General features: G+C 33.3%; 4 protein-coding genes, 1 non-coding gene and 1 pseudogene across 13 annotated transcripts in view; 4 read left to right on the top strand and 2 right to left on the bottom strand.

Annotated features, from left to right (window-relative positions):
- Positions 1–33,180: 33,180 nt before the first annotated feature.
- On the top strand, positions 33,181–59,748 carry LOC125833583 (uncharacterized; annotated as a pseudogene).
- Positions 59,749–61,061: 1,313 nt separating this feature from the next.
- On the top strand, positions 61,062–86,654 carry LOC125833541 (uncharacterized). Of its 7 annotated transcripts, XM_049512702.1 has the most exons (14): positions 61,062–61,163; positions 62,209–62,328; positions 62,458–62,584; positions 63,465–63,592; positions 63,679–63,748; positions 63,831–63,933; positions 65,340–65,457; positions 65,675–65,756; positions 68,655–68,716; positions 69,515–69,587; positions 69,682–69,699; positions 85,350–85,412; positions 85,616–85,696; positions 86,242–86,654. In XM_049512702.1, the coding sequence occupies exons 2-14, from the start codon at positions 62,294–62,296 to the stop codon at positions 86,404–86,406; spliced, it is 1,125 nt and encodes a 374-aa protein (XP_049368659.1). In that variant the 5' UTR covers positions 61,062–61,163; positions 62,209–62,293; the 3' UTR covers positions 86,407–86,654. The 7 variants fall into 7 exon arrangements, with proteins under 7 accessions (XP_049368659.1, XP_049368661.1, XP_049368660.1 ...); XM_049512704.1 differs by lacking the exons at positions 62,458–62,584; positions 63,465–63,592; positions 63,679–63,748; ... (4 more) ...; positions 69,515–69,587; positions 69,682–69,699 and adding exons at positions 74,494–74,620; positions 80,735–80,862; positions 80,950–81,019; ... (3 more) ...; positions 83,940–84,001; positions 85,165–85,237 and having other exon boundaries at positions 85,332–85,412; XM_049512703.1 differs by lacking the exon at positions 69,682–69,699 and having other exon boundaries at positions 85,332–85,412.
- A 461-nt stretch (positions 86,655–87,115) lies between these two features.
- Positions 87,116–87,188, bottom strand: TRNAE-CUC (transfer RNA glutamic acid (anticodon CUC)). Its single transcript has one exon. It is a non-coding gene; the product is annotated as a tRNA-Glu (tRNA).
- Positions 87,189–87,502: 314 nt separating this feature from the next.
- On the bottom strand, positions 87,503–91,468 carry LOC125833540 (polygalacturonase-like). The gene is made up of 9 exons (XM_049512700.1): positions 91,268–91,468; positions 90,700–90,828; positions 90,415–90,582; positions 89,759–89,791; positions 89,453–89,660; positions 89,273–89,354; positions 89,067–89,175; positions 88,205–88,321; positions 87,503–87,754 (listed from the first exon to the last, which is right to left on the bottom strand). The coding sequence occupies exons 1-9, from the start codon at positions 91,466–91,468 to the stop codon at positions 87,503–87,505; spliced, it is 1,299 nt and encodes a 432-aa protein (XP_049368657.1).
- Positions 91,469–100,945: 9,477 nt separating this feature from the next.
- On the top strand, positions 100,946–141,165 carry LOC125833637 (carotenoid 9,10(9',10')-cleavage dioxygenase 1-like). 3 transcript variants are annotated; one of them, XM_049512803.1, is made up of 14 exons: positions 100,946–101,222; positions 104,928–104,998; positions 105,201–105,215; positions 105,951–106,062; positions 109,779–109,878; positions 110,051–110,113; positions 110,437–110,547; positions 111,100–111,284; positions 112,320–112,458; positions 113,223–113,343; positions 113,421–113,522; positions 113,816–114,067; positions 116,321–116,432; positions 116,608–116,890. In XM_049512803.1, exons 1-14 carry the CDS (start codon positions 100,983–100,985, stop codon positions 116,635–116,637), a joined length of 1,653 nt encoding a protein of 550 aa, XP_049368760.1. In that variant the 5' UTR covers positions 100,946–100,982; the 3' UTR covers positions 116,638–116,890. The 3 variants fall into 3 exon arrangements, with proteins under 3 accessions (XP_049368760.1, XP_049368759.1, XP_049368761.1); XM_049512802.1 differs by lacking the exons at positions 113,223–113,343; positions 113,421–113,522; positions 113,816–114,067; positions 116,321–116,432; positions 116,608–116,890 and adding exons at positions 138,226–138,346; positions 138,424–138,525; positions 138,818–139,069; positions 140,872–140,983; positions 141,120–141,165 and having other exon boundaries at positions 100,976–101,222; XM_049512804.1 differs by lacking the exon at positions 100,946–101,222 and adding an exon at positions 103,407–103,672.
- The window catches only part of LOC125833638 (carotenoid 9,10(9',10')-cleavage dioxygenase 1-like), a 27,479-nt gene continuing 14,039 nt past the window's right edge, over positions 130,740–144,179 (top strand). Inside the window, exon 1 of the mRNA XM_049512806.1 lies at positions 130,740–130,884. Coding sequence (XP_049368763.1) covers positions 130,774–130,884 — 111 coding nt within the window. The 5' untranslated portion in view covers positions 130,740–130,773. The remainder of the gene's footprint in view (positions 130,885–144,179) is intronic.

Below are 144,179 nucleotides of genomic sequence, written 5' to 3'. Positions count from 1 at the left end.
ATTGAAGCCCGTTCATCTTTGATGGAGCAGATTAGAGAGCATCAGTATGAGGATGGGAAGTTATGTCTCATCCGGGACAAGGTGATGAGTGGTGAAGCCAAGAAGGCTAAGATTGACTCCGAGGGTGTATTGAGGATTGAGGGCCGGATATGTGTGCCCAAGGTTGGTGATTTGATCAGATTGATTCTTGAGGAGGCTCATTATTCTAGGTATTCTATTCATCCCGGAGCGGCGAAGATGTATCATGATCTTAGTCAACACTATTGGTGGTGTGGGATGAAGAGGGATATTGCAGAGTTTGTGGCTAGGTGCTTGACATGTCAGCAGGTCAAGTGTGAGCACCAGAAGCCTGGTGGTGTGACGCAGAGGATGCCCATTCCTACTTGGAAGTGGGAGAGGATTGCTATGGACTTCGTAGTTGGATTGCCTACCACCGTGGGTGGTTATGATTCTATATGGGTGGTCGTCGACAGACTGACCAAGTCTGCTCATTTCATCCCGGTCCGAGTGAGGTATACAGCGGAGAAGTTGGCTCAGATTTATATTAGTCAGATTGTGCGGTTACACGGAGTGCCGGTGTCCATTGTGTCTGACAGGGGTTCAGTATTCACTTCTCATTTCTGGAGAGCATTACAGCATGATTTGGGCACTAGACTCGACATGAGCACAGCTTTTCACCATCAGACTGACGGTCAGTCTGAGAGGACTATTCAAGTGTTGGAGACATGCTTCGGGCTTGCGTGATCGACTTTGGTACTAGATGGGATCAACACTTGCCATTGGCAGAGTTCGCCTACAACAACAGTTATCATTCTAGCATTGGGATGGCACCTTTTGAGGCACTGTATGGTAGGCGATGTAGATCACCTATTGGATGGTTTGATTCAGCGGAGATGGACTCCCTTGGTACTGATATTCTTAGAGAGGATATGGAGCGTGTTCGTGTGATTCAGAGTAGGCTCTTGACTGCCCAGAGTAGGCAGAAGAGTTATGCTGACAGGAGGGTTCGACCCTTAGAGTTCATGGTGGGTGATCGAGTTTGGCTTCGAGTATCGCCCATGAAGGGTGTGATGAGATTTGGGAAGAAAGGCAAGCTCAGCCCTAGGTTCATTGGCCCATATGAGATTTTGGAGAGGATGGGAGAGGTGGCTTACAAGTTAGCTTGCCACCTAGTTTGACAGCCGTGCATCCAGTTTTCCATGTTTCTATGCTCCGGAAGTATGTTCCGGATGAGTCTCACGTGATTTCGGTTGAGTCGGTGGAGTTGAGTCCAGATTTGACATTTGAGGAAGAGCCTATAGCTATTTTGGACAGGCAGGTTCGCAAGCTCCGGACCAAGGACATCGTTTCAGTGAAGGTTCAGTGGAGGCATCGATCAGATAGGGAAGCGACTTGGGAGTCCGAGGATGATATGCGGGTTCGATATCCCCAGCTTTTCGAGGCTTCAGGTACTTTCTTTTACTTTATGTTCGAGGACGAACATGGTTTTTAGTGGTGAATGATGTAATGACCCGAAAGGTCATTTTGGTAATTTTTCGTGGAAATGACTATTTTGCCCTTTCGGTAGTTGCCCCGAGTCCCATGTTTTGTGGTTGTAAAGTTGGTTTGAGGAAAAGTTGGTAAAAAGTTGAGTTTTTGAGAAGTTGAGTTTTTATGAGTTAAAGTTGGTTAAAAAGTGCTTTTTCGAGTCATTTGGAGTTTCGGGACTCGGATCGGATTTCCGTCGATTCCGACAGTTTTAGAATGTCGAAACGGGTCTGTGTGAAGTTACGGAGTCGAATTTGGAGTTGAAACGAAGAATTGAGGTCCTAAGTTGCTAAAGTTGTGAAATTTTGATAAAGAGTTGACTTTGGTCAACATATGAGGTTCCGAGGCTCAGATTGAAATTCCAAGAGTACCGTTGGTTTCGGGAGGCGATTCTAAGTCTAGAATGAGTCTTGGTTGAATTTTTAGACGCTCCGTTTGAGTTTCGAATTTTTTTGGCGTTAAACTAGTTTCTTAGCATCTTATTAAATTTCGGGTCAAGGAGTTCTCGAATTCAAATTCCGACGGTTCCATTGAGTCCGGAACGTCGAATTTAGTGGGGGTACATATTTAGTTTGTGTGCACGAGATTCCGAACGAATCCCGAGGGTCCAACGGGGACTTAAACTTTGGTTTTAAAATTGTGTGCAGCTGCTGTGTATTTTAGCTGCAACAGCAGTTTCTTCCCCTTTTTTTAAAAGCCAAAAACAGTAGTCATTTTCCCCCAACTTGAAAAATACCCATTTCTCCATTTTTAGACTTTGAGAGCTCAAAAATAGGTGATTTCAAGTGGGTTTTCGCAAGGAATTCATTAGGTAAGTTATTTCCAACTTATATCTTTGATTTCCATCGATTATTTATGGATTTTAACATCAAAATTTGAGATCTCAACTCAAAAATTTGGGGGTTTTTGCCTAATCCGAATTTAATAGAAAATTTGAGTTTGTGAACTCATTTCAACTCCTTTTTCGAAACGGTTTTCACTATTGGATTCTAAATTTCTTGGGGAACATTTTTCACTAAAAATTTCCAGATTTCGAGAATATTTTTCAGAACGAGATTTTTTTGACCATTTTACCCTTTTCTCCAAATTTCACAATATTGGTGTTGTTAGATTCGTATTGATTGTGAGATTCCATTTATGAATAGATTGTGGTGATTTGGAGCGTGCTCGGAAGGGTAAAACTCAAATTTGAGTTACTAGTTGAAGTGTTTTGAGGCATGTGGCTTCTAAACTTTGTTAAACTCTTAGACTACACATGACTACTTTCCTAATTGTGTTGGGGAGTAATGGGGATTGAGGATGAGTTTTATTTGTTGATTGAAATTGTTGTAATTGAAAGATGGGGAATAAAACGAGCTAAATGTGTTATATGTGACTTGAATTTGTTGAATAAGTCATGTGATAACTGATATTGAGGGGATAGAAGAGCATGAGTAGGCTATGATTGATACAGACGATGTGTAATACTATGATGTGGTTGTGATTGAGACAGATGATGTGTAATACTATGATGTGATCGTGATATGGTTGTGATTGAGACAGATAATGTGTAATACTATGATGTGATCGTGATATGATTGTGATTGATGACATGTGCATATTCATTATTCATCCCAAGTATGAACTATCTGTTGCATGAGTTCTGAGACACTGATATGAGGACGGATGGATATGAGACACAGTCGAGACTAGCTCCGGCTAGCGATTTGGATGCCGATGGGATCTGGTTCCGGCGGTGATACATGGTCCATGTGTGGCCCCCATGGGTTCTGATTTGAGTATTCAGCGCGGTCTGATTACGTCAACAGATGTGTATCTTAGGACAGACATGCATCACGACTACATGACATCATTATTGCATTTGCATCGCATTTGACTTCATCTTTGTCTGTGGTGTGTGGATTTTTCCTATTTGCCCCTCTTCATGTGATATATGATCTATTTGCTCTTACATGAGGATATGAGATTGATGTTGAGACACTGTTAGATATATCTGTTGATTATGAATTGTGTAGTATAGGTTGTTGGTTCGCTGTTAGAATGAAGTTTCGGTGGTTCGGTTGGGATTGAAAGGAGTTGTTTGTAGCTGCTAGTTTAGCTTAGCTTAGTGTTACTTGCGAGTACCTGTTGCTTTTGGTACTCACCCTTGCCTCTACACAATTGTGTAGGTTGACAGCTCTATCAGATTCGACTTATTACTCATCTTCAGATTAGAGCTTCCAGACTTACTTGAGAGGTAGCGGTTCATTCCAGACGTGCCCTCAAGTTATCTATATTTATTGTTCTGTTCTATTCTAGAACTTTACTATGAGACTTGTATATTTTATTCAGATTCTGTATTAGAGGTTTGTACATGTGACAACCAATTCTGGGGTTATGTTGAGTTTATTTAAAGACTTCCGCTTATCTTTCTATCTTATTCTTGTTTTATAAAATCTATATCGTCGGGTTTTTGGGTGTTAGGCTGACGTGTCCGGTGGGGTTTGGGCACGTGCCATCACATCTGGTTTTGGGGTGTGACACTTACGCTAAAAGATTAAGCTTCATGAAATACGAGGAATAAAACTTTGAGGAATGAAATATACTTCATAAGAAGTTTAATTAATGTATTTGAATTCGACTCCCTATAGCAAAAAATAAACTACAAATAATAGTGACAGAAATAAAAGTTTTGTTTACTAAAGAACCAAATGTAAGGAATTCAACTATTTTAACAGCGTTATGAGTTGTGGAATGAGAGGTGCAAGAGTAGTAATGCCGCATTGCAATCCAAATCAATTTTCTTTGTTTATATGAAGAAATCGATAGAAAGGGACAAAAGAGAAGATCAATTTTCAATCATCTTTGCTGAAATTTTTAATAGAGTTTAAAAAAAGTCAGCAAAATAACAAAAAGAAATTGTCATAATTACATGAATCAGTATGACTTATAGTAAAAATTAAGCTCCATGAAATAGGAGGAATTAAACAAACATCATAAGAAGCTTAATTAATGTATTTGAATTTGACTACCCTACAAATAATAGTGGCAGAAAATCCCTCTATTTATAAACTACAAAGGGTGGTGTGAACAAATTTCTATTTTAACTTATCGGAAAGGTCACAATCTTTCATAAAAGCCACAACTCTTCATTAAAGTTGCAACTCTTCATAAAAGTCGCAACTTTTCGTAAAAGTCACAACTCTTCATAAAAGTTGCAACTTTTCATAAAAAAGGGAAGGCTAGTTTTGAAAATAAATAAATTAAAAGGGAATTCTAGTTTGTGGTGGTGCCACGTAGGCGGCCTATGGTTCTCTTTTATATATATACTAGATGAGTGTTGCCAGTGCTAAGCACGGGCCCAACGTTTAAAATGTTATCATAATTTTACTTATGTTTGATTTACTATGAAATATATTTGAAATTGAACGCAGTGAAAAATATTTTTAAATAACCGTAATTTCAAAAAACACAATGTCCATCATTTAATAAACGAATCATATTTCTTAGTCTGCACAATAAAAGAATCCACATGGAATAATATATAAGCGAGAGACACTATTATTTTTCTTTCAAGTTTCAACAATTAGTTCAATATTAAGTTGGGCAAACATTCATAATTTAGTATCCTTGTGCAAAGTTTATCAATATATATATTATAAGAAGGTGATCGATTATTATTACATAGATATTAAATGCATGACAAAAAGTCTACTTGTAAAGCACAGTTCGTTGTTATTCTTTAAAAATTAAATGAATAAAAAAAGTACTACTTAAAACAATTTGCTATCATTAACTTTGATTTTCATGCCAAAAATATCTATGTACTATATACATGTGGCCATATTTTCCTTCACATGTTATTATAAATGACAAAATAAGAGTATATAGTGTAAAAGTGAACAGATCATTGCATTAGTTATCCTGCTTTACAGCCACATGTATCTTTTACAAATGTCAGATGTAATAGACTTAAAACACATGAACTTTAAAGTGCAATAATACAACTAATTTCTCCCATTCCACAAACAACTTTACTGCAGATAGGTATTCATTAAATACTCTTCAATTGTTAATACCAATCATACATACGAATACATGTTAGCGAAAAGACATTGTGGCTACTTTCCCTGCACATTCGATTTAAAACAATAGATTATCAAATCTAGAAAAGTAGTGGCAGTAATGGATGGAGTAACCGCACGGTTGCAACGTATAATTTATAATGGACTTAAATTATATTGCAATGAGAAAATTACTAATTTAAACACATTATAGCTGCCAAATTTGTTCATTATATATTCATGGGAATGTCATACTACTAAATGTTCAAGTGAGATACTTACATAGTTTAACATTTCCATATGTGGGAGTGCTAATGACATAGATTTACATACTATTTTAAATTAGACAAAAATAGATGCATCTTTCATGCTTGGATCTTCTGGACCATCTTTTATCAAAATCACCTGTTACATTCAAAATGAGGGATTAAATGTCAGCACAAAATCACATTAAGTTATACAACACATGATATATCTGTTAGCAAGTCTAGGATCTATAAATTAAACAATCTAACTTTACAATAGGCACTAAACACAGTAGCAAACAATGTAACGCTAATAATAGAAGCACTATAAATCACATGGCCAAGACATTTAACTTTCAATAAACTTACATATTTTTTCCTTCTCAACAACAACATACACAGTGCAATTTCACAGGTGAAGCCTGGGGAGGGTAGGAATTTTATAACAAAAGGTTATAGCAAGATTTTCTGAACCCGGAGAGGCTCCAAGCTAACAAAAAAGATTCTATAGGAATGTGAGGAAGCAACTGCTAAGCACTGATGGGGTTGCGAAGTGTTTTTAGATTCTCTTTTTTGATCTTCTGTAACGTAGATCTGGAAACCATTATAATAAGTTCTAAGGTAGCCATTTTGTGAAAAGAAATAAATTAAAGAGAAAGCGGACAGAGACACCAATTTCCCTTTTGAAAATAACATAACAGATGCACAATGCAACAAAATTACCCATAGATTATTATCATGAATTGTTGTTTAATTGTGTTCTTTAAGCTCTTATTCCATGTTGTTCTGTTTTTTGGCTTCGGGGGGAGAGAGTTTATTCTCACCAAGCATTTCCACTATTAAGCTTCACTTGGATTTTGACAAACAATATTTTTATTCAAAGTTAACAATGTCTTGTAAGATTCTTTTGACAATTTTAACGTTGGGACTTAGGACAGGGTTACACCTCCAACCAGTGTGGGCATGTTGGGTATATGTTGGAAATTTATATACCTGAGCAATGATGGAAAAGTGGTTGCGCAATTGCATGTGAAGAAACAATTACACAGGCTTTATCTGCCAGAAGCTAAAAATGATAAAAAGCCAGAATCGAAAAGCATTCCCCTATGTTTAATGAAAGCCATTAGGAAAAACTCAAACAAATCAACAAGGAGAAATTACTGAAGAGAGTTGTATAATAGTCATATAAATCAAGATAGGCAAATAGTTCTACCAAACAGGTTTGTTTCACAAGTTTTTAATTAGTAACTGTTATTTCGTACGATAATTTTTTATTCTATCAGTTTATGGTGGTTATTCCAACAAGATTAATCGAGGAAAGTACATCATCTATTAGGAACTAAAAATGAACACAATAGTCTTCAATGATAACAATCATTATAATACCAGAAAGAATATATTTTCATTTAAGTGATAAAAGAAGTACCTGTAAAAAGATAACTTTTAACTAACCTGCTATCACAGGAGAAACTATTTTCAATTTCCACAAAAGAAGAGGAACACAAGGCATCCACATAGCAACATCAGAAGCTTGCAAAACACGACATTCAGTGGCAGCAACAAAAGAGTGCAAAAAATGACCGTTTTGAGAACCACAACAAAAGTGTTCCAACTGCAATTCAAAACAATAAAAGATAATGTGTCTAGAGACTGAATCGAATTCAAAGAAAATAAATTCAAAAATAAGTAAATCCTATTTATATTAGTCAATTACAAAGATGAAATTTTAAACCATGTACAAAATAATTTAAATACCTTTTAATTCTTTTTCATGGGAGGATTTTTCATTTCCATGCTATGTTTGTGGGTGGAAGGATTATATTTATTTGCCATGCTTGGATATTCTTTTTCCCCTGAACTAAGATGTTCAATTGTGCGCTTTTTCGCATTTGTAACATTGACAGTCGTAGATGTCATTGGTTTATGAATTACATCTTGTTTCTCCAGGTAAGACAAAATGAATAATTTTTGTGTTGCATCCATTTTTTTGTGAATAGCCTTTTCATTTAAATGTTGAATATCTTGCCGTTCAATTGATCTTCCACATTTTGGAGCGATAATGTTTCTTTCTGAAAAAAATGATTTTTTTTTTAATAATAACAAAATCATTAATAGTGTATATTTTATGTGTATAATAATAAGAAAATAAAGCGAACAGACAAATAGAAAGAGATTGAATATTTTTATTAAAGTTGTTTTTAAAGGAAAATCAATATCTCTATGTTTATGTATTTACATCTGAACTGAAATTCAATATTAAGGTCTTTCAACCAATCGGAGTCAACATGCAACAATTCTAAAACGCCCACACCTATTATGGTAGGTACGCATGACAGTTTATGCACAAAGCGCTCAACCAATGGGTAATCATGTGAGATGGATAAAAGCCAAAAAAATATATACAATGATAATATTTTTATAAAGAAGTTGACTGTAAACAGATAACAAAAAGTATAAGTTAGGTGCTGGAGAAAAAAAACACGAACATAAGATATGAAATTTTGATTGAAAAGAGTACATTGAACACTTTACAGAAGGAGACGTTGACGACATAATGTAAGAGATACACCCAAAGTATGTAAAGTTAAAACCTCTTTTAGAGTTAAGGCATGACCTAGAATCACATGTTCCTACTATAATTTTTTTTACAACTTACATGATACATAAAAATAGATCTTTATTACAAATTTTTTCATGCTAGAGTTCTAAGCTTATAGAGTTATAGTATCCTTTTCAAGTTAAGGAAGTCATATGTTCAAGAAGTAGGATGCAAGTAGCTCATAAGTAATAATTGCTAATGAAACTTTTTTGTAAAAAGATGGAGTTTTATTCATCTGTGAGTTCACTTCTTTTTATTTTAAAATCACTCTCAATCTACAATGTCTTTTGCTTTTTTTCTCAAATTTCTTGTTGTTGTTTTTTATGTCTAAAGTTGATGTCATTATTGTTTTGTCTTATATCTTCCCAATTTAATGGTTAAAGTGAAAACTTTTGTATGCAACTGCCGTCTTTATTTATGGTTACATAGTGATCCTTTAGAGAATAACATAGTACGTGAATTTCTTTGGGTTTTAGGATACATAATAATTAAGACTTGAGGTATCGCTTTACGACATAATGTAAGAGATACATCCAAAGTATGTAAAGTTAAAACCTCTTTTAGAGTTAAGGCATGACCTACAATCACATGTTCCTACTATAAAAGTTTTTACAACTTACATGATACATAAAAATAAATCTTTATTACAAAGTCTCTCATGCTAAAGTTCTAAGCTTATAGAGTTATAGTATCCTTTTCAAGTTAAGGAAGTCATATGTTCATTAAGTTGAAACTCTTAGAAAGTTAGATAGTATATTTTTCACGTAATTACAGAAAGTAATTGGTCATAGTTTAACTACATATATACATATATGATTAGTAATCTTAAAATAAGTAATTGATAATTAGTTTCACTTAGCTGTTATAAGCCAATGGGCAGACTTTATAGGAGATATTGACGGAGAGTTGAACCTTGTGTTCAAGAGTAGAAATAAGAAACAATGAAAATACAAAATCACAACAAGTTCTTTGTGATTATTTGGTGAGAAAATAGTGATATGTACCTTGATGAAGCAAATTTCATAAATTTCTTCTGAAGTGAGTTGCAACATTTTCTCTACAATTTCATCCGAAACAATAGCTGTTGCAAAACCGTTGTTGTCCTTAATAGTAACTTCAAATTGACATCTGTTTTGATAATCAATGAAAGAATAAAAAAAATAATGGTTAGTTAAGACATTTATTTCTTTAAAAAAGAAAATAAATATTTTTAATTAGTTATTATTAATTTTGAAGAAGAGCAAATATACCTAGGAATAAGATGTGTGGATTGGTGACAACTTGTGCAGTAGATTTCCCTTCGCACGTTATATCTCGTGAACAATTGCTTACAATTTGAGCATGCCAAGATACTAAAGCGTTGATCCTTACTTGCAAGGGACAATTCAACCTCAACATTAAATACTTGTCCCTTCAAATTCAATATACCAAATATTATTTTTTACTGTAAAATAAAAAAATATAGAATAATATACTTGTTGTTCTTACCGGAGGTTGTGATTGGATGTTAGCCACAGATATAACCTCATCCTCAAATGGAATCAACATAATAGAGCCTATTGGAGTTGTACTTTTCATCTTACAAGCAACAAGCTTTGTTTCAATTGTTTTGATCCTATAACCAAGTAAAATTATGAAAATGTCTTGTAGAAAGATTAGGAAAAAAGAAATAAAAGTGAAATTTTAAAACTTTGTGATTGTAATAAGATTAAAGATGTGTTTTATATCTCAAAATATTTTGGAATTTCGATGCATTAAATAAAAATGTATATTACCACGTCCTTAATTCGGCAGCCTGTGGATATGAAGTTGCTCGTCAAACCAACGAATCTATTCGACGTTCCTACGTGCATTTGAATATGTGATTTTAGTTTCATCATGTCATATATTTTTCAAAAAGAAAAAAAAAATTATTTGCACTTTTACCTGAAGATGATTTCCCAATTCTCCTAGCAAGAATGATTGGGTAATCATGAAGTTGGTTGAAAAGTTTAACTCCCTCATGATCTATGAAATCCTCCCAAAGTGTCAATTTTGTTGGTTTTTTCCTGCATATGATTTGAAGGATATTTTCAAACATTAAAATAAAGTTACAGAAGATATGTGATATTGTAAAAACATTATAAATAATAAAATTCAAGTCAGATTATTAGTAACAAATACCAAGGATGGCCTAGAGTTTGTCTCAGTGTACTCTCAATTGGACATAGAGGAAGATCAAATGAAGATAGACAAAGAAACTTGAGGACAGAACCAAGAACATGAAAAAGATAACGAGGAACATCTGCCAAATTCCTTCCAGGCAGCAGTAGCCTTGGCTATTTCATTTTCATTGGGTATCATTGTGCCCATTTTTAATGCTGCATTTATACCAAATTACAAGGTAAGGTTGGCTGTGAATGTGGCTGCAATGAGCTTGTCATTGTTACCATGTGGAGGAATTGGTACTTTGTTAGCACAAGTCCTATGGTGAAATCTTGTCCAAGAGTTTTATTGGAGGCAGGATGGCTATGGTCATTACCTTTTGCCAAAGGAACAAGTCAGTCTAGCAGATTGGGCTATACACTGCCATAGGAAAAATACTACCAAGGAACTTATGGATGCATATATTAAAAGGGAGATTATAAAAGAATGTTTGAAACAATTCATCAATACAGCAGTGAGTTGCTTGTCTGATCACATAACTGTTCATCCTTCAATAGTTTCAGTGCTGTGGAATCTTGAGTATTGCCTTCAGTCGCAAAGTGATCCTGATGAACCAAAAATGGTGGTAGAACAGAAAGCTAATGATGTATATGCTATGCATACAGAATTGCTAACGGTTGCTGAAAAAGGTAAGGAGTCAGAGGAGCACACAACGTTGAGACTACTTACAGAAGGGTACTAAAGAAGGCAAAGAATATCATCTTGTTAATTGAAAAACTTCTTAACTAAGCAGAGAGCATGATGGACTGCATTTACTGACGTACTGATGAAATGACTTTGGAGATACAATGGTGAAGATCAAAATTCAAACATATGGCCAAAGAAACCACAAGTGGTGCACTAATATAGTTTCCAACAATTATAGAGTTGGTGTATGAAGGTCTATTAGGCCATCATAGCCAGCTTTGTCTGAGAATATGCGCTAAAATAACTTGTTAAAGCATGAATAACAAATATACAGACAATCTATTCGTCATCGACTCGTAAGACATAAACAGTTTATTCATCACACGACAAATTTCGAACACAAACAGGTTTACATGTATGGGTCACAAACAGGTTTACAACCAAGAGGAGGTAAATAAATGCTAAACATATAACGTTTACATGTTTGACAATATGTGATATTCTATATATATATATATATATATATATATATATATATATATACTTATAGCTTGTCCATGACAATAAACAGTGGCGGATCCAGAATTCGATGATCGTGGGTGCTCAATTCTTTTAACAAGCCAAAAAAAAATTCTTTCTAGAAGTTTACTACTAATATTTTTATAATTTAATTAATAAATGAAATACAAAAAATAGGAAAGTGGAAAAACAAAAAGATATATAAGCAAAATTTTGAAAAAGAAGTCAAGAAGTTTATGTTGGCTTTTTTTCAACAAAAAAATAGATGTTGTCGCAGGGGCTCGAACCCTCAATGAAGGGCACCAGCGCTCCTAGAATCCTACTTCAGAACCACATCGCCCATGGAACACTTTGTTTAATGGGTGCTGAAACAAACATTATATAACATTTTCAGTATTTTCTATACACATATATAAAGTTTCCGTCGGGGTCAATGGGTGCTCGAGCACCCAAAACTCTACATGTGGGTCCGCCCCTGACAATAAACTCTTGAATTCATTTTCCAATTGCAGTCTTTGTTGAAGGACTGCCATTAATGACAATGGCAAGTACATCTTGCATTAAACAAAAATAAAGAAAGAATAATTAGATCATGAGAAATATTCTATTATATTAACAATTAGATTTTATTTGAATAATAATAATTAAATAAATTTATAAATACCAAATTCAAATTCTTTGGATTGATACTCAAAAGTGTTAAATGTGGTAAGAGTTAGTCGTGTTGGTGGTGGTAATGGATCCTCTGGAGGTTTGACCTCTTCAACTGGTTCAACAATGGTGTTTTTATCGATTGTCCAAATGAATTTGTTAAGTGGATTTTCGTATCCAAGAGGTGGTAATTTCACATGTGCAACAGATACCAAGTAAGTCTTGAAAGGATCAAATTCTTTTTCAAAATATGTTATATCGGTACTGAAAATAGTGGCCTGAACTTCATTCTCATGTAAAAGAATTTGTAGAAAGTTTGATTAGTTGTGTAAAATTTAAAAGTTATCTTAATATTTTTCATATTATTAAAGTAAAATTATAAAATGATGGATTATTTAGTTAACGCAATTAAAGTTAGGTTTTTAAAATCAATGATATATTAATAAAAATAAATACCTCTTCATCTTGCAGAACTAAGACTTAAAATATTTTGTGGTTTTATCTTTGTTGTCCCTTGGTCGACTTTTATCAACAACTTGGACTATACAGGTCCAATCTTTAGTATCGGGAGTGATCATATTGATGGTATATCTTTCTGCCATGTTAAAATATCTGCAATTAAAATACATTATAAGAGGATAAGCTAAAGGTAAATGTATAATGAAAGCAATAAAATAATATACATAAAAAAAAAAATTAAAAATAAAAATAAAAAAATAAAAAAATATATATATAGTATAAGTAAGTTGTATATGAGATTTACCATTGCAAATTAAAGCACAAAGTTCAAGAAAAGGCCTTTTCAATAATTTCATTATAGACAACATTATATGTTGAATGATCATCATTTTCATCAATTATAGGTGGTCTAATTAATACTTTAACATTGTGAGAACTTGTTGCTCTTGATAAAGCAACATACAATTGTCCGTGAGAGAAGACAGGTTCCCGTAAATATATACCAACAAAATCTAATGTCTGTCCTTGAGCTTTATTTATAGTTATGGCAAAACATAATCGTACAGGAAATTGTGTTCTCTTAAAAGGAAGAGACAATTTTTCATCTTCTGAAGTCATGAGTGGTATTCGTGGAATAAATACATATGTATTTTTAAAATCACCGCTAGATATTGTTGCACTAATAACATGAGGTTTAAAATCATTACATATTAACCGTGTCCCATTGCATAAACCTTCACAAGGATTTAAATTTCTTAATAACATAATCGGACAATTTTTCTTCAAAGTTAATTTGTATGGAGGTAAACCAGTATGATTTAAAGTGTGTAAGAAATCTTCATATTCACTTTGATCCTTTGGATCAATAGTTTCATCTATAGCAATATACACTTTTTCTGTGTTTGGAAATTGAGAGATCAAGATGTCATTTATTTCATCAACAAAATCATTTTTAGTTGTTAGAATAGCACGAGAAGTAAGAAACGAAGTTTTTGTACAACATGTGTATAAATCAGGATAAGTATTTCTAAAGAGAAGATTTAGAGATTCTTTTTCAGAAGTAAAAGCAATAATGAGGGAACGAGGAATTTCAATTTTTCCATGGTCATTTGTTTTTTCTTTTCCATCACCAATTCTCATTAAATATTCACAAAATTCAGGATCTTTAGTTGCACGCATATTCTTCGATAACTGTAATTTTTCAAGTTGATTCCAAATTTCAGAACACAATAAACTTTCACGAATAAAATCTTCTTTTTTTCCACTACGAACAACAGGAAGAGTTTGTCTGAAATCACCACTAAAAACAACTATTTACCACTAAATAACGCATTTGTTTCCATTAGATCTCTTAAAAGCAAGTCAAATGCTTCAACCATTTTCTTTTTTGCCATTGAAATTTCATCCCACACAATTAATCATGCATCTCATATTAAAGATGCTAGTGAACTTTGTTTACTAATATTGCAAGTAAAATTTTCATTGACATCAATGGGAATTTTAAATCGAGAATGAGCAGTTCGACCTCCGGGAAGAAGTGAAGTTGCAACACCAGAACTTGCAGTTGCTAAAGATATAAATCCCTTGTGTCTTACTGTAGCTAATAAAGCACGATATAAAAAAATTTACCAATTCCAACAGGACCATCAATAAAGAGTGCCCCAAATTTATTTGACAATACTCTATCAAGAATAATATTGTAAGCCATTTTCTGTTCAGTGTTTGATTTATTTTTTAATAATAAATCTTCCTCACTAACAATGATATTTCTTTCGTAATGAACTTCTTTAGCTTCTCTTGCTATTGATGAAGGTTTGATATATTCTGAAATTAGTTCAAATTCATTAATGTCACGACCCATTGAATGAAGAATATCATTAATGTAATTTAATACTTTATAACGTATTTCTCTTACATTTAAGTTTGAACTTTTTTTGAAATCTTCAGACATTGGGCTTTCAAATCTTTCCCATAATTCTCTAGGATTTGTTGGATTACAATAAATCAATAACATAGCAAATAACTGTCTTAAACTGGATGGCATTTGATAACTTGCAGCTTCAGACATGCATTCTACCAAATTATTATCACAAAGTAATAGTTCTCTTTTTTCTGCAGCTTCTCTAAATGAATTATATTGTACTCCATTTACAGTTCGCACATCTTCATATGATTTTGGCCCTCTTACGTTCATTAAAAGAAGTCTAAGATAGTATCTTTCTCCTTCGATTGGATGACATGTCACTACACGTCCAATAACATGACCTCATTTACTACGTGTCCACATTTTATTTGTTGTTGACCATCCAAAATGTTCTGGAAATTCACGATATAATAAATTTAGGTCCATAGCTTCTTTGTTTGATTTATTCATTAAAAAAATTTAGTTAACATTGTTTTTCTTATCATGGGATTACTTGCAATATTACTAATATTGTCGGTACTTTTGAAGGAAACAAGTTATTGTCCATCAAGATGTAGTTGTAGATGATATACACTTGAACTCATTTCGCTAATAGGAAAAGCGAATATTCTCCATATAGCTTCAGGTGGTGATACCCACCTAGCAGATTGATATTCTTTTATTTCATCTATCTCTAGGTTTACATCATTAGTCTGTATATGAAATGTTATTTTATCATGTCCTTTACAAATGTATTTATAAATGTACTTAACAACTTTTATATCCGAACAAATCTCTACATTTATATGGCAGTTGAATTTACAAAGTAAATATAGATTGTAAGGAACAACTCATGAGTTATCAAGAAAGTGTCCTCTAATTTTCACACTTTTTCCTGTACTTCGCCTTCTATAAATTGGGTATGAATTTTTTCCTTTAGTTGTTTGTTCTACAAACTCTTTAGGATACTTATTTTTACAACGTCCTTTTTTCTTCATACAAGAATTTGTTGGATTCAAATTACCACAAGGACCATGCATCATGTGTTGTGTAACAAGTGAGTATAAATAGGGATATATATTTTCATATGATATTTCAGCACATACAAATCGATCATATGCTTCTGGAGTTAGTTATTTGTAATTATCATTTAGTATAATAAGAAAATGAGCATGGGGAAGTCCTCGTTTTTGAAATTCTTTTGTATACATAAACGCTGCATATCTCTTGGACCTCCAGTAAAGCTATGTGGAAGTATGCGTTGTTTTCCTATATGTGAAGCTTCTCTTTCCCCCTTACGTAAAACATCCAAAATTCCATCTAATACATCAGTTCTAATTAAATCTTGATTAAAAGAAGCAAAGTCTAGTCGTTGGCTTTCAATTTTTATCCATTCATCTACTACATATTGTTGGAATAATCTTCCAGTATGTAAGACTATATTTTCATCATCTCTTATTTGAAGTTTGTAACAATAATATTCACGACAAGAAAAAGTGTCTCGTTTGTGCTTTTCTTTTAGCATAACTTCGGCTTCCATGTTAAGCAGTCCATCTATTGAACACATATTTTTTATACTTGGTAGTTGTTCTTGTTTGCAATATACTTTTGTTGACGTTCTTGAAGAACACTTAATTTTCTTAATACCACAATGCCATCCACCTTGACCATATGGAAATAGCAATGGATATTGCAATGAATCATAACAACCGCAATAATAATTTACCAATTGACTTTTATCACTTTTTGTATATATTCGAATATGTGGTGTAGGAATAGAATTGGTAATATCTTGTTCTATCCATATTCCTACAACTTCTGATACTGTTGGTAAGTTATATATACACTAATCTAAGCCAGAATCACACTTAAGTGCAATATAAAAATCAGATAGTTGTGGAACATCTACTAAAGATTTTAAAAACATAGAGTATGGATTAATTTTTAATATTTCCATCAGAGTTCTCACAACATAATCATTTAATTTATTCGAACATGCCATTCGATTTCTTAATTCATTTTCACTATCAAAAAAATATAATTGAAGATTTTTTCCTTTTTTATCGGTAGGAATCAAGTCATTGATGAAATGATACATCTGACCTTGAACCCGAAAAGTATAAATACCATTATTTTTTTTTGCTAATTCTTTGTCATAAGTTACCCCAAGATATGTGAAAGCAAATATATTATTGTACGTTCTAATATAAGTTCTAAAATGTTTTGATAGCTCTGTATTTTCCAAATAAAGGTTTTTTAATTCTATTGGAATCTCATGTGAAGTTAATTGAACAGAACCATTGCTACAACAAAATGCAGGCGGTTCATATTCAAATCTTATGGCTTTACAAAATTGACAATTTGATACTTCTTTTAATTTGATATAATTAGTTTCTGATGGCATAGTACTATCTATTTCTGATAGGAGCAACATGGGTTCTCTCATAAGATTAGAACTCTGTGCAACAGAAACCATGGTGGAATTAGAAGACGATGCAGTCGCCAAATTATTATTCATTGAACTTTCAGATAAGTTATGTTTTCTCATTTCAGCTCTCTTTGCTCGACGGCGTGCTAGAAGAATCTCTTTTTTCTCAGGTGGCATCAATCTGTATAGTTCACGTCTCCTACCATAGCATTTCTATCTGCATTTGATTTTTGAAAAGCATGAACATTTTTATGGTTTATATTACTTGATATCTTTGGGATCAATATAATTTTAGACAAAATAATTATCTGGTAAATAATAGTAATAATTTTAAATAAGGAATTAGTTGAGTAATACTTACCACACACCTAGAGAAAAGTGAAACACAAGAGCGAACAATTATTGCAACGAAGTGGAAATTCTGTAAAGCTAAAAGTTCAAACCATATATTAAATTAGATCTAATATAATAGACATGTATAATAGGAAAAACAAAATTTAAAAATGCTAAAAATGTAAGGCTGATTTAAATAGTAATGCAGAAGAGAATATGGAATTAGAATAGTAACAAACAACACATAGTTCTTTTTTTCCATTTAAGTCTAAATAATTGATAATTAGAGAATAGCAAACAAGAGCTATTGTGAAATCCATGTACTGGAACAAAAGAACAAAGTTGCAAGGTTTCTATGACAACACTGTATCAACTGGGAATTTCACTGCCCGAAAAATCACCTCCTGATTCATGCAACATTAAGAAAAAAAGAAAGTGCGCCTTTTGCAACAATGTACTTTCAAACTATGTTGATTGAACTCTTCAAAAATGTTGGTGGGCGCATGTCAAATTCTCCAAATGTAGTATATTTTTGTAGAATCCGACATGTGTGCGACATTCAAAGTGAAGAGCCTATGCAACATAGCTTTCAACACACCATAATATTGTTATTTTCTAACGTGGTTAATGAGGATTCATATAGCCGACCTTACATGTTTGAGACTTGGGCATAATTGTTGTTATCTCCCTGCTGTGTTAGTGTGTTAGGGTGTTTCCATAGATTTTCAGAGTGAAATGTCGTCTACAAATGATGGATAATAATATATTGCGGCAGAAATGTTGAAGTAGTATATCAATTTTTTACTCTTCATTATTAAAAGAAAAAATAGTTAAGCTATTTCCTCATTTAAACTTTAGTTGTTTATTAATAATTTAGAATGCTAATACAAAGTTTATACTTGCTTCACATGATGAGGCCTCAATGACATTAGTCTATAAAGAGCTTGTTTCAATGGTTTCTGGCTATTTCAGTATCATCATCTTTTTCTGTAATCAACATAGCAATTCTACTTTCCAATTATGCACTATTTTTTTTTTAAACACCAGTTGGTAAAACGCACTTCCTTCCACTGAAGAAAGCTACAATTGCGTGTGTTTCAGTTCAGAAGATTTTGACAAAAAAATTACTTGATATGTTTCCTTTGCTACAACAGACACCCTACATGTAATATTAAGATTAAATATAAGATTACATGTGTCTATAATCAATTGTATTTTTTTCATGTCCCCATGTTCTCCTCCAGCAATGAAGCTAGCTTTTGTCAGCACCAAGTAAAAGAATGTTATCATTTTTAATACATTTTAAAGTCAGTAGCCAGAGAAGAAAACAAACAATAAATAGTTCATTAAGACTATGGACAAACACACTGCTCGATCCTATTTCATAATAGTCAACAACTAAGAAAAAGTATCCATCTCAATTAAGGCTGCAACAAAAAATTTCAAGAAAAAAAAAGTGTTACACACTAACACAAATAAAAATAAGCTTGAGTGATCAGTTACAGACACCAATACTGTACAAACTGTAAATGGTTGATTCCTAACACTTGTCTAGTGTGTAAACTTTTACATGTGAGATAAACGGTTAGAATGGAAACTTCTTAGTCATAATATATTGGCAAAATGTTGACTACATTCTCTTAGATAGAAACAAAATGCAGATAACATAAAGCAATGCAGAAATCTCAGAATGAACGACGAGTCATCAAGGATCACCCCTAAAAATCACTGCATATATGAACTTCACAAAGCACAGCGGTGTCTCCAACCAACTTCCTTGAAATCATAATTTCTAACAAATAGCTATATGAGTAAGAAAAAAAAAGATACATATATGAGAGAAGGACCAAAAAATTGATGAAGAACTTACCTAAAATTGGAAGGTCAGAAGACTAAACACACTTGATATACCAGGAAGATGAACTATCTGTGAGAAGAGAAGATGAAGAATTATTTAAAGGTATGATGGAAATTTCTGGATAGAAGTTATTTTGTATTTGTGTATTTAATATTCAGCCACGTGAAAGGGATTTAATGGACAAGTAAACTATTATATTTTATACATAAAAAATAAATTAAATATCAAAGCAGAATGACAATTATACCCTTGATGAATATTGCAAGTACCGCCTTGTTAGGTTTAGTTTTTTATTATTAATATTATATAATATAATTATAAATTTTTATTTATTATATTTTTTTCGTTTGAGATTTTGAGATTCATTAGACAAAATGAATGAAACATACCCGAGATTAAAATTCAGTTCATGAAGATGAGCAAGTCTCCATTGATGATGAAGCAAGAAGTTTGTTGATCAATGAATTGTCCTGATGTAAGATCTGAAATGAATAACAACTTTAAGTTTCGAAAAAGAAGAAGAAATTGAAAATTTATTGAAAATCTTATTTCTGGCATTTGATGAAATTGAAAAAACGGAAAGCACAAAAAGTCAAAAATATAGAACTGTAACGATACTGATAACCTCGTCACCAAAGGCCGCTTCCACCAAGCTAGCTACATTCTCAACTCTTTTCAGGTATCTTTGCCTCTTCCGCCTTCTTCTCTGCCTCAAGGATAAGTTTGAGCTCTTTGAATGGACATTCAACAAGATCAAAACCATTCGATTTGGATTGACGCCTGAGCTTCCTCACGCAGGCCATCATACAAAATAGTCTTTTCTCTGATTTCAATCGTCTTGGTATGGGGGTCAACCGTGATACTCAAATCTCTGATCCCATACCTCCGAACATCAGGCAAGGAGCGCCGTGATTCCTTCGCTCAGAAACACTGAACGAGTTTCGCTGTCAAAGGGATGAATCTTTGATTTTAAGGAGATGAACTTGCGACTCTTCGATTTCAAGAAGATGAAGCTGCGACTCTTCGATTTCATGATGAAGTTGCTTTGGATCTTCTTTCAGATGATTTTAATTTTAAGAAGAAGAAGATGAAGCATGCATTGGGTCTTCCTTTCTGGACCATTCTTCTATCCTTGCTCTATTTTTTTTAATTTTAAATTGAAAATTGAAAGATGCTTCTACACATATGGCCAGCCATTTACGATTTTGCCCTTCAATCACATCATATATATATATGATAGATTGACTGAAATCACCATGATACTACATTAAATTCTATTAGATATATAATCAGCCTAAGGACTTTTATAATCTCATTGTTTTGTTTAGCTACAAGAAAATGTGAAACTAATTTAGAATATTTTCAAAATCACCTCTTGATATTACTGTAGAAGCACATTGAAGACAAGCAATGTGAGAGTAAACTTTTTTAAGTAGTCACTCAAGTTTAGAAAAATATTTAGTAACATTATTTTTGTTTCTTTGGATTACAATATCAAGTCATTATTCTTATTTTTCTCAAAATATACTGACACAATAAAAACATAATTCTTTCACCTAATTAGATGACATGTCACATTATTACTTTTTTTAAAAATAATATTTTTTTAAACTCTTTTAAATTAGGAAAAACTACAAAAAAGGGCCATAAAACCTAAAATATTTACAGCCTCATACCCAAACCCAAACCCAAAGTAACTCTTCATATATCCATTCTCCTCTAATTATTTACACCCATACCATCTCCCTTTTATTAGCCCATTCTTCCATTATTGTCCAAATTGTTCGACCCAATTTGTTATTCAAGCCCATTACTAATTGTCCAATCGTTCAGATCAATTTGTTATTCAAAAGGAATAGGCCCCATGGAAATAACCCACCCGGTTTGTCTAAGTGGAGCAACGACGAAGTTCAACAGTTGTGTGCAGTTTCTTCGGTCTGTCATTGTTAGTCGAGATGAGTCTGTTTTTTGTGTGGTACAGTTCTTTCTCTATTTCACTTACATTTGTTTTTTGTTTCCAATACAGTTTCTTTCGAATTGATTTTGGGGTTTCTGTGATTTTATTTTTGATTTTTCTATGGGTCGTAAAAACATAGCACTAGTTGTTAGTGGGGGCATCGTTCTACTTACGGTAATTATGTTGACAATGATAGCGATAACGATAATGTAACACCCCGTATTCGAAACAAACGAAAATGCAGATTTTGAGAAGTTACAGGTGCAACTTACGGTCACCATCCACGGACCGAGGTCAGACCACGGCCCGTGCTGGTGGTCCATGGTTCACCACTGCAACCCCTCCCCAGCCAGCTCAGAAAATTGGCTAAGTCCCGACTCACGGACAGACCCACGGTCCGTAGATCAGACCACGGTCCGTGGTCTGTGTTCATGGATCGAGACTTCCCTTACCAGCCTCTGACACAAACTACGGTCGACCAGCACGGACCGTCATTCGATCCACTATCCATAGGTCTGACCGTAACGAGGGTCAGCTGCCAGTTAGCTGAAAATTCTGATGGGTAAACTTCAGATGGTCATACCTTTTAGCACAAAATGAATTATGTGTTCTATAACCTATGGTTAGATAGATAATTGAATTATCTTTCCAACGCCACTAAGTTTGCTAAATTTCGGCCTCTGAGTAAAAAGTTATGCCTGTTTTAGTGAAACCCTGTTGGGCAGACTCGACCTACGGACCCAATCGACGGACCGTCGATTGATTGACAGACCGTAGGTCCATTCCGTCAGTCACTCCGACAGCAGTTAATTCAGGGGTCTTTTGGTCTTTTCCTATTTCGTTTAACCCCTAAGATACGTCGTTTAGACCCTAAATCATGAGGTTTTAATCAGTTTAAGCCTAGAAACATAACTAGAACTTACCTTAGTCAAAATCATTAATCAAAACTTAGAAAATTAGAACGCTAAAAGGAGAAGAGAAGTCAAGAACCCTAGTTCAAGAATGCAGCAAGTTTCCATCAGTTCAAGCCCCGAAATCGAAAGATTTCTCCGTGGAATTCGTCACCAGGTATGTGGGATTTCACTAGTGGGTTCCTTTCACCCATTAGGTCCCTAGAATTCAGTCAGATTCTTGATTCCATGATCATGAACAGACCTAGGGTTTCTAGAATTACAGCAAATCATCATGAATCAGTTATTTAAATGTTATGTCATGGGTCGATTCATTTATAGTTATGTCATTTGGACTAACCAATGCTCCTGCAGCTTTTATGGATTTGATGAACAGAGTGTTCAAGCAGTATTTGGACTTGTTCGTTATCATCTTTATTGATGATATCCTCATTTATTCTAGGAATGAGGAAGAACATGCGAGTCATTTGAGAGTTGTTCTACAAACTCTCAAAGATCGCTAGTTATTTGCAAAATTTAACAAGTGTGAGTTTTGGTTACAATCAGTTGCCTTCCTTGGGCATACTGTGTCTAGTGAAGGAATTCGAGTAGATTCCCAGAAGATAGAAGCAGTGAAACAATGGCCTAGACCTACCTCTGCTACAGATATCAAAAGTTTCTTGGGTCTAGCAGGTTATTACAGAAGGTTTGTGGAAGGATTTTCATCCATAGCCTCACCATTGACTAAGTTAACTCAGAAAAAGGTTAAGTTCCAATGGTCAGATGATTGTGAGAAAAGCTTTGCAGAACTGAAAACTAGGTTGACTACAACTCTTGTCTTGACTCTACCAGAGGGTTCAGATAGTTATGTGATCTATTGTGATGCATCCAGGGTTGGCCTAGGTTGTGTGTTGATGCAGCGAGGTAAGGTTATAGCTTATGCTTCCAGACAACTTAAGGTACATGAGAAGAATTATCCAACTCATGACCTCGAGCTTGCAGCAGTGGTGTTTGCACTCGAGATTTGGAGACACTACTTGTATAGTGTTCATGTAGATGTGTTCACAGACCATAAGAGCCTTCAGTATGTATTCACCCAGAAAGAGTTGAATCTTCGCCAGAGAAGGTGGCTTGAGTTCCTCAAAAATTATGATATGAGTGTGAATTACCATCCGGGTAAGGCGAATGTAGTAGCAGATGCTCTTAGCAGATTATCCATGGGTAGTGTAGCACATGTTGAGGAAGAAATGAGAGAGCTAACAAAGGATGTTCACAGACTTGCTCGCCTAGGAGTTCGTCTTATGAGCATATCAAATAGTGGTGTAACGGTTCAGAATGGGGCAGAATTTTCTTTGGTAGTAGAGGTTAAGGAAATGCAAGATAGTGATCCAATCTTGCTTGAACTTAAGGGTGCAGTCCACAATTAGAGAGTGAAGGTTTTCTCCCAGGGGGAGATGGTGTACTTCGCTATCAAGGTAGATTGTGTGTTCCTGATGTGGGTGAATTGAGACAGCATATTCTCGCAGAAGCCCACAATTCCAGATATTCTATTCATCCAGGTGCCACTAAGATGTACCGTGATCTGCGGGAAGTCTATTGGTGGACTGGTATGAAAAGAGATATAGCAGACTTTGTGGCTAAGTGCCCCAATTGCCAGCAAGTAAAGGTAGAACATCAGAAACCAGGGGGTATAACTCAAGGGATTGACATTCCTACTTGGAAGTGGGAAGTGATCAACATGGACTTCATCACAGGTTTACCTCGTACTCGCAGACAACATGACTCCATTTGGGTGATTGTTGATAGGGTTACTAAGTCTTCTCGCTTTTTGGCGGTCAAGACTACAGATTCAGCAGAGGATTACGCCAAGCTTTACATTAATGAGATTGTGAGGTTGCATGGAGTTCCTTTGTCTATCATCTCAGATAGAGGTCCTCAGTTTACATCTCATTTCTGGAAGTCATTTCAGAAAGGTTTCCAGAAAGGTCTTGGTACTCAGGTTAATCTTAGCACAACATTTCATCCACAGACGGATGGTCAGGTAGAGCGTACCATTCAGACCTTAGAGGACATGTTGAGAGCTTGTGTGATCGACTTCAAGGGTAGTTGGGATGATCACCTTCCTCTTATTGAGTTCGCCTACAACAATAGTTACCATTCCAGCATTCAGATAGCCCCTTATGAGGCATTGTATGGGCGTAGATGTAGATCTTCAGTTGGTTGGTTTGAAGTAGGTGAAGCAGCCTTAATAGGACCAGATTCGGTCATTGATGCTATGGAGAAAGTGCAACTCATTAGGGATAGACTTAAGACTGCCCAGAGTCGCCAGAAGTCTTATGCAGATGTGAGAAGAAGGGAACTAGAGTTCCAAGTTGATGATTGGGTTTTCCTGAAAGTGTCACCCATGAAGGGGGTGATGAGATTTGGCAAGAAAGGGAAGCTCAGTCCCAGATATGTAGGCCCTTACCGGATCTTGAAAAGGATTGGTAAAGTGACTTATGAGTTAGAGTTGCCAGCAGACTTAGCAACAGTACATCCAGTCTTTCACATTTCTCTTTTGAAGAAGTGTGTGGGTGATCCATCATCCATAGTGCTATTAGAGAGTGTGGCCGTGAAAGATAGCCTTTCATATGAGGATGTACCAGTTGAGATTCTCGATCGTCAGGTTAGAAGGTTGAGAAACAAAGAAGTTGCTTTAGTCAAGGTTTTGTGGAGGAGTCAGTCTGTAGAGGGAGCTACTTGGGAAGCAGAAGCAGCCATGAAGTCCAAGTATCCTCACCTCTTTCCTTCCGATTCCATTCCAGCTTGAGGTAATAGTTCCTCTTCAGTTTTTCAGTCATTCATGCGTAAATTTAGTCTTAGAATCATGTTCCTTCAGTTTGTACTTGCATTTTCAGCGTATTTGCATGTTTTTGGAACTCAGTTCAGTCAGAAATTCAGTTCTCAGTGTTCAGTGGTAGGTATTGCAGCCCTCTCTCTCCATTTCAGCTAGTTTAGTCTTCATTCGAGGACGAATGGTCCCAAGGGGGAGATAATGTAACACCCCGTATTCGAAACAGACGAAAATGCAGATTTTGAGAAGTTACAGGTGCAACTTACGGTCACCATCCACGGACCGTAGGTCAGACCACGGCCCGTGTTGGTGGTCCGTGGTTCACCACTGCAACCCCTCCCCAGCCAGCTTAGAAAATTGGCTAAGTCCCGACTCACGGACAGATCCACGGTCCGTAGATCAGAACACGGTCCGTGGTCTGTGTCCGTGGATCGAGACTTCCCTTACCAGCCTCTGACACAAACTACGGTCGACCAGCACGGACCGTCATTCAATCCACGGTCCGTAGGTCTGACCGTAGACGAGGGTCAGCAGCCAATTAGCTGAAAATTCTGATGGGTCAACTTCAGATGGTCATAACTTTTAGCAAAAAATTAATTATGTGTCCCATGACCTATGGTTAGATAAATAACTGAATTATCTTTCCAACGCCACTGAGTTTGCTAAATTCTGACCTCCGAGTAAAAAGTTATGCCCGTTTTAGTGAAGCCCTGTCGGGCAGACTCGACCTACGGACCCAATCGACAGACCGTCGATTGATTGACGGACCATAGGTCCATTCCGTCAGTCACTCCGACAACAGTTAATTCAGGGGTCTTTTGGTCTTTTCCTATTTCGTTTAACCCCTAAGATACGTTGTTTAGACCCTAAATCATGAGGTTTTAATCAGTTTAAGCCTAGAAACATAACTAGAACTTACCTTAGTCAAAATCATTAATCAAAACTTAGAAAATTAGAACGCTAAAAGGAGAAGAGAAGTCAAGAACCCTAGTTCAAGAACGCAGCAAGTTTTCATCAGTTCAAGCCCCGAAATCGAAAGATTTCTCCGTGGAATTCGTCACCAGGTATGTGGGATTTCACTAGTGGGTTCCTTTCGCCCATTAGGTCCCTAGAATTCGGTCAGATTCTTGATTCCATGATCATGAACAGACCTAGGGTTTCTAGAATTACAGCAGATCATCATGAATTAGTTATTTAAATGTTCCAATACTGTAGATATACACATGTTTAGTATCATTTACTAAGACCAAGATAATTCTCAATGATATCAGTCCTATAAGTATTTACTATTAGAGTATTACTTACTAAGTTAGTTATGAAAAATATTAATTTCAAATGATATTAATCCTGTAGATATATTCAGTTTTAGTATCATTTACTAAGTTAGTAATGAACAATACAAACCTCAATGATACCAATCTTGTAGATATATACATGTTTAGTATCACTTAGTAAGTTAGTTAGGAACACAAGAAACATCAAATGATATCAATTATGTAGGTATTTACTATTTGAGTATCATTTTACTAAGTTAGTTATGAACAATACAACCTCAATTATACAGATCCTATAGATATATACCTTTTTAGTATCGTTTACTAATTTAGTTATGAACAATACAAACCTCAATGATACCAATCCTGTAGATATATACTAATTTAGTATCATTTACTTAGTTAGTTAGGAACAATACAAACCTCAATTATACCAATCCGGTAGATATATATCTTTTTAGTATCACTTAGTAAGTTAGTTAGGAACACGAGAAACATCAAATGATACCAATCTTGTAGATATATACTTGTTTAGTATCACTAACTAAATTAATTATGAACAAGAAAACCTCAGTGATACCAATCATATAGATATATACGATTTTAGTATCACTTACAATAAAGACATACTATTGTAGTATCACTTGATAAATTAGTTATGAATAGATAGCTTAATGATACCATCTAGTTGCGTACAGTATTTTTGTTATAAACTATGTTGAAATATGGTTTAACTTCATGATCAATATCATCTAGTTGTCTCGTGAGTATCTTAGTATAGTTATTCTAGCTGAATGAGTCTTATGTGAGAGCACTAAGTATAGGCAACATACTGAAGTCATTTCATTATAATACCAATAAAGTATATAGATATGTATTTAGTATCATTAGTAATTTGTAAAATATGAAAAAAGAGAACCTTCATGATACCGACACATTAAATAGATTCTATTTTAGTATCAGTTACTAATGAGTTGTATATGGAGAATAGAAAGTTAATGATACTAACACTGTAAATATATACTTGTTTAGCATCATTGCGACTACTGACTACTGTGTGGAATAGAAATACTATTGATACGAACATGGTATATATATACCTTATTAGTATCAGTCAAACAATGAGCACTTTGTGAACAATATAAACCTTGTTTTTTGAATTTGAACATTCCATCAACATTAGTAGCACTATATAACAAATATTTTGTAATGTCTATCTAAATCAATACAAACAGTGTTTCAATCCTTCTTTGGAATTCTTTTGCAAGTTCTTCGATTGTGTCCTTTATGTCCACACCGTCCACATTTTACTTTTGTTGGAATATGGTATTTTTCAGATCCTCCTTTCCCTCTTTGTTTTCTAGGTCTTCCTGCAGGAATTTTGGCATTGGGTGGGAGCACCTTGCGTGATGATATATTATCTGGAAGTTGGCACATTGTTTTGTCGGATAGAGAATTAATTGGTGCCTCATATGTCTTATGTAAGAAGTTTCTAGTGTAGTAAGGAGAACAATATGTATATTTGTCAAGGTGAAATTTGCGCACCACTATCATGGCATGTCCACATGAAAATTCATTTATTTGAAACTTTCCACATGTACATGTCTTTTCATGTAGTGAAACAATGTATTTCACTTGACCATCTCTGACGGAATGAACAAACTGAGTAGAAGGTGTTACCTGTATTTATTCCAAAAAACATAACTTTTTTTAACTCAAAACTGTAACAGTATACAAATACTATTTTGGTATCATTTAGTATTTGCTCATTTTCTATAATTATTTATGAATGATACCAAAACAATATATCATATACTATTATAATATCACTCAGTAACTGTGCATTTCCTCCTGGATTGTGTTATTATTTCTGAATAATACCACAACAGCATGCCATACACTATTATAGTATCATTCATTAATTGCTCATTTTCCACTGGACATGTGTGGACATCATTGAAACTTGTTACTCAAAAGAATTTTGATTTTTGTATAGACCATCGACATGTGTCGTCAACACAAATAACAGTATATCTGCATTCAACAAGTATGTGATTGAATAGTATTGTTTATATTTGTAAAATAAATAATACGTTAAAGACCTCAACAAACTAAGTTGAGGTCATTTCACGCTGATTACTTTTGAATGATACCATCACAGTATACATATACTATTTTGGTATCATTCAGTATTTTGCTCATTTTCTCTGATTATTTATGAATGATACCAAAACAGTATATCATATACTATTATGGTATTACTCAGTAACTGTGTATTTCCTTCTGGACTAAGTGGCGGACCCAGGATTTTTGCTCAGGGGTTCAAAGTTTAATGAAGGAGTTTAGGTAGTAATGCAAGTGCGCGGTGAGCGTAATAGCCCCTCAGCATGCTCTTTGTACAAAAACCATAGATATTTTATTGGTTCATAAAGTAAAGACTAAACTAATCAAGATATCGAGGACAAAGATACATTGATAAGAATTTTAGCGGATCGACTGTATTACATAAGTTAATTCCTAAAACGAGTGAAAATTAAATGATGAAAAAGGGAGCGAGACGGGGAAGAAAGATATTTACCTTATTGTGCTAAATTTGACTTACTTTATCATATCATATTAAACATTTCTTTCTACTTTTATCATGCTCCATCGAGCATTCTTAAAATCTCTTGTGTTTTTATACTTTTATTTTGTAATGTTTTACTTTAGTTTTCTCTTTTTAAAAATTTTAAATTAGTATCCATTCAATCACATATTACTATGAAAATCGTCAAGATTCTCTAAAAGTGTGTAAGAATAGAGTTACTAATATTATAATGCATATTTAGAAGATAAATAAATAGCATCGTCAATTTTTTTAGTTCATATAGTTCAATTTACTAGGTTAGTCATAATTTGTAAAAACGACAAATAACGATTAAATCAAATAAGTTTAGTTTCCATCCCTCTAAAATAGACTTAAAAATATAAAAGAAATTTCATGAATTCTATAAATTAATATTTTTAAAAGGATGTTGACGATATTTAAGTTTCTTCATTCAATTACATCTAATTTATCTTCTTTTTTTTTTAAATATATATATTTCTATCTTTATTTCAAGTTAAATATAATTCATAATTTTTTAAAAGAGTTGTTCAAGTTAGTATATGAAAAAGAGTTACGTTGAAACAACATGAATAATAGATTTAAAAATAATAAAAAATAAAAATAAAAAGAACATGTCTAATAAATTTAAACAAAAAAAAATTAAAAGAAGAAATGGAATAAAAGGAAAAAATAATGAAAAAGAAGAAGAAGGTTCCATTTTCCAAAGCATATTAAAAAGAGGGAAAAAATATGGGATTTGAACCCGTGACCTAGGGGCATATCTTGAACCACTTATCCACTGAGCCAAGCCTATACTTTATTTTTAGGATGTTCATTTTAATATATATTCCCATAAAATCAGAATTTGACGTAATATATATCGTGTAATTTTTTGACGAGGGGGTTCGGGTGTTTAATAATTGGGCATTTTCAACTGATTATTTTTGAATGATACCAGAAGAGTATGCCATATACTATTATGGTATCACTGATTAACTATCCATTTCCTCGTGGAGTGTGTTATTAGTTCTGAATGATACCACAATAGCATGCCATACACTATTATGGTATCATTCAGTAATTGCTCATTTTGCACTGATTATTTCTGAATAATACCCGAAGAGTATGACAGATACTATTATGGTATCACTTAGTAATTGTCCATTTTCCTCCTGGACTGTGTTATTATTTTCTGAATAATACCACAACACCATGTCATATACTATTGTGGTATCATTCAGTAATTTGTTCAGTTTTACTGATTATTTTTTGAATGATACCAGAACAGTAAGTCATATATTATTATCGTATCATTTAGTATTTCTGTAGTTTCCCCTAATCGTTTGATAAATTTACTAAAAACAACATGTCATTTCAAACATTATATATAGGGATTTGTACATATTTTTGCAAGATCTCGGGGTTTTATACTGAAAACCTTCTTGAACTAAATGTCGCCTTACAACTTGAGCTAGAGTGATTTTGTTTTTGTAGATGTGATAAACTTAGATTGGTTGTTTTGATATATCTGTGGTTATCTCTGTTGAAGTCATATCCTCAGTAAACATCATTAGCAGGAAGATTAATTTCAAAGAATGTATTTTTTTCATAAATTTGTAACTCTGTATTTTGTTGAGATATTTCTGGAGAATTCGTCATTTTTTTCATTGCAGTGTTGTTGTAGGCAATGACCATCGGATAAGAAGTAATATATGCATTCTTCTTCTTCTTCTTCAAGTCGATGTACACTTTCACTCACATATCGTTCAATATTTTCAATTGCGAAAATCCTTGCGAAATTGAATAGCTAATGTCAATACTTCCAGTATTAATTTTGAGATGATTTGAAATTTGTGTGATGAAAGCTTCAAAATTTGTAGGTGTTTCTACAAGCAATGCATCAATATCAAAGTTGATGTAATTTTACTCTGAATTCCAAATTTCGTTATGCTGTAAAAGGATCGGTATTTGCTCCATTGATGGATAGAACGAACTTCAACGTTGATCTAATCTGGAAGAAGAAGAATTGTGTATGAAGGAAGAAGGAGAACTTGGAAAAAAAGCAGAATCGTGAATGAAAAAATAAAGAGGGGTATGGAAGAACAGAGAACTGATTGGAAGTTGATCGTTAGGGCTTTCTGGGAATGGATATAGAATGTAATTATTTTGGGGTATGAAAGTAATAGGGTATATGATTGTAACTATTTTAATCCTAAGGGCTATTTCCTTAGTTTTCCCTAAATTATCCATATCTTATACCTGATAAAAGATATTATTATAGAATAGCAAAACTTTTCTACCCTAGCTCTCTAGGATTCCGAGGCAAAATTCAATATGAACTTCTCTAGTTCTTTGGGTAGTTATAATTGAATTGTCCCGTAATATATGTTATATTTTACCTTTCGAGAGTCAAATTATTTGAATATTGAACAATATTTCGAGATATATTATTTCATCATAATAATATTAAATAATTACAATTTATAATATTACTATTTACTAGACAAATTTCCCAATATGAATGACTATTCACGTAATTTATTTCAAAATATGATGAAGATTTTTTCCCAAGATATCATTAATGACACTTTTACCACTAATATCAATGAAAAATTATAAGGGAATCATAAATAGATTTAAAATTTTATAATCTAATCAAAATATGTTTGTTTAAAAATAACTATCTTGAGGTGATCATATCTAACATTCAGATTATTCAACAAAACATAAAAGATATCTTTAGTAATAAAATATTTTATTTTCAAACCTTATCAAGATGATAACAGAAAATATTTATCTTTATTTTGACTCGATCTCAATTTAATACTTTATTATTATTTTTGATGATGTCTACCATATTAATCATTTCAATTTAAAAGAAATGAAGACAAACAGTTTTTTTTTTTTTTTTTTTTTTTTTTATAATGTATTATATATTATATTTTATATATAGAGAGAGAGACTACTTTATTCGGTTTGTCTTCTCCAACTGCCACTGGATTCACGTCAGAAGTAGCTGCAGCATCATCTCTCTGTTTCCATGTAAAACCCTAAATCAGATTTTCCTCTTTGTACATATACTGGGTTTCATATTCTTCATTCTTCTTAGTTATTGTATTAATATTGTGCTTTTCCCTTTTTATTTTATGTTAGTTTTTCTTGTTTCGTTCTTGAGTTACCTAATTTCTGTTTATTTTGGTCTTTTTTTTTTAACCTCGAAAACCCCATAATTAATACACTTCCCTGTTCGCCCTTTTTTTTGGGTCAATTCCTGTTAGAAGGGAAGAGCTAAACGTGGGAATTGGGTGGTTCTGAGATTTTGGATATCCGGAATATGATTAAGATATTAAGCAATGAAAAAAATAGGAGCAGTTGTTTAAGAGCTACTATATGGAGAAAACTTAGAAAGATTGAATTTTTATGGGTTCTTTTTTCACTTTTTCTAGCAATATGTGAACTATCCCATCTCCTTTGACATTATCTAAATGAGGATGAATTGTAGAACATTTAATGTTCAACTTTAAACTTGGATTTGATTTAAATATTATGTTATCTACACTATCTTATTATACCATATTTGAATATTCTCATATCTACACTATTTAATTATGTACCATAATTAACGAACTCCATATCCAGTTGAATGATGTCACTTTAAACGGATAACTAGTATATGGTTAGTGGAATATTGTGAAACATTTTGGGATGGTTAAAATAGAAAGAATGTCAATAATTTGCTTATAAACAATAGTTTATTATCATAGAGGATTCAAACTGCTAACCTTGACAATCTTAGGGTTGAGATGTAGTTCCTTGTTGATTGTTGATAATATTTGATTAGCTAAAACAGCACCAGGTGCGTCCTGGTTATCAAGAAGGCTATAAATGATCTAATCTCTCTTGTATCCGTAACCGAGCCAAGGAAATCCATCATAGCATCTATATCAATTAGTTTTTTCAGATTGCCTAATGAGTTTAAACATTTCTGTATTTTTAACAGTGAAGTGCATCATTCTTCCTTCTAAGCGTATAGAGCTTTTTTCTTACCCACAAGATAAATGCTAGAATTGAAATACAAATGTTTTTCATTTGTCTTTGTAGCTTCTCTTCTTTCTAACTTGTGAGGGTGGATTTTCCAGTCTTCTAGGCAATACCTACAGCAACTGTAAAATTATTAAAAATGTTCAGTTAGTTGAGCCAGTATATCAACTTTCTAGTTCCTGACAGTTTGTCCTTCAGCTAATGATCCAAGTATTTCTTTTGGCTTATATTGAGCTAGGTGGCTTTAGGTCTTTATTTGTTCGGTTAATTATTGTAAATGTTTCAAAGTGCCTCTGTGGGGTATATAGCATGTCCTCTTGTGTGATGCCAATTCCTATCCAATGGGTAGGTTCATAAAAGAGCAGCCTACACTGGACTTTGAGGGAAGAAGAAATCTACGGGACGTTGTTTGATTGCTTCTATAACTCCTTTTCATTCTGTTATCCTGAAAACCCGTGGCAGATTGTCATCGAACTTCTTTTATTGAAGTTCAAGCAAGACATTGTGTGCTTATCATCAAAACTCCACTCTACTTCTCTAATGGGTGCAGAGCACTATCCTCCTCCTTGGTTCAGGTGTGCGCATATATTCAAGTCTAATTTTCTCTCGTTACAAAGTTAATAAGCTCTGTATTATTTTTTTACTTAAAAGAATAATAAAAAATGCTCCCTAATATTTATAAGCCTTTGTATTTAAACAGTGTTGCTCCCATGATGAAATGGACTGATAACCATTACAGAGCTTTGGCCCATCTCATCTCAAAGAAGACGTGGCTCTACACAGAAATGCTTGCTGCCAAAACAATTTTCTTACCAGTTTGGCAATTTGGTAATGTTCTGCTGCATGGAATAAGACTCTAGTGCTTTTCTACCCAACTATAAAGTACCTTTTTGTTTCTTACTGATAAGTAGATCTTAGCAAAAAGTAGAGAATCATGCAAGTTAATCCTTTGTTCTTATTCTAGACAAAAAGAAATGAACATTTACTGTGCTATATAGTATGTAAAGGCTCACAATTACAGAAGATTCAAACTCGTCTATGATAATTTAAATGAACTGTACCGGTTAATTTTTTCACTGAATGTGCGTAAATCAAAATATCCTATGATTTTATTTTTCCCCTTTGTTTTAAGTCATGCGATGGCAAATGTTACTTTCTTTAATCTTGATCCTCTTGCTGCCATCCCCAATTTTCATGATAAAAGGAAATAGCGGATGTATGTCTCTATGGTTATATGCCTACTTTCTACATGATCTAAACTGACCTTCTACAAAGAGAAGCTTACAGTTAACACTTCTATAGATGGCACCTGACACTTGAATTTGATATTCTAAATCGATGAATCATACTGTTTTTATATCAATTACTATAGACTCTTTGGGTTGTCTTTCAAGGGTCGAGTTAACCAAATTGGTTGGTTATTTTCATTTTCCTAAACTAAGACCCTTGTCCCAGTTAGATGGTTTCCTAGAAAAGGAATATTTATTCCGTTGGTGTAAAATACTTGGCAAAGAAGGGGACCTAGATGATGTATTATTGTAACCTGGGTAGATCTACAAAAGGATCTGCACCCAAGGGTGTGACCTAGTGGTCAAAGAAGCGGTTGAGAACCCTGAGGTATCATATTCAAAACTTAGTGAAGACAAGAAAAACTAGGTGATCCTTCCCATCTGTCCTAGCCTTGGTGGATAGAGTGTCCTAGCCTTGGTGGATAGAGTGAGAGGTGGCAGGTATCCCGTTGAATTAGTCGAGGTCCGCAAAAGCTGGTACGAACACCACGGTCACCAAAAAATAAGAAGAAAAAAATAAATCTCCAAAAGGAACTTTCTTGTACTGATATGTTATTGTGCTTGCAACTTGGACCTTTAAGAGAAGCATGTCACTGATGCTTGTGTAGTTCTATTGTGCAGTGAGTCTGATATTTATGTGATTTTTCTAATATACCGGGATAGATTCTAGGCATATAGCCCTGAGCAACATCCTTAAGTGCTTCAAATTAGGGAAAATAATTTGGAGATCTTGGCCAAATTGACACAACTAATTTTAAGTTCATTCTGCTTTTCCTATCTAAAAATACGTTTCTAGCTTTTATTCAGACACAAAACTGATACTTTTTCTCTATTATATAACAGTTGCGGATGTCCTAGCCCCAGTGTAGCTTGACATGGGTGTTTTGGTGTGTGCCTCATGCTTGATCCAAAGGTTCATATTTGTTTGCTTGATAAATTAAATATATTATTTATCTGTATACTTGCTCTGATATATGCACAACTTCTACAAGGAAAGTTTGTTGCTGAGGCAATGTGCGTAATCGCTGCAAATATAAATGTTCCCATGAGTGTCAAATGCAGAATTGGACTTGATACTATGAACTATGTAAGCTATTCAAACTTTCCCTTCCTCACTGGAAATGAGCATCAAAATTCAATTCTTCAATGATCAATCTCTTGATTTTTACTTGTTCCTTTCTTTTGTCTTGTAAGTTACAGCTCCATTTTTATGTCCTGGCCTTCAAGAAAATCAACAAAAAGTGGAGCTCTAGTTTCTTTATAATATATTTCCAAGAAGGACTTTGCTGACATTGTAACTGCTTGGACTTTGAAGTAGATCTTAGACAGCTGACAATAACTCGTAACTATGAAATAGAAACAAATTCATGACCACTTAACTCAGAGCAGAAGCCATATCCCAAAAAACCCAAAAATTGGTGGGAACTTGAAAATATTTAAAAATCAGATTTTCTAAATCTGATCAAATTTTATGGTCAAAATAAATTTTGAAAATCTACTCACAATGACCATATGTATTTTTCTGAAAGTTTATCTTCTCTTATTAAATGTTTTTCCTTTTTTGGATTTTTGACTTTTTTACACTACTATACAAACAATCATGGATTCTATCAACATTTTGAAAACTTCAATGGGCCAAATGTAAATCTTGCCTCACCTTATAAACAAACTTGTGTAACCCCAAACACCCACACGCCCCCTCCACTTCCTCTCTTTCTCTCTTTTTTCCCCCAAAGGGCTTTTCCCAATTTGAACTCTTCAAAAGTTTCTCATACACCAAAATCTTTATCTCGTGTATGGCGTTTCACACAGCTTGCCCATTTACCTGGTACTACATTCTTTTATTTTTGTATTATTTGTTTATAATTTTGTTTATTTTCTCTCTTTCTCTTTTTATTATCACTCTTCTATCTACTCTCTCTTATCTAGGCCAAGGATGCCAAATGGGTTTCTTTGTTCTATGGTTTTAAGTTGTTTACTGGGGTTATTTTTATAAACCATCCAGCGTTTTTGGGTGTGGGGTTTGGCTATTTTTTGGTAGCTGGAGGATCTGCTATCTCTCTCTCTCCCTCTCTATGGATGGATGCGAAATCAGTTTCTTGGTTTTGTGTTTTGTTGTTTGCTTTGGAATTTCTGACCAAGTTGAGTGTTTTTGCGTTTGTTGGTGCAGTCGAAAGATCTGCTTCTGCCCAGAGGGGTTCCCAAAGGGTAAAAATGAGTTCTTGGATGTGACTAAATTTGAGGAGTTTCTCAAGGACCCATGGGGTCTTAAGGCCAAACAACCTGCTACATGTCAGGTTAAGGTGCCCAAGCTTCGCGTTGCGTCACCCCCACAGGTGCCTGTAGGTGATGGGGGTGGCAGCAGCGGCGGGGATGGTGAGGAGGCAGCTTCTATTGCTTCAGATCAGACTAAGCGTGCTGCTTTGCAGAAGAAAGCTGCTGCTGCATCTAATGTGGCTGAGGATTTCGCTAGAGGATTTCAGTCTGGAGATGTGGAGGTTAGGAACTGCAGTTTTAAATTATTACACGAAAGTATTCAATTTTTTTATTTACAAATAAATATCTGCCCTCAGGGCTCCATGAAAGATGTCGGTGGAGAAGAGCAACGTCTATCAAATGTCAAAGTGATGTGTAGGCTATGCTTTTCCTGTGAAAATGAAGGAGGTGAAAGAGCAAGGAAAATGATGTCATGCAATTGTTGTGGGAAGAAGTGTCACCTAAGCTGCCTGAAAACTTGGGGTCAACATAGAGGTACTCTTATAGGCCACAAGATTTGTCAGTTTTTAGTGTTATGCTTTTGCTAATATGCCCCTTCCTACAGATCTCTTCCATTGGAGTTCATGGACATGTCCCTCTTGCCGGCTTTGTGAGGTAAACATTTTGATTCTTTTCAATAAAATAATGAAACATAGTTGGTTTTGCTTTTTAATAACTTCCCATAATGTGGCAATTCTACCATGAGTTGTTTTTTTTTCTTTTTTTGTGAATAAGGTCAAAGCTAATTTGACAAAACATTGACTTTTATTACCTAACAAAATGGAAAAAATAAATTTATATGAGATATCAACTGATGTCCTAATTTTCTTTGCTAGCCATATGTAACAATCTGAGGTTTTCATATTTACGCATTTTAGGTTCTAACCTGTTGCCTAGCCCTATGAGAGATCACTCATGTCAGTTTTGACACACAAATCTTGGGGTAAGGTACATTGACCGAAAAAGAAAGATCCTGACTTAGGTCGGTGTCTTAACTATAGAAAGAGGTTTTTTCAACTTCTCTATGTGTTTTCATGGACAGTCAATTCAGAAACAAAGATATTGCTTTTTAGTCAATGCTTTTAAATGGATCCCTCCGTATGTGTATGGTGTATGACAGTCAATGGAGATGGCAAAACAGGTGGAATTTGACCCATGGCCCCACTTATATGCAAACCCATTAGTCACTAATCATACACTTGCCATATCAACTACCTTTTGTCCTGTAAGAAACAGGGAAGACTACTTTCCTCTGGATCAAGTGGACCCAACTCTAATATCCACCATGTCAAAGCCAGATAAGCTGCAAGCAATAATAGCTTATAATGATAAACGCACGTTGAAACCTCAATCCCTGGTTGTATGAAGCTATTTAATGAACGCAAGTGGTTTCTTGGCTTGGTAAGTGTGCTGGTGGAAGGTACCTAGTGAAATTAGTTGAAGTGCTCACAAGCTGGTTAAGGCGCCACAATTATTTAAAAAGAAGTTATTTAATGTTAAATAAGTCACTATAGTTCCATCACTTCCATGTTTTTCTTTTTATGGTGTAAAGTTTGTCATGTTCAGTTTGCAATGTGTTACTGAATCAGATTACATTTTCTTCTTGGTTTTTGTTTCCCTCTCTGTTATAAATCCGTCTGTGACCCGCCCTTTGGACCAATCCTCTATGGATAATGAGCCCGCCCCTCTACCCTTCTCCACCTAAATACTGGGCTTCGCTTTGCATGGTGTGGGGCTTGAACCTACGACCTAAGCCACAAATCTTCCACCTTTTGCCACTCGAGCTAGGCCTTCAGGGCATTTCCCTCTCTGTTTCTCCAGCTTGCTTTTGCAGTTATTTGTGCTTTTGTCCTTGTGTTCTTTGGTGACTTCAATTTTATTTTTTTTGTTTGAGGAAGACTTTGATTATAGTTTTTGTCTCACATTAAACCTTCACATTGTTTAGAATGAGATAGTTTAATCCGTCTAACCAATGGTTAACCAAACCAAATCAAACAAAGGGTTATAACCAACTAACTGTTAACCTTTATCCCTTCCTTTGTTACTCCCTCTGTGGCACCACGAGACTTGCTTCTAGGTTTTACTGTGGAGGTTTCTTGGGGGCATAGAAAAATAGCCTTGTAGGTTGGAATATTGGTAGGATTTGAGCAGTACGTTAAAAATGAAAATTGCAAATATGCAATAAGGTCTTCAAAGCTTTAATCAAAAGCAATAAGCAGCGTTCGATTCATCAGACATATGAAATCGCCTAAATATATGAATTTTGTACTTATAAGATCAAGTAGCGATTAACATTATTGTTTTTAGTACCTGTTATACAATAATGACAATTTGTAGATTCTATACCTAAAATGAAATAGAATGAAAATAAATTTCAACAAGGTCACAGAATAATGATGGTCAATAGCAACATTGGTTTTAGATTCTCAATAAATTGACTATAAAGTAATTAGTTTGCAGCATTTAATTTCATATTAAATTGTTTTAGTAACTATACATAGAGTTGAAAGAGAAGCAAAAAGAAGCTCAAAATCAGCAGTAGTTAAGATGGGGACTTGCATACAAAGAAAGTGTCATCTTTGAAGAAAAAGAAAAAGAAATTTTAAGGAAATACAGAATCCTAGCCTTACTACGTAGAAAAGTCAATCCATTGATTATTTCGATGTTTGGAAGTGGGGTTTGGAAATAATGGAATGTTCTCTGTGAAGTCTTTTTATGAGAAACTATTGGTTAGGGAGGATATGACTTTTCCGTGTTATGCAATATGGATCTCAAGGGTGCCCAGGAAGGTGTGCGTTGTCTTTCATTAGTTGGTGTTACATGTGTAAGGAGGCAGGTGAGGATGTGGATCATCTTTTCTTACATTGCAAGCTAACCATGAGGCTATGGTGGGATATGTTGGGTGGTTGAGCACTCCGTGAGCATTGCCAAAAACTGTGAAAGATTTGATGTTCAGTTGGAAGAGCACAGAAGGAAAAGAAGACGAAGGGCTTAGAACGTGGTTCCACTTGCTTTAATGTGGGTAGTCTTGAGAGAGAGAGAGAGTGAGATGAGAGATCTTTTGAAGGTGTAGAGTCGAGTTTCTCTCCATTAAGGAGTAGTCTTAGTTCCCTTATTTTTCATTTGGTGTGAACAAAAAGTCCCTTGTTTTTACTCCCTCCGTCCCATTTTTTTATGAGTTAGTTTGACTCGACATAGAGTTAAAGAAAGAAAGGAAGACTTTTAAAATTTGTGGTCTAAAATAAGTGATAGATATTTGTGTGGCTGTAAATCATTTCATTAAGGGTAAAATGAACATTTTAATGTGAAATTGTTACTTGATGTAGAAATGTGTCATTCTTTTTGGGTCCGATTTAAAAGGAAAGTAAATTATATAAGCTGGGACGGACGGAGGGAGTAAATGAGTGGGTGGAGTTTGTAAAGAATCATATCCTTTTGTAGAATTTTTATCTTTTGATATATTCCTTGTACACGGATAACTTAGCTAGGTTTATGAATGAAAATACATTTACTTGATTAAAAAAATACAGAAAAACAATAGCAAAAGCAGAAGCGTTAAAAACTTGAAATAAAAAGAAAAATTAATTGTAGAGAGGAATACTAGTACCCATATATCCAAGAAAAAAAAAACCTACTCTTTTTGCTCCCTTTTCCCTATCTTTTCCGTATTTTGAAGTTTTCAAAATCATTTTCCGTGCTTCGTTGAAAAATATTTCTGTCTCATCTTGTCTGTGCCAAGTTTTCCCAAAGCGTGTACATCACAAGTGCAGCAATAACCCCTAACTTGGCATCACTAGCTTGCATCAAAACTGGATTTGGGGATGTGAAAGGTTTTTGACATATTGAAGGAAGAAGTGGTAGAAGGTGCCGGAAGGATGGTGCTCATGGAATTGTTAATTTTATTGTCTGAGTGACTGCAAGGACTGGATTGGCTTATATCACACAAATTGAAGGTGTTGCTGCATGTGTTGCATGGGCAGGAAATGAGTTTATTGGTTGGGTATAGTGGTATTTTATCAGGATGTGGGAAATTTTTGTGATGGTTTGGAGGGAAAGGGTGGTAGAGGCTGGAAGATGACAATATCAGTAAATAAGGACTAGATTTGCTCTCACAAAGACTGGAGTTTATGTGCTGATGAGATATACACAAGGATGAATGGAGTTTAACCTATTGTCTTTCTTTTCTATTTGAGTGGTTCATGGTCAGGGATGTCACTGATAATGGCTTTTTATATGCTCCTGTTAATTGCAAGGTAGGCTGCTAATCTATTTGAGGCAGCATCACATGAAGCACAGTTTCTACTCAAATATTGATTATCAAACATATTAGTTTGAAATGATCTCTTCAAGTATGAAATATCTCTAAAAAAACTATTGGAAGTGTCCCTATCGAGTAGGATTATACATGAAACTATTTTGGCCGCTTTTTGTTTGTTTTAATCTTTTGTATAAAGCAACTCTTCTGTTTGATAATTGGACATGCATTCTGCATCATACACTAGTGATTATTGCATTTTTAGCTATTTGATGTCTATGTTATTGTTCAACTCATGTTCTTATGCTTACTATATTGCTCATATATACTTACTGTATGTATGCTCCTTTTTTGGTGTAGGGCTGTCAAACAACTGGAGATCCAAACAAGTTCATGTATTGCAAAAGGTGTGATGCAGCTTATCACTGTCACTGTATGCAGCCTCCACACAAGGTGGATTATCGTTTCTTACTCTTCCAGTTCTGGATAATGATAAAAGTCGATTGTACTTAGTTGTTTTTGGGATGTGCAGAACGTTAGCAGTGGGCCTTATTTGTGCCCCAAACACACAAAGTGTCACAGCTGTTGTTCTAGTGTTCCAGGAAACGGACTGAGCGTGAGGTATGTAGTATGGGGCCATGTGCAGCTAGTGGACATTCTCTTGGATTCACGTTTTGCTGGAAATGTTAATTGAACAGTCTAATTAACTCCATTTTAGTTAAACTGCTTATTCATGTACTTCTCTATGTTCTTTTTTCTATCTTCACAGAGGAGCATCATGTAGGAGTTCCATTTATGTTATATATTGTGATAAGGTCTGTGAAAGCAATTTAAATCAGTTCTCTAGTTTTGGGCTTGCCCATAGCACATTTAATATTCCGCACTAATATCTTATAGAGATTTAAAATACAAATATTGCAATAGTAGCATCAGATAATGTTGTGCTGCATGTGATATATGAAAATCATTTAAGGCATTGCATATCCTATGAAAATCATTTAAGGCATTGCATATCCTATTGCCTCTGAACTATTGATAACTTGATCTATGGCAGGTGGTTTCTAGGATACACTTGTTGTGATGCTTGTGGAAGATTATTTATGAAGAGAAAGTACTGTCAAGTTTGTTTGAAGGTAGATATTTTGGCAGTTATTATTTGAGATTCTCTTTGTTTAATCTTACAATGAGTTCTTTTTACCATGGTGGTTTATCAATGTGAAGTTGCTAATTTGTCGGCTATGATTACTGGATGCCTTGGCTTTCATTGCCTTTCCAAAACAGCTGAGTGTTTTTCTTTCCATAGATCTACGGGAAATGCAATTAATTGTTTTTTATATTGTAGGTTTATCGAGATTCTGAAACAACACCTATGGTTTGCTGTGACATTTGCGAGCGCTGGGTGCACAGCCAATGTGATGGCATCAGGTTTACCTTATATATTGCTTTTAAGATTATGAATTTATTGGTTTTGCTTTGGCGCCTTTCTTATGATGCAATTTTATTTCTTAACACCGAGCTGATGTGGATGTACATTAGGTTAGACTTTTCTGTTCTGGAATTAAATATCCGAAATTTATTATTGACAGCTTCCTATACCTTTTGTGGTGTTCTTGCAGCAGATTTTGCTATGTTAAAATGTGGCAAGTGTTACCAAGAATAGTGTCATCATTCTCCTTTGACTTTGATTGTTTCATTGAATAATTGAATGGTATTTTTGGGACTGCTGTTTATGCTGCATTCAGCATTATTAAGAGTTTTAATGTAAATTTTCTAGAGGTAAGCAAGCTCTGCAGTCTCGGGTTTCTACTGGTTGCAACCCAGAATAGATGACATAGCATATACGAGAATGACAATTCTTTTGTGTATTGATTTATTGACATTGGTATGTTGATGTGATTGTATGAATGATTTTGCTTCACGGACTAAGCTAAAACAGCATGAATGAATGAAAAAGGAAAAAGAAAATTACTGCTGGGTTTTTGTAATTTTCTGCAACGATAGTGGAAAATTATGGCCAATTTTGGGGAATGCATTTGACTATCATATTATATGTGACCATCATCAATGGGTAAAAATCAAATTCTTTGAAGATGATAAGGAAAAAACTCATGATGTCTAAAAAGCTGTTTGGCACATTTTTTTTGGTGGATCACAAAACTTTTCCAAGGAAGTAAAGGGAACTTCCAGCTATTTAAATATTAAACGTGAAAAGTTCCCTTTAACCTGTGTTTTGGATGGTGAAAGGAGACAAGGGTATGCCTTGCAGCGAGGCGCTCGCCGTTTTCAATTGAGACACCAATTAATATCAAAAACTCTTTCCTAAAAAAAAATCAAAAACTTAAAATTTTTAATTGCATATATACATATCTAAAATCTCAATAGCAATAACATATCAACAAAAATTTCAATTCAAAAACTAATAGTAGATAGTAGATACTAAAAGATTAGAACTTGAATGACTCAATAATTCATAAGACAATTGACAAGAAATACTAGAATTATAAAAAAAAATAGAGACTACACATTGTTGAGTGCTAACAGAAATAAAATTAAAAAAAGCAGGAAAAAAGAAGAGAAGAAGAAGAGAAAAAGAAGAAAAAGTGTTGGAAACATACCTACTGAGGTCGCAAAGCAGAGGATTGAAGGAGAAAGAAGAAGAGATATGTTGATGGTCGCGACTACGAACTGAAGGTCGCAAAGCTGAACTAGAGAGAAAAAAGGGAGAAGAGAGTCGTGTTTGTCCAAAACATCAAATAAACCCTAATATTGCCTTTTAATTATTAAATTAAACATGTTTTTTTTTTTTAAAAGGTGACACCTTTGTCACGATGCGACTCGCCGTTTGTTTTCTTTTTGAGATCACCCCGCCTCGCTAGTAATAGGCGACAAGGCCTTGCCTCACCTCTTGCCTAAGGCGATAAGGCACTCGCCTTTCACAACCCTACCTTCAAATATTTAGGATGTGTACCTTTTTGAATTGTATCAAGGGGGAAGGTTGATCTATTAAAGAGTTACCTAGCATTTCATCAATATGAAAGAGGGAAGCTTCAACGTTGTACCTATACAATTAAGGTCTTCCGGTGGATAAGCTTTAGTGGACAAGGTAGGCGGCTAATCAGAATTCATTTTCAGAGCCAAGTCTCAAGGAGGCAGGTTGGACCTAGTACGAGAGGAATCGTTGATTGACAATTGATCATCGCACTTTGTTAAAAAGCAAGTGGTGCGAAGCCACCATGTTATGACTGAAGGCCTTTACGTTTCAACTATTTAGGATGTGTCCTATTTTGGTAGGAAAAAGGTACGTCCCATGGTTGTTCAAAAAAGACATCTGCACACCTTAACTTTACAGACGACCTTATATTCCCCACTTTTGTTTAAAGTAGAACGTTCCCTAAAAGGTGAGTTAGTCCTATGGTATTCCATTTCTTTAATTTCACCTTAGTTTTAAGTTTTGATTTTAGAAATCATTGACTGTCCAAAATTTCTCCCTCAAATTGGTCAAAGTACCCAAAATCGGTTGACCGATTGGTACGGATCCCGCACCTACACCTACACCTAAACCTACACCCACATCGTATCAACACAAGTACGGCACCGAAAATGAAGAGTTCGAGCAACTTAGAAAGAAAAGTATTACCAACTTATAGAAAGTGCGTGAGAAGAGGGAAAAACACAATAAACAATTCTAAGATTACATGTGCCTTTTTCTAATTGGTTGATATATAATTAGTTATACAAGTTTAATATTTTCTTTAACAACCATACCCAGTGTAATCCCACAAGTAAGGATTGAAAAGGGTAGAGTGTATACAACCTTACCCTTACCTTATCAAGGTAGAGAGATTGTTTCTGATAGATCCTCAATTCAAGTAAAGCATATTAAATCAGGTATGAAAGTAATGGAGAACGAAGTAGTTATATATTCCTTAATTTATATAAATGTTTGTAGGGGAACTCGTGGTGTTTTAAAAAAGTTATTTACATACCTTAACTTTACGGCAACCTAATACTCCCTATTCTTGATTGAAGTGGAACTAAGATCTCCCTAAAAGGTGATGTGGCAAAGAAAGTGTTACCGACTTCTTGAAAGTGCATGAGAAGAGGAGAAAACACTATAAATGGTTCCAACAATACATTTGTCATCTTTTAATTGATTGTTTTATAATTAATTGTACTCAATTAATATATTCCTTAAAATATAACAACAATATACACATTTTAATCTCACAAGTGGGTTTGAAGAGGGTATAGTCTATGTATCTTAACCTACATTACGAAGGTAGATTGGCGGATTTTGATAGACCCTCAGTTCAAGTAAAGCACATCAAATCATATATCAAATTAATGGAGAAAGAACTAGTTATATACTCCTTAATTATATAATATAATTGTTTGTAGGGGAAGTCATAAGTTACGTCCCATGGTTGTTCAAAAAAGACATCTGCACACCTTAACTTTACAGACGACCTTATATTCCCCACTTTTGTTTAAAGTAGAACGTTCCCTAAAAGGTGAGTTAGGCCCAAGACTTAACTTTACGTAGTATCACGGTAAAACCAATCTCACTCAATGTTGACCCTTAAATTAAAATTTCCCCACTCACTACATGTTCAACACTAGGCATGAAGAATGAAAAACTTCCCACATCGGTGGTTAATGCAATGGGTGGTCTACTTATAAGGCTTGGACAATCCTCTTGAGCTAGCTTTTGGGGTGTGAGTTAGGCCCAAGAACTAACTTTACAGACACATAATTCAGTATACTTGATTGATATATTCCTTAATTTAATAATTGGTTGTTGGGAAAAGTCACAAGTTACATCTTGTGGTTGTCCAAAGAAGTTATTTACACACATAAAATTTACGTGCAACCTTTGCTCCCTACTTTCTTTTGAAATGGAACTAATATCCTCCTAAAAGGAGATGTGGCAAAGAAAGTGTAACCAACTTCTTGAGAGCACGTGAGAAGAGGAAAAAACACTATAAATGGTTCTAACAATACACATGTCATCTTCTAATTGGTTGAAATATAATCAATTATACTTAGTTAATATAGTCCTTGTTGAATTGTGTTTTCTTAATATTCTCTTTATTTGTGTCCCCTTTTTCTCTTTTCTTCGTTTTCTCTTTCTTTTCTTTTTCCCACTCCTTCATTTTCTTGGTCAACTTTACTAGACCTGCGCCATCTCCGCTAGTCTAAGTTGCTCGGACTCGGGTGCGGGTGTCTGATACAGGTGCAGATCTAAAGGTCAGATCCTTCATGATCTAATTTTTAAGATTCGGGGATACAGATCTGTGAGAAATATAGGAGAACAATATTATTGAAATTGTTGTTGTTTCTACATTATTACATTGAGACCCTATTTAGAGACACTACAATACAATCTTTTACCAAGTTGGATACTATTTACTATTCTTATTTCTATTTCTATTTCTATTCCTATTCTATTCTAAATAGGATTGTATAAACTTATTCATGTTCTAACGCTCCCCCTCAAGCTAGTGCATACAATTCATGTACATAGCTTGTTACAAATGTAATTAATACGAGGACCGATGAGGAGCATGGTGAGATATCTGCAAGTTGATCAATCGACTTCACAAAATTGACAGTCAATCTCAATGTGCTTGTCTTCTCATTAAATACTGGATTTGATGCATACTGTCAGTCAATCTCAATCTCAATGTGCTTAATCTTTTCATGAAATACTGAATTTGATGCATAATGCCGATAAAACACAGAGTGATAAAATTACAGTGTTGAACTTCCCAAACCAAGCTTGCAAAGACTGCTTCAGACCATAGAGTGACTTACGTAATCGACATACAAGATTGCTATACTCTCCTCGAGCAACAAAATTAAGTGGTTGCATATAGACTTCTTCACAATGTAGTGGTCGCCGAAAAGTGCTCAAAATCTAGTACAAAGTATATGAATCATGTTGGAATTAAATAGAGGGGTCGATATTAGACAAGAAAGTCACCGAAAAACTATCTGAAACATGCTCATATGTCGGAGTATTAGATTTGATGGCTAAAAGTGGTCACAATCTAACAAATAATATTATATGAGTAGGGTCAGAATGATGGCACGACCCAACTGAAAAATAGAAATATATAGGAGATGTCAGATTCACTGCACAATCCTATTGAAAAAGAGAAATAATATGGGTAATAGCCATCTGCCGACAGCGGAAGCTCTTTGATTCTCTACCAAGATCGTAGAGGCTCTGATACCATATGAGAAATATAGGAGAAAAATATTATTGAAATTGTTGTTGTTTCTACATTATTACATTGAGACCATGTTTATAGACACTACAATACAATCCTTTACCAAGTAGGATACTATTTACTATTCTTATTTCTATTTCTATTCCTATTATATTCTAAATAGGATTGTATAAACCTATTCCTATTCTAATAGGATTGTATAAACCTATTCATGTTCTAACAGGATCCATGTATGGATACGGGTGCGGGGATTCACCCAAAAATTAACTAGAATATCTAAGAATAGAGCTATAAAACCTAAATTATGAGATATTATGTGAAGAACTTAAAAAAGAGTGACATATAAATTTCTATATAAAAGGTATTCCATTTCCTTCAATTTCACCTTAGCTTTTGTATTGATTATAGTAATCGTTAAAATTGTCCAAACTTCCCCCATCGATTTTGGTCAAACTACCCAAAATCAATTGACCAAATCACACCCACACCCATGTCATGTCGACACGGGTGCGTCACCAAAAGTGAAGAGTCCAAGCAACTTAGTCGCTAGTCACTTCCCCGCGCCATTTTCTTTTCTTCTTTTCTCATCTTTAAATAATTTTCTTTCTAGGGTTAGATAAAAATAAAATGCTTAAAAGTTCAGAAGATCTCTTCGACTAAAAATTTGTTTGCCGGCCACCATGTTTTCTGGTGAGGTAGGTATTCTCTCTTCCTAAAATATTGTTCAAAACAACTTTTTCAGATCTTTACCTTGAAAAATCGAAAACAAGATTCAAAAGAAATGATAAAACAATTTCATCTTCGCTGGAAAATTAAAATTTGGTGATCTTCTTTTTCGTCCTTTTTGGAGCTATCTATCTTATCTCAGAACTACCTTGTTAAGAACTTTCAATTATGAGTCATGGTGTTATGTGTGGTGCATCTCATTATTGAACTTCAATGGGAGTTTCTCTTGAAGCAATAATGTGTTGATCTAGACGCCACCAAAGCCACAAAGGACTTTCTGCCGATTTTTCCTAATTGTGCAACCCAAAGCTTCGATGGAAATTGAGAATACAGAGAAGTAGAAAAAAGAAGTAAGAAGAAGGGGAAAAGTGAAAAAAAAAACAATGACTAATAAATTGAAAAAATTCCAAATATATATTATACACGTGTTAGGCGTATGTATAATAAACGTTTTTATATAAATTTGGTATTGTCTGGAAAAGGGGGTAATAGTACCACTTAAAATAAGAATAAGGAGTAGGAGGTCACCCGGAAAGGATCAGTGTGTAAAGGACTTGTGTTTTCTAAGAAAGCAAGCCTTTCAAGTAGGGCTTGAAAGAAGGCAGGCGATCCAATCAGAATATAAAGAAGATAGACGAGAAGATAAGGGACGAAAGAATTTTTGAAATTCGATTGGTGTAAACATGATATTAATTAGTCTCTGTCCTTTCTTAAGAGACTCCGGACGCTCCTTGTCCTAAGCCCCAGACATCCGGTTACCTTTGCGGATCTCTGCCGTCTGCTTTTGCGCTATTGTTACTTACAACGTCTCTTCTCTTACGCAATTACTGACTAGTTGTAGAACAACTATAAGGGCGTTTCTACTTTGTAATAAAATATTTTCCAAATGTTGATTCAAACTACCACAGTTAAACCAGATGACATAATGTGTCGCCTTTGTTAGTCTTGCATTGACTAGATGAATTGTTTTTTTGGAAATTGGAAATAGATGGCAAATGTACGGATCAATTATAATTGTATCTTATATAGAGAGGTCTTTTATTATATTTGAGTTATTTTTTTGGAGCAATTCAGAAGATTTACGTTTCTTTCTTAAATGAAGAATTTGAAAAAATATCCTCGAATAGTTATTGAAATGAATCTTTTGCTGGAATAGTTATTGAAATGAATGAATGAGTAAATATAAAATTTAATCGAACAAGAGAAACACTGAACTTAAGACTTTTTGCTCTTTCTTAAACTCGAATTAAGGACAATGTTTCCAAGAATAGTCTCATCATTCCCCGTTGACTTTTATTGTTTCATTGAATGATTGAATGACATTTTTGGGACTGCTGTTTATGCTGCATTCTGCCTTGTTAAGAGTCGAGTCAGTTGACAGGGTGCTAGTTCTAATTTCCAGAAAGTTCCTCTTGTTCTCTTCACTATATAAATATCCTGACATATTTGTGGTTTGCCAATTTGTTCTCCTGTCATTCATGCGATATAAAGCTGTTAAATTATGTAACCTTGATTGTACTTCCACTGAAGCTTTGAGAGAGGGGCTCCATTGGAAATTCTAATTTGAAAATGGGTATTTGCTTTGCAGCGATGAAAAATATTTGCAGTTTCAAGTGGATGGAAATTTGCCGTATTCGTGTCCAAAATGCCGTGGATATAGTTATCAGGTGTGTTTATAGGCTATGGCAGTGATTAATTTCACTAGAAAAGTTAATCGAGGACTCTATCCTGATAATTCTCTATTGATGTTCTCAGTCCATAAATCCTGAGAATGCTGTTCAGGAGCTTTGGAGGAGGAAAGATTTAGCTGATAGGGATTTAATTGCAAGTTTGAGGGCAGGAGCTGGGTTGCCAGTTGAAGATGAAATGTTTTCTATTTCACCCTTTTCAGATGATGAAGATACTGCTCCTGTAGTAAAAAATGAACATAAAAAATCCTTGAAGTTTTCTCGTAAAGGTTTAGTTGACAAATCTCCCCAAAAGAGCAAGGAATATGGAAAGAAATTTGGTAAAGAGAAGGGGTTAACTGGACAAAATGAAGGACATCCAGATGCTCCATCTGGTGGATATAGTGCTGGTGATGTCAAGAATGATGAATTGCAGGTTTATGGGGAACTAGATAGCTTTTCTTCTCCTTCTGGTAGCTTGACAGAAGGTATATGTTCATTTAATATGGCAGGGGTCATAAAACACAAATTTATAGATGAGGTTGCTGGAAACACGGGTAAGAGGACAGTCCAAAGGAAAGGTAGCAAGCCTCAGCGTTTGGATGGGGATGATGTTGGAATTCAAACAAGCATGCCAAAGACCTCCAAGGAGCCAAAAGGTGTTATACATTTGGGCTCGCTGGATAAAAATATAGCAGGTCCCCCGAAGTCCGATGCTTCAAGCTGTCAGAAAGAGCAAGATTTGACTACTTCACATGGTAATTTTTATTTTCTATTTGTAGTCTTCGGGTTCCTCTTTCTTTCCGTTTTCTTATTTGGATGAATCTTGTTTAAACTATGGCTTCTCCATAGAGTTTGATGACTGTAGATATGCTTTTCTACTAGCTTGCATCACTTATGACACAAAAGCTACGGTTTTCTAAATTGTTATCTCATCCAGACAAAAAGTTCTGCCGGTGAGAAAGATGATCTTAGTTTTCCTCTGTGCATTTTTATTTCTTCAAGATTTTCATCTATGATTGGTAAGGAATTCATATACAAGTTTCCCCAGGTGTTTAAGTGGTAAGAGAGCATCGCATGATACGTGGATTAAGATCACGTCCCTGTGCTAACAAAAGCCTGATATTTAAGTGAAGAAGGGTAGATGCAGGTGCTCATTATCCCCACAGTTTTGAACCTTATGTCAGTGGCCCTTGAGGATTTCTCGGTTATAAAGAAAGGACATATAAGTTGCCTAAGGGATATCATAAAATACCGTGATTCTTGGTTTTCTTTTTGTTAGTAGATGTCATAAGTATCTCTAATATTGGTTATAAAGAAAGGACATATAAATTGGCTAAGGAATATCATAAAGTACCGTTATTCTTGGGTTGCTTTTTGTTAGTAGAAGTTAAAAGTATCTATTATGTACGTTCTCGCAATGCATTTTCTTGTAGATAAAAAACTAGCGTGGAAGTAAACTTATGCTGCATATTTCTTCTCATTTCCTTGGATAATTGGCTGCTTATTTGGCATATTTGGAATGTGTGCTTTGGTCATCATGTGATCTGATGTTTGTTCTTTTTTTTTTCTTCTTCATGACTTAAGTTGAAATTCTTTTGAAAATAAAGCAATGGGGGATTTTAAGTTGTGTCCTCAAAGTTTAACATAACAATATTAATATTAGTTAAACAATGGTAAAAATGTAAGCCAGTAATTTAAAACATTTTTCTTTTAATGATCTTGACAAATCTTAAAAGAGTAGCACTAATGTACATCTTACTAACAGACTTCTTCCCTTTTCTCAAGACGCTGAATTTGATATCTTAATGGATATACACTCTGGCATAAAACAGAGGAGTTCTCTTTTTATAATTCAGATTCTTTCCTCTGTCTGAATACTTGCAGCGGAAGAGTCCGTAAAATAACCTTAATGTATTTAAGTTCATGCTGCATATTATTATTGTTTTTGATGTTAACACCCACACCAACACAAAATGGTGTACGCAGGATTTTTCGTAAGCGGTGTCACCTTTTAAAATGAGAAAATAAATAAAATAATATAAACCATATTTAAAAAAAAACACACAAATAAAACACAATTCATGTATATTTTTATAATTTTTTCTAAAAATATTAAATAAAAAATACATTATAATTTTTTTCGATGAGTTCTTTTTTTTATGAAATGTATTCAAATTAATCTCCTTGATAATATTATACTAAATTTTTGTTTATAAAAACAAAATACCAAATAATTACTAAACAAAGAAGGTCAAAGAAAAACAAACATACTAAATATTTGTTTATACAAACAAAATACAAAATAATTACTAAACAAAGAAGGTCAAAGAAAAAAAAACATAAAAAATGAGGCTATGTAGGATTGAACATGCAACCTAGCCAAAGGAATTTCAGCACAAAACCAACTAAGCTACGCGCTTCTATTGTTCAAGCAGTGTCACTTTTATTATATACACTATATATTTGCTTTTGTTTCATAATTGTATGCCTATTTAACAATTTTTTCCGATGAAGAAGTGTCACGTGACATCCCTTCCCCCTTCCTAAATCCGCCCCTGCCAACACACACCCACCCACACCCACGCACCTACACTTAAAAATTTAGAAAATTTGGTTGAATTTGTAAATCAATGAGCTCATTGTCGAAATGGATAGGCCGCAATACTTCTTTTGTTCCCTATTTATTTTTTTTCGAATTCGATTTCTGGATTCGCTATTGCATCTGTTGTTCCCTAAATTCTTTCAATTCAATGTCTAAATTGATTGATCAAGGCAGCAAAATCTCTTGAGATAGAGTAATTAGCTTCAGTACTCTATACTTCTGTTCTTATATGGTGTAGATCCTTTACTTTTTTGTATACCTCTTGTATATGGGAGATTTTCACGTTACTAAAATTATTTACCTTATCAAAATATATTATTATATGTAATTCTTTGTTTATCAGGTTATAAGGATCTGGTTCAGCTCAGAGAGAATGAGAACTCAGAAAGGAATGAGACTGCGGCTACACTTGGTGGTGGAAAAGGTAAGATGTGTTGTAACTTTTTTATTTTTTATGTTGGTGGCGAAGAAAGAAGATAAGATTGTATTTGTTGGTTTTAGGAGCAAACTTTTAATATTCTATTAGTAACTTTTCTTTTTGGCTCTCGTTTTTGTGTCAAAAGAAAGTAACTTAATAGAGATCACGAAAGCTAGCTCAGAAGCTACTCATTTCCCTGCCAAAGTTGGTGGAAAATTTGCCGATGGGTCTAGACCTTATCCTCAACTCAAGACTTCTGGTATTTTGCTTTCGTCATCATGTGATCTGATGTTTGTTTTTTTTTTTTTTTTTTGCTTTCTTCATGACTTAAGTTGAAATTCTTTCGAAAGTAAATCAATGGGTGATTTTAAGTCACGTCCTCACAGTTTAACATAACAATGTTAATATTAATTAAACAATGGTAAAAATGTAAGCCAATAATTTCAACGTTTTTCTTTTAATGATTTTGACAAATCTTAAAATAGTAGCACTTGTGTACATCTTACTCACAGACTTCTTCCCTTTTCTCAAGACGCTGAATTTAATGTCTTAATGGATACAGTCTAGCATAAAACAGTGGAGTTCTCTTTTTATAATTTAGATTCTTTCCTCTGTGTGAATACTTGCAGCTGAAGAGTCCGGAAAGCTGCTATTGACCCACAAAAAATTAAAATGAAAATAACCTTAATGTATTTAAGTTCATGCTGCATACTATTATTGTTTTCTGATGTTAACACCCACACACACACTTGGAAATTTTAGAAAATTTGGTTAAATTTGTATTCAAGTTCAATGAGCTCACTGTTGAAATGGGTAGGTGGCAATACTTCTGTTGTTCCCTATTTTTTTTATTTTTTTTTTTCGTATTCAATTTCTTGTTTCGCTCTTGAATCTGTTGTTCCCTAAATTCTTTCAATTCAATGCCTAAATTGATTGATCAAGGCAGCAAAATCTCGTGAGATAGAGCACTAGCTTCAGTACTCTATAGTTTTGTTCTTATATGGTGTAGATTCTCTAATTTTTTGTATACCTCTTGTATATGGGAGATTTTCACTTTACTAAAATCATTTACCTTATCAAAATATATTATTATATGTAATTCTTTGTTTATCAGGTTATGAGGATCTGGTTCAGCTGAGAGAGAATGAAAACTCAGAAAGGAATGAGACTGCAGCTATACTTGGTGGTGGAAAAGGTAAGACGTGTTGTAACTTTTTTATTTTTTATGTTAGTGGTGGGAATAAAGAAAAGATTGTGCTTGTTGATTTTAGGAGCATACTTTTAATATTCTATTGGTAACTTTTATTTTTGGCTCTCGTTTTTGTGTCAAAAGTAAGTAACTTAATAAAGATCAAGAACGTTTGCTCAGAAGCTAGTCATTTCACTGCCAAAGTTGGTGGAAAATTTACCGATGGATCTGGACCATACCCTCCACTCAAGACGTCTGGTATTTTGCTTTGGTCACCATGTGATCTGAAGTTTGTTCTTTTTTTCTTTTCTTTGCTTTCTTCATGACTTAAGTTGAAATTATTTTGAAAGTAAAGTAATGGGTGATTTTAAGTCACGTCCTCAAAGTTTAACATAACAATGTTAATATTAATTAAACAATGGTAAAAATGTAAGCCAGTAATTTCAACGTTTTTCCTTTAATGATCTTGACAAATCTTAAAAGAGTAGCACTTGTGTACATCTTACTCACAGACTTCTTCCCTTTTCTCAATACGCTGAATTTGATGTCTTAATGGATACACTCTGGCATAAAACAGAGGTGTTCTCTGTTTATAATTCAGATTCTTTCCACTGTGTGAATACTTGCAGCTGAAGAGTCCTGAAAGCTGCTATTGACCCACAAAAAATTAAAATGAAAATAACCTTAATGTATTTAAGTTCATGCTGCATACTTTTATTGTTTTCTGATGTTAACACCCACACCAACACACACACTTAGAAATTTTAGAAAATTTGGTTAAATTTGTATGTAAGTTCAATGAGCTCACTGTCGAAATGGGTAGGTGGCAATACTTCTGTTGTTCCCAATTTTTATTTTTATTTTGCGTATTCAATTTCTGGATTCACTCTTGCATCTATTGTTCCCTAAATTCTTTCAATTCAATGTCTAAATTGATTGATCAAGGCAGCAAAATCTCTTGAGATAGAGCACTAGCTTCAGTACTCAATACTTCTGTTCTTATATGGTGTAGATTCTCTACTTTTTGGTATGCCTCTAGTATATGGGAGATTTTCATGTTACTAAAATTATTTACCTTATCAAAATATATTATTATATGTACTTCTTTGTTTATCAGGTTATGAGTATCTGGTTCAGCTGAGAGAGAATGAAAACTCAGAAAGGAATGAGACTGCAGCTATACTTGGTGGTGGAAAAGGTAAGACGTGTTGTAACTTTTTTATTTTTTATGTTGGTGGCGGGAAAGAAGATAAGATTGTGCTTGGTGATTTTAGAAGCATACTTTTAATATTCTATTAGTAACTTTTCTTTTTAGCTCTCGTTTTTGTGTCAAAAGAAAGTAACTTAATAAAGATCAAGAAAGTTAGCTCAGAAGCTACTCAGTTCCCTGCCAAAGTTGGTGGAAAATTTGCCGATGGATCTGGACCTTATCCTCCACTCAAGACTTGTGGTATTTTGCTTTGGTCATTATGTGATCTGATGTTTGTTCTGTTTTTCTTTTTTTTTGCCTTCTTCATGACTTGAGTTGAAATTCTTTTGAAAGTAAAGCAATGGGGGATTTTAAGTCACATCCTCAAAGTTTAACATAACAATGTTAATATTAATTTAACAATGGTAAAAATGTAAGCCAGTAGTTTAAAACGTTTTTCTTTTAATTATCTTGACAAATCTTAAAAGAGTAGCACTTTTGTACATCTTAATCACAGACTTCTTCCCTTTTCTCAAGATGCTGAATTTGATGTCTTAACGGATACACTCTAGCATAAAATAGAGGAGTTCTCTTTTTATAATTCAGATTCTTTCCTCTGTGTGAATACCTGCAGCTGAAAGTCCGGAAAGCTGCTAATGACCCACAAAAAATTAAAATTAAAATAACCTTAATGTATTTAAGTTCATGCTGCATACTATTGTTGTTTTCTGATGTTAACACCCACACACAAACACTTAGAAATTTTAGAAAATTTGGTTAAATTTGTAAATCAATGAGCTCACTGTCAAAATGGATAGGCGGCAATACTTCTGTTGTTCCCTATTATTATTATTTTTGTGTGTATTCAATTTCTGGATTCTCTCTTGCATCTGTTGCTCCCTATTGATTGATCAAGGCAGCAAAATCTCTTGAGATAGAGTAATTAGCTTCAGTACTCTGTACTTCTGTTCTTATATGGTGTAGATTCTCTACTTTTTGCTATACCTCTTGTATATGGGAGATTTTCACGTTACTAAAATTATTTACCTCATCAAAATATATTATTATATGTACTTCTTTGTTTATCAGGTTATGAGGATCTGGTTCAGCTGAGAGAGAAAGAAAACTCAGAAAGGAATGAGACTGCTGCTACACTTGGTGGTGGAAAAGGTAAGACTTGTTGTAACTTTTTTATTTTTGATGTTGGTGGCGGGTAAAGAAGATCAGATTGTATTTGTTGGTTTTAGGATTATACTTTTAATATTCTATTAGTAACTTTTCTTTTTGGCTCTCGTTTTTGTGTCAAAAGAAAGTACCTTAATAAAGATCAAGAAAGTTAGCGCAGAAGCTACTCATTTCCCTGCCAAAGTTGGTGGAAAATTTCCCGATGGATCTGGACCACTCAAGACTTCTGGTAATTTGCTTTGGTCATCATGTGATCTGATGTTTGTTCTTTTTTTTTTTTTTGCTTTCTTCATGACTTAAGTTGAAATTCTTTTGAAAGTACAGCAATGGGGGATTTTAAGTCACGTCCTTAAAGTTTAACATAACAATGTTATTATTGATTAAACAATGGTAAAAATGTAAGCCAGTAGTTTAAAACGTTTTTTCGTTTAATGATCTTGACAAATCTTAAAAGAGTAGCACTTATGTACATCTTACTCACAGGCTTCTTCCCTTTTCTCAAGACGCTGAATTTGATGTCTTAATGGATACACTCTGGCATAAAACAGAGTGTTCTCTGTTTATAATTCAGATTCTTTCCTCTGTGTGAATACTTGCAGCTGAAGAGTCCGGAAAGCTGCTATTGACCCACAAAATATTAAAATTAAAATAACCTTATTGTATTTAAGTTCATGCTGCATATTATTATTGTTTTCTGATGTTAACACCCACACCAACACACACACACATACACTTAGAAATTTTAGAAAATTTGGTTAAATTTGTATTTAAGTTCAATGAGCTTACTGTCGAAATGGATAGGTGCCAATACTTCTGTTGTTCCCTTTCTTTTTTTTTTTCTAATTAGATTTCTGGATTTGCTCTGGCATCTGTTGTTCCCTAATTTTTTTCAGTTCAATGTCTAAATTGCTTGATCAAGGCAGCAAAATTGAGATAGAGTAATTAGCTTCAGTACTCTATAGTTTTGTTCTTATATGGTGTAGATTCTCTAATTTTTTGTATACCTCTTGTATATGGGAGATTTTCACTTTACTAAAATCATTTACCTTATCAAAATATATTATTATATGTACTTCTTTGTTTATCAGGTAATGAGGATCTGGTTCAGCTGAGAGAGAAAGAAAACTCGGAAAGGAATGAGACTGCAGCTACACTTGGTGGTGGAAAAGGTAAGATTTCTTGTTACTTTTTTATTTTTTATGTTGGTGGCGGGGAAAGAAGATAAGATTGTATTTGTTTGTTTTAGGATTATACTTCTAATATTCTATTAGTAACTTTTCTTTTTGGCTCTCGTTTTTGTGTCAAAAGAAAGTAACTTAACAAAGATCAAGAAAGTTAGCTCAGAAGCTACTCATTTCCCTGCCAAAGTTGGTGGAAAATTTGCTGATGGATCTGGACCTTATCCTCCACTCAAGACTTCTGGTAATTTGCTTTGGTCATCATGTGATCTGATGTTTGTTCTTTTTTTCTTTTTTTTTTATTGCTTTCTTCATGACTTAAGTCGAAATTCTTTTGAAAGTAAAGCAATGGGGGATTTTAAGTCACGTCCTCAAAGTTTAACATAACAATGTTAATATTAATTAAACAATGGTAAAAATGTAAGCCAGTAGTTTAAAACGTTTTTCTTTTAATTATCTTGACAAATCTTAAAAGAGTAGCACTTACGTACATCTTACTCACAGGCTTCTTCCCTTTTCTCAAGACGCTGAATTTGATGTCTTAATGGATACACTCTGGCATAAAACAGAGGTGCTCTCTGTTTATAATTCAGATTCTTTCCTCTGTGTGAATACTTGCAGCTGAAGAGTCCGGAAAGCTGCTATTGACCCACAAAATATTAAAATTAAAATAACCTTAATGTATTTAAGTTCATGCTGCATATTATTATTGTTTTCTGATGTTAACATCCACATCAACACACACACATATACACTTAGAAATTTTAGAAAATTTGGTTAAATTTGTATTCAAGTTCAATGAGCTCACTGTCGAAATGGATAAGTGCCAATACTTGTGTTGTTCCCTTTCTTTTTTTTTTCTAATTCGATTTCTGGATTTGCTCTTGCATCTGTTGTTCCCTAATTTTTTCAATTCAATGTCTAAATTGCTTGATCAATGCACCAAATATCTTGAGATAGAGTAATTAGCTTCAGTACTCTATAGTTTTGTTCTTATATGATGTAGATTCTATACTTTTTTGTATACCTCTTGTATATGGGAGATTTTCACTTTACTAAAATCATTTACCTTATCAAAATATATTATTATATGTACTTCTTTGTTTATCAGGTAATGAGGATCTGGTTCAGCTGAGAGAGAACGAAAACTCAGAAAGGAATGAGACTGCAGCTACACTTGGTGGTGGAAAAGGTAAGACGTGTTGTAACTTTTTCTATTTTTTATGTTGGTGACAGGTAAAGAAGATAAGATTGTGTTTGTTGGTTTTAGGAGCAAACTTTTAATATTCTATTAGTAACTTTTCTTTTTGGTTCTCGTTTCTGTGTCAAAGAAAGTAACTTAATAAAGATCAAGAAAGTTAGCTCAGAAGCTACTCATTTCCCTGCCAAAGTTGGTGGAAAATTTGCTGATGGATCTGGACCTTATCCTCCACTCAAGACTTCTGGTATTTTAGGAAAAAGAAGCAATGATAGTAGTGTTATTACAAAGGCTGGATCTGAAGTTCCTGCTACAAGGGACAACAAATTAGCTTCTGTTAAACATGTCAAAGCTTGGCTCGCTTCCTGTGATGACCTGAATGAAGAAAAAAATGGCTCACCTTCATTGTCTAATTTACCGAGAATGGATCCAAGACCTCTCCAAAGGCCCAAGTTCAAGAATCCTTACCATGAAAGTCAAAATGCCTTGGCTTCTCCAGGAGAGGAGGAGAAAAGCATGGATAAGGGCCACAAGTCTAAAAGAATGAGATCGCCAGCTTTTGAAGAAAAAGCATCGACCAGGTCTGATGATAATTCATCACAGCGATATGAAGACATTGATGACTTCTTGGCTGATAAATGGATACTGCAGAAGTTGGGACAAAATGCAAAAGGAAAGAGAGTGGAATTTCATCATCTGTTTGATAATACCTGGTAAGTTTATTGTTATGTGAAGCTGACTACTATACATAAAATTTATGCAACTTAAATGAAAATGAGTGCTGTGATATTCTGGATTTGTAATCATGATAGCAATGAGTAAAGGGCAATCAATAGGGCTAGTGAATTGCATTGGGACTTAAGGATATAGTAGGATAAATAAAAGGAACATACTGTCTATAGTAAGAAGTTTAATTTAGGCGTTTAACTAGCGTGGCTTCCTTGCTGGTTCTTAAATATGAAATTGTGTAGAAGAGCATTCATATAAATCTGTACCACACTCTCCTTGAGATGTGCTAGTTTGACCTTTCAATTTGTTTTCTTTTTCAGGCATAGAGGGACTGTCGTAGAAGTCTCTGAAGGCTCATCTGTTGTGTCTGTTGCTCTTGATGATGGGAACACGACGAGCTTGGAACTTGGAAAGCAAGGAATTCGTTTAATATCTTCGAAGCAAAACTGTTGACTGCTATTAAAATTGGTTATTAGATGCAGCGTATGTTGCGACTTTTGATGCCAAGAGCATGAGAAACTGCTGATTCCCAGAGTTGTTCCTCTTTGGTTGACTCAAAGGAAGTAACTGATCGTTGCAGGTCAAAATTTCAAGGTTACTGCACCCTGCATTGTGTGTTTGCTGCTTGTTATCTAACCATTGGTTACCAGATTTACATGTAAGGCGTTGGTTTGATTCTGTTTTATTGTCACCTTTTGTTTTCCAGTTTATAGATTCTCCTTTTGAGCCTTTAGGTGGCACTTTAAATTAATCTTGTTGAGTTTGCAGTTTTAATGTAAAATTTCTAGAGATTACAAAGTTCTGCTCTTACTGGTATTAACTCAGAATAGATGTCGTTGTTATACTATAATATATATTATAGCCAGCTGAGCTCTTTTCAATATGAATTGACTGAAATCACCATGATACTACGATAAATTCCATTAGATATAATCAGCTTGAGGACTTTGGCAGCTGATCATGTGAGGCTCTTGAGACACATCTAAACGTTTGCATATGTTCTAGATCTTGTGTGTGAAATTGGTAATTTGAAACTTCATATTTGTCAAGGGTATATGCTTAAAACTGCTATAAATTTTGAAGATTTATTTGGGTTTGGTGGTTAATATATGGGTCTTGGGGTGAATTCAGTTTGAGTATTCATTCTTTCATTTCAAAGCAATTGTTTTGACTTGACTATTACAATATCAAAATTCTAAAATAATTGTAACATGTAAGTGGTCAAAAATGTCTAGCATCAAAATAACAAACAACTTTTGGGAGGCATACGTTTGTATTTACATATCATAATATTGCATAAGTTGTATTGCAGACATTTTTTTTTACTATTGATGGTGAAAGATATTATTTGTGCATGTGATCATCAACATTAGAGCTCTTTCTTCATTTATGATAATAAGGCCATAATCATGTTTGGGAACACAACGTTTTTTACTCTTAGTTTGATGAAAGTTTGTCTTAAAACAATGAAAAATTATATTCATATGAAGGTTTAAAAATTTGTTGCCTTAAATTACTCCAATCAAAACATATTTGTAGAAGAATGACCTTCTTAAGAAATATATTTTCTTTGACATGACCTTAATTTGATATTTGATTATTATCTTTGATTGTGCCTATCATATAACATCAAAATGAATTTCATCATCAAATATCAATGACAAAAAAGGTCATTAATTAAGAAAATAGATATCTTTAAAGCTTTATAAACATTTACTCTGATGTTGATAACCTGTTATGTAATAAAGACCACTAAGTAAATACATAAAAAAATTATATATATATACACTATTATATTCATTTATTCAACTTCAAGATGTATAGAAGTTGGTTGATTACAAGCTTATCTAATAAATTGTAAATTTAAGTGGATATTCGTAATAACACAAATTAATTTTTAGCAATAACACTACCCAGAGCCAAAAAAAAAAAAGGTGAAAAAAATTTAGAGGCTATTTCCTTTACATTTGGAGCTATTGTTTTAACTTTTAATATTCGTTTTGTCTTCTCCAGCGGCCACTGGATTCGCCTCAGAAGTAGCTGCCCGCAGCTTCTCTCTGCTTCCATGTAAAACCCTAAATCTCTTTTTCTTCATTCTACTTAGTTATTAGTATTGTTTTTGTGCTTATCCTTTTTTTTTTTAAAAATAAAAATTGTTTTTCTTGTTTTGTTCTTGAGTTCCCTAATTTCAGTTTATTCTGGTCACTTTTTTAAACCTCGAAACACCCATAATTTATGTATTTTCGTGTTCGCACTTTTCTTTTGGGGGTCAATTCCCGTTAGAAGGAGAAGAGCGTAATGTGGGAAGAAAGTATTTAAGTGTAGGAATTGGGTGGTTTTGAGATTTTGGGTAATTGGAACATGATTAAGTTATCAAGCAATGAAAAAATTAGGAGAAATTGTTTAAGAGTTATTTTATTTTGGGTTGGAAGCTGGAAAGGGTAGATTATATGGAGAAAACATAGAAAGATTGAATTTTGATATAGAAACTTTAACTTTGATATTATCTGTATGAGCATGAAGTGTAGAACGTTTAACTTTGACTCTTCTAATATATGAGTGGCAGATAAAAATACCAAAGTGATTGTGCCCTTATTTATATGATATTCCTACTTTGTTATGTTCTAAATGTTACACTATTCTAGTTTTTGGCATTAGTCCCATATAGCTTTCACGAATTTCAAGAATCTAATTCCTTTTATTACTCAATAATCTCTTCTTTCTAACTTGTGAGGGTGGTTTTTCCAGTCTTCTAGCAATACCTACAGCACCTGTAAAATTATTTAAAATGTGCAGTTAGTTAAGCCAGTTTATCAACTTTCCACTTCCTGGCAGTTTGTCCTTAAAATGACACAAGTTTCTTTTTGGGCTTATATAGGTCTAGGTGGCGTTAGGTCTTTATTTATTCAGTTAATTATCTATTTGTGAAAATGTTTCAAAGCGCCTCTGTGTGGTATATAGCATATCCTCGTGTGATGCCAAATTCTATCCAATGGATAGTTCATAAAAGAGCAGCCTGCGCTGGACTTAGAGGGAAGAAGAAATCTAGGGGACATTTTCTGATTGCTTCTTTAACTCCTTTTCATTCTGTTATCCTGAAAACCTGTGGCAGATTGTCATCAAACTTCTTTTATGGAAGTTCAAGCAAGACATTGTGTGCTTATCATCAAAACTCCAAACTCCACTCTACTTCTCTAATGGGTGCAGAGCACTATCCTCCTCCTTGGTTCAGGTGCGTGCATATATAGAAGTCCAATTTTCTCTCTTTTACAATGTTAATAAGCTCCCTAATATTTCTGTATTTTAAATAATAATAATAAAAAAAGCTCCCTAATATTTGTAAGCCTTTGTATTTAAACAGTGTTGCCCCCATGATGGAATGGACCGATAACCATTACAGAACTTTGGCCCGTCTTATCTCAAAAAAGGTGTGGCTCTACTCAGAAATGCTTGCTGCTGAAACAATTGTCTACCAGACTGGCAATTTGGTAAAGTTCTGAATATTGAATGAGACTCTAGTACTTCTCTACCCAACTATAAAGTACTTTTTGTTTCTTACTGATAACTAGAGCTAAGCAAAAAGAAGAGAATCATGCAAGCTAATCCTTTGTTCTTATTCTAGACAAAAAGAAATAAGAAAGAGAAGAACATTTACTGTGCTATATAGTATCTAAAGGCTCACAATTGCAGAGGATTCAAACTCGTCTACGATAATTTAACTCAAGTGTACATGTTAAATTTTTCAGTGAATGTGCATAAATCAAAATATCTTATGATTTTTTTTTCCAATTTGTTTAAGTCATGAAACGGTGAAAGAGTCAAAAGTTACATTCTGTGATCTAGATCCTCTTGCTGCCAGCCCCAGTTCTCATGATAAAAGGAAATAGTGGATGTATGTCTCTCTGGGTATATGCCTATTTTTTACATGATGTAAACTGACCCTCTACCAAGAGAAGCTTACAGTTAGCACTTCTATAGATGGTGTATGACACTTGTATTTGATTTACTAAATCGATGAACGTACTGTTTTTATTTCAATTACTGTAGAATCTTTGGGTTGTCTTTCAAGGAACCAAGCAAATTGGTTGGTCTTTTTCATTTCCCTAAAGGAAGACCCTTGTCCCAGTTAGATGGTCCCCTAGAAAAGGATTTTTTATTTTTTTTTTGGTATAAAATACGTGGGAAAGAAGGGGACCTATATGATATATTATTCTAACCTAGGTAGATCTCCAAAAGGAACTTTCTTGTACTGATAGGTTATTGCGCTTGTGGTTTGGACCTTTTAGAGCAGCTTGTCACTGACTAATGCTTGTGTGTTTCTATTGTGGAGTGAGATCTGACATTTATGTGATTTTTCTAATATACCAGGATAGATTCTTGGCATATGGCCCTGAGCAACATCCTATAGTGCTTCAAATTGGGGGAAATAATTTGGAGAACTTGGCCAAAGCGACACAACTGGCAACTCCATATGGCTATGATGAAATTAATTTTAAGTGCGTTCTGCTTTTCCTATCTAAAATATAGGTTTCTAGCTTTTGTTCAGACCCATAATTGATACTTTTTCTCTATTATATAACAGTTGTGGATGTCCTAGCCCCAGAGTAGCTGGATATGGATGTTTTGGTGTGCGCCTCATGCTTGATCCAAAGGTTCAGATTTGTTTGCTTGATACATCAAATATTATTTATCTATATAGCTGCTCTGATATATGCACAACCTTTACAAGGAAAGTTTGTTGCTGAGGCCATGTGCGTAATTGCTGCAAATACAAATGTTCCCGTGAGTGTCAAATGCAGAATTGGACTTGATGACCATGACTCATACAATGAACTATGTAAGCTCTTCAAACTTTCCCTCACTCACAGGAAATGAGAATCAAAATTCAATTCTTCAATTACCAGTCTTTTGATTTTTACTTGTTCCTTTCTCTCGTCTTGTCGGTTACAACTCCATTTTTATGCTCTGACCTTGCTTCAAGAAAATCATCAAAATTGAGCTCCTTTAGTTTCTTTATAATATATTTCCAAGCAAGTCTTGCTGACCTTGTAACGGTTGGACTTTTGAGTAGATCATAGAAAGCTGACAATATCTTGTAATTATGAACTAGAAGCAAATTGCATGACCACTTAACTCGGAGCAGAAGCCATGTTACACTTCAAGTGGCTATGTTTCATATGGTCTTTTTGTTCCCTGAGAGCATACTGTATTAGTAGGTCTGTGGAGACTATATGGGATCACCTCTGTACTTGCACACGCGTTGACACGAGTTACTCAACCATTCCCTCCCCATGTTGGATCTGAAATTAGATGTGTCATCATACATATAAGAAAGAGAAGTGGAAATCATAATTAAGTTATCCAAAAATGTTTCTACATATAACTTTCTCAACTAGGTTAGCTGATAGCTTGGTACATTGTTTGTCTTAAACATAATTCCAGATTTCCCCTTCTTGGTATATAATATACATAACCCATTAGGCTTATATGCATCATCACTGGATGATTTAAATAAGAGTTCTGATCATTAACAGCTAGATGATACAGATACAAAGTTCATGTTATGTTACTAGATGCCACAGAATTAGGCATCTTAGCTTCTTGCGTGTTCATCTATATTTTGGGTACATGACCCTTTAGTTGACATTCTTATATAATTAAGTCCTAGCAAGTTGCATGCTTAATTTGGCCGAGTATGTGAATCTCATGCATATTTTCTGTATCTGTCTACTGCTGCTGTTTAGGATATTTCTTATGTTTGTATGCACTAGAGCTAGCTATGATGAGAGCTTGGTTCTGTCTCATTTTATCGGAACAAAGCTATTAAAAGTAAAAAAGAGAACGGAAGTGTTGTCTTAGAACTCATTGACCTTCCCAGCAAATTTTACCCTATCTAAGATAGGTTTGTTGCACAAGTTGGGGTGGTAAATAGTACTGCTATCATACCCTTCGGGGTGGCCTAGTGGTTTGGGCTTGGGACTTTTATGTTGGAGGTCTCAAGTTCGAAACCCCTTGCCAGCGAAAGCAAGGGGTTTGTCTTCTGGGTCGAGCTCGTCGCACCGGGCTTGCCTAGTGCAGGTTACCTCTCCTATGTGGTTTGCGAGCTATTGCATAGGAGCTGGGGTTTTACCCTGTGCGCATCCAAAGGGTAGCGGCTGCGGGTTTCCCTTGTCATAAAAAAAAATATCACGCTATCATTGTTATAGATAAGAAAAAATTGACCTCTTCCTTTCATGTGTACAGGTGATTTCATTTACAAGGTTTCTTCTCAGTCACCAACTCGTCATTTTATTATACACTCGCGGAAGGCATTACTTAATGGAATCAGCCCAGCAGATAATCGAAGAATTCCCCCACTCAAGTATGCAATTTGTCATAGCTTAATAGTCCAGCAAGGATTTACAACAATGAAACAAGTGAAATTTTATATCTCTATTTAATCATTTACTGGTGTATTTGTAGCTGAGACATTGAGCTACTACATGCCTATATTTAGATCTTAATAGTTGTTCCTAATCACTGATAAATAAAGATCTTAACAGTTGTTCATAATGACCACTTAAATTGGCCATTGACAGGTATGAGTACTACTATGCCCTTTTGCGTGATTTCCCCGATCTACAGTTCACAATAAATGGAGGCATAAATTCTATTGATGAGGTAAGTATCTCAAACCTAATATGGAATTAACATGTATTTATTTGTGAAAATATTGCTACAAATGATAAAAACAAATGTGCTGAAAAAATGAGTTCTCTACTATGACCTTAGGGGTCGTTTGGTAGCTGGATTGTGTTGTGTAGATATTAATAATATGGGTATTAGTTATACATGTATTAGTTATGTAGGGTTTAGTTATGCATGGTTTAGTTATGCAGGGTTTAATTATACATGTATTAGTTATGTAGGGTTTAGTTATGCATGGTTTAGTTATGCAGGGTTTAATTATACATGTATTTAGTTATATATGTATTAGTTATGTAGGTAGGTATTAGTTATGCAAGGTTCAATTATGTAGAGATTACAAACATTAGTGTGCTAATTTTTATTTCTTAATTCCAAAAAATAATTAGTGAGCTAATATTTATTATAACCAGTGTTTTAAAAGGTGGGGGCGTGAGGCGAGACGTTCTATGTAGTACAGGGCGAGAAGTAAGCCCCGAGACACGGGACGTAAGTCTTATGGATCTATGGGGCGTAGTCTCATGTATATTCAATTTTATAATTTTACTAGTAAAATTACCCGCGCTTTGTGCGGGAATTTAATATCACGAAATTTATAAAATAATACTTAAAACCTATCAGACATTAAAACTAAAACACTATATTATCTTATATACAAGATTACGTAGTAACAAACATTAATTATGTAAGGAAAAATGAAATTTATTACATCTTATCATTTATCCTTAATATCATAAGCATAAATTATAAATTAATAATTGTAAAAATACATACCAGGATCTGTAACATAAGCAATAGTGTCAGTGTGTCACTTAACAGGAGCAAAGTATACAAATATTTAATTGAGAAGAAGACGAAGAAGAGGAGGAGGTTCAAAAACTTTGTTGTGTTAAACTGAGAGGAAATCCCTCTATTTATAGACAACAAAGGGTAGTGTGAACAAATGTTTATTATGCCTTATCAAAAAGGTTACAACTATTTGGAAAAGTTGCAACCCTTCAGAAATGTCACAACGTTTTCATAAAAGTCATAACTTTTCAAAAAAATCGCAACTCTTCATTAAAGTCGCAACTTTTCATTAAAGTCGCAACTTTTCATTAAAGTCGTAACTTTTCATGAAAGGGAGGGCTAATTTTGTAAATAAATAAATTGAAAAAGAATTTTGATTTGTGGTGGCGCCATGTAGGTAGGCCTAAGGTTCTCTTTTATATATATATATATGATATATGATTACTAAGAAAATTAGCAAAAGTAGAACTTTCAATTATTTTAAAGGCGGAGGCGTGGGGCGAGATGTTTTATGTAGTACGGGGCTAGACGTAAGCCCCAAGACACGAGGCGTAAGTCTTATGGATCTACGAGGGCGTAGTCTCATGTATATTCAATTTTATAATTTTATTACTAAGAAAATTAGTAGAAGTAAAACTTTTAATTATTTACCCTTCGGGGTGGCCCAGTGGTTTGGGCTTGGGACTTCCATGTTGGAGGGCTCAAGTTCGAAACCCCTTGCCAGCAAAAGCAAGGGGTTTGCCTTCTGGGTCGAGCTCGTCACGCCGGGCTTGCCTAGTGCGGGTTACCTCTCCTATGCGGTTTGCGAGCTATTGCATAAGAGCAGGGGTTTTACCCTGTGCGCACCCAAAGGGTAGCGGCTGCGGGTTTCCCTTGTCATAAAAAAAAAAAAAAAACTTTCAATTATTTTACAAATAAATAATCTATAATATATAGAAAAAAGTGTTACGATTTTTATTTGAGAAAGGTATTAATAAGCAATAATGAAGAAAAAAAAGTATTACAATTACTATTTGAGAAATATAATTGCACCAATAATACAAAATATAATTAAAGCAAAAAAAGGTTCAAAAACCAAAAAAAGAAAATCCCAGGGAGGCGTACGTTTTTACGCTTGGAGCTTACGCCCTGTGGATCTAAGTCTTCAATTTGTGCCCCAGAGCGTTTTTGATTCGCCCAAAAAACATTTTTGAAATCACTGATTATAATCATTAAAATAACCAACTATATAAATAACACATTGAAATTACTACATGAATAACTTTTTGATACTATCATTGTTATAGATAAGAATAACAATGCTATTGGTATTTATTTAATTTTAATGTGTTATTTATATAGTTGGTTATTTTAATGGTTATTATAAATATTAGCTCACTAATTATTTTGAAATTAAGAAATAAAAATTAGCTCACTAATATATTGTAATCTCTACCTAACTAAACCTTGCATAACTAATACATGTATAACCAAACCACGCACAACTAAACCCTGCCTAACTAATACATGTATAACTAAACTCTGCATAACTAATACCCACATTACTAATACCTGCATAACTCTATCCAACTACTGAACGACCCCTCAGGCGGGAACATTTCCTTTATTTTCAGCAAAACAAGCTACATTAGGATGGTTTGGTCTTTGATATAATGCATGATATCTGATCCATTTAAAACACCTTATAAGTTCCATGGCTATGACATTCTCTTGATAAACTTCTTTTTGTTGATGACTACATTCTCTTGATAAACTTCTTCCGGTGATATATAACTTATCAAAAAAAAAAAAAAACAGAGATGCATTTATATGCTCTTTCTTAGGTGGCAAAATTCTAGATATTATGGCCTCTAGCATTTCAGGGTCCCAATCTTGCGCAAATTAGGCTCAGGAATCTTTCTTAGAAGTTCAAAACTAAATGGTTTTTAGTCTTTCTTGCACATTGATTGTGTAAGCTTTGTGAAACTTCATATTTGCACGTAGAATTTCTTCTACATATGCCAATGTTTTTGTGGTTATTCATATTCTATGTTAATGCTGCATTCTTATAGTACCTGACCCCTTTTTCTGGTTATTCATTTGTAGGTTAATGCAGCACGTATGGAAGGAGCTCATGGGGTTATGCTGGGACGTGCAGCTTACAGCAAGTATGGAAAGTGTCAATACTAGTAACCGTTTCAATAATTCGTCCAGATATTATTGTGACTTTGTTAGTTTGATAGATGTCTACATATTTGTATCGTCCCTGCTCCTAGATGTCTACATAATTGTTTTACACTATTACCACTAGTCTCTTTTATTTACTACTCGACACTTGACCTCCAGAATATAGATGTTTTATGGATTCTGTAGGTTTGTCCTCTTCTCCCATAATGTCCTTGTAGATCTTGCTAGTTGAGAATTGTAAGTTTGAGATAACCGCTAAAATTGAAAAATAAAAATAATTTTTTGTCTGTAGAGAACTTGAGAGACAATGTCCATTAGCTTTTCTTTTAGCATGTATTGCCAATAAAGCAGATTGTTATCTGAAGAAAGGTGACTTCTATAGCATGTGAAATTTTAAAATTGTAAATATGCTGTGAACTTCAACTTAATGGTTTTGAGCTATTATATCTGGATAAACTTGTCAGTGTGGATCCATGTGATAGGTGGATTATTGGTAGGTAGAAACTTTTGATATTTGTCGGGTTGTTTAAGAAAAAGAAGAGCAGCCTTTTGGCATCTGTAGGGGAATATGTGAAAAATATCTTGTGCATGTAATTGCATTGGTGATTTGTTGGTTCAGTGGGTCAGTATTGTGACTCTAATTCTAGTTTTTTGGTTCAATAATGCAGAATGACAAACCCCATCATATGTTTTGAACCTCTAACTGCTAACCTTGACACCTAGTTTTTTTTTTATCTGTCATTTTCTTGACATGTTAAGACAACTCATGCTTTTGACAGTCCATGGCAGATTCTAGGACTTGTTGACAGCGCTGTATATGGTGCACCTCTTCGTAGTATAACCCGGCGCCAGGTTCTCATTGCCATCTGTAACTGATTTTTTTAGTGAAATTTTCCTAGTTAAATAACATATGATCTCATTATTACTCACGTCTTCGTGTTGGCAGGTTCTTGAGCAATATCAGGTCTATGGTGACTCAGTCGTTAGAATGTATGGACTTAAGCCCCATATTCGGAATGTTGTCAAGGTAGGGTCACTCTTCATTTTACCCTTTCGAGCTGTTAACCTTAGCTGCGTCTGGAGTTTGTAGCATAAACACACTTCTTTTTAAAGCTTAGTGGACGATTTTTCTTTTGTCCTGGACATTGTCACCCTACTGATGCATAGTTTGCCTTTTTTCCTCATAATTGTTGTCATAACATTTCGTGAGGGCTTTGGTCTAAAAACATTTTACTGATATCATCATTTTAACTTTTTCCTGTACAGCCTCTGCTTGGTCTATTTCATGCAGAGCCTAGAAATGTTGTGTGGAAGCGCAAGGTTGATGCTGCTCTCCTGCGCTGCACAGTATGTCACCATTGAATTATGACAATTGTTTGTGCTCTCTTTAATAACCGTAATAGTGGGAATTGCTCTTTCCATTGCCATATTCTCTTTTTGAGAAGGTTTTCCATTGCCATATTCTTGCTGTGGTGCAATTATATCTTTCACCAAGTATGAAATTTGTTCCCTGCTATCACAATTTCTGAAGTGACTCTCTAGTTTCATTTTCCCAACTTTAATCGGATTTACCTAGTTTAGAGAAAATTGTTTGGATGAGTTATAATGTTTCTTTATGGAGGAGACATATTTTATCAAAAAATCAATAAAAAAATAACCATGGGAAGATGTGAAAATGGTAGCATTGCTACATACTCCCTCTGTTTCATATTACTTGGTCCCTGTTGACCTGGCACACCCATTGTATTAATGATGCTTTGGAACTCTAAAATTGACTACTACTATTATATTGTAGTTACATTTAATACCAAGGGTAGTTTGAGAAAAAAGTAGTACTAATAAAATTTTCTTGCTTTGCAAACTAGACAAGTAAAATGAAACATCTATTTTTGACTTTATGATATTCGTAGACCTTGCTATTTTAGGAAAGATGTCACATTCACATGCATTTTAATAACATTCATCTCTGAATGGAAGAATGGTATCAGGAAAAATAGTTCGATGTGTCTATCTTGCCATCCAGGAGAAAGCTCTGTGAAATTTTGTTAGTCGCTGGCAGGGTCACTGTAAATGTTCATTTATCAATATATGTGTTTAATATATGTCCCTACATCATCAATATGTGCGTTTAAAATTGTATTTCTATGTTGTCTAAATCCCCTTTTCATTTGGGTCCTGCTGTAAGCTTTTGCTCAAGTTTTTTTAACTGATTTTAAACCTTGTAGACAATCAAATCCATTCTCGAGGAGACGTTAGGGGAAATTCCAGACAGAGTCCTTGATGCCCCCCTTACAGAAATGCCCTCTGGTAGTAGTGATACGTTCATTAAGGCGAAGAGTTTGTTACCTCCACCATACACAGTAAGTGAAGAAGAGTTACTGTAAGCTTAAATATACATGTTTTTTCCCCTTTGTGTTTGTATCCAATGAAATATATTCATTCTTTCAGTATTATGTATTTTAAGTGCCTCATTTTTTGGGAGGCCATCTATCCCAATGTAACCAGCTACATGGCTTGTATAAGTGAAAATCCTACAAACTCACTGCTGCTATGAACAGGAAACAGGTGCTACTGACATATTTTTCTAATTTTTTTCAGTACTTAGTACATAGGAAGAATTTGATAGGTATAGTGAGGAGTTGAACCCTTTATCTATTGTGTAAAAGATTCATTACTAACCTGGAAGCCTTGATGTTATTAGATTCTTAGAATTCCATGCACACAGGGGCGGACCCACGTGGGTTCCAGGAGGTTCACCCTAACCCTCTCGGCAAAAAATTACATTATATATATAAAGTAAATTTTCTGCATTTATGTGGATATATATATATATTTTGAACCCCCTCAATGACAAGGAGAAACTAATAGCCTAGTGGCAGCTCCCCTTGTAATTAAGCTACATGTCGAGGGTTCGAATCCCTGTGTTCGCGTTTTATTTTTTTCTTTTTTATTTCAGTTTTATTTTTTAGTTTCAATTCCGTTTTCATGTTTATTTTTAGTTTTTTTATATATATAAAACATGCCTAAAGTTTGGTTTTAAACCCAAAAAAATTCAAGGGTCCGCCACAAAACTATATACTACTACTTCCTTGAAATTTTGTTTTGTTGGCTTATTTACACGTTTATACTTTTATTTTCGAATTCCCTGAACGAAAATCCTGGGTCTGTCACTGCATGCACAAGATATTTTGCACATATTCCCTACATATATTTTTAACTACCAGACTATAGTAGCAAAAACCAATGTTACATCCCGTGTTTTAAAAGGGGTGTGAGACAAAGCGTTTTATTTAGCTCGGGTGAGACGAAAGCTTATATAATTTTAAAATTTTAATTTATAATGAAGTAAAATAATATAATAATACATTATTAGTCTAAAAGCAAGTAAAAACATGATTAAAGAAACTCGTAGAAATAAATCTTCAAACATAATTTTACAAGTCTAAATAATGTATGTATTTGATATAAAATTTATTATGAGATGCAAATCAACTCTAATTTCTTAAAAGTCCCAACTTTTAAAACATAAAAGGAATCATAATATCTTAAAATATATTACTATCATATTATGCAAATTACCTCTTTAAAAAGAAAATAATTTATTTTCGGTAAATTTTATTAGTATTATAATAATTATGTAGTCCTGTTTATCTTCAACGCAAGAGTGCTGAATCAGTGAGTTATTATACACTTTTTCAAGGATAACTGCTTATAAGCAAAAAAAGCATCATTTCATCATATAGCAAAATATAAAAATATTATAATTTTGAGACATAATAAAAAAAACATGAAAGACAGTGATAAGTGAAGATGTCATGTTTGACTATATATATTAAAAAGAAATGTTAAATAATACATACACTCACAAGTCACAATATTCTTAAATAATATATCTGCATTACTACGACTTATTATTGAGTCTGTTGTTATTTAAGTTACTCTCAATCTTCTTATTTCTAAAGATCATAACTAATGAATTTAATACATAATGAGGGTTATTCATTTACTAAAAAATAATGAGGGTCAATAATATTAAGTAACAAATTTGACATACTCCCTCTGTCTCATATTAGTTGATCACCTTACTAAATCAAGAAAACATTAATTAATTTTTTTCTATATTACCCTTGCAATTAATTCTTTTGAAACTATTCACATTTGTTTGTAAAATTCTCAAGAAGTTTTTTAAGGGGTGAATTAGTAAAACTCATCTTTTAATTTAAAATTTCTTAAGCACCGTGCAAAATGGAAACTAATATGAAACGAAGAGACTATAACTTTTGTAAAATCTATTAGGCGTATTTTGCATGTGTCTCCTAGGGCGGGACATGGTATGGTATGGTATAGTACGATATTTGAAAATTTGGTACTGTAATTTCAGTATTCGATTTTTAAAACTATTATATTATTACCATATCAATTTAATTCGATGTGGTTCGATATTTTGAAGTTCGATTTCGGTATTTTGCGGTATGATAAATCGGTAACCCTATTTTGTTCAACTTCAACTAATATATACTCGTATAATTGAGTATTATGACTTCGGCAATTCAAAAAAATGTCTCAATTGTATCATCTAACACATTATACATGTAGAAATATATATATTTAAAAGAAAGTACAAACAACTCATTTTGTTAATCAAATACATTTCAATAAATTAGAATAGTCAAAGTTTTAAGTTCTAAATATTTTGTTATTTATGTAACTATATACTTCGATATGTTGTTTCTAAATATCAAATACAATATTGAATACAAAAAAAAATTCAAAATATATATCATATACCAATATATCAAATGCCATAATATCAAAAATTTCAATATAATATGATAATTCAGTATATATCATACCATACCCGCCCACCCATAGTGCCTCGCTTTGAGGTGAGTCCCAAAACTGTCTTTTGAAGTTACAATTACTAACACTACCCGACCCGTCGAAAAACCCGACCCAAAAAATACCCCCAAATCGCCTGTCCTCTTGTGATGACAATTTGTATTCAATGGATAAGTAGATACCAGAGCAGCATACGCTGGGCTTGGAGGGAAGATGAAATCTGCGGGACATTGTTTGATTGCTTCTATAACTCCTTTTCATTCTGTTATCCGTTTTGGTAGATTCTCATCAAACTTGTTCTATGGAAGTTCAAGCAAACCAAGGACATTGTGTGCTTATCATCAAAACTCCAAGCTCCACTCTGCTTCTCTAATGGCTGCAGAACGCTATCCCCCTCCTTGGTTCAGGTTCCTGCATATATTTAACTCCAGTTTTATCTATTTACAATGTTAATAAGCTTCCTAATAGTTGTTTATTTAGGGTGTGTTCGGTATGAAGGAAAATGTTCTATTAGGAAAAATAAATGAGTTTCTTAGTTATTTTCTTCTGTTCATTAGCTAAGCAAAAATAATATTATCCTAAAAACATTTGTATACAACCTAGACAAATACTCACTATACGAGTGGACGTGGGGGTAGTGAGGGTGGGGGCTATGGGGGCAAGGGTGATGATGAGGTGTGTCGGAGAATGGGGAAGACACAATCAAGGTGGAATGCCACTTGTTTTTCTTACTTCCAGTGGGGAAGTCATTTTACCTGATTTAAGTTATTTGTTATCATAGAAATATTATTTTTTTTAAAAATAAAAAAAATTGACCAACTGAGCATGAGAAAATGTTTTCCTCCATAATGAAGTCCGAACACACCCTTAATAGCCAAGAATAGCTCCCTAATATTTGTAAGCCTTTGTATTTTAACAGTGTTGCCCCCATGATGGACTGGACGGATAACCATTACAGAACTTTGGCCCGTCTTATCTCAAAAAAGGCATGGCTCTACACAGAAATGATTGCTGCAGAAACAATTGTCTACCAGACTGGCAATTTGGTAAAGTAATGCCGCATGTAATGAGACTCTAGTGCTTCTCTACCATACTATAAAGTACTTTGTTGTTTCTCACTCATAACTAGAGCTAAGCAAAAAGAAGAGAATTAAGCGAGCTAATCTTTTGTTCTTATTCTAGACAAAAATAAATGAAAAAGAGAAGAACATTTACCATTCTTCCAAATATCCTTCTGAAGGTGTGCATTGTTGCAGCCCCGGGGGATTCGGTCCTAGTGGTTAGAGTGAGGGTGCGTGATGTGTGGGGTTAGACGCACGTCATGGGCTTGAAACCTGCTGCAGACAAAAATGTTGTATTTAAAAGGAGAAGGTTTTTTTTTTTTTTCTTTGCCCCCAAGGCCTAGCTCAAGTGGCAAAAGGTGGAGGATTTGTGGCTTAGGTCACAGGTTCAAGCCCCACACCATGCAAAGCTAAGCCCGGTATTTAAGTGGAGAAGGGTCACAGGCGTATCCAGGATTTCGGGATGATGGGTGCATTATTACAAAAAGGTTGATCTAAACTATAAATTTGATCGGTTGGACATTTAGGTTCTTATTACTGAAAACCGTTAAAATTAATATTATAGGTCCAAAACTAATTAAAATGTCAAAAGTGTTACCAATAACCATTTAGAGAGGTGTTATCTAATTTTACAAAGAAAAATAAAACAAGATGAATATAAAATTCAAATTTCTAACGTCACGTAGAGAGGTGCACCCAGTCATCATCGCATTATATGATACTCCGAATATGGGTTCACACATCTATATTTCAATATTTTTCAAATATATAACACTACTATATATGATCTCGGGAGGGGAGCATGGGTTCACGTGAACCCGGTAACTCCTCGTTGGATACGCCTCTGAGAAGGGTAGAGGGGCTGGCCCATTATCCACCGAGTTTAGAAGGCTGTGATTGGTCCAAAGGGCGGGTCACAGACGGATTTCTCGGTTATCAAAAAAAAATAAAAGGAGAAGGTTTTCTTGGCTGGGTCATGATAATTGGGTTGATTTAAATCAAGTAACATCCAACTGAGTTGCAAAACATGTGCACTTAGCCTCAGGAATTTCTCGGTTATTTGTTTTTTTTCTAAAAGAAGAAAAGGTGTGGATTGTTGCACTCCCTCTGCCTCAGTTTTTGTTTTCAGTTAGCATTTGGCAAGCTACATGAATTGGAACCGTGCCATAGTAAGTAAAGGCTCACAATTACACAGGATTCAAACTAGTCTACTAGTATAATTTAACTCAAGTGTACAGATTAATTTTTTCACTAAATGTGCATAAATCAAATATCTAATAATTTTATTTTATCCATTTGTTGTAAGACTAGACACAGTGAAGTAGTCAAAAGTTGCCTTATGTAATCTTGATCCTCTGACCGCCAGCCCCATTTTTTTTATGATAAAAGGAAATAGTGACTATATGTCTCTGTGGGTATATACCTGCTTTCAACATAATGTAAACTGACCATTTACAAAGAGGAGTTTACAGTTAACACTTTTATGGGTCAACTGCCAACTCCAAGGTCAAGGCCAGATACTTAGTTCTACCTTTTTTTTGGGTTAGTCTTACACCTGTTTTTAACCCTGATGTTTTCTTGGATTTTGGCAGCTCACTAGTCCTTTGATAGTTTTATTTTTTGTCCATTCTTGGAGCTGACTCTTCCTACTTCTGTAATTATGCATTTGCTGGATGCTTTGTTTATCAATTCACCACTTATTTCATCAAAAGAAAAGTTTTTAACTTTTATGGGTGGTGCCTGAAAACACTGGTTTGATTGACTAAATAGATGGATTGGACCGTTATTTATTCAATTATTACAACAAAAAAAAATTGGGTTGTCTTTTGAGGTTCAAGTTAGCCAACTTGGTTGGTCATTTGCGTTCTCCTAAACTAGGACTGATAGCATCCATGTCAGCCTACTTGTAATAAAGTTGACGGGCTTCAATACAAAATCAAGAATATGTTTATCACGAAAGAGGTGTCCAAATTCAAGCCCAAAAGAAAGAAGATTGGGCCACACGAAGCCCAATAAAAGAGTCCAAAAAGTTGAACGCTTAAAGTCAAAAGTTCCTATTTTGAAAGTTTCCTAGTTTAAAGTTTTCCTAGTTTAAAAAGTTTCCTAGTTTAAAGTTTTCCTGTTTTCCTAGTTTAAAGTTTTCCTAGTTTAAAGTTTCCATAAAAGTAGGATTTAAATCCTATTCTATTTGGGATAGGTTTTCCCTATATATAGGGGTTGATTTTATTATTTTGAGACATGATTAATATTATTTGAGAGGTTTCTTTTCTTTACACCTTTGTGTGTGGTGACTATGGATTTATCTTACAACCTTATAAGAACGATTCTTTAAGAGGTAAGATTAATTATTAATTTGATATCTTTGGTTTCTATTCGTAAATTAAAGAAGGTGATTAGTCTTATACTAATTGTTGTCTCTAATTTCTTCGTAATAGGAGTCTAGATCACTTTTGATCTAAGTTCTTGAATTGACTCTATTAGTATCATAATTAGTCTTAATCCGCTAATTTTGAATACTAAGATTAATTAGGGTTCTTAGCACTTTATCTTGAAATTGGGGATTTTATTCTTGAATTTCACATATCTTTCAATTTCTATCTTTAATCTTTATAATTCCGCTTCCGCATTATTTTCTTGTTTATTCTGGTAACCCGATTTTTATCAAGTGATATCAGAGCGGTTCTATCAAGTGTCCGTTCTTGATAATCTTGGGAGTTTAAAAAAAAAAAATCTTTTCTAGTTGCTTAAAAGTTCAGCAAAAAAAAAAAAAGGAAAAAAAAAAAGGAAAATTACAAAAAAAAAAGAAAAAGAGAAAATTTAATTGTTTGAGAATCAAAGTATTTTAAAGAAACTCCGTATTTGTTTTGACTCTTGATTTTCTATCTCAAAAAGGAAAATCAAGAAGAAGGGAATTTTGAAGTTTTTTTTCTTGTTTCACAAAGTGGTCTTTTTTCTTGTATCATCAATCCCAATTTATCTGGGTTTTGATAAATTTCTTTCTTGCTACATCTTACTTCTAAAAGGTTGTTACTAATCAGGTTTATATATAAATCCTAAAGGATCCATCCAAAGGTAGTAATTTCAGTTGGAAAAGGCAAGAGAGAGTGAGATCAATAGAGAGAGAAAAAGTCAAATTGAGATATATTTGTTTCTTTGATATTTTTTTGAGATGTTTAAAACAGGTAAGGAAATTGAAGCTAGAACTCAAAACGACATTAACTGTGTTGATGTGTTGATCAAACGATTGAAGGAGAAGAATGTCACCATAGCTAATTTAAGGAGAGAAACTATTTTCCATACAAGGTGTGGGATAAATGGTAATATTTGTTGTATGATTATTGATAGTGAAAGTGGTACTAATGTGGTAAGTTCATACGTTGTGGAGAAGTTGAAACTTACATGCATTAAACACCCTACTCCTTATCAGTGGCGATGGTTGAATGATTTTAATGAGCTTAAGGTGACTAGGCATTGCATGATTTCTTTCTCCATAGGAAGATATTCTGATAATGTTCTTTGTGATGTCATTTCAATGCAAGATTGTCACATCATGCTTGGGCGACCATGGCAATTTAATAGGAATGCAATTCATGATAGGAAAAAGAATAGAGTTTCTCTTGAGCTAAACAACAGAAAATATACATTTGCACCTTTAACTCCAGTCCAAGTTTATAAAGATCAGAAACGCGTGAAAGAAGCAATGAAGAAATTTGAGAGAGAGAAGAGTGAGAGGAGAAAAGGAGAGATTGTGTTGTGTGAAGAGAATGAGATTTCAAATGAGAAAAAAGTGTGAATGAGAGAAAAGAAAAGAGATATGACCATGAAAGCAAAAAAGAAAAGGATGATAGTGAGGTCGAGAGAGAAAAACAAGAGAGTTTGAGTGAGGTTATTTCTTATTCTAACTCTAGCATTCCTACTTCGTCTTCTAGTTGTTTTGACTCTCTTGTAGATATTCATGGGAAAGTATGCATTGAAAAATCAAAGTCATTGGATGAACGTAATCCTAAAGTGGTTGAAACCACAAGTCCAATTGAGAAAGTGTATGTTGATGAGAACGATAAAGGTAAGAAGAATTATTTTGGATCTGTCCAAGATAAGGCACATAACAAAAAGTTCAACAAGGCAATTGTGGATCTAACACCAATGAGAAAGGAAAAACGAGGTGATGTTATTCCTTTGCTACATAAGACCAAGTATAGTATGTATAATTGGTTTATTCACATTCTTGGTATTCCTAAAACACCTAAAGTTTTCTTGGAAATAATGAACTACACTCTTAATTCTTATGTTGGTGACTCCATTGATTTTGAGGATGATGATATTTTGCTATATAATAAGTCATTAACTTCAATTGCCAAGTTCAATAAGAGTAATTTGAGCTCTTTCAAAATTGAGCATGACATAGTTGATTGTGGATTTCCACTTGTTGAAAAGAGGCGTAATGTTTGTGCGTGGAAGATTGTGAATGAGTTAGTTGATTCTTCTCTTATTCAAGTGTTTTTGTGTGACAACTTGTTGGAATATGATTCTTTATATGTAATGAGTCATAATTCTTTAAGTGTTGGTTATTGCGAGTTGAAAAGGGTGCTTGCAACTAGTGATGATGAGGTTCATGATTATGAGCACCCCAATGCTTATTTGGATACAATGTATATTGAAGAATGGGTGACTAGTATTTATGTGGAAGAATCTTTGGGAGGTATAATTGAAGATGCTTGGCTATATCATAAAAATGTTCAATTTGATAGGAATTTTATATTGTCTTTGTCATGCCCATTGGAGTACTTTATTGATAGAACTAAATTGAAGTTGCATGGATCATTCGCAATGGCATCTAGACAAGGAGTTCGTTATAGTTATATAAGTAGGAAAATTTTCTATTGGGATGATGATGTTCACATGATTTATAAGGGTGTATTTATACATGCCAGGATTAATTGGGTTAAGTGGACACATGGTCACTATCTTGTTTTGTTTCTACCATTGTTGCTTTCGAGTAATAGTTGTTGTTTGTTAATGCATGTCGTCTTGATTTTGAGAGATTTAGATTCGAGGACGAATTGTTTTCAAGAAGAGGGGAATGATAGCATCCATGTCAGCCTACTTGTACTAAAGTTGACGGGCTTCAATACAAAATCAAGAATATGTTTATCACGAAAGAGGTGTCCAAATTCAAGCCCAAAAGAAAAAAGATTGGGCCACACGAAGCCCAATAAAAGAGTCCAAAAAGTTGAATGCTTAAAGTCAAAAGTTCCTATTTTAAAAGTTTCCTAGTTTAAAGTTTTCCTAGTTTAAAAAGTTTCCTAGTTTAAAGTTTCTTGTTTTCCTAGTTTAAAGTTTCCATAAAAGTAGGATTTAAATCCTATTCTATTTGGGATAGGTTTTCCCTATATATAGGGGTTGATTTTATTATTTTGAGACATGATTAATATTATTTGAGAGGTTTCTTTTCTTTACACCTTTGTGTGTGGTGACTATGGATTTATCTTACAACCTTATAAGAACGATTCTTTAAGAGGTAAGATTAATTATTAATTTGATATCTTTGGTTTCTATTCGTAAATTAAAGAAGGTGATTAGTCTTATACTAATTGTTGTCTCTAATTTCTTCGTAATAGGAGTCTAGATCACTTTTGATCTAAGTTCTTGAATTGACTCTATTAGTATCATAATTAGTCTTAATCCGCTAATTTTGAATACTAAGATTAATTAGGGTTCTTAGCACTTTATCTTGAAATTGGGGATTTTATTCTTGAATTTCACATATCTTTCAATTTTTGTCTTTAATCTTTATAATTTCGCTTCTGCATTATTTTCTTGTTTATTCTGGTAACCTGATTCTTATCAAGGACCCTTGTCGCAGTTAGTTGTTCCCATAGAAAACAAATGTGTATTTTGTTAATATAACATGTGTGGGTAAGAAGGGGACCTAGATGATATATTATTGTGTCCTAGGTAGATCTCCTAAAGGAATTTCTCGTACTGGTAGGTTACTATGTTTGCCGCTTGGACCTTTAAGTGCAGCTTGTCACTGACTAATGCTTGTGTATCTATCAGCCTGTAAGATCTGACATTTATGTGATTCTTCTAATATACCAGGATAGATTCTTGGCATATGGCCCTGAGCAACATCCTATAGTGCTTCAAATCGGGGGAAATAAATTGGAGAACTTGGCCAAAGCAACGCAACTGGCAACTCCTTATGGCTATGATGAAATTAATCTTAAGTTAGTTCTGCTTTTCCCATCTACCATATAAGTTTCTAGCCTTTTGTTTAGACCCATAACTGATACTTTTCCTCTATTATCTATTAGTTGTGGATGTCCGAGCCCAAAAGTGGCTGGACATGGGTGTTTCGGTGTGCGCCTCATGCTTGATCCGAAGGTTCAGATTTGTTTGCTTGATACATCAAATACATTATTTATCTGTAGAGTTCCTCTGATATATGCATAACTTATATAAGGAAAGTTTGTTGCTGAGGCCATGTCCGTAATTGCTGCAAATACAAATGTTCCTGTGAGCGTCAAATGCAGAATTGGAGTTGATGACCATGACTCATACAATGAACTCTGTAAGCTCTTCAAACTTCCACTCATTCACAGGAAACTAGAACAAAAAAAGTCTTCAATTCTTGATTTTTTTATTTTCACTTGATGTTTCTTTCTCTTGTGTGGGTTATGATCCAGCATGTTTGTTTTATGCTCCAACCTTGCTTCAAGTAAATCATCAAAATTGAGCTTCATTAGTTTGTCCAAATTAATCTTCCAACTTTCAAGTAGGCTTTTGCTGTCCTTGTAGCTGCTTGGACATTCAAGTAGATCTTAGAAAGCTGACAATAACTTGTAACTATGAACTAGAAGCAAATTGCATGATTACTTAACCTGGAGCAGAAGCGATGTTACACTTTCAGGTGGCTATATTTCACCTGGACTTTTTGTTCCTTTTGAGCAACAATGTATTAGTAGATTTGTGAAGACTAGATGGGAGCACCTCTGTACTTGCACACATGTTGACACAAGTTACTTAATAGTTCTCTCCCCATGCTGGATCTGAAATTAAATGTCATCAAACATAAGAAAGAGAACTGGAGATCATAATTTAATATAAACAGTGCTGGTTCTTTGTCTCTGCAAGGGCTTATGCTTAAAATTCTATGTAGGGTAATATGCGTAGTGGCTTAACCAAAAAAGTTTCCACGTAACTCTTTCTCAACCAGGTTAGCTGATAGCCTGGTACATTGTTTGACATGATTCTCATGCATATTTTTCTACTACTGTTGTTTAGGATAGTTCTTATGTTTTGTATGCACTAGGGCTAGCTAAGATAGGGGTGGGCATGGTACGGTATTTAAAAATTTTGATACCGTAACTTTGGTATTCGGTATCTAGAGTACTATACCATTACCATACCAAATTAGCTCGGTATGGTTCGGTATATTTAATTTCGGTTTCGGTATTTTACGGTATGGTATTCGGTAACCATAATTTGTTTGACTTCGACTTACATATATATACATAACTCTCCATACAATTTATTTAGCAAACAAGTTAGAACCATTCTCTTTGTCCTTTAGCAAGTATTCTTGCAAGACCAATATGATGATCAACATGAATATGAGAAATTCAAAAGCACAAGTCTCAATCATATTAGATCAACAACTACTTTTGTTAAATAATTTCACAAAAAGAATATTTCAATAACAATCGAGTAGTCATAGATGCAAAGTTTAAAATAACATTATCTAAAATTATGCATAGCCCTATATAATTTTACACCACAAAAATCATTCACTAACCTGTAGACTCTAACTTGACATATACCACTATGTCAAGTTAGAGTATACATGTTAGTGAATTAATTTTACATATTATTATAAAATTTCGGTATGGTATACGGTATTTCGGTATTTATTTTATAAATACCAAATACCGTACTGAATACGAAAAAAAATTTAAGGGTCATTCTAAATACCATACCAAATACCATAATATCCATACCGCGGTATAAAAAATTTCGATTTCGGTGTGGTATTCGGTATATACCATACCATGCCCACCCCTAAACTAAGATGAGTGCTTGATTCTGCCTCATGTTTATCAGAACACAGCTATTAAAAGGTAAAAAAGAAAGAGAGAAGAATATGAAAAGTGTTGTCTATTAACTGATTGACCTTCCCAATGAGTCTTACTCTATCAGTTAACATGGTGTAGTTCCCCCAGTTGGTGTGGTAAATAGTACTGCTATCTTCTCCATAAATTAGAAAATATTGACCTTCCCTTTCATGTGTACAGGTGATTTTATTTATGAGGTTTCTTCTCAGTCACCAACTCGGCATTTTATTATACATTCTCGGAAGGCATTATTGAATGGAATCAGCCCAGCAGATAATCGAAAAATTCCCCCTCTCAAGTACGCAGTTTGTAATAGCTTAATAATCCAGCAAGGATTTATGATAATGAACCAAGTGAAATTATGTATCTCTATTTAATCATTTACTGGTGTATTTGTAGCCAAGACTTTCCTGTCTTTATATCTCAACAACTGTTCCTAATCACTGATAAACAAAAAGATCTTAATAATTGCTCATACTGACTAGCTAAGGTGGGCATTGATAGGTATGAGTACTACTATGCCCTTTTGCGTGATTTCCCTGATCTGCAGTTCACTATAAATGGAGGCATAACTTCTATTGAGGAGGTAAGTATCGCAAACCTATATGGAGTTGACATGTACTAATTTGTGAAAAAATGCTTTTAAAATGCTAAAATCAAATGTGAATAAGTTCTCCACTATTACTTTACTGTCAGTCAGGAATCAGGATTATTTCCTTTATTTTGAGCATAATAAGTTGCATAAGGATGGATTGGTGTTGACAGAATGCTGGATGTCTGATCCATTTAAATTACCTAATAGTCCCACATCTTGAGATGGCTATGATATCTCCTTGATAGGCTTCTTTCTGTGAAAAATAACTTGTCCAAAAAAGAAAAGAAAAATTAAAAGAGATGCATTTATATGCTCTTTCTTAGTCGACAAAAATCTGGATACATATTATGCCCCTAGCAATTCAGAGTCCAATCTTGTGCCAATTTAGGCTTGGGAAGTTTCGCTGAAAACTGTATAACTAACTGGTTTCTAGTCTCTCTTGCGCATTGATTGTGTAAGGCTGTAAGCTTTGTCAAACTTCATACTTGCACATAGGATTTCTTCTCCATTTGCCGATCTTTTGGTGCATATTCATATTCTATTTTAATGCTGCACTCTCACAATACCTAACCCTTTTTTGTGGTTGTTGCGTTTGTAGGTTAATGCAGCATGTACAGAAGGTGCTCATGGGGTTATGGTGGGACGTGCAGCTTACGGCAAGTACGAAAAGTGTCTAAGTTCGTAGCCGTTTCAATATTTTGACCTTGTTAGTTTGAAAGATGTCTACATATTTGTATCATCCCTTCTCCTAGATGTCTACATATTTGTTTCACTTTACTACTGGTTTCTTTTATCTACTAGACACCTGTGTATGACCTCCCAAATATGGATGTTCTATGGATTCTATATGTTTGTCATATTCTCCTGTAATGCCTTTGAGGATACTTTTGAGAAGAATGTCCTTGTAGATCATGCAAGTTGAAAATTGTAGGTTTGTGCTAACCGTTAAATTGAAAAATAAAAATGGTCTCTAGAGAGAACTTGAAAGACAATGCCCATTGGCTTCTCTTTAAGTTGGTTTCCCAATAAAGCAGTTAGTTATCTGAAGAGAGGTGGCTTTTACACCCTTCGGGGTAGCTTAGATGGTTTTGCTTGGGACTTCCATAATGGAGGTCTCAAGTTCGAAACCTCTTGCTTGTGAGAGCAGGGGGTTGGCCTTCCTGGTTGAGCTTGTCACAGGGGGTTTGCTTAGTGCGGTGTACCTCTTGTGTGTGGTTTGCGGGCTATTGCACAAAGTGGGGGGGGGGGGGGGGGGGGGTATCTTATGTGCACCCAAAGGGTAGTGGCTGGGGGTTCCCTTGTCAACAAAAAAAGAAAAGAAAAGAGAGGTGGCTTTTACAACACATGAATAGAATTGTAAATATGCTGTGAACATCAAATTTATTGTTTTAAGCTATTCTGTCTGGATAAACTTTTCTGTGTGGATCCATAGGAGAGATGGATTCTTGGTAAATAGAAGCTTTTGATATTTGTAGGATTATTTGAGAAAAAGAAGAGCAGCAACCTTTTGACCTCTGTGGGGAATGTGCAAAAAAATATCAAGTAACTGCTTCACCAAGAAAAAATAAAAAATCAAATAACTGTAACTGAGTAGTGGACATCATGTGATAAGTGGGGATCTTGTGCGTGTAATTGCATTGGTGATTTGTTGTTCAGTGGGTCTATATTGTGATTCTGATTCTGATTCTAGCTTTTGGTTCGATAATGCAGAATGATCAACCCCATCATATGTTTTGAAGCTCTAACTGCTAAGCTTGACATCTAATTTTTTATTAGTTTTCTCATTTTTTTTGACATGTTAAGACAACTCATGCTTTTGACAGTCCATGGCAGATTCTAGGACTCGTTGACAGCGCTGTATATGGTGCACCTCTTCGTAGTATAACACGGCGCCAGGTTCTTATTGCCATCTGTTTGTTTTTTTTGGAGTGAAATCTTCCCACTTAAATAACATATGGTCTCATTGTTACTCATGTCTTCATGGTGGCAGGTTCTTGAACAATACCAGGTCTATGGGGATTCAGTCCTTAGAATATATGGGCCTAGGCCAACTGTTCGGGAAGTTGTCAAGGTAGGGTCTCTCGTCACTTTATTATTTTTAGCTATTAGCCTTAGCTGTGTCTGGAGTTTTGCAAGCTAAACACACTTTTAAAAGCTTAGTTAGCGAGTTTTCTATCTTCCTCATTCTTTTGTTTTCTTAGTTTAACATTGTATTAGGGCTTTGACTCCCAAAACATTTTATTGTTGTCATCATTTTAACTTTTCCCTGTACAGCCTTTGCTTGGCCTATTCCATGCAGAGCCTAGAAATGTTGTGTGGAAGCGTGCGGTTGATGCTGCTTTCCGGCACTGCACGGTATGTCACTACTGAATTATGACAATAAGTACTCTCTTTAATAATCATGACAGTTGGAATTGCTCTTTCCATTGCCATATTCTTGCTGTGATGCAATCATCTTTCACCTAGAATGGAACAAGTTTCTGACACTCATTTTCCCGAGTGGAATAGGATTTTATTGTATAGAGAAAATTGTTTGGAAGAGTATAATGTTTCTTTATTGTGGAGCCATAGTAAAATAACCATGGGAAGACATGAAAATGGTAGTGTTGCTAAATATTAATTTGACTTTATGAAATTCATGGACCTTGCTATTTAGGAAAGATGTCACATTCGTGTGCAGTTTAAGCACATTCATCACTGAACATGGTATCAGACAAAATAGTTTGATGTGCCTATACGGCCCATCAGGAGCAAGCTCTGTTAGATTTTTGTTAGTCACTGGCAGGGTAACTTTAAATTGTCACATATGTCAATATATCTGTTTAAAACTGTATTTCTATGCTGTCTAAAGTCCCTTTCCGTTCAAGTCCTCCTGCAGTAACTGATTTTAAACCTTGTAGACAATAAAATCCCTTTTCGAGGAGACGTTGGGGGAAATTCCAGACGAAGTCCTTGATGCTCCCATTACAGAAGTTCCCTCTGGTATTACAGATACATTCATTAAGGCGAAGAGTTTGTTACCTCCTCCATACACCGTTAATGAAGAAGAATTACTGTATGCTTAAAACATACATATTTTTCTTACCTTTGTGTTTGTATCCACTGAAATCTATTCATTCTTTCAGTATTATGTGTTCTAGTTGCCTCATTTTGTGGGATGTAAAAGTGAATTCTTACAAGCTCACTGCTGCTATGAACAGAAAGCTGGAGCTACTGACATATTTTTCTAAAAAAAAAGATATATAGTCTATTGTGTAACAAATTCAACCTATACTATACAAACCAAACTTGAAGCCTTGATATTATTAAATTCATGGAAATTCAATTTATACTCAATATAATTACTAGTCTTAGCATCTCATTTGTTCTAAACATTTGCAATTTATTTTGTCTGATGTTCTTGTTTCATTATTCTTTTTATTATTAACTTGCTTCTTAATATTACCTGGGGATAATTTTTTATGGAGTTTTTCGAGAAATAATATCTATGAATTTAAATTTAAACAATAGTGTGTTTTTTTTGTTATAATTTTAAAATAAATATAAATTTCTCTATTGAAATAGTCCATGTTGATTCTTAAAAACTGGAAAATCTTAGTAGTTAATTGGTTGGTTGACTACCTGAATTTCACTTTTATATTATTGGTGCAGTTTTGATTCGTGAAGAAACGGAAATGTTTTCATATTAAAAGAATATATCAAAAAATTATTGGTGCAATTTTGATTTGTTGAGAAATGGAAATGTTTTGATATTAAAAAAATATATCAAAAAAGTTCCGTTGCCGGGACTTGAACCCGGGTCTCTCGGGTGAGAGCCGAGTATCCTAACCAACTAGACTACAACGGATTATTGAACATGTTGTCAGGTTAATTTATTTTATTAATCTCAAAACATAAGAAATAAACATTATTACTCAATTAATACATTTTATAGGAGGAAACATGAATCCATCACGACACTAACTTACACTAAAAAAAAATAATAAAATTACATAATACAGTAGCAGTTGTAATAATAGTTCCTAGCCAACATGATTCTAAAATTGCACTTCCTTTAATTTCCTACTACCCCCTTAAAATTGCCAATGATTGTCTCAATAAGGAGAAAAGGAGTAGAAGAAATGAAATTAAGGGACATGTACAAAGGAGAAAGAAAAAAAATTAATTCCACAAAAATGCCAATGGGTGCGTCTCGGAAGGGCATTTTGGGAATAACACCCCCTTTGTTGTGTATTTAACGTTTGTACATAAAGCTTTGACAGTTAAACCTCCTTCGTGACGTATATTCACATTTTCCATTTGTATCCCTTTGCATGGAACAGTTTTGCTGCATTTTAATTTAATTGCAGTTTGCGTGGAACTCGTTCCCTTTATATTTTTGAACATTATGTTACTCACATGCACTGCTTCTTTCTGAAAAATACATAAATAAATAAAATATTAGAACTAATCGTAATTAAATGAACATTTTATCCAAAGAAATTTGACACAAGTCATATGAGAAAACTATATAGTAAAGGCAAAAGCAAGGCACTTTAATTGCATAGTTTTTTAAGGTCAGTGGTAATTTTTAATTTTGACAATAAAATATGTAATGCTTTTGAAATAAAGTTACATATTTGAAGATTGCACGTAGAAAGTTGACAATTCAAAAAATCTTAAAAAGCGTATAAAAAAATTACGATCAAAGAAAAACTCGTGTGACTCTTGAAATTCTATTGCTGCCACAATTGGGATGGGAGGAGGGGGTATTTTACTAAAGTTATCTCCAAAATAATTATTATTTCTACTTCATGAAGTGAGTATAATTCTAAATTATTGTTGTTGATATATAGAATGTTTAATGAATATAATTATAATTACCTGCTCTTTGCATGGTTTATCTTGGTCACAATAAAATTGATCAATGATTATGGGGTTGGTCACATTCACCATCTGTATGTTTTGAAAAAGAATGTCTTTTGCATATCCACGTCCTCCCTATTTAAATTATAAACAATTAAAAATGTTGAGCATTCAATAAACACAAGAATACAAACTATAATTAAACTGCTAATTAAGACCAATAAGTTTAAATCAAAGACAAATCTATTTTATATCTTGAAAATAAAAAGAATAAAATACTAACTTAGATAAAGTGAGGTGTTAATTAATAACGTTATTTACCAGTTTTTCAACAAAACTAAATAGTTTCTAGGTAATTAATTTGCTAAATGAGTGGTGAAAAATCGTGAGGAACTCAAAATAGATGATAACTGAATTAGTATTGCTTTGTTTTTTTTTTTCGTGCTCAGGTATCTATATTGGAGTCTGATTAAATTCAAATTTGTGCGCTTCCTAACAAAGGTGACTCCGTCCATACCTGGGGACTCAAACCCGAGACTTCTTGTTAAGGATGAAGAAATATTTATCACTCTACCACAACCCTGAACTTGATGGTGAATGAGTATTACTTTGCATATCTACTAATTTCAAAAATAGATTTCTATTTTATTTCTCACTATATCAAGAAAAGATAATTATTACTTTTTCATATTTTATTCTTAATATTAATTACTTATTCTTTAAATTATTTTTCAAGGTCTAATACTATACATTAATTAATAGAAATAATGTGATTAAAGAGTCAGGTCAATTATTATTTTCGTAATGGTATATCGAATCCAAATATAACAAGTAAAAGTAAACGGAAATTTAATTAGTGGGAAACCAAATGGATATATACCTGCCAAGACTTTATTCTTAATCCATTGGTTGTTCCCCTCAAGGTAGCATCATGTACATAAATATTTGAAACAACATCTTCCTCTTTATTCTTACCCAAGCTTCCAATACTAAAATAAAAAAATAAAAAAAATTAGTATTTTTTTATTATTATATAGATATGATTTTTTTTTTTTTCTCTACCATATAAATATTGCATATAGTTACCTTATTCCATGGCCAGGTCCACAATGTATATATCTTGCTCTAACATTAGTGGAACCATTTACTATTGAGATACAATCATCACCTAATTAATTGACCAAAAAAACATATTCAGTCAGTAATATATAATTAATTAATTAATTAATGTAATTTATTTTAATTTTTAATTAATAAAAAAAATACCTGTTTCAATATAAGAATGGTGAATATCAATATCTTTTGTCCCAGAAACATGAATTCCATCAGTGTTGGGGCTATCCGAAGGAGCTGTAATTTTCAATCTTGAAACTTCAACAAGTTCACTTTTGGTAATTGTTAAGTGCATTTTTTGTGGATTCTTAAACTCTAAATTTCTCACTTTCAAATTTGTACAATTATAAAAGGACATAGCCTGTCAAAAATTAAGATATACATATTATTAGTATTAATTATGTTTTATTGCTTAATTTTTGTAATCTTTATAAAAGTTGGTTGAAAGTAAGTACTTACAGTTGGAACTGTTAGTGTTTGTGTATTGCATGGCTGCAGAAAAAAAAAGAAGAGAAAATTAATGATATACTACTATATATTACACGATGGTGCTGTTATAACACGTAAAATTAGGCGCAATACATAAACATGATCCTTAACTTGACTTCAGCTGACAATTATGATCTTTAATTTTGAGTGTGCACAAGTAGACATTTAAACTTGTATAAAATTATACAAATAGACACATTCGTCTATCATGGTATCCTACGTGTATTATGTCTTGCAGGACACGTGTGTCTACTTGTTCAATTTTATACAATTTTACGTGCCTACTTGTGTACACTTAAAATTGAAGGACACAAATGTTAGTTGAAGTCAAGTTAAAGAGTATATTTATTGAACACAATTTGTGTTTTGATTAATCAATTCGAAAAGCATCTTTGAGTAGCAATTGTGTTTAACCAAAAAAGACTGCTTTTCAGAAGTTAAAAGGAATAATTTTTTCCCCTAAAAAATACCATTTTAAAAAACTACACTTGGACTTATTAAAAGATTGGTTAAACACAAATTGTTACTCAAAAGCATTTTCTAAATTTATTAATCAAACACAAATTACTTTTCCTTTTTTTTTATACATGGTGTAACATAGAAAAATGAAATTAAAAAAAACTCACAATAGTTTTATCAACTTTGCAAGAGCTTTTCCACCATACTTGTCCATTGCCATCAATACTTCCAACACCTTCAACTATAAAATTTTCCATATTTTGGAATAAAAGCCAATGTCTTTTATCTTCCTTATAATCTGATATATCTTTTGAAGCTCTTAGTTCTCCATTTATCTAAATAAAAACAAAACAGATATTTAAATAAAAAGAATAATTAGGAAAATAAATTACAAATTATATAAGTTAATTGTAGTAATAAATAGTAGAAATATTTTTAATTATTATACTCACCATCATTCTAAGTCCTTTCTTACAAGGACCATGAAACTTAATTGGTCCAATGTAATATATTTTGTGTCTTGGAATCAAAAGCACACCATTTTTTGTTTTGCATGTCTTCTTCCAAGCCTTTATAAATGCCTGAAATTGGAATACATTATTTCAGTATAAAGGCACTTAAAAAAATATTTATACAATCAGATCACTTATAAAGTAAGTATACGATAAATCTCTCTATAATAAACATTATTGACAACATAATAGGTTTAGCTACACTAATAATATAGTAGTTTTTACAATATCCATGTATATATCCTAAATCATTTCAGATTATTTGACAGGGGCAGAGTCGGGTAGGAGCAAGGGATTCATTCGAACCTCCTTCGACGAAAAATGACATTGTATATTTAAGGTTAAAATTATTTTTATGTATATATAGTATATGTTGAATTTCATTGACTCCTTCCTGTGTCTACCTTTTCACATTTTAAACCCCTGAATAAAATTCTGACTACGCCACTGTTATTTAATGCCACTAGGTAGAATTGTCCAGAAAAACAAAATTGAAAAAAGAATTTACCTCTGTATCATCTGAAAGTCCATCACCTTTGGCTCCAAAAGACTGTATATCAATAATTGCTTGTGTCCTCTTTTTCACATGACCATTTTTTGGTGCATTATGACCATGTTTTATTGGTTTTCCAATCTTCTTTTTTCCATTACAAGAAGTTGAAAACAATGAAGTGGCAAACAATACTATAAAGAGAATTCTAAAAAGCATTTTATTTTATTTTTGCCTTTTTTGCTCTTGTTGGAACTTATAAAGGAAATAAGAAATCAAAATGAAAAAAGAACTTTGTACTGCCTCAATTTGATCATGAAGTACATATCATCAATATATATAGAGAGAGAGGAATTATTAAGAATGAAGGGAAAAAATAAATGGTTCTTAGAGAAAGTGTTCTTTTTTAGAACAAAAAATGAGAGGAAAAAAAGTCAACAATTTCCAGATTCGGGTATATCTCAACTTAGGAAAATATTTGAAAAGGGGACTAGTATTTTCTCACAATAATGGTTTCTTACTTTCCTTGTGCTTGTTATTAGTCATCATCATACAAGCATGAGTTTGTATGAAAACCAAATAACTTCCTAATAATTCATCTAGTTAAACCTACTACCTCCGTCCACTTTTATTTGTCATGTTGCGCTTCTCGAAAGTCAATTTAACTCATTTTCAAAGTTAGTTAGATTATATTGATTCGATGTTTTAAACAAAAAAAATTAAATATTCAAAAACTATATGAAAAGTACTATAAATTACAGTTTTTTACATATCAATATAATGAAAAAATACATCGTAAAATGTTAGTCAAAGTTCTAATAATTTGACTCTAAAAAAGAAAATTATGACAATTAAAAGTGGACGGAGAGAATACTTTTTTAGATTCGAAAATTCACTGATCCAATTAATTTAGACTTTCAATATTGTAAAAATATCCACAAGGGAGGTTATAGCAATTCCTATTGAAGTGAACTTTATTCCCAAGTTTTGAAGAAATTTTTATAATTCACCAAACAGGGGTGAAATTTAGGGGTAACTGTGGCCTTAGTTGAAAAATTATGCTATATACATATGATCAGGTAAAATTTATATATATATATTAAATGCTGAATTTTTTTAATTCTTCGTATTTATTTTTTTATAATTTGAATCTCTTTAATTTTAAAAAGAAATTGAAATCATTCTAGGGTAGGTTAGCTAAATCTACTACTAATAAAAAGGTTGGGAAAGAGTAGCTAAGCTTCTCCAACTAAATATATAACTATAATTAGAGATTTGTAGAAAACATAATATAGTTTTAAAAAATGTCTGAAGAATAATTAACTTGACTTTGGAGACGTATTTTTTTTTTTATCAATACTTATAGCAAAGAATTTAAAGGGATCTTTTTATAATATAATGGTTAATTTACTAAAGTAAATATGTGAACGTTAAATGTAATAAATCCACGGAATTAGAATTAGAAAACTCATCATACCTTAGATTAATTTAATACTCCTTCCGTCCTTCAGTCTTATATAGTTAGTTGTCATGTTTCACTTTCGAGAGTTAATTAGACTATATGTTAGTAGCTAAACTGAATTAAATTAATTTAATATATTAAAATTCCAATTTAAATACTAAAGAATTGTACAAAAAAACATTATGCGTTGTAATTCTTCTCATATCAATATGGTGAAAAAAAAATCATAAAATACTAATCATAATTTATATAGTTTAATTAATTCTCAGAAAAAATAAAACCTTACAAATATTTTAGTAAAGATGAAATAGTAATTTTCATAAAACACACTATCTAGTGGAGCATTTCTATAGGAAATGATTATGTAACAAACATATGAAACGTTGAATCGTGTTTATATAGTTCTAAGTTTGACAACTTTATATAAAGTCAAAGTTTCCCAGAGAAAAAAAAGTCAAACATCTTTTGCTAGACTTATAAATTAATATCTAAAAACACTTCTCAATTTTTTATTATCCTATTTAAGTTAGGTTTGGTCATAAATTCCCAAATATTTTTGAAAAAAAATAAAGATTTGAATTGAAGTTTTAAAATGCAAATTGTCTATATATTTGGAAATATATTTCACCTTTTTTTTTGTTGGAAAAACATGACTTATAGTCTTATAATACCAACCAAAACGAATTGAAAGATGTTGTACTTGACCGATCAAAAAGTTCATTAATATTCAAACTAGGAAATATACCAACCCAAACTAATTAATTAAGTTCTTTACCACTTTGGGTGGTCATTATAAGAAAGGAATTAATTAGTCTTTTATTGTCCATTTTTTGTTTTGTGCTAATGCACATCATCATTGTTGATAAGGAGATGGAGTAGTTTGGTAAGGAATGTTGGGGAAATTAGCATTCATTTAGGTCTAAAATTGACTTCTGTTTTTTTGTTGTGTGTGTGAAGGAAAAGAGTAAGTTTGAAGAAGATAGAAAATGGGAGACTTGTGTTTGAGTGTGATTTGGTAGAATTAAGTCTATTGTTCTAACTTGGCTTGCTATCGTGTGTTTGGACAAAATGCATTTATGGATTCATAATAGAGATGAACAAATGGGATCAACACACACATCGATTGAGCGATAAATTAAATATTATGAAAATATAATTAATTTGTGTATTTCTAACAATATACTTTTCAACATAGCATCATTTGTGGAAAGCGAAATTGTGTGGCGTTATATACTATAGTTTATATATATAACAAGTCTGATGATTCATATCATTGCTCGAAGAAACGAAAATAAAGAATGATAAAATTTAAAACATTGGAAGGAAGGGAAAATTTGAAATTCCTTTTTTTTTTTCCTTTAGAGTTGGAATAACTTGTTTTTCCTAACCAATTCAACGCCAAAAAAGTCTTCATCTCTATGGCAAAGTTTATATTATTATTTAGCTCATCGTGGTCCATCATATTTTAGTTTAAATGATCTTTGAGTAGGTCAATGTATCGATGTTATGAAACTAATGAAAATATAAGGAGACTATGTGGGCTGGGCCGTTAGGGGGCTGGGAATAAGGCCACGATCCGCTAGACCCGTTCTGTCCTACTAACTAAGGGGACAAGTCGGGGGCCCTTAGTGAATTTGCTCCTTTTTTAAAAAAAAAGTAAATTTTAAGAATAGTAAAGATAAAAATCTAGCACTCTATAGCTATAGTTTTGTTATTTGCGCTCCATAGCCAAATTATGTTTGTTATGAAGCATTTGATTTATATAAATCGCGGTGAATTGTATAAATCGGGTGTTAATTCATTTATATCTATGAAAATTGTGTTTGTATATGTATGTGTTTTCTGTGTTAGGTTAGAGTGGCGAGCGAGATAGGGAGAGATAGAGGAGAGAGGTGAGTCAGAGAGGTGAATTGTATATGTATATTGGTTAGATATAACTGTATATATGTAACTACTATGTATGTGTATCAATGATTGTGTTTGTATATCTGCATAAAATTTAAATTTCTATAAAATTGGATCAAGTTAAAACATTTGTATTTGTATATAAAATCTATCTCGCTTTATACGAACACAAATTATATATTTGTATTTGTATATAAAATCTCTCCCGCTTTATACGAACACAAATTATATAATTGTATTTGTATAAAGAGAGAGAGAAAGACAAAAGAGAACTGGGCAGGGGAAGATTTGTATTTGTATAACTATAAGTGTATAGGACAGAGAGATATGTATTTATATATATAGTCTCTCTCGCTTTATACAAAACACAAACACAATTATACATTTGTGTTTGTATAAAGTGAGAGAGGCGAGGGAGAGATGATTGAAAAAGAGGAGAGAGGCAAGCGCGAGATTCCAGAGAGGGAGAGAGGCGAATGACAAGAAGCTTGTTACAGATTGAAATTAAATAAAACTGTAGCTATAACATTTATTTTGAATTAATAGTTTACTATAATGCACAGTTTTCCTTCTCTTTTAAAGGAAAAACTACCTAACTAGGCATACATCACTACCATATATACTAACTTTATCTCTAATTTCAAACAATTATATATATTTACCACTTTTAATATTTTATACTATATATTTTTAAAAATACAATCAGATATACAAATCCCCTAAAAACCGAATTAATTAATGATCTTTACATTTAAACAACTAAATTAAAGATCAACTAACAATTTGAATAGTTTTTTCTCTCTCCCTTCATATCTCTTGCCCAACCGTAATTCTCATCACCCCCACCCCCCACGTCCTCCACCACTTAGATTAACCATTTGTCTTTTCCTTCGTCCTCTCAAATCACGTTTTCATCTTCAGCTATCAAAATTGAATCTTGGTAATCGCCATTATATGTAGAGGTTTGATACTCTTGTTACATTATTATCATGTATGTGGTCTAGAGTTCTTCATTTTCATGTATATAAGATATTAAGCCTCAATCACACCTCTGATTAAGGAAATCAATTACACACATTTAATTTAAAATTAATAAATACATGTATCTCGAATATTCAAACGGACAAATACATGTATCTAGCCAATAATGATACATGTATTCAAAGGACAAATATGACATAGGAAGTAATATGGTGATATTGACCATTATTGAAAAAAACTCACAACCGCAAGGAACAAAACAAAATTGATGCCAAGAAGATGAGGTTTACAATTAGAGAATTAGTTTGGTTTTATAATTTCGTTATTTTAGAAAGATCTGTTAATGTTGATACACTAAGGAATCTGTAGATTTGTAAGAGTGTTAATTAAGCCTCAGTTAATCCTCTAATTAAGGAAATCAGTTCACAAATTTAATTGAAAATTAATAAAACATGTATCTCGAATATTCAAACCGACGGATACATGTATCTGGCAAGTAATGATGCATGTATCCAAAGGACGAAATATGGTATAAAAAATAATATTTAAAAATATCAAAAATCCTAGTAATTAGGATCTAAGCTAGTGTGATTTATGTAGTTTGTTCTTCTTTTACCGTTTTGGTATCTTTTGTGAATTGTTTGTTCTTTTAGAATTTTTGATCCTTTTTTTTGCCGTTTTGGCTTCACACTCATTAAAAATAAGTTGACGGTAGGGGTGTACATAGGTCGGTTTGGTTTGGTTTTTCATTAAAAAAAACCTAAACCAATTATGTCGGTTTATTAAATCTAAAAACTAAATCAAACCACGCAAAGTCGGTTTTTTTCGATTTCGGTTTAGTCGGTTCTTTCAGTTTTTCGGGTTTTTTTACAACTATACGGTGTTTGAAAATGTGATCAAATATATTGTCACTTACCTGTGTGATAAGCTAAACTTAAGTAATGTTAAATGAATAGAAATTTTCGTAAAAAGGTAAAATTTACATGAGTACAAAATATATTTTTTTGAAATATCAATGTTCATTATGTTAAATTAATAAGATTAAAGGATACAATCAAACTGAATACAAAACAAAATATTTACAAAGTAAATTGTTAACTTTGAATTTGAAAAACTATAACAATATAATTGTAACTTCAGATCTTAATACAAAATAAAATATTTACAAATTTTACAAGCCCAAATTTGAAATAAAATATATAAACATTGAAAACTATAAACTAACTAAAAATATATTAACAAAGTTCGTTACTGATTAGAGTTATGTAGGATTTAATTATGTAGGTATTAGTTATGCAGGGTTTAGTTACGTAGGTATTCGTTATGCAAGTATTAGTTATGCAGGGTTTAATTATGTGGGTATTAGTTGCAAGTATTAGTTATGTAGGTATTACTTAGTTATGTAGAGATTACATTACATGAATTGTTATATTATTAACTATTGAATATTGATTTTAATATCAATTAATATAGATTATTTACAAATAAAATAAGTAAGCAAATAGTATAAATTCTCTCTTAAAAAACATAAAGAAAGGAATTTTGATCTCTATACTTAACTAGGAATTCTGTGTTTCTTTTCTCTTTATTTTTTTAATGTTTAAAGCTTATAAAAATAAAATAGTATTAATATATTTCAAGTGCATTATACTATCCTATTTTATATAATGTAAATTTCTATCAATATGATGCATGTGTGTAACGACTTGATTTCCGTCATAATGGAAAAGCCAATGGGGAAAGAATTGGGGCTAGAAAACTTTTTCGTAGTAACTTGAGATTTCCTAGCCTAGTTCAAATTTGGACGAAATCGGAGTCAATGAGGTCTAGGAAAATCTGGTAACAAATGAGATATCTATAAATGAATTTGATTACATGAGTGGATAGCTAAGACGTTAAGGAACCCGTACGACTTTACGAAATTGAATTCGGGTGAGTAGAACTCCCGAAACTGATCTTAGCGTGAACGGGTGTTTTCTGAGTGTTATGGGATGAAGGTATGTTGTGAAAATGGGGGTCTGGAATTCTTAATTTGCTCACTGGTTCCGTGCAAGCCGTTGTGGCGGGATTATTCCCGCCAAGGTGGGGACGTTGTGGCGGGTTGGGGCCGCCATAGCGTGACAGAAGCGACTTAAGTCGGAAATAAAACCCCAAAATCGTGTTATTCTGCACTTTTCGACTTTAAGAGCTAAAGAACGATCCCAAGTGTTTTCTTGACGGTTTTCCACTTTTCTTGGGCTAAAGGTAAGGTTTTCACTTCCCGAATCCATGTTTCAATCTGTAAAACTTAGTTTCTTGGGTAATTATCAATGGGGGAGGGTTTAAATCTGTAATTTATGGTGGAAAAAGCCCTAAACTGAGTATGGGGGCCAAAGGTTTGGTCTAGGGTTATTGGGTTTGTTATAATTCGGATAATTAGACCTTTGATTGTTGATCCTTGCATATAAATTGTTGTTTGTTGACCTAGAACAAACGAAAAGAATCCGAAAAGGAAAGATCCAAGTGCCTTAGGGGATTCAAGCTTGGATTCGAGGTAGGTGATGGTTGTAATTTCATGTTAGTGTGATATATGTTTGTTAGTGCTTCATTATAATGCATGCATGTATGCGAATGTTGCATTACTAATCACCCTAATTGTAAATAAGGATAATTGAATAATTGTATGCCATGAATCACCTCTTGTTGTATGATTGTGAGAATATACATTGTGATTGTGATTGTGGTTTGTTGAATGAGCGAGTGTCACGATCTGACATACTAACTGGGATCGGTTGCCACATTTCGGCATAAATATGGGATCGGTTGCCATGTTTCGGCATAAACATTGGATCGGGTACCATGTTCCAATATGCTAACAGTTTGGGTGTGGTTTCCACGAGAGGACCATTGAATTGGGTTCCGTGAGAGGACCATTGAAATGTGTTGTGTATTTACTTGTGATGATTTCGTTCATATCTAATAATGATTGATATTGGAAGACGGTATGTTGCTCTAAATTAATATAACTGTGATATGTGAGAATCGTGAAGCTGCTCGTAATAGTTGACTAATTTTGTATATGTTCGGTATGTGTTTCACTTATTGAGATAGCCGCGTGATCCTACCAGTACACTATGGTTGTGTATTGATACTGCACTTGCTTGTTCTTTGTTGAGTACAGGGCATCTTCAGGCGACTATTGATAGACCTCAGCTAAGTGACTATTGATCGTGACCGGATTCAAGGATGAGCCAGTTTTTTCAGGCTACCATGGATCTCTCTTATTTAAGTCCATTCTTTTCGGACTCAGACTATTTGTTTAAATTATTTGTTTAGTTTCGGGGTTGTACCCCTTGTTCTTAGACTTGTCGTTAGTAGAGTTTTGGTACAATGACTTTCAGGTTCTAGGGGTTGTTCTTCTGCATTAGTTTGATTAGTTGTTGTTTAAACCTTTAGAGTTTATGGGAACTCTATATAAATTTTGCATTTAAACCTGCTTCCGTATCTTTAAATGCCTTAGTTTTCTTAAAATTTGTTTGTTTGGGTTGTAGTAATGGTTCTCCCACCGGAGGGTTTATGTGGGTGTCAATCACGACGGTCTGGGTCGTGACAGTGTGTTGTTTGTACATTTTTAGTATACCAAATTTATATATTATATATAAATTCACATTCTAAATAAAAAATTAATACATGATAATTAAATATGTGGATATATTTAGTAATATATAATTAGCATATGCGCTATCAAAACTATACATTCCTATTCATATTATTAATAAATATTTATATTTTGATTTTAAATGAAAACAAATAAAAAGTTGTTTGTATACCAAAAAAATAAGAAACAAAAATAGTTGGAAAAATAGAATAGTTATGTACAGTTTTCAATTAAAAAAAATTAATAGGGATAAATGTGTAATTTATCTTTTTAATACATGTATAACTAATATCTACATAACTTATTCCACTTTCTATCATGCATAACTTATACATAGATTCCCCCATAAGTTATGTATGTATTAATTATGTAGGATTACAAAAAACACAATCAAACACCGTATTAATTAATACATGAATAACTTTTATACAATATTTAGAACTTATCAACCAGACATAGTATAAGTCACGTTGACTTTTCAACCTAATAAAAAACTTTTACCAAACATAGTAAAACTAATACAACATTTTATACATGAATAATATGCCCTCTTATACCGTAACCAAACGTCCCCTTACGATTTTCCATGCTTTAACTTGACGAAGAGTATCATAAGATAATGTACGATGGTAAATAGTATATATATATTTAGGAGACTATTATCTTGTTTGCCCTAGTATCTTGGTTAGTAAGATCTGAGATTTATTTGGCACTTGGAAAGTTTAGTTAAGTTAGACTCAAAAGATTGAGTCCTAATAAAATTTAATGATATTTTTTAGCCAAATTATTTATGATAAGAGTATTTTTGGATCAAATTATTAATTAAGAGTATTTGTGTTTATTTTTTTCTTAAATTTTGCATAGTTCAAAAGCATTTTTGTCAATTTAAAAATAAGAAAAACTGATTTTTTTTTTTTTTAGTGTGTGAGGTGGTGGGGGGTTAAATGCGGTGGGACGTGGCCTATGGCTTCACCATCTACACACTAAGAATAAGATAGTAATAGACAAACGCCATACTACCACAAACTGCGCTCTCTCAAACTTCAACCGGAAAATTGAATATTGCTTTGTCAGTTTCATTTTATATAATTTTAAAATAATATTTTGTTACATTTAAGAAAAATTAAAACTAGCATCATCCTGTTATATATTCATAGTAATATGGTTGATATTATAAAAAGTGTTTAAACTTACGATATACTAAATATTTTCTTTTTCGTTTTTAAATTTTGTATATATTCAAATAGATCTAGCAAATCATTATATTACAAGTGAATTCACATGAAATAAGTAGTTTTTGATCACGTCCTCTATATGTATAAGTATTTTACCATACACTCAATTATTGTATATTAATTTGAGTTTATTGTAAAAATCTATAAACTTTATATTTTGATTATCCGTCTCTATAATACATCCCTCCCCTCTCGGACATCCTTATCGATGTATCCGAATGTCCAGTAATGTATCTGGAAGTCCAGTGATATATCCGGAAGTCTAGTGATGTATCCGAAATCCATAAATTTTAAGAATTTTTTGTAATTTGAAAAAAAAATAAAAAAAATAATGTAATAAGCTCTTAACACTATGAAATTTATGTAAATTTAAAATAAAGTAAAAGAAAAGATAACAAGGTGGAGAAACCAAAAAAAATGTGAGACACAAAAAGGAAGGAAAACAAATGAGAGCACATAACATATACAACAAACACACACTTGAGATAGATTTATATTTGAACATATTTCTTTATGGGGGAAACAAAAGAAGTGGTAACAATGGAGAGAAATGAGGAGGGGGTTTGGGTTGTGGTGAAACCAAAGCCCAACAAGAAATTTGGAGGAAAAGCCATTGATTGGTTAGAGAAAGTAATTGTCAAATTAATGTACAAAAGCAATGCCCCTAATTGCCCTTTTTTGTCTGGTAACTTTGCACCTATTCATGAAGAAACACCTCCTTGTAAGGACCTTCCAGTCAAAGGCTACTTGCCTGTAAGTAGCTATTACTTCCCCTCATTTACATTTTCTCTATCTGTATTTTAACTTATATACAACGATAGTTTGATACAGTATAAATAATTTTTGTTTTAGTAATGTATCCTTAACATATTAAAATTTAAAGCACACTTATTTTTAATGTTTTAGTATGTGGTTTGCACCTCTTATACTTTGTATTACTAATAATTTCATCAATTCACCTTTCGTGAATAGTTACTTGTAGCTATTTCATCAAGGTGATTGTGGTAGAATTTTTTTTTTTTTTTTACAATATCGTTAATGTTGTATAGATTGTTTGAGTTAGTTAATTTAAAGTAGTTGACATGTATTGAGTTTGATAAATTTTTTTCACTGTTAAAAAATGTAAAAAAAAATTATTTTGAATAATTCAAGAGCAAAATTGAATTAATTTTTGTTTTGTTTTGAAGCAACCGTTAGTAAGAATGATATGTTTCAGTTATTTTATTAGTTGGAGGACATGTTTGAGTCAAAAACTAAATGATGAGTACATTTTTGAACCAAACACTTAATGAAAGACAATTTTTTACTAACTCATTTTGAATAAATCAATTCAAGGATATATTCGACTATTTTCCCTTATTTTTATATGGTAACAAAAAGATGTAACTTCACCAAGCGAGTATGTGGCCATAAAAAAAAGCCAACAATTCTTAATTTTTGGAAATAGCTGGAGCCTGGACTAAACTCAATAATTAATTGTAGAGAAATCTAAAATAAAATCTTTAAATTGTGGAAGAATAATGGTATATAAAGGCCTTATTAGTTCAAAATAAGAAAATAATTATATCTTTTTTTCACTCTGAATAGTATTAAATTGGATCTTCTTATTTTAAAAATTAGTTTATTCAATCCTGGATAAATGAAATTTTATACTCTATTTGAGACCAATAATTTTTTTTACAAAAAAAGAAAAAGAAGAAAAAGGAATTGTAAAGAAGTTTTAAAAGATTAATTAGAAATAGATTCAACACTCATTACTCATTAGTAAGCTTAATTTTGATTATTATTTTAGTTTCTTAAAAAGTAGTGTAATTTATTTTGAAACAAACTACAAAAGCTAGAAAATCAAGGGAATGGAGGGAGTAATTATATTAAGAATAAAACAAAGAAAAGAAAAGCTAAAATAATGGTGATATAAACCGACACGTCACTCTTCCCGAATTCCATCAAATATCGACACGTGGCAGAACTTACAGCAGTATCTCCATGATACCAGGGATAATAAAATTCCTCACATGATTAGTTCACGAGTCTGTCCACTTTTATTATTCGTTTTTTGAAAATCAATTTGATTAACTTTTAAAAATAAATTAGATTATATTAATTAGATATTTAAAACCTATACGAAAAGTACTATGAATTGTAATTTTTGGCATATGAATATAATGAAAAAATAATTATAAAATGTTAGTCAATATTTTTATAATTTAACTCTAGAAAAGGAAAAATATATAAACGGAGATAGTATATATAAAAATAAATATAGAGCATCGCATAATTTAGAGATGTAACTGATGTATGACAATTTTACCATAGTTCAAGGAGTTTCTTATGCTTTAATCCCTAGAATTATTACGTCTTAAAATAATACTTATTTAAGTGAATTACTTAACAAAATTAAATTAAAGTCTATAAATTTTTGAACCTATAAGTTAATGTCGAGAGGGAATGGTTTTCTACCGTTTTATAAATATTTTTGGATTTATATTTTTTATAAGAAATATTAATTTTTGTATATATTTTTTTATTTTACATGTAAAACATCTTTAATTTTTTTCCCTATACATTGTAAAAAATTATTTTCTTCTATTGAAATTGGAGTCTCATTTCCGATTATTATCTAACTTGTCCTGAATAATACTTCCTCAATTTATTTTAATCTATCCACTATTTCGATAATATATTTTCACTCTTAACATATTAATTTTTTTTCCATGTTTTACTTTTAACATTAATTACTTATTCTTTAAATCATTTTCAAATATCAATTAATAAAAATAATGTGATAAAATAATTATTATTTTCTTAATGGATATATCAAGTTCAAATATAACAAATTGGAGCAAGTATTTATCTTATCCAATTATAAAAAAAAGATAAAGAGTGTAGGAGCAACAAGCCATGCACTACTATTCTCCCCTGTCCCTTTATATAGTAAGCACAAAAAAAATGATGTAGAGAGAAAGAGAGAGAAAATGGGGATGAAAGAAGAAAATGGAGTGGCGAGAATTGAAGGAGGAGTAGTGGTGGTTGATCCAAAGCCACAAAATGGAGTCGCTGCAAAAGCGATAGCCTGGGTAGAATGGGCGATTATCAAATTGATGAACGATTCTACCAAGCCACTCCCCTTTCTTCAGGGAAATTTTGCACCTACTGATGAAACTCCTCCACTTAAAGACCTTCCCGTTATAGGCCATCTTCCGGTCAGTTCACTTCAATTTTTTTTCGAATAAAAGTTTGTTTTGATAAATTGTTGGTGATAGTTTAGATAGAAAACATATACGCTTGATAGTTCAGCTAGGAAACTCGCAATTTTTTTTTGATAATTTAGGTGTGTTTTTTATTATTTTTGCTAATAATAAAGAAATGAAACTTGTGGTGTAAAACTGTTAAGAATTCCCACATCGGAAAAGGGATGGGAATTTGGTCTCATTATATGGACTTGGACAATCCGCCCTTCATAAGCTAGCTTTTGAGGTTGAGTTAGGACCAAGATCCAACTTTACATGGTATCAGAGCCAGACACATCCCAATTTCTTTGTTCACCGATGTTGGGCCCCCATATTATAGTGTCCACGCTCCAGTTAACGAGTCTGTGCATGTGGGGAGTGTTAAGAACATGTGGGGGAGTGTTAAGAATTCCCATAAGCTAGCTTTTGAGGTTGAGTTAAGCCCTAGATCCATCTTTACAAAAACTCCCTATTTTATTTTTCTATGTTATGCAACTTTTGAAATTTGTGGCATTTAAGCATGTCAAAATATTTGTGTGATTATAAATACTTGTATTAAGAATTCCCACATCTGAAAAGGAATGGGAATTTGGTCTCCTTATATGGACTTGAACAATCCTCCCTTCATAAGTTAACTTTTGAGGTTGAGTTAGGCCCAAGATCCATCTTTACAAAAACTCCCTATATGTCAAAATATTTGTGTGACTATAAATACTTGTAAGGGAAAATGAGGATTGAAGTTAATTGTTCTCAAATTGAGACCAAATATGCTTTAACCAGTTAGAACAATATGCTTGTTGAAGTTAACGTATATGAGTGTAATAGACTGGGTTATATGCATAGTTTGGGACTGAATTTTGTTGTAAGTACGGGAGAGGGCAATAACTTTAGCTGTACCAATGAATCAATTGATATTGATCTTCCCTGAGGAAGGAAATGTTAGATGATTAACAAACAAGCAAATTTCATAAAAATACTAATCATTTGATAGTTTGTTCTTGCTGTTTTTTCTTGACTTCCTTTTGTCCCCATAATACTTTAATGTTTGCTGCATGGGAACTGATTGGTGATGGAACATATTCATTTTCCATTGTTTCCTTAATCTTTAGTATAAAGGAGAACATATCGGATGTAACTTAAGTTTTTAATTAAGGTCTGCCTTTTATGATCACTTCGTCTAGTTGTCTTCGAAGATATCTAATGATCCATTATGAACTTTGTATGACAGGAATGCCTGAATGGTGAGTTTGTTAGGGTTGGTCCAAATCCTAAATTTGCTCCAGTTGCTGGATATCATTGGTATTTTCTTCTCTTCATAACCTATTTTTATCCCTGACTATTATCGTTCCTTCAATTCTTCCCCTTTCCTACACCAAAACAAATACAATCCCTGAGATTACATAACAAAAAACATTCATCATTCTTGTTCATTCTTTGTTAATAAAGAGATTATGTTTAGAATTGTCAGTATTAAACTCAGCCTTACTTCCGCTCTATGCAGGTTTGATGGAGATGGGTACGTCTCTTGCAGTCTTGACTTTTCAATTTAGAGTAAACATCAAATTTGCCAGAATTATTTTGAAAAGAAGTGCCACTAGTGTTAAACTCTTTCACTCATTTTGAGCTATAACGGTGTCTTCGTTTTGCTGAAACTGGATTAGATTATTGCATTTCATGTGATTAATCGACTATCTGGTTTAGATTATGAGGCTAGGAATTGACACGTGATAATCTTTTAATGTTTGAAGAGAACACTCATGCTGTTGTACTCGTTTCTTAACTGATCACTTCCTATGGCTTGTCAACCTTATGTGTCTCTTTAAACTTATAACTCAATTTTACTATGTTAGTTGACCAATTCAGATTTGGTACATATGGATATGCTTGTATCTACATATTCAGAGTAAAAATAATTGATGATTGGGACATTTCTTAATATCAGGGCCAACTTTAATTTGTTCATTTTCTTGTCTATCTACTGTCTGATAGTTAAGAGACAGCACACCACGCAAACGACTTATTTTGTGAATCGTCTTATGGTGCAGCATTAAGTGATCAGTCATGCTTTATTAGTTAACTTTTCTTATTTGCCTTTTAACAATGACAACAAAATCATTTGGTGTATCTACATTTCTACGTTTCATGCTGCTTTTGATAGGTAGAGGAGCATATGTGAATGTGAAGGTAAAAATCCGTTATTGTCTGACATCAGCGAAAACTACTACCTTAGTTAACTTTGTTTTTCCTTCAGCATGATTCATGGCTTGCAAATTAAGGATGGAAAAGCAACATATGTCTCACGTTTTGTGAGGACATCACGTCTTAAGCAAGAAGAGTTCTTTGGAGGAGCTAAGTTTATGAAGGTGACCATTTGTTTTAAAGTTCTTACTCTCAGATTTCTTTGTCTTGTCAATCTTTTATTGTATGGAAATTCAAACAATAAACTATTTGAGGTGTTTTGAGCTTAATGTGATCTTCTGTCTGTCTTTTTTAAGAAGACATTGAGCGTGCTCTTGTATTATCTAGAAAACTAGCATAAATTGTTCACTGAGTATTTGAAATATTAACATGTGGTGTTCTGTTGTTGTATGACGTAATTTGCTATCCTCATCTTTATCATATAATGACCATTCCCAAAAGTAAGGAAATGAAGGGATAAAAGGAAGCCCTCAGTTGCCTGTGGTAAACAATGCTTTGGTTCGAGTGTGGTCATCTACTTTTTCCTTTATTTCGAGCACACATTTAGCTGAAAAAAATGCTTTGCCAGTCTCCGGTCCTGTACTATGCGATTATTTTATTGCATTTTTATTTGGCTAATCTTTGTTATCTGGTAGCTTACTAGGACCTCAAAATTATTGCATTTTTTGCTCCTGTTTCCTGTTAGAGTTAACCTCCCCATGTTAATTAGTTGTCTCCAATTCTTTGTTCTGAATGTGAGAGAACAAATAATCTTCAAGTACTCAGTGGCTTCTGTTGAGTTATATAATCATCCCATATGGTTTATGTATAGGCTACCAGAGGGGTTTATTAATGTCTTAGTATACTCCACCTATTTTGTAAGGTTTTAGGTTGGTGAGTATCAGCGATTGTTGTGTTTTATTGATGTTTCAAGTTTAGAAAGCAATTTTTTTGCCCAATAAGTTCCTGTTAGATGATCAGAAAGCAAAGTAGGAGCATTGGGGGAAGAGAAGCTGGTCAAAATTTGATGATTATTTTGATTGCTCTCCCAGATAAAGGGATCATCATTTGTGTACTCAGCTTAGGAGATGGATTGTGTCACGCCCCGAGCTACCCCCGAGACGCGGACACGGGACCTAGGACCACAAGTGATCCCAAGCTAACCCTGCTGGCATGATCATGAGCATACTAAAGAAAATAAACTGATGCGGAAGCTAAATCATAACTAAATCTGAAAAGATGGGGAATACCCATATACTGTAACTGAATATATGAAATCTGAGAGTTTAATACAAAAGAAATATCAAACTCAAAACACTAAGCTGAATCTAACTATGTCTGAAATAAGCCTCTAAACTGACTAGAAATGCTGGGACAGGCCCCAGCTAAGTCTAGCAAAACTGAAACTAAAGGACTAAAATACTGAAAGAAACTCATGACTATTGTTCCCGAAGAATGAGGACTCACCAACTGATTCTGCTGAACTGAAGATCGGGAATCGATCTAAGCGCGATCTGGATGCTAGAACCTGAACCTACATCACGAGAAGATGTAGCGCACATATGCGTCAGTACTTGAAAGGTACTGAGCATGCAGGATAGAGTAAAGCTGAAAGAACATATAACTGAACAAAGCAATAAAACAATGAAATAATCTGAACATAATATAGATACTGAAAATACTGAATACTGAGCTAACTGATGCAATGACCAAATTTATAACATGCTGAGACTGAATACTGACTGTACTGAAATATGGTCAATGCAATAGAGTCTGACTGAACTATGGGAGCTACTAATAACCGACATAAAACCACATGAGCTAAATGTGGAGTCCGATGTATACGCCCCATCGAGAGGACCCAATATACCCTGCCAGAGGTATAGAGGCATGCTGGCGTGATCACTAAACTGATGTTGCCCACAGAGGGGACTTACACCTACGTGGCTCGTAGTTCTGGGACTATATGGGTACGCTGAAACCCTAGTCCAACTCGGTATTATGCTACTCCCAATGAATTAAGTAGTTAACTGGTTATGACTGAATTTCTGTAAATACTGGATAGCTCGAACTGAACATGTAAATTGAGAATGCAACAATTAATCTGATAATGATGCATTCATAAACTGAGGCATGTAAAACTGAATACTGAAATATCTGACCTAGCATGTGTAATTCAAGAACTAAAGAAATACATAGCTAGGGTTCTGAAATTCATGCGATAAACTGAGCAATAACATGATAATCTGATTTGGAACATTTAAATAACTAATTCATGATGATCTGCTATAATTCTAGAAACCCTAGGTCTGTTCATAATCATGGAATCAAGAATCTGACTGAATTCTAGGGACCTAATGGGCGAAAGGAACCCATTAGTGAAATCCCACATACCTGGCGATGAATTCCACGGAGAAATCTTTTGATTTCGGGGCTGGAACTGATGGAACCTTGCTGCGTTCTTGAACTAGGGTTCTTGACCTCTTTTCTCCTTTTAGCGTTCTAATTCTTCTAAGTTTGATTAATGATTTGACTTAGGTAAGTTCTAGTTATGTTTCTAGGCTTAAACTAATTAAAACCTCATGATTTAGGGTCTAAACGACGTATCTTAGGGGTTAAACGAAATAGGAAAAGACCAAAAGACCCCTGAATTAACTGCTGTCGGAGTGACCGACGGTTTGGACCTACGGGCCGTAGGTCAATCTACGGTCCGTAGATTGGGTCCGTAGTTCGAGTCTGCCCGACAGGTCTTCACTAAAACGGGCATAACTTTTTACTCGGAGGTCGGAATTTAGCAAACTCGGTGGAGTTGGAAAGGTAATTCAATTATCTATCTAACCATAGGTCATGGGACACATAATTCATTTTGTGCTAAAAGTTATGACCATCTGAAGTTGACCCATCAGAATTTTCAGCTAACTGGCTGCTATCCTTCGATCTACGGTCAGACCTACGGACCGTGGATCGAATGACGGTCCGTGCTGGTCGACCGTAGTTTGTGTCAGAGGCTGGTAAAAGAGGTCTTGATCCACGGACACAGACCACGGACCGTGGTCTGATCTACGGACCGTGGGTCTGTCCGTGAGTCGAGACTTAACCAATTTTTTGAGCTGGCTGGGGAGAGGTTGCAGTGGCGAACCACGGACCACCAGCACGGGCCGTGGTCTGACCTACGGTCCGTGGATGGTGACCGTAAGTTGCACCTGCAACTTCTCAAAATCTGCATTTTCGTCTGTTTCGAATACGGGGTGTTACAGATTGACTGGAAAGAAACAACTATTACCGTTCTGTCTTCACATTATACCAGTGTTATCAAAAGCGGGACGCAAAAAAAAGCTCTAAGGTTCATTGGAGTAATAAGTGCAAATAAAGAGTGGACTTCAATTAAAAATGGTGCAAATGGAGAAAAAAATACATATTTACATGTTTAGTCCAAGACTAATAATTATAAGCATGAATAACAAATATATAGACAAAGAAATTAATTTTTTTTACGATAAAATGAAATATCTATAATTTAGTGTTTCCTAAGCAAAGAATGCTCATTCGCAAGGAACAATCTGTCTTAGAGCCTTGATGATGACACTGAGGCGTACATCAAGCGAGGAGTTTGAGCCTCGCTTTAGGCACACCTTTGACAACATATTGGGTGACCTACTCATATTTCTTGGTCTACTTGTTCTTATTTGAACCTGTTGTTATGAGTGGTAAAACATTACAGAATGGTTCTAAATATCCAATCACTTACCCGGATTCACCTCATAGCTAGCTACTTTCAGATATTAGATGCATTCTTATTAAATGTTAAGCCATTAATTTTGTAGTCCTCAACTTAATGGCATTACTGTGTCAAGGAGCCATTCCTTTGTATATTATTTAGTCTTTACTATTGTATTTGCAGATTGGAGATCTTAAAGGGCTGTTCGGGTTGTTCTCAGTATATATTTACATGCTCAGGGAAAAGCTGAAAGTTTTGGACACTTCCTATGGAAATGGCACAGGTAGGACAGAAAGGTTTGAGGATGTATGATGTTTTTATCTTGATGGTACCTTTGCAACAACTTTGTTGTGATAGGAACTAAATCTCTTGAGAATGATATGCATATACGTGTGTTTTGTATACCTTCCCAAGACTTACAGAGAGGAAACAACTTTTTTTTTACCTTCTTTTAGCTAATACAGCTATGATATATCACCACGGGAAGCTTTTGGCACTTCATGAGGGTGATAAACCATGTAAGTCACTTCACCATTTGATCTATTAACTGAAAAACTTTAGCTATCTATCATCTAAATGCTTGCTTGCCCGAATAACTTGTTAAGGTTCTTTGACATCTTACAGTTAATTACTTTCTTTGGTTTATTCTGTCAGACTGTAACTTCTTAATTCCCTGGATATCATTTTAGATGTATTCAAGCTGCCAAACAGCCATTTGATTGATTTTTGGCAACATTGCTATTTGTTGTTGAAGTTTTTGACTGTGTGCAACTGAAGGACCCAAATATTGGTATACTGTTTTTTCCTTCTCATATTGACAAAATGAAAATTCTGTTCACAGATGTAGTTAAAATTCTGGAGGATGGAGATCTGCAAACGCTTGGCATGCTGGATTATGATAAAAGGTTGCAACATCCCTTTACTGCTCACCCGAAGGTTGACCCTGTAACTGGTAAGAGAACAGTCGTGTGAATCTGCTACTAATGATGGAAATAAATGTGACATGCTTTATTGGTTCCAGTCCTTTGTTCATTAATAATGCTACCTAAACTTTTATAAGGAACATTCATACTGTGGCTATCAGCTCATCACTTCCTTGTATCCTTTCCTTTAGTTGCAAAATTCTCCGAGTTGTTTCTTAAATGAACAGGGTTCTCCTCCCATTTCAGACCCTAACTTTCCGATTGCCATATAGGTCATTACTTGAATGGAGATATAAAAGCCTTTGAAATTCCTGTTTCTACCAACTACCATATTATGGAAGTACACTTAACTAATTTGTAGTGGAGATCACAAGAATCTTGAAACTAAGGTTGGCTCGGTTCAAGTTATGTAGCCTTTATTTGGGTAAGAACTTAGGTGTCCAGGTGCATTTTGTTCAAATGTACAACAAAAGCCAAATATGGATCTAAAATAAAGCTGGGGAGTTAAAAGATATGATGATTTATTAAATCGTATATTGTTTTGCAAGTAAAAATTTTGACTTGAAAATATTTGCATGCAGGGGAAATGTTTACCTTTGGCTACTCACAGACACCACCTTTCGCTACATATAGAGTCATATCCAAGGATGGTGTCATGCAAGATCCAGTTCCAATAACGATACCAGCATCTGTTATGATGCACGATTTTGCTATTACTGAAAATTATGCAATTATGATGGATCTTCCATTGTACTTCAGACCAAAGGTATGCCTCCTTTACAAAAATAAATTCAATTAATTTATTCTTTGAAGAGTTTTGGATTTCCTCTCCTAATGACTACGACAGAAGCTATTCTGGAAGAGAAACTTCTGTCTTGTATAAAAGATTCTCTTTTCCTCTTTGAGTTATCAGCTATCTTTTGGCTCTATAGTTTGGAATCCTGTTTTCGGTCTTTGTCTTGAACATGGAACTTGTAGAAGGAAGTTTCAAACTGTTGCCTTATTGGAGTGTGCTAGGAGATGCATTCGAAATAATTTTAAGTGTGTAAAACTGATGCACAGTGCTAGACGACGTATCAAAACCAAATTAGTGAAGTAGCATCGTCTTCTTCATAAATTTGAGTTCTTGGAGACAGTGCCGTTGTCTTATAAGCAAAGGTGTTAAGTAAAGTAATGGAAAAATGGGGCTAAATGATTTTGAATTTCTTGGGATTGTAAGTAAATTCTGGTGTACAAAGTACAATTACGTGACTGGATGTTTAAAATACTTATACATCTAAGATCAGTGGAGCCATATTGGAATCAGCTGACTTCTTATTTGTTCATTTTGCTGCTAAAGAGTGCGGAAGTGGCTCCTTCAAATTATACTCTTTATCTATATTGTAAAAGAATAACACATTGCAGTCTATGAGGTGGAGATCAATTAGATGAAGCCAACATTTAGAAAATTAGACACTAAATGTGAAATAATGAATGGAGTATTTCTTATTACTTGTTGGATGATGTAAAGTTAAACGTGAATGCAATAAACTTGGGTATTCAACTCTTCTCTTCAAGTGCCTAACGAATAATCTATGGTTCCTTTAAGTCCAGTATTCATCAGATCAACTTTGAGATGTGCTATCCATATGCATAAGGATAACTACATGTTGTCTGCATGTTTACACTTGATGCGTTGACAGGTGATTGGCAGTTAAATTGCTTGGCTCAATCAACCGCTTGAAAGTTCTCTCATGCTTGTTTTCACAATTAATCATGAAAGTGAGTTCAGATGATTAATGAGCTTCTATGTAATTTTTAGGAAATGGTGAAAAAGAAACAGCTGGCATACAGCTTTGACCCCACAAAGAAGGCTCGTTTTGGAGTTCTTCCACGCTACGCAAAGAATGAATCCCTAATCAAGTGGTTCGAGCTTCCTAACTGCTTCATATTCCACAACGGTATGAATTTTTTAAATTTGATGGTTAACATTTGGTAATCCTCTTATGAAATATCCCCATTAAGCTGGTTACAGAAAATAATTATCACATAGAGCATGTTTATTTCCAGTGATGTTTTACATTTTGTCCTTTGCTTTTTCTGCAATATCCGCCAATTTTCCTAAGCTGTTGGATGGTTAACATTAGCCATAATACATAAACAGACACTCAAACTTGGCCTCAACTGGCAAGTAAGCACTCCAACTTTGAAAATGCACATCTAGACACCTCAATTGACACAGTGGATTTGAGTTGTGCATCCTCTAAGTTGGAGTGTTTACTGGTCAATTGAGATCAAGCTTGATTAACTTGCTTCACTTTTCTCAAACTGGCCTGTGGCTACATTTACCTTAGATGAGACTGTGGGACTTGGGATGACACATGTCAAATTATAAATTTGTGAATAATTGTTCAAGAAAGTTGAGAATTAACCCATAGCAACTTACAGTATAGTGAAATTTGTAAAGGACTGGATTTGTCTGCATACAACTTTGAAGAGATGGATGCTTTGGAACCAATGAAGATGGTTTGCACTTCTCAGATCGTCTTGTTAGACATAATGACTACCTGACTTTGAGTAACTTCTCTTATAGACTGAAAAAACACAAAAATGTTTTATTTCTTACTGGACACCACCATTCATAAACTTCAACGAATCACAAGATATAAATGCTTTTAGTCTTACTAACCGATCCAAACTGAGTTTTGTTTCATTGTTTGACCAGCCAATGCTTGGGAGGAGGGAGATGACGTGGTCTTGATCACTTCCCGCCTGCAGAATCCAGATCTAGATGCGATTAAAGGAACTGATAAAGATGAACAGCGTGACGGTTTCACAAATGAGTTGTAGGGTCACTCCAACCTGATGATCTTAATTGACTTTCAGATCTTCCAAGTATCTTGATTTTAGTCGTAATTGTCAGGTATGAGATGAGGTTCAATATGAAGAGTGGTTTAGCATCACAGAAGAAACTGTCAGAGGCTGCTGTTGAGTTTCCACGGATCAACGAGAACTACACTGGAAGGTCAGATGTTACAAAATTTTCATTTTAATTCTGAAATTCCTGCACTACATAAAATATCCAAAATGTGGATTAATTGCTGTTGAAATGCTTCATAGGAAGTTAGGGACATCTTCATCCACTGGCTGTCTCTCTTGCTTCATCTTTTATTCACAAGCGTTGAGAGAATGCTTGCCTTAATTTTAGTGATTTGATCATCTCATTTTCATCCCTTATGTGCCTTAATTTTAGGGATTTGATCATATCGTTTTCATTCCTTATGTTATCGTGATGATAGTGACTTTTGCAAAATTTAGGAAGCAACGCTATGTATATGGAACCATTTTAAACAACGCTGCCCAGATCACAGGAGTTGTCAAATTTGATTTGCATGCGGAACCAGAGACTGGAAAAACAAAGCTTGAAGTAGGTGGAAATGTTCCTGGAATATTCGACCTTGGACCAGGAAGATTTGGCTCAGAAGCAATATTTGTTCCCCGTCAGCCTGGGACTGAATGTGAAGAGGATGATGGCTACTTAATATTGTTTGTACATGATGAGAACACTGGGTACTCCTCTACCACTCTCTTGCATTGCATATACAAAATACACAATTACTATGACTTGGACCTTTTCTCTATGAGACCAAAAGATTTGACATTGACTGTCTTTAAGTTGAATTTACTTTTTTAAAGCAAACCAAAGTGGGAAAGGGATGTAGATTTCATCTAACTGCTTTCTGCTTCAAGCCTAGCAATAAGTAAAAGAGCATAATAATACAACTCACAATTATGATTTGAAGATTGTGGCATGCCCAAAAAATATTTAAGGTGGTGCCCTGTTAGGCAACCTCCTGCTGAATGTTCTCCAAATTTTTCACAAGTTCATTATCAAAATGAAAGGAAGTTATCATTCGATCAGTCAAACACACTGTAATATCAAACTAGTTAGGGTTAAGAGTCATGTGTATATTCCTCTCTATTTGGATCCACCTTTATTGCAGAAATGGTAAGTGGTTTGTCTTTTAAGGCAATTATGGGTTCTCTAGAATGAGATGGTCCTATAAATCTCACATTCTTTCCTACTCAGACTTAATATAAGATTAGCAACACTAAGCCTCCTGACTAGTTTGTATCGCTTATATGGGTCATTTACTTCCACTATGTTCTATTAGTACCAATATATAAAGTTCTATCATCTTGGCATTTTTCGATTAGGCAACCTATGAACAGTTGTTTTTATACAAGCTACCTTCCAAACTAAAAAAAGACTGATTCCAAAAGATTGTCTTCTAAGTCAATTTCTCTCCATGACATTTTACATCTACCTCGTCCCTTTTAGTGTCTTCGAACACCATAGTGTCAACACCTATAAATTGGTGCACTTGGAGGTCTATTTATGATATGTCCAAACCATTCTACGTATGTGAATTGTGTTAAAGAATGACAAAAGTCCCACATCGGTGGTTAATGAGATGGGTAGACTCCTTATAAGGCTTGGGCAATCCTCCTTCCTTAGAGCTAGCTTTTGGGGTGTGAGTTAGGTCTAAGACCTAATTTAGCATGGTATCAGAGTAGGGCCCGTCTCACCCGATGTTGGGGCCCCCAAAATCAAAATTGCCCACGCACCAGATGCTAAGCACTGAGTGTGAGGTGGGGTGTTAAAGAATGACAAAAGTCCCACATCGGTGGTTAATGAGATGGTTAGACTCCTTATAAGGTTTGTGCAATCCTCCTCCTTTAGAGCTAGCTTTTGGGGTGTGAGTTAGGTCTAAGACCTAATTTAACAATTTGCACCCTCTTTAACCATTTGATAACTTCGAGTACTCTATATCTTAATATCCACATTTCTACAACACTTCTCTTGTAGATATATTGTTATTGGGCATTAGAGCCTCAACATTCACTTCATATTACTAAATTGTTAGTCTCACAAGTATCTAAAGGAATCTCCTTTCAGTTTGTTAGGTATCTTCTATATTGCCTAGCACCCTCTAGTGCACGTCCAATTCAACCATCCCAATTTCATTCTACTAGATATATCTTCATCTAATATTTCATTCTCCCTGAAAACTGATTCTAGATGTCTAAATTCATCAATTATGTATCACAATCCCAACCGATCTCAGTTCACCTTTATACTTCTTATGGAGAGTAAACTTGTAATATATGTATTTTTGTCTAACTCTACCCATCCTAAAACCTTGGTCTAGAATTTTTGTCCAAAGTTATAACTAAATCACTTAGAAGTTGTCAATTAACATGATAGCATCTACAGTTCCCATACCTTATCATGTTACTATTGGTAGTTTGTTCATAACTAAGGGAAACAAGTAAAGGCATAAGGTAGATCCCTCACATAAACTCCCGGTTATAGAATACTCCTTTGTAATTCCTCTTCTCACACTTGTGACAGTTCCCTTATACATATCTTCTATCAACACATATATTTGATATGGATTTTTTCCTTCTCAACACCCACAAAAGGACTTACTCTTGGTACTCTTGTCATATTCTCTTCTAAGTCATTGAATACCATTGTAGCGATCCATCTTCCTCTACATATTAATTTTCATCAGTTTTCTAAGCAAAACTATAGCCTCTACTACATATCTACTTTTCATAACGTAAAATGGTTCTCTATCATCTTTGAATTCCTTGAGATATATACTCAGAAAGGAGAACTCTTGGTCGAATAAATCCTAGATAGGTGCTGACCAATGTAATGCCTTTCCTTTCAGAGATATAATTGTGTTCATTATTTTGTGCTAGAAACTTGAAATATTCTCTGACCAATTCCATTCTCTGGTGTACATTATGCAGAAAGTCATCAGTGAATGTAATTGATGCGAAAACAATGTCAGCTGAACCTGTGGCAGTTGTTGAATTACCCAAAAGAGTTCCATTTGGATTCCATGCCTTCTTTGTCACAGAGGTGAGTTAAGCTAACATTCTTTGACATATATGAAACGGTCCAGAGTGCGAAATTGAGAGGATTTAAACATGTGATCTCATTCAACATTCTGTAGAGTTGCAATTTGCTGTTTCTCTCTTTTAACATTTTGGTTTAAACTTGGTCTCATTATCGCAATTCATCGTCCTCTGTGCAGGAACAAATTCAAGAGCAAGCCAAAATGTGAGACATACTTAAGAAGAGTGGATCAGAAAGTCAGTCTACTAACAACATGCAACTCTGTTTTCAATTGGCATCATCAATATTATTCTGTGATATATGTTCATAGTACCTCTTATGAGCAGGTGGCTACTGGTGACTAAAACATAGTAATAAATGTATGTCAAGTTTTCTGCATGTATCTGCACTCATTTTATATTATACAAATGATAATGGAACTGCTAAAGTTTCCTGGCCATAAATATTTTTTGTTTTTTTTTTTTCAAAATAGTTTTTGGTTATATATCAGTAGAGAAAATGGTCAAATGACCTTCAATCTATTAGTCAATTCTCGACTACACACTTATACTTAACGGGGTCCTATTACCCCCTAGACATTTTAAAAGTGGAATATATTGCCCCTTAAAAGGGCACACCTAGATTTGTGGTAAGAGGTGGGCTGCACGCGCGATGCCACGTAAATATATTGTATTTTTTTATTAAAATATTATTATTTTACTTTTTTATTCTATTTCCCTTTTAAATTTGTTTTCTTTTCTATTTCATCCCATTCTTCTTTTCTTTTTCCTTTTCTTTGCTACAAATTTTCTGCCATTAAAGTGGAAATTCCAAGTTCCATTTCTAAAACCTCAAAAATTTTAGTTTCTTAATCTTTGTTTGACTTATTTTCAGAGAAGTTCTCAATTTTCTTATACAAGCCAATCTTGAATATCTAGGCTTGGTATTTAATGGGTGTTCTCAGATGAGAATATTGTCGGAGTTTGGGAAGCTAAAAAATGAAGTATATTTGAATGAGATATGAATTTGATTGGTGAAATCCTTGAAAGTTTACAGATTTTCAAAGTCGTAAACATATTGATTTAACTCAAAACAATTTAAAAGTAGAAAATCTTCAGGGTTGTTCATGTTAAAGAATTTGATGTTGATATACTTGTATAATAATCACTAATCAACTTTCAGATCTGATTCGAATCTGGGTTTCTTCAATTTTGTGCATTGTTATACTTGAAATAGTAAAAATTTAGTTGTAAAAGATACTAATTTTGACTTTGATGCTTTGTTATTTTATTTACTCAACTGGGTTTCCTCTATATTGTTCAATTTTGGGTTCTTGTGCTTCAACTTATCTTACTTAGCTATGCAAAAGTGTTGATTTTTAATTTGATCTCATATTCTCCTATTTTTTTCAAGTGAAGTCGATTTCTTTTGAAAAAAGAAGAAGAAAGGAGATAGCTTTAGTAGTAACTATTATTAACAGTGAGGTAATTTAATACTTTTTTCAGACAACTTAAATAAAATGGAAAAGATAAATAAAAGTAAAAAGTAGCTTACATTAATTTAAAAAATAATAATCAGAAAACTAATATGAAAAAGAAAAATAAGAAAGTTTTCATCTCACTCTCTTTGAGAAAGTGAATTACACTTTCTTTGCCAACTTAGCATTAGGGAGCAAATAATTCTACTATAAAATAGTTCAAGGAGGTAATAGGTGTTGACACCCAATTTTGGCCCTCTACAATATAAATTAATTATCGAGCTTCTTAAATTTCCAACGATGTGAAATAATTGACTTTATAAAATTCAAAATATTTTTTCAAGTCATTTTAAGTAATTCCGTCATTTTATGATTTTTAACCTAATATATATATATATATATATATAATTAGTATATTTTTTGAATATTCAAAAATCATCTCAATTTTTTTTTAGTTTTAGTAAATATTTGATTAAATTAGTTTACCTTTAATTATGGATATAATTTTAAGTTATTTAGTTTATAATTAAGTTAATTATTTTATTTTTGTAAAGATTAAGAAGCTCGTAAATTAATTATATTAATTCATTCTATTTAAATTTTAGCCGAATTTGCAAATCAACTCGATTCGGTTGACTTCTTAAATATAATTGGCTATAATTTCAATTCATTTGGCCAAACCCTTCATTATAAATCTAACTCATTTTGCCTCCAATCTTGTGCCGTATCTGGGCCAATTTCAAGGCCCAAATTCCAGCAGCCCACTTTTCCAGTCAATTACAAAGACCTAGCCCACCTTTGTCTTGTCCAAATACAACAGCAACACCAAATACCCAAACGTGTACAATACCAAAAGACCCTTGTACTCTTCGTTCTTCTTCCTTTTCACGCAGAAACAGTAATGCCCGACCCACCCCTGCGTTTTCTTCTTCCTTTCACAAAACCAAATGACCCTATTTCGTCCAAAACCAGACGCCAGACGAGATCCCAGCGGAAATTGTGCTGCAAACCCGAAAATCTCGCCCAACTACCTTACAGAACTCATACCCTAGCAGCCTCAGCATCAAACCCTCACGTCTCCTTCTCCCCCTTTCGCGGAAGCACTGTATTTCTCATCCCTTCCACTGTTGCCTCGAAAAGGAACGGGTAGATTCAAAATTCAAACGGATTTTACCCCCTAAATTTGCCCTTTCACCCATCTATAAATAGCCTCCTTAGTTTTTATTCAAGGGGGGCGAGCAGAGGAAGAGGCTTTGAAGTTTGAGTTTCTTTGTCAATAATCATTTTACACTTTAAATTTTATAATTAGTTCTCTGGTTTTAAGTTCCGAAAAGGTCACTGCTTAGATTTTCTTGCTTTGTTGTTCGTATTCAAATTTTGTGGTGGAAGAATCGCTGCCCTTCTTTGCTCGTTGTCTCAGTCGCTGGTCCAAGAATGGTAATCTCGCTCCCTCTTACAGTTTATTTCGATATGGTGTGTGTATGTTCAAGCTTTGGTATATATTTTGCTGCTAGATGTCTATGGTTCCTCTTTTAGTGTTTTCGTAGTGTTGTTTTACCATGAATTTTTGGGTTGTAAGCATGAATAGAGCTTTGATAAAGTTCCTTTTGGTCGTTATATTTGTTACCGCGGTTTTGTATCTCCATAGTTAGTCGAGCCACTGCCTCGTTTCACTCGAGATGACTTGATATTCATCTAGTTTCAACTTAGGAATTACTTGCGGCCATGTGATCTGTTTTCTTCACTTGGGTCGTGTTTAAATCTTGTAATCTTACTTAGTTTAGTCTTAATAGGGTGCCTCATTGAAGTGGTGATTCATAGATTTATCTTTGAAGGTTTGATTACCATATTTGAGTTGTCGGGACCATGTTTGTTTAAACAATATTCCCAGTTTCCTACTTGATCATGTTTGCCTTCCTTTCCTCGGTTTTAACTTTAATTAAGAAATGGTGTTTGTTTAATATTCATTTGGTTACTTATTAATGTCCAGAAGGTTAGAAAGTGCTAGCTCAAACTTGGATATAACATGAGTGGGCTGGATATCTCATTAGAACACTAATTTTTCTTTATTATTTCTTTTGATGCTTTTAACTGATCATGATTTAGTGCAGAGTAATTGTTGATTTGTTAAATCTCTACTTGTGGTATTTGTTTTAGTGAAAAGAGTAGTTTGTAGTTTTGCAACAGTAGTATCCATATGAGTCCTATAAGAGGTATGGTGATAGCTTTTTAATAACATTATGTTTTTCCTTTAAGGGTGTGTTTGGTATGAAGGAAAATGTTTTCCTAGAAAATATTTTTCTGGAAAGCAAATTGATTTTTGACTTATTTTTTCATGTTTGGTTGCTGAGTAGAAAATATTTTTCGGAAAAGATTTTTAGTGTTTGATTTATGAATGAAACATATTTTTGAGAAATATCTTTTATTTTTACTAGAGTAGAAAATAATTTTTGAAATTGAAAATATTTTTTAAAAACAAACTTAAATTTTTTTGGGGGGTGGGGGGTAGGGGGTGGGTGAGCGGGGGGTGTCGAGTGTAGGAGTGAAAAATTGAAATTTTGAAGTTGAAAATATTTTTTAAAAAACAAACTTAATTTTTTTTTGTGGGGTGGAGGCTGGTAGAGGGGTGGGTGGGGTAGGGGCTGGTAGGGGGTGGGGGGTCGAGGGTTGGGGTGAAAAAATAAATTTTTGATGTTGAAAATATTTTTTAAAAACAAACTTTAAAAAAAAAAATTGGGGGTAGGGGGGGTGGGGGGCAGGGGTGAAAAAAAAGAAATTTTGAAATTGAAAATATTTTTGAAAAACAAACTTAAAATTATTTTTTGGGGTGGTTGGAGGGGGGCTGGTAAGGGGTGGATGGGTGGGGGATCGAGGGTAGGGGTTAAAAATGAAATTTTGAAATTGAAAATATTTTTTAAAAACAAACTTAAAAATTTTTTTGGCTGGTAGGGGGGTGGGTGGGTGGGGGTTCGAGGGTAGGGGTGAAAAAATGAAAATTTGAAATTGAAAATACTTTTTAAAAACAAACTTAATTTTATTTATTTTTTTTTTGGGGGGGGGGGGGGGGGGGGCTAGTAGGGGTGGGTGGGTGGGGGATCAAGGGTAGGGTAAAAAAATGAAATTTTGAAGTTGACAATATTTTTTAAAAGACAAACTTAAAATATTTTTGGGGGTGGTAGGGTGGGTGGGTGGGGAGGTCGAGGGTAGGGTGAAAATATAAAATTTTGAAGTTGAAAATATTTTTTAAAAACAAACTTAAATTATTATTTTTTGGGGTAGGGGTGGCGAGTAGGGGGTGGGTGGATTGGGGGGATCGAGTATAGGGGTGAAAAAATAAAATTTTGAAGTTAAAAATATTTTTTAAAAACAAACTCAATTTTTTTTTGGGGGGGGGGAGGGGCCCAGCCGGGGAGGGGGGTAGGTGATCGAGGATCGGGAAGAAAAAATAAAAATTTGAAGTTTAAAATATTTTTTAAAAACAAATTTAATGTTTATTTTTTTTGAAGGGGGTTGGGGGGTTGATAGGGAGTTGATGAGGGTAGTGGGTAAGGGGTAAGGGGTAAAAAAATAAAAAATTGAAATTAGAAATATCTTTTAAAAATAATTTTTAATATTTTTTTCGAGGGGGTGGGGGAAGGAGTGAGGGTGGGGGTAAAAAAATTGAATTTAAAAATAAGCTTTAAAATTATTATTTTTTTTGGAGGGGGGATGGTTGGGGGTTGGTTTGAGGGTAAGGACAAAATAAATTGATTTTTCAACAAAAAATTAATTGTAATTTGAAGTTGGAAGATAGTTTTGGAAAATGTTTTCCTTAGGTTTTGAAGGGAAGTCATTTTCCTTAAATTTGAGGAAAATGAGTTGATTTGGAAAATATTTTCCTTCATACCAAACACACCCTAAATGCATGCTTTACGTGGTGTTCTTTTATTCAATATTAACACTTGAATATTGGTATTAGTTTGATTCATTTGCTTTTAAATTAAATAGATTTAAGTTCCTCTTGCACAATGCCTTGCTTGTGAATGATGAAGTCTAAAATGACTTCACTGTTTTGCTAGCTCAACTTGAATACAACATATATTTTCTTTTTCATGTTTAGCTGAGCAATATCTTTTAGTATATCTAGTTTTAGTTTGCAACTTATCTTCATGACATGTATATTGGTATTTGTCTTTTCTTTGTTTTCATAGGTTAGCTACACTATTAATATATAAATTTAGGTAGCATGTGCAAAAGATTATTGTTTGCTTTTATCCCCAAAGGTTGTTACATCTTCTCGGATATGGATATTTAGTTGTCCCTCTTATTTGTTATATACGAGTATGTGTGTGAATCTAATTGCTTTCTCCTTTCTCTTTATGCATGAATCCCATCCGGATGAATCCATTTCGACTCTTTCCCTTACATCCCTACCGAGCTATGCTCAACGTCTCATTTGAGTCATCCTCGTCAATGTCTGAAGAAATTGGAAGCTGAAACAGGTCTTCGACAGCGGAAAAAGGGCTGTATACATTAGATATACACTGGTATACAACAACTGTATACGAAAACTGGATTGAGCCAAAAGCCCAAGTCAGCAGCGAGTTTGGCCCAGAAAAGGGGGCCCAAATTCATTTCTCCTTTGCCTTTAAATTATTTAATTATCTTGATTTATTGTTTGTTTTCTTATCATTAACTCTAACTTTAGAATTGTTAACTAATTTAATTAGATTCCCCAAAAGATGAGTTATTTTCTTTGTGTTGGTGTAATTTTAATACATTTCATGTTTTTGTGTTCATTTATTTTATTAATCAAGTATATTGGCCAAAATTTTATATCTTCAATTAAGTTAAACCTTTGGTTCTTAAAAAGAGATGTTCTTTAATGTTTTTTACTTAATCACATTTTATTCATTTTAATTTGTTTTTATTAAGTAAAAGTATTTTTCTCAAATAAACTTTAATAATGTTAGTCAAAACCTTTTCGATTAATTAAAATAAAATATACTTACTTAGTCATTTTCTCAAAAAGGTTAGTCAATCAATTTAAAATGATTTTCATGCTTTAATTTATTAAATTGGCTTAAATTATTATTTCAAAATGAATTAAATAAATTCTAATTAATCTAGTTTTATAAATATTTTAATCACTAGTATTTCAAGTCAAATGTATCATTTCAGATTCCTTTCTCTAAAAATAAAATGAGATAAAATGTGTCATTTATTTAACTATTTTTCTCAAGGTTAACCAAATATTGTAATTTATTATTCTTATGTTAAATCATTTTTTTTCTAAAAAAATAGTCAAAATATATATTTTAGTCATGTCGCAGGTCAACTGCATGTTAGCGGGCACTTCGAATGCTTAAACCCTTCTCAAAGTGTAAATTGAACCCCGAACCCTCTTTGATATTTTCAAATGATTTTTTCTGTTTAAATCTTTGAAAATTATAAGTGTTCTTAATTTCTTTAAAAAATTAAGTGGCAACTCTTTTTCTAAGTATTTTTCTCAAATTGTTTTATACTTAGAATATTTCAAAAAGTGATTTGCTAAAGATAGTAAAACTACGACACAACAATAGGACCCTCCTAAAATATAAGTGTGTAGTTGAGAATCGCTAATAGAATAGGGGGTCATTTGGCCATTTTTTATCTCTATATCAGTACAATGATATAACCAATGCAAAAACAATGGAATCTTGTGAGCAGTGGCGGAGCCAGGAATTCTATCGAGGGAGTTAAAAAAAAATTAATCACACTAATAATATCCATAAATAAACGGGTCGGGTCAGATCATATATGAACGGATTGAATAACAAACGGGTTGACAAAAAAATCCTTAGTTCAAATAATTTCTTACTATTACAACTTATCATAAGAAACAAAATTAAAGTACATATCTATAAAATGATAATAAAGTAGCACAACTCATTCAAAAATTCTACAAGTTCTTCAATTCCTTTAGAATTGTCTCCGGCTCCTGAAAGTGCAAATGGAGAGCAAGCACAAATTTAACATTAGAAAGACTGACAACAAACACAAATCAAAGCAAAAACTCACAAAAATTCTTTTTGACACACTGCAAATATAGAATTTTGATTTTTTTTTTTAAAAAAATACAAAAACTTACAGAGGTTGCCATCAATGGTCGAATCATGAATGGAGAATAGAATGAAATGATCCGCGGAGATCGGAGGACCACCAGCGACAGCGAGCAGCGACATCAAGCAGGAGCAGACATCAGGCGAGCAGCAAAACGAGAGGCAGTATTCTAGTTGAAAGAGAAGACTAGGAGGAAAAAATAGAATATTGAAATCCCTAGAAAAGAGAGGGTGTTTTATTTGTTGACTTTTCAATTAAAGATTTAAAATATAAAATTTTAGTCATTAATGAAATGTCGTCGTTGTTCTATTTATTTTTAATAAAAACACTTAAAATTTAAGCCAGCAAAAACGCTTCTAAATTAGAAAAAAAAAGGTTGTTGCTCGCTGGATTCGAACCCGCGACCAAGCCCACAAAACGCGCTTTCTTGAATCCAGTTTACCATTGAGCTATTCCTTTGACATATGCTCAAGGGGTTCAATTTTAAATATATACACGTAAACAAAAAAATTGATCTTATATATACAATGTAATTTTTTTATCGAGGGGGTTCGGATGAACCCCCTCGACACACTGTACTTCCGCCCGTGCTTGTGAGTGTATTTACAGCTTGTTTGGATGGTTGTTACCTATTGAATCATATTATTATGTTATCAATTTTAATATATTTTTTATTTTTTATTTTATTTATTATATAATATCGTTAAATTCATTGTTATGTTAATGAAGAGAATGTCCTATTTTGACAATTGACTTGTTAACTTATTTTTTTCTTTTCATTTTGTCATTGTTTATTATTTAATAATTTTATTTTATTATTTACCATATCTTTTTATAATATCTATATTCATAACTTTCTTTTTTGTTGTAAGTTTATCTTTCAAATTGCTTTTACATGACATTATATAACTATATAAATTATATAATTTATTCAAATATTAAATTTATCAAAATAATATAATATAATTAATTATTTGACTATATATTCAATTATTGTATATTCACTTGTCATTACTATAAAAATTCATAAATTTTATATTCTAAATCCGTCTCAATGGTTAAATATCGCTGTATAAAATAGAGAGAGAAAAGTAAATAAGATGGAAAAACCAAAAAAATCTGTGTATAGAAACTTTGACCTGTTGATGAAGAAACACCTCCTTGCAAGGACCTTCTTGTCAAAGGCTACTTGCTTGTAAGTAGCTACTACTTCCCCTTATTTACATTTTCTATCCATGTTTAACTTAAATACATCGATAATTTGATATAGGACAAATTTACATTATTAGTGTATTTTAACATATTGAAATATGTAGCGCGCTTAGTTTTCATTTTTTAATATGTGGTTTGCAGGCCTCTTATATTTTGTGTTACTAATAAATTCAATTCACTTTTCATGAATAGTTATTTGTACATATTTCAAGTGATTATCTTATAATGTATAAATTCTTTTACCGTATTGTACATTGTATAGGTTGTTTGAGTTAATTGATACGTATAGAGTCTAGTAGATATTCTTTGGTGCTGAAATAAACAAACCTATCTTATTTCGAATAGTTCAAATGCAAAATTTGACCCTTTTTCCTAGTAATTTTTTTGTAAGAATGATATTTTTGAGTTATTTTGCTAATTGAAGAGATTATTTTGAGCCAAAAAAACGTAGTGATAAGGACATTTTGAACCAAAAACTTAACGAAAAGTATAACGGATCATTTCAAATAATTACATATTTTTCCCTTTTTCCTTATTCTATATTGGTAACATGAGATCAATCTCCCCTTTCCTTTTCAATTAAGAGTCTTTTTTTCTTCTTACACTTTGTCATGTTGAGGAAAATAAGTTAGATTGTTATATGGAAGAGGAAAACTCCATAAATTCCTTTTACTTGTTACTTTAATTTGTCCAAAAAGATGAAACTTCACCAAACGAGTATGAGAAATTTTTATATTTTTGATAAATATAATGAAGTATAAAATTGATATTTTTCTTCACATAGTAAGAGGAATAACGTATTCGTGTGATGTCCAGATATTACAAAAGATAATCATGTTTTAATTTAAAATTAACTAACATTTATTATTCACTTGTTATAGTTTTTAAAATTATTTATAAAAAGTTTAAAACTTATTTATTTAAACATATTAAATTAATATTATTAGTACATAACTTTCTTTGTTATAATATCAAAATATTATCTCTATAGTAGCTATGGCATGTATAAGAGATAAAATTAGAGGATATTTTAGTTTAATTTAAATATATTTCGAATCAAATTAAAATATTAAAAATAAATTAATATGGAAAGAGTAATAGATAAATTACTATAAAATACAAACATGAACATACAACTTAATACAAAATTAACCTATGTAATTCGTATTTATCATTGAAATTAGTTTACAAAAATAGAACTCTTCTCAAAGAAATATTACGTATTAGAACTCTGATTTATATCTTTTGTTAGTAAGTAAAATCTGATATTGTATCTTTAATTTTATTTTTGAAGAAAAGATAGGTTAAAAAACAATCCACATATACACGATAATAAATTTCAACAAGAGTCCAATTAGAACTCTTTTTCGACAGATTAGTAGGATTTGATGACGTATCATCTATATATGATAACAATAAAAGTTCAGTTAGAACTCTTTAGTGTGATAATTTATTTATTTTTTATTTTATATTATTCAGATTTCGCGTTGAAGCTTCGATTAAATTCAGATCACTTGTGACAGTGCCTATTCAGTTTAATAGGTGACACTTAGGAGTATGTAAAAATCAAACTGAGCGACGAACCAAACCAAAAAAAGTGCTATTAGTTTATGGTAATTGGGTTATTGAATTAACGAGATTTTAATGGTTTTATAAAAAAAATTATCGGGTTATTAGTCTGATTTTGGTTTTGAATATTGATTATTGAGTAAACCGATAACCCATTAAGATTGTAGTAATTTACTACTACACCTGTACATAAATATTAAATATTAGATCATGTTTGAATTTTGATATTACTGTTAAAAACAATTTATTTTAAGAAACACTTTTTCTAAAATGACTTGTTAGGAAAGTGCTTTTGAAAAAATAAACAATTTGTGTTTGGTTAATTCAATTGAAACATATTTTTTATAAGCAGATTGTGTTTGGCTAATCATTTTAAAAAGTGTTTTTGAGAGTCAAATTATGAAAAAGGACAAATGCCAATGCACTTTTTATATATATTAAGATTATTTTATAGAGAGAAAAATATTTTAAATGTCTATTATGAAATTGGAATTAATTTTTTACTTTTATTAAATTAATATGTACATATTCAAAGTTTTAATCAATATTAAACATAGATAAATAAAAAATAAATTAAATATTAATATAATAATTTAAATATAATTAAAAATATCAAGCAAAATTAATTTCAAAGTCATTTCACAAATTAAATCACTACATATGAAAATCCACCACAAAAATAAATAAATAAATATAAGAAATGTATTGGTAAATGTTTATATATGGCAAGGATAGTTTGGTCTTGAAAAAAAAAAAATTATATTTTTGCTTAAAATTCATAAATTTTTAGTTTCTTCCCAACCATAGAAAAACTGCTTCGTCTTCCCACTAAAAGCAACTTAAACCTGTTAACCAAACACCTTAATTTTTTTTCAAGAAATATATTTTTCTTAATCAAAATAAGTGTTTTTGATCTCCTAACAACAATGTCAAACATGCTCTTAATCTCAACACTTTACTAGTTACTGTTTTTTTCCTTTAGCCTTTAATTTACACTTCATAGAGACTTTTGAGTTCATAACTTCACCTTATATAAAATGTCAAAACCTAAAGTAACAACCATATTCTTCTTAATTTCTCTTTGTGTTACACTTGTATAGTTCTTTTCTTGTTAGTTATTACTATTTCTATTTTACGGGCATTAGTAAAGTTACATTATTGTTTTGTCCTATCAAATTGTAGGAGAAGTCATATATTTGTTTTATAAGTATTTTTTTTATTGGTTAAACCAAAAACCGAACCGTAAATGACCAAAATCGATAAGAAATATCTTATTGGTTTAGCATTTTTAAAAATCGTTAAGTCGAAAAGGATTTTCCCATACCCATTCAAAGGGTGATGCTCCTAATAAGATTTTCTTCATACCCAAAACTCAAACCCGAGATCTTTGATTAAGGATGATCAGTGCACCACAAACTCAGGTTGATTTTAGTGTGATAGTAACTATTATCTCTAATATGTAATTTTTTTAAAAATATAAAAATTAAATTACTATTTTTAAATAAATAAGAGCAACAAAGTCATGCAGTAGTAGCTCAAGCATTTTCCCCTCCTACACTATATAAGTAAGCACAACAAATTTGATTTAGAGAGAAAGAGAAAATGGGGATGAAAGAAGAAAATGCAGTGGCGAGAACTGAAGGAGGAGTAGTGGTGGTTGATCCAAAGCCACAAAATGGAGTCGCTGCAAAGGCAATAGACTGGCAAGAATGGGCGATCATCAAATTGATGAACAACTCAACCAAGCCACTCCCCTTTCTTCGGGGCAATTTTGCACCAACTGATGAAACTCCTCCACTTAAACACCTTCCCGTTAAAGGGCATCTTCCGGTCAGTTTAGTTCACTTTTTTCCTAACAAAACTTTAGGAACTAGTAAATCGATGTGCATTTTGATAAATAGTTGGTGACAGTTCAGATAGGAAATAGATACACTTGATAGTTGAGTAGAGAACTTGCAAAAAAGTGAAATAGTGATGCTTCAGTTTTTAAAAAAAAATCATTATTGCTAATAATAAAGAAATGGAACTTGTGGTGCGAAACTCCAACAACAACAACATACCCAGTGAAATCCTACTAAGTGGGGTTTAGGGTAAAGTATATGCATACCTTACTACTATCTCGTGGAGATAGAGAGGTTGTGGTACGAAACTCCCCATCTCATTTTTTTTGGTTATACAACTTTTGAAATTTGTGGTCTTAAATGTGTCAGAATATTTGTATGATTATAAAAGCTCGTAAGGGTAAAATGATGATTGTATTGTAAATTGTTCTCAAATTTAGACTAAAAATTGACACTAAATATGCTTTGACCAATTAGAACTCCATACTTGTTGAAGTTAACTTGTATCAGAGTGTAATAGACTGGGTTATTTGCATAGTATATGCATCTTTGAGACTGAATTTTCCGTAACTGTATTCTACAGAGTATGCTTTTGAGAGTTTGAGAGTTCAGTTCATTACTCATTGGATCATGAAAAAGAGAAACCAATTTGATATGCAATTGTTAGTAGGGGAGAGGCCAGGAACTTCAGCTGTACAAATGAATCAGTTGATATTGATCTGTCCTGAGGAAGGAAATAGTTAGATGATTAACAAACAAGCTTTACTTCATAAAACTACTAATCAGTTGATATTGTGTTCCTTCTGTTGTTTCTCGACTTCCTTTTGTCCCCATCATACTTTCATGTTTGCTGCATGGAAACAGATTGACGATGAACATATTCATTTTCTGTTATTTCCTTAATCTGTAGTACACAGGAGAACATATCGGATGTAACCTAAGTTTTTAAGGTCAGAAGATAAAAAAAAATGCGGATTTCCTTATTGATTAACCTCTGAAGCGTTGGGATTGGATATAGATGGGAAATCTATAGATCGTAGTAGTTCGCCAACCTCTCTAACTAACATACGATACAATTTCACTTCACGGCCTTTTATGAACGCTTCGTCTAGTTGGCTTCAAAGATATCTAAATCTAATAATCCATTGTGAACTTTGTATGACAGGAGTGCCTAAATGGTGAGTTTTTCAGGGTTGGTCCAAATCCTAAATTTGCTCCAGTTGCTGGATCTCATTGGTATTTTCTTCTCTTCATAACCTATTTTCATCACTGACTTTTATTATTCCTTCAATTCTTCTCTTTTCCTACACCACAACAAATACAATCTCTGAGGTTACATAACAGAAGAATTCATCATTCTTGTTCATTCTTTGTTAATAAAGAGATTTTGTTTAGAATTGCCAGTATGAAACTAAGCCTTACTTCCTCTCTATGCAGGTTCGATGGAGATGGGTATGTCTCTTGCAGTCTCAGCTTTTCAATTTAGAGTACACATCAAATTTTCACAAATTATTTTGAAAAAGAAGTGTCACTATTGTTTCACTCTTTCACTCGTTTTGAGCGACAACGGTGTCTTCATTTTGCTGAAACTGGATTAGAGTATTGCATTTCATGTGGTTAATTGACTATATAGCTTATATAATGAGGCAAGAAATTCACATGTGATAATCTTTTAATGTTTGAGGAAAATATTCATGTTGTTGTACTCTTTTCTTAACTGATCACTTCCTATGGCTTATTGACCTTATGTGGCTCTTTAAACTTTTAACTCAATAATACTATGTCATATTAGCAATTCAGATTTGGTATACAGATGGTTATGCTTATACCTAGATATTTAGAGTAAAAATAATTGATGATTAGGACATTTCTCAATATCAGAGCCAACTTTGTTCATTTTCCTGACTATCTACTGTCTGTTAGTTAAGAGACTGCATACAATACAAACGATTTATTTTGTTAATTGTCTTATGATGCAGCACTAAGTGATCAGTCATGCTTTATTAGTTCACTTTTCTTATTTGCCTTTTAACAATGACAACAAAATTCATTTGGTGTATCTACATTTCTATGTTTTATGTTGCTTTTGATATGTAGAGGAGCATATGTGAAGGTAAAAATCCTCATTATATTGTCTGACATCAGAGAGAACTGCTACCTTGATTAACTTTGATTTTCCTTCAGTATGATTCATGGCTTGCAAATTAAGGATGGAAAAGCAACATATGTCTCATGTTTTGTGAGGACATCACGTCTTAAGCAAGAAGAGTTCTTTGGAGGAGCTAAGTTTATGAAGGTGAACAATTATTTTAAAGTTCTTACTCTCAGATTTCTTTGTCTTGTCAATCTTTTATTCTATGGAACTTTAAACAATAAATATTTGAAGTTTTTTAAACTTAATGTGATCTTCTGTCTGTTTTTTTTTTTAAGAAGTCATTGAGCATGTTCTCACATAAAGGATTCTTTGTCTAGAACACTAGCATAAATCGTTCACTAAGTATTTGGAATATTAACATGTGATGTTCTGTTGTTGTATGACATGCTCTGCTATCCTCATCTTATTATATAACGATCATTACCAAAAGTAAGGAAATGAAGGGAAAAAAAAAAAAGAAAAAGGAAGACCTCAGTTTCCTGTGGTAAACAATGCTTTGGTTTGAGTGTGGTCATCTACTTTTTCCTTTATTTCTGGCACACATTCAGCAAAAATAATGCTTTGCCAGTCTCCAGTCCTGTACTATACAATTATTTTATCGCATTTTTATTTGGCTAATCTTTGTTATCTGGTACCTTACTAGGACCTCGAGATTATCGCATTTTGTTGCTCCTGTTTCCTGGTAGATTTAACCTCCCCATGTTAATTATTTGTCTCCAATTCTTTGTTCTGAATGTGAGATAACAAATAATCTTAAAGTTCTCAATGGTTTCTGTTGAGTTTTATAATCATCCCACATGATTTATGTATGGAGAATTTTTTATTTTTTTTTACATGTTTAGTCCAAGACTATTAATTATAAGCATGAATAACAAATATACGGACAAAGAAATTGAATTTTTTTACGATAAAATGAAATGTCAATTGTTTAGTGTCCCCTAACCAAAGATCCCTCATTCGCAAGGAAAAGTTTGTCTTAGAGCCTGAGAAGCGCTCAACATATTTTGAGCCTCGCTTTAGCGCACCTTTGACAACATTGATTAGTACTATGGTAATTTTGCAATCAAAATGGTTTTCCACTTAAATGACCTACTCATATTTCTTGGTCTACTTGTTCTTAATTGAACCTGTTGTTATGAGTGGTAAAACATTACAAAATGGTTCTGAATATCCAATCACTTACCCAGATTCACCTCATAGCTAGCTACTTTATGATATTGGATGCATTCTTATTCAATGTTAAGCCATTAATTTTGATGTCCTCAACTTGATGGCATTACTGTATCAAGGAGCCATTTCTTTGTATATTATTTAGTCTTTACTATTCTATTTGCAGATTGGAGATCTTAAAGGGCTGTTTGGGTTGTTCTCAGTATGCATTTACATGCTCAGGCAAAAGCTGAAAGTTTTGGACATTTCCTATGGAAGTGGCACAGGTAGGACAGAAAGGTTTGAGGATGTATGATGTTTTTATCTTGATGGTACCTTTGCAACAAGTTTTTTGTTATAGGAACTAAATGTCTTGAGAATGATATGCATATACGCGTGTTTTGTATACCTTTGCGAGACTTATAAAGAGGAAACAAAAAAATTTCACCTTTTTTCAGCTAATACAGCTATGATATATCACCACGGGAAGCTTTTGGCTCTTCATGAGGGTGATAAACCATGTAAGTCACTTCTCCATTTGATCTATTGACTGAAAAACTTAAGCTGTCTATCATCTAAATGCTTGCTAGCCTGAATATGTTGTTAAGGTTCTTTGATATCTTATAGTTAATTACTTTCTTTCGTTTATTCTGTAAGTGTCACAACCCGAGACGACCCCTAGTCGTAACACCGTGTTTAGAGCCACAAGTGATCCCAAGCTAACTCATGGTCTAGCATGACTCTGAGATTTAAATTATTAACAACTGAAGATAACTGATGCAGAAGTTTAATATGAATAGTTTATTAAATCCAAAACACTAAATGGAATATCTGAATAAAACATAAGCTGAAGCTACTATCTGACTGTCTGAAAACCTCTATTAAGATGAGTTGCTGGGACAAGACCCCAGCTAACTTTAACTGTCTGAAAACTGCAATACTTAATAAATAATATAAGGGTTGTCCTTGAGAGATGAGGACTCACAAATCTCTGTTGCTGAGCTGATAAAAAATCGTACTAACCGCGAGCTGGATACTGACATCTGAACCTATCTTATAACTACATAGCGTAAGAATGTATGTGGTCAGTACTTTGAATGTACTGAGTATGTGAGACATGCATCATAATCTAGTAAACTGAACACTGAAAAGAATAAATCCGAGATACTAAACTAAACATGAAACTGAAATACATGAAATGATGCAATGACCAAGTAGTAAAACATGCGTCTGACAAATATTGAAACTGAAATAATATCTGACTGAATTGTAGGAGATACTAATAACCGATATAAAATCATGTGAGCTAAACATGGAGTTCTATGTATAATCTCCATAAAAAATGCCCAATATACCTTGTCAGGGTATAAAAGCTGATTTGAGTTAATGTGGTACCAAGCGTCAATCCTAGTCTAACGGGTGACCCTTGTGATCCTACGGTGGCACGTAATTTTGAGACTTAGGGATTTCTACTAAAGATCTCAGTCTTAAACTGGCGGGTGAACCTTCATCTCTATGTTCACTCGGTCCGAAGTAATACTCCCAACTGAATGTATGTTGATAGACTAACAATACTAATATTCTGATAATACTGAATAATGCTGATACAATTGATAATATGAGAAGCTCATGATTTCTAATAAACTAATAATAACTAGTAGACACTTTATTTGAAAGAATCTTTAATCGTGAAAAACTGATAATCTCAAACATGCAGCCTAAAATAACATAGTTCCGAGACATGAAATACCTATATCCTAAGGGTTCATGAAAATACTATTTAGAAGTACTGAATTTTAGGTGAAAACACATAATCAAGCTATTCATGAAGAAGAACAAAAAAATATAGTGAACATCATGCTTTTCACAAGAACCCTAACTTCTGTAAAAATCACTAACGGAAGAACTAGGCTTACTTTGGGACTCAATGGGTGAAAGGATAACCATTGATGGGATCCCACTTACCTAGAATGGAAAACCCTAGCTTGAATCCTTGAACTGAAGCTTGAAGGTGAAGAATCCTAGTTCTTGCTTGAGAGAACTTAGAACATATTGTTATAATGATTCTAAGTGTTAGGCGTGAATGAGGATGTTTAGTCGACTAAATTCCCCTTAACTCCACTTAGGATATGCTAAAACATCGTGGTTTAGGAGTTAAAATAGTGGGAAAAGACCAAAACAATCTTAACTGAAAAGTCGTCAGAACATTCCGCGGGGTTTGATCTACGGGCACTAGATCCCATCCGTGGAATTCACGCTAAAATTTTAAGTCTCAGAAGTTCATTGTACGAGCCTAATTTACGACCCATATATTGGTTTATGACCCATGGTAGAATCCGTGAAAAGCAGGTTGAAAAATCAGCTGTATAAGTTCATTTTACAAGCTCAAACTACAGAACGTAGTTTGAAGATTGGACCCGTATAATCAGTTCCTGAAATCTCTGCTGGAAGTGTCTCTAGTAAAACGGTCATAGCTTTTTACTCCGAACTCGGATTGATGCAAACATGGTGGCTTTGGAAAGAACACTCATAGATATTTAATTTGATAGGTCATGGGCCACCTAACTCTTAATATGCTAAGAGATATGGTCGTTTGAAGTTGACTCTTGCATGAACTCACACGAAAACTTAGCCGATAGAGAAGCTATGAACTCGACTTAGTGCTTGAGGTCCCTTATGACCCTAAACCACATCCGATACACTTCCTACACTTGGTAATAGACCTTAACACACATGAACAAGTAGTACATCGGTCCAAGCTGATACGCTTACAACGAATGGTTCGGATCTTAAGCATAGATTTTGCGAGGTGTTACATTAAGACTATAACTTTTTAATTCCCGGAGATGATTTAACATGTATTCAAGTCCCCCAAACAGTGATTTGACTGATTTTTAGTAAGATTGCTATTTGTTGTTGAAGTTTGTGACCGTGTGAAACTGAAGGACCCAATTTTTGGTATACTGTTTCATTCCTTCTCATATTGACAAAATGAAAAGTCTGTTCACAGATGTAGTTAAAGTTCTGGAGGATGGAGATCTGCAAACTCTTGGCATGATGGATTACGATAAAAGGTTGCAACATTCCTTTACCGCTCACCCGAAGGTTGACCCTGTAACTGGTAAGAGAACAGTCATGTGAATCTACTACTAATTATGGAAATAAAATTAATAAATGTGACATGCTTTATTGGTTCCCGTCCTTTGTTCATAAAGAATGCTACCTAAACTATTAGAAAGGAATATTCATACTGTGGCTATAAGCCCAGCACTTCCTTGTATCCTTTCCTTTAGTTGCAAAATCCTCCAAATTGTTTCTTAAATGAACAGGGTTCTCCTCTCATTTCAGACCCGAACGTCCTGATTTCCATATAGGTCATTACTCAAATGGAAATATAAAAACCTTTGAAATTTTTTGTTTATATCTACTACCATATTATGAAAGTACACTTAACTAATTAGTAGTGGAGATGACAAGAATTTTGGAACTGATTTTGACTCAATTCAAGTTAGGTAGCCTTTATTCGGGAAAGAACTTAGGTATCGAGGGTGCATTTTGTTCAAATGTACAACAAAAGCCAAATATGGATCTAAAGTAAAGCTGGGGAGTAAAATCTATGATGATTTATTATATCGTATATTGCTTTGCAAATACAAAGCTTGATTTGAAAATATTTGCATACAGGGGAAATGTTTACTTTTGGCTATTCGCCGACACCACCTTTCGCTACATATAGAGTCATATCCAAGGATGGTGTCATGCAAGATCCAGTTCCAATAACGATACCAGCATCTGTTATGATGCACGATTTTGCTATTACTGAAAATTATGCAATTATGATGGATCTTCCGATGTACTTCAGACCAAAGGTATGCCTCCTTTTCAAAAAAAAAAAAAAATCAATTAATTTATTCTTTGAAGAGTTTTGGATTTCCTCTCCTGATGACTATAACAGAAGCTATTCTTAAAGAGGGATTTCTGTCTTGTATAAAAGGTTTTCCTTTCCTCTTTGAGTCATCAGCTATTTTGGCTCTTTAGTTTGGAACTCCGTTTTCGGTCTTTATCTTGAACATGGAACTTGTAGAAGGAAGTTTCAAATTGTTGCCTTATTGGAGTGTTCTAGAAGATGCATTCGAGATAATTGAAGTGTGTAAAACTGATGCACGGTCTTTAGACGACACATCAAAACCAAAACAGTGAAGTAGCATCATCTTCTTTATAAGTTTGAGTGCTTGGAGACAATATCGTTGTCTTATAAGCAAAGGGGTAATGTAAAGTTATGGAGAAATGGGGCTAAATGATTTTGAATTTGTTGGGATTGTAAGTAAATTCTGGTGGACAAAGTACAATTATGTGACTGGATGTTTGAAATGCTTATTAATCTAAGATCAGTGAGCCATTTTCGAATCAACTGACTTCTTATTTATTCATTTTGCTTCTAAAGAGTGTGGATGTGTCTCCCTCAAATTATACTCTTATGACTTATCTATGTTGTAAAAGAATAATACATTGCAGTCTATGATGTGGAGATCGATTGGATAAAGCCAAACTTGGAAAATTAGACATTAAATGTGAAATAATGAATGTTTTTCTTTTTTACTGTTGGATGATGTAAAGTTGAATGTGAATGCAATAGACTTGGGTATTCAACTCTTCTTCAAGTGCCTAACGAATAATCTATGGTTCCTTCAAGTCCAGTATTCGTCCAATGAACTTTGGGATGTGCTATCCATATGCACAAGGAAGTTAACAACATGTTGTCTACATGTTTACACTTGCTGCCTTGCCAGATGATTGACAGTTAAATTGCTTGGCTCAATCAACCGCTTGAAAGTTCCCTCATGCTTGTTTTCAAAATCAATAATGAAAGTGAGTTCAGATGATTAATGAGCTGCTATGTATTTTTTAGGAAATGGTGACAAATAAACAGCTGGTATACAGCTTTGACCCCACAAAGAAGGCTCGTTTTGGAGTTTTTCCACGCTACGCAAAGAACGAAGCCCTAATCAAGTGGTTCGAGCTTCCTAATTGCCTCATATTCCACAATGGTATGAAGTTTTAGAATTTGAAATTCCTTTGGTTTTTATATCTGAAATTCGGAAGTTCATGTCCCTTGATGGGAAAATAGAATAGAACTCTAGCCAAGAGGTAGATGTCAGTGTATAATAGTTCACTTCAATTGGTAATCCTCTTAAGAAATATCTCCATTAAGCTGGTTACAGAAAATAATTATCACGTAGAGCAGGTTTATTTTCAGTGACATTTTACATTTTGTCCTTTACTTCTTCTGCAAATATTTTCCAGTTTTCCTAAGCTGTTGGATGGTAAACATTAGGCGTAATGCATAAACAGACACTCAAACTTGGCCAGTAAACACTCTAACTAAAAAAATGCACGTGTCTAGATATGCACTCTTAAATTTGGAGTGTTTACTTGCCAACTGAGATAATGCTTGAATAACTTACTTCACTTCACTCAAACTGGCATGTGGCTACATTTACCTTAGATAAAACTGTGGACTTGGGATGACACATGTGAAATTATAATTTGTGGATAATCGCTCAAGAAAGTTGAGGACTAACCCATAAGCTACTTACAGTATAAGTGAAACATTTAAAGGATTGGATTTATCTGCATACAACTGTGCTCCTGAAAGAAGTTACTCAAGTAAGTTTTTAAATGATTCCTTTGGCGGAAAAGGAGTCTGAGTACCTTCATAGAAACTTCCTCTTTGATAAAGTAACAAACTGAAGGAAAGAAGGGGATTCAACGAGATTGTAGATGGTCTCTCGTCCTGATGTATGATCTTGACATATTTCCGTGTGAGCTCCGGGGCACTAATTAGTGGGTGGATATCTTGAAAAGCCTCATGCTAGGTCTATGCTGCACAAAAGAGAAAACCTTTTCTTACTCTTCAACTCCCAGTAATTTCTTCCTTTTTCTATCGAAATAGAGTGAGTGCAAACAGTAAGGTGGATATCTTGAAAGCCTCATGCTAGGTCTATGCAGCACAAAAAAAAACAGATTTCTACCAACCAACTGAGAAAACAGCTATCAACTTCATTGAACCTGCTTCCTGATATACTTTTATACAAATTTGAAGAGATGGATACTCTTTGGAACCAATGTAGATGATTTGCACTTCTCAGATCGTCTTGTTGGACATAACGACTACCTTAATTTGAGTGACTTCTATTAAAGACTGCAAAAACCCAAAAATGTTTATCCTCTTATCGGACACCACCATTCATAAACTTCAACGAATCTCAAGATATAAATGCCTTAAGTCTTACTAACCGATCCAAACTGAGTTTTATTTCATTGCTTTACCAGCCAATGCTTGGGAGGAGGGAGATGACGTGGTCTTGATCACTTCCCGCCTGCAGAATCCAGATCTAGACGCGATTAATGGAACTGAAAAAGAAGAACAGCGTGACGGTTTCACAAATGAGTTGTGGGGAAACTCTAGCCTGATGATCTTAATTGATTTTCAGATCTTCCAAGTATCTTGATTTTAGTCTTAATTGTCAGGTATGAGATGAGGTTCAATATGAAGAATGGTGTAGCATCACAGAAGAAACTGTCAGAGGCTGCTGTTGATTTTCCACGGATCAACGAGAACTACACTGGAAGGTCAGCTATTACAAGATTTTCATTTTAATTCTTAAATTCCTGCACTACGTAAAATATCCAGAATGTGGAATAATGGCTGTTAAAATGCTGCATAGGAAGTTAGGAACACCTTCATCTGCTGGCTGTCTCTCTTGCTTCGTCTTTTATTCACAGCGTTGTGAGATTGCTTGCCTTAACTTTAGTATTTTGATCATCTCATTTTCATTCCTTATGTGCCTTAATTTTAGCGATTTGATCATCTCATTTTCATTCCTTATGTCATTGTGATGATACTGACTTTTACAAAATTTAGGAAGCAACGCTATGTATATGGAACCATTTTAAACAACATTCACAAGATCACAGGAATTGTCAAATTTGATTTGCATGCGGAACCAGAGACTGGAAAAACAAAGCTTGAAGTCGGCGGAAATGTTCCTGGAATTTGCGACCTTGGACCTGGGAGATTTGGCTCAGAGGCAGTATTTGTTCCCCGTCAGCCTGGGACAGAATGTGAAGAGGACGACGGCTACTTGATATTGTTTGTACATGATGAGAACACTGGGTACTCCTCTACCACTCGCTTGCATTGCATATACTAAACACACATATTATAACTTGGACCTTTTCTCTGTGTGACCAAAAGATGTGACATTGACTGTCTTTAAGTTGAATTTACTTTTTTAAAGCAAACCAAAGTGGGAAAGGGATGTGGATTTCATCTAAGTGTTTTCTGCTTCAAGCCTAGTAATAAGTAAAAGAGCATAATTATACAACTTGCCTCTCAATTATGATTTGAGGATTGTGGCATGTCCAAAAAAAACTTTAAGATGCCCTGTTAGACAACCTCCTGCTGAAACACACTGCAATCTCAAACTAGTTAATTTAAGAGTCATGTGTATATTCCTCTCTATTTGGATCCACTTCTATTGTAAAATTGGCAAGTCATTTGTCTTTCAAGGCAATTATGGGTTCTCTAGAATGAGATGGTCCTTAAAATCTCACATACTTTCCTACTCAGACTTAATATAATATAGCAACACTAAGCCTTAATCCTGACTTATTTGTATCTGTTATATGGGTTTTACTTCCATTGTGTTCTATTAGTAGCAATATCTAAAATTCTGTTCCTTGGCATTTTTTGATTAGGCACCCTATAAACAATTGCTTTTACATAAGCTACCTTCCAAACTAAAAAAAAAAAAAAGACTGATTCCAACATAGGTCTTCTAAGTCAGTTTCCTTCCATGAAATTTTACTTCTACCTCGTCCCTTTTAGTGCCTTCAATTACCATAGTGTCGCACCTACAAATTTGTGCTCTTGGAGGCCTATATAGGATATGTCGAAACCATTCTATATATTGCGGTTTGCACCTTTTTTAACAATTTGATAACTTTTAGTACTCTTTATCTTAACATCCACATTTCTGCAACATTTTTCTTGTAGATATATTGTTATTGGGCATTAGAGCTTCAACATTCACTTCATATTATTAAATTGTTAGTCTCACAAGTGTTTAAAGGAATTTCCTTTCAATTTGTTAGGTATCTCCTATAATGCTTAGCCTCTAGTGCACATCCAATTTAATTCTACGGGATATATCTTCATCTATTATTTCATTCTCCTTGAAGACTGATTCTAGATGTCTAAATTGTCACCAGTTATGTATCACAATCCTGCTCAATCTCAGTTCACCTTTCTTTGTACTTGTTATGGAGAGTTAACTTTTAGTGCATATATTTTGTCCAACTCTAATCATCCTAAAACCTGGTTTTACTCTCTAGAATATTTGTCCAAAGATAAAACTTTTGGTTAAATCAGTTAGAAGCTTTGTCAATTAACATGATAGCATCTACAAATCCCATACACCATAGAACCTTATCATGTCACTATTAGTTCGTTTACGACTAAGGTACATGAACTCACGGTTGTAGAATACTCCTTTGTAATTCCTCTTCTCACACTTGTGACAGCTCCTACATGTCTTTTATCAACACTTATATATTTGATATAGATTTTTTCCTTCTCCACACCACTTATCATATTCTTTTTCATAGTCATTGAATACCATGTAGCGATCCATCTTCCTCTACATATTAATTTTCATCAGTTTTCTAAGCAAAAGTATTGCCCCTACTACATATCTACTGTGCATAAACCTAAAATGGCTCTCTATCATCCTTGAATTTCCTCAAGATACAAATACTCCAAAAAGAGAACTCTTAGTTGAATAAAATCCTAGTCCTAGATAAGTGAATGACCAATGTAATTAATGCCTTCCCTTTCAGACGTAGAATCGTGTTCACTATTTTATGCTAGAAACTTGAAAATTTTCTCTGACCAATCCTCTGGTGTACATTATGCAGAAAGTCCTCAGTGAATGTATTTGATGCGAAAACAATGTCAGCTGAACCTGTGGCAGTTGTTGAATTACCCAAAAGAGTTCCATATGGATTCCATGCCTTCTTTGTCACAGAGGTGAGTTAACATAACATTTTCTTGTTATTTTCTGAACCTGTGACAGTTCCTGTAGAGTTGCAATTTGCTGTTTCTCTCTTTTAACATTTTGGTTTAAACTTGGACTCATTCTCGCGATTCATCGTCCTCTGTACAGGAACAAATTCAAGAACAAGCCAAAATGTGAGAGATATTTGTGAAGAATGGATCAGCAAGTCAGTGTGCTTACAACATGCAACTCTGTTTTCAGTTGGCATTTTCAATATTATTCTGTGATATATATTGTAACTCTATCTATTATGTATGGAGGATTTAACTTCTTCTTTGGAAATGACTCTTCTATGTTTGCTTCTATAATTAATAATGAAAATTTAAATAAAAAGGTTGAGCAATATTATATTTTATTTCATGATCAAAAAAGGTTCCCTCCACATTACACTTCTAAATCTTTTTTTTAGATGTTTATCATGCAAAACATAGATCTTCTCTAATTATGCTTTAGTAATAACTTTGTGCTCTTCTAATATAGAATATTCTGTTTGGTCGTACATATTTTTTGCTTTTTTCCAAAAGAAAATTTTTAAGTAGTTTTTAGTTATTACCATTGTACTGATTTTTGAAAAAATAAATAAAATGAAGATAAGTTTCAAGTTAGTTTTGATTAGCTTATCAAGTGTCTTTTTTTATTAACAAAGCTTGAATTTCTTATAAGTTTTTAGCTTGTTTAAACATACTTAATTTTTAAATATCTTTTTTAAACTTTTCTTTTTTCAAATGTCAAGTTTTTTTATTTATCAATTTTTTTTATGTCCAAATGCTCGTGTCCGCCTAAATGTTTGTGTATGTTTATCTTTTAAATTGTTAATACGTGATACTTTTTAATGGTATAAAATAATACAATTTATTCAAATATTATACTTCTCGAAATAACACAGTACAATACAATTAAATATTTGAGTTGATACAATTTAAAAAATAGAAATTGTGGTTTAACCTCAAATATTTGTGTGGGTATAAGAAGTTTTATTAAGCATAAACAAGAATTTTTAATTTAAATTATTTATAATTATGAAAAATAATATCCTCTTTGAAACAATTAAAAAGGAAAGTGTCACATAAATTGAAGAAGGACTAGTAGTAGATTTCCAAACAATATATTGGCATTGTTCGATAACATCTCTACTTAACAAGACAGAGGTAAAATTTGTCTACACTATATGCTCTATATACCCCACTCATAAAATTATATTGAGTATGTTATTATTGAAATGAAGAGTTGGCAACTAGTTGAGACTATTAAATAATAGAGTATATAATAAACATGAAACAAAGTATTATGCGTTTTTGGAAGATAGTTTCTCTACCTAATAAGGTGTAGATATAAAGTGTGTCCATACTTTACTCCTCCAGAGCTCACTTATGAAAAATGTTGAACAAAATGTTAAACAATTAGTCGAAATTACCAAATAATATATATTCCCTTTATTTCAATTTAGATGAAGTATTTTTCTTTTAGTCAATCCAAAAGGAATTACACATTTATATTTGTAACAACTTAACTTTAAAATTCTTATGTTATTCCTAATGAAATGATTTACAACCACACAAACATTTATAATTTATTTTAAATTACAATTTCAAAAGTTTAGTTCTTTTTAAAATTGTCTTAAATTAAATCACATCACATAAAGTGAAAAAAAAAATAACAAACATAAAACAAAATATCATGCATCTCTTGAAAATTAACCTCTCTACAGCTCTACCTAATCAAGTATAGATTTAAAATTTGTCCATACTCTACCCTAGTCCACTTACGAGACTTATGGAGTATGTTATTGTTGTTGAAACAAAAAATGTTAAGGCCGCTAGTTCAGATTACTAAATATAGCAAAATCTTTCTTAATTAATATTGGTAAATTAATAAATAAGATAAGATTTTTATTTATTCCGACTTGGTTAGTAAAAAAAAAATCATAGATTTTAATAAGATAATAATATAATACATTTTTACATAGTCAGTCTCATTAATATTATAAATTAATATTTTTTTAAAATTACAAAAATATCTAAGACAGTTTAGTAAAATATGATTCTAGTTCTTTTGTTTTTGTTAACATTTAAATCTAGATAAAGTTCATCTCAATCTTTTCTTATTACATCCAAAAGTTCTAGTATTGTCTTCTTGAACTTTACCAAAAAAAATATAAAGAGTTCTAGACACAATAAGTGTTTCCTTACAACGCTAATTCTAAAAGTATTGTATTGTTTCCAACCTCATCATCAACATTGTTTTCTCCGTTGATATCCATTAATCTCTAGACCTTTGAAAATGTATCATTTTTTAGTCAGGTAACTAAAAAGGTTATTGAAATCCATTTTATTGCGGAAATTGAAATCATTAAGCATGACCTCAAATTCATAAATATCATTTACACAGATAAATTTATTTTAATTCCTTGACACTTCATTTCCAAATTAAAACCCTCTTTAAATTAACAAATATTAATTTATTGATTAAATAAGGGTAAATCACATAAATATGCTATGTTATAAAAATATTTACCATCTATGGCAACATAATTTTTCTAACTAAATATAACATTTTTTTGGAATTAAGAAAATTGTACAGTCTTTGCCTCTTTCTCAGCCCTTTTTCCTCTTCTTCTTTTTACTCTTCTGCTTCTTCGTCTCTTTCTTTGACACTATTTTTCTTCCTTTTTTTTTCTTCTTCTTCTTCTTTGAAATTTTCATTTAAATAACTATCCTCAAATCAGTTTTTTCCCATATTTCACTATTTTTATCCAAAAACAAGATGAAAAGAGGAATAGAAAGACCGAAAATTTGTACAAAATCATGTTTTTAAACAGAAATTTTAAATCTCTAAAATTACAGAAGCAAGAGTTCACCATTGATGGTCATTATAAAGCTTCAAATTTTGAATTCATTATTTGAATTTTACGAATTTGTGATTAGTTTGGATAGGTAGTTCGTACAAATAATTGAAAATGTCGTTTGGAGTTTATATCTCAATTTTAAGAGGGTTTGGTTTAGTTTATAATTGATTTTAGGAGAAATATTAGATTGAAACTCGAAAAAGGTGAAGTTTATGGAACTGTATCGCAATTGTATTAAAGTTGTATTAGATATGTTTCATAATTGTATTAAAATCATGAACAATACATTTATAATACATATTACAAACTTCACTCCTTTTTTA

Source organism: Solanum verrucosum, unplaced genomic scaffold (assembly GCF_900185275.1).
Source record: "Solanum verrucosum unplaced genomic scaffold, falcon-dt-bn FXZP01000307.1, whole genome shotgun sequence".
Classification (NCBI taxonomy): Eukaryota; Viridiplantae; Streptophyta; class Magnoliopsida; order Solanales; family Solanaceae; genus Solanum; species Solanum verrucosum.
Note: the sequence above shows the minus strand (reverse complement) of the source record. Positions and strands in the feature narration are given on the sequence as shown.

Coding starts and splice junctions, on each gene's coding strand:
- LOC125833637 (XM_049512802.1), top strand. CDS start 100,983: ATGGGGGAAACAAAAGAAGTGGTAACAATGGAGAGAAATGAGGAGGGG. Junction 139,070..140,871: donor GTACATGATGAGAACACTGG/GTACTCCTCTAC, acceptor TACATTATGCAG/AAAGTCCTCAGTGAATGTAT. Junction 140,984..141,119: donor ATGCCTTCTTTGTCACAGAG/GTGAGTTAACAT, acceptor TCCTCTGTACAG/GAACAAATTCAAGAACAAGC.
- LOC125833540 (XM_049512700.1), bottom strand. CDS start 91,468: ATGCTTTTTAGAATTCTCTTTATAGTATTGTTTGCCACTTCATTGTTT. Junction 89,661..89,758: donor AAACACTAACAGTTCCAACT/GTAAGTACTTAC, acceptor AATTTTTGACAG/GCTATGTCCTTTTATAATTG. Junction 89,355..89,452: donor CCATTCTTATATTGAAACAG/GTATTTTTTTTA, acceptor TCAATTAATTAG/GTGATGATTGTATCTCAATA.
- LOC125833541 (XM_049512701.1), top strand. CDS start 73,788: ATGAAATCTGCGGGACATTGTTTGATTGCTTCTATAACTCCTTTTCAT. Junction 73,982..74,493: donor TATCCCCCTCCTTGGTTCAG/GTTCCTGCATAT, acceptor GTATTTTAACAG/TGTTGCCCCCATGATGGACT. Junction 81,207..82,926: donor TGACTCATACAATGAACTCT/GTAAGCTCTTCA, acceptor TCATGTGTACAG/GTGATTTTATTTATGAGGTT.